The sequence below is a fragment of the Mustela nivalis genome, assembly GCF_964662115.1.
Source record: "Mustela nivalis genome assembly, chromosome: 14".
NCBI classification, from domain to species: Eukaryota; Metazoa; Chordata; class Mammalia; order Carnivora; family Mustelidae; genus Mustela; species Mustela nivalis.
Window position 1 is genome coordinate 86,208,257 of NC_139033.1, and position 144,179 is coordinate 86,352,435.

At 44.6% G+C, this 144,179-nt stretch overlaps 1 long non-coding RNA gene across 3 annotated transcripts; it reads left to right on the forward strand.

Annotated features, from left to right (window-relative positions):
• The first annotated feature begins 30,413 nt into the window (after positions 1-30,413).
• Positions 30,414-93,233, forward strand: LOC309847527. Of its 3 annotated transcripts, XR_014302482.1 has the most exons (7): positions 30,414-30,492; positions 31,513-31,707; positions 35,199-35,279; positions 36,501-36,601; positions 48,605-48,753; positions 58,442-58,529; positions 92,576-93,233. It is a non-coding gene; the product is annotated as an uncharacterized lncRNA (long non-coding RNA). The 3 variants fall into 3 exon arrangements; XR_014302483.1 differs by lacking the exon at positions 58,442-58,529; XR_014302484.1 differs by lacking the exon at positions 35,199-35,279.
• Positions 93,234-144,179: the final 50,946 nt, after the last annotated feature.

Sequence of the window (144,179 nt, forward strand, 5' to 3'; positions counted from 1 at the left end):
TCTGGGAGCAGCAGGAACTTTAGACTCTCATCACTAGTTGCCAATGGCGATTGATGCCTGGGCCACCTCCTGGCCCATATCCTCCTGCGTGGGTCTAGCATAGACATCATGGAACTCCCGGTAGCCAATTTACCATGCATGTATTAGGTGAAGGTCTGCCAGCAGCAATGCTAAGACTTTCACAGATTCCAGGATTCTGTGGTTTTGGCCACTTTGAGCCTGTGCTCCCTGCTGGAAGGGAGAAGCATGCTTCTAGTTTTGTGTGACACAGGTCTCCCCAAGTGTGGGTCCTGAGACCTCAGCTAAGTGTTCTCCCTTGTTTTTACAGGTGGTGCTTTGAGGCTCAAGTGACTTGGCCTCGTTCACAGCATCCAGTGCTTGTGGCCTCTGTCTCTTCAGTGCAGATTCAAGTGCAGCACGTACAGGAGTGTGACCCCTGTTGTCTCCCTGGTGGTTGTGCATCACAGTAGTAAGTTGTCTTGGTTCTGAACCTTCTGCCTGGGTTGAGGTTCAGGCCTTTACCTCGGTGTCTTCTTTTGCTGGCTTCTTTCTGTCTTCCAGAGGGAAAGATACCGTCTTCTTGTCGATTAAATTGGAAATGTACCTTAACCAGAATATCTAGTCTGTTGCTTGGGGAAAATTACTTAGTGGCACATATGGAGAAGGTTCTTCAAGTCCCTCCCCCACACAAAACATCTGAACTACAGGTTGCTTCTGTTAGCAGAATCATGAGTTATTGAAGGGTTATCTTAGAAATAGACATTCTCCCCCACAGTAGTGTTTCTGCCAACACATTTTTTTAAGGGCCGTTAAACTAGAGTAAAGAATATCGGGCATCTTTATAAATGGATCTTGGAGTGGACATGCTTTTTTCTTTTTTCTTTTCTTTTTTAAGAAGGAGAGGTGGGAGTGAGAGAGACACTGGCAGGCTCCACACACTTTGCAGAGCATGACAGAGGGTTCGATCCGACAACCCTAAGATCTTGACTTCAGCCAAAATCAAGAGGGTCAGAAACAGGGTCACTCACATAGAGTAGAGAAGACCTTCAGGAGGTAGAGTATGTGCACATCTCCTATAGGAATTCCATATCACTGAAGATTCAGGGTAGATGAATGAGAACACATTTCTAATATGAAGGAAGATTCAAGGAGAAGTAAACATCGTTACGATCGTCATGTGAAATGCAGTTGTAATAGAGGTTCTGGTCTTCTGTTTTGGTTCTGGGAGCAGCAGGAGATTTATTTAGGCTCTTGTCATGAGTGGCCAATGGTGACTGATGTCTGGGTCACCTCCTGTCCTACATCCTCTTTTTAGTCTGGCATAGACATCACAGAACTCCTGGTAGCCCAGTTTGGAAGGGGTGGTATGGAGTGAGAGAGAGACCATTAAACAGGTTCCACACGCTGTGCAGAGCATGAGACGGGGCTCAATCCAACAATCCTGACATGAGGACCTGAGCCAAAATCAAGAGTTGGTCCCTTAAGTGAAAGAACCATGCAGGCATTCCTGGACATGCTTTGTCTTTGCGGAAAGGAGTGTAAGTACCCTTTCCTGTTATAAAATCTTCTAAAATCTGCAGTGGTCTTACACCTTCTCAGGCCCAGAGATATGTAGCTGTTTTTGGTGGTAGAGAAAACCACTTGGCAACCAAGTTCTCATAGGCGGGGAAGAAGCCCTAACTGCCTGATGCTGAACTGTAGAGGTTTTCCTGTCTTGATACCTACAGTTCTTCCAGAAGAACACCTTTGTAAATGATGAAATTAATTTGCAAGCCCCTGGGTGGTGCAGTTGTTTAAGTATCTGCCCTTGACTGAGGTCAAGATCCCTGGATCCTGGGGGATCAAGCCCTGCATTGGGTACCACCCTTCTCAATGTGAAGCCTGCTTCCTCTCCCTCTTCCCCCCGGCCAACCCCGACTGTTCTAGCTCCCTCTCTAGCTCTCTCGCTCTCAAATAAGTAAAGAAAACAGAAATATTTCTAAGCATGTAATTAATTTGTAGATCTTTTCCAGTTTATGAGGACAGTATTAGTAGAATTAAGGACACATGAGAGATAGGTCACAAACCACGTGTTTGTTGAATCTTGTTGCCATTCATCCTTGCGATCTGCATACATCGATGGATTAATGTTTTTGTGAACATATGCTAATCACCTTGTGTCCTCAGATTCTGAGCTAACCCTCCAATTGATGTTCTCATAGATCACAGGCAGTATATTTGTGTCAGACTTCCTACCAACAGACAGTACCAGTGTCATTTGTGAGAGCTAGTAAAGGAAAAGTCCCCCGCTTTTACTTTGCACAGTGTGCACGGTTGTGAGATCCCGCCTGTTCGGTGATACTGGCCTTTCTGCAAGTACTGTGGGAAGGGAGCAGATTTGCTTTATTTCTAGCTATTGGTTACTGAATACTGCATTCAACATCCCTCAGGATGTTACCCAGTTGTATGTGTTTGCAGTGAAAAATTGTCAGTGTCTGAATTTGTATGTCAGTTTCACACTAAGAAATTCCTTGGGAGGTATTTGCCCAGTGATTTTCTGATGTGAGTGTCAGGGGAAGAATTTCCCCCCATTGCATTGGGATCAGTGTTTCCTCAGGGTGAGGGTGTCGTTGCTGGCTGAGGAATAATGGATACCTGAGGACATGGCTTTCCTCATCACACCGGGAGGATTTTCTGGCACCGTAAGGATTTTCTGGCACCGTAAGGAATGGGATGCCCACATGGATTTCATCGACATTCAGCAGCAGCGATGATGCAGGGTGTCCCAGGAGGTCCCTGCACCTTTGCTCCTGAGTGAGGGATGACACGCACTCTGAGGTTGTAGTGAGAGCTCAGGAAGCTTCTCCCACCAAGATACAGCACTAGTGGTTCTCCCTGTGTGAGTTCTCTGGTGTTGGGAAAGGGACCACTTCTGGCAGAAGGCTGCCTCAGTGATCAGAGACACAGGGTTTGTACTGTGTGATTTCTGTGGTGGTGAGAAAGGTGGGCATTCTGGGTAAAGGCGGGACCCCAGGGATGACAGACACAGGTTTCTCTGATCTGAGTTGTGTGGTGTCTCCAAGTGTGAGAACTGTATCTAACGGCTCTTCCACATTGAGTGCATTTGTTGGGGTTCCCACTGGTGTGGATCCTCAGATGCTGGCTAAGGGTGTGGCTGGACTAAATGCTTTCACTTGAAGATGGCATTCAACCAGTTTCTGTCTGTGGGAATGTGTTCATGGCCTTGAAGGGATGCATGTTGCTGAGCGCTTGTACAGCAATCTGACCACATGGCTTCTACCCCGTGTGAGGTCACTGGCGTGAATAAGAGCAGAGCTCTCTGCATGAAGGGTCTCCCACTTTCGCTACATCCCTAAGGTGCCTCTCTGGTGGTTTTGCTATGTACAGAGGTGAGCATAGCCCTAGAATTGTTTCCCCCATGCGTATCATGTCTACTGTCCTTGGAAGGATGAGTTCTCTCATGTCTCCCGAGGTTAGAGCCCCGACTAAAGGCTCTCCCACACTGGGGAGAGGTGTGTGGTGCAATCCAGGGTAAACGAGCTCTGATGTCACTTGAACTGGGGACACATGGCTGAAGGCTCTTCCACATGTCTGTAAACACAAGATTTCTCTTCCCATGACACAACACACACGGAGTGAGGTGAGGTACATGAGAAATCTTCCTCCTGTGCCCCAGCATTGGCTGGGTTCCCGTGCAGTGTGAACCCTCTGCTAATGGCCAGGACTAGAGAGGCTGTGGAAGGATCACTTATTCATGTTCCTCCCTTCCTGACTCAATGTATGAATTCCAGCCCCTTCCTTTAGGAATAGTCTCTGCATGCCACTTGTGGTCAGGTGCAGTATTACTTTCCTGAATTCAGATAGATCTTTCTACATGGTAGCCTCACACCCATGTCATCTTCTGATTAAATTTAGATGTCTAAGTTTCAAAGACTATATCAGTGAGCTGTTGAAGCCAGTGACTTTTACAGACACTCAGGCGATGGCTTGACTTGAGGCCCATTTCAGCTGAGAAATGAAACTATTCAGATTTTTGGTGGGTCAACATGTATCCTCAGTGTCTTGGAAGACAGGAGATTGTGGTGAATGCTTTGTATGCCCCATGTCCAGCTGTAGTGTGGAAGGGCAGGGTTCATTACCGTGAAGCTTACCGTTGACCTGCAGAGTAGCAGGCCTTTGAGATGCACCCGTGTGGGTCTCACTTCATCCTTTATAATAGGGAAACTATTGCCATGAGCCCTTGGGTCTTCTAGGCAAAGAATGAGTCACGGAACACTACATGAAAACTACTGAAGTACTGTATGATGACTAACATAACAGAAGAAAAGAAGGAAAGAGGGGGGAGGGAAGAAGGAATACAAAGAAGTAACAGATAATGAAGGGAAGGAAGGGAGGAGGGAGAGGGTGGGTTTGAAAAAAGAGAGAAGAGAACCTGGTAGAGAGGCATTAGGGGAAAGAAAAATTTTGCAAGTTATGAGACCAACATCTGAGAGTTAAGATTTGAGCTTGTTGATAAAGGAAAGAAATGGAGTCATCTACTAAGGAGCAGAAACATGTTATAGGGTATTGGTGATTAGAACCTATTGACCAGATAAACATGTGAGAAAAAGAAAGTGAGGGTGGGACGCTGGGGAGATTAAGATGGGCAAACTCAACAAAGTTGAGGACTGAAAGAGGTGCCATGTGATGGTTTCAGTCCAGGGGTCACAGAAGTGCCCTATGTTCGGAGGACGCAGAATGTGCAGTGGGTTAGGTGGAATGAGACAACATCCACCTAGAGTTGATAGAAATGGGACAGTGTTGCAGGGGTGTTTCCACAGGAGCCTTATAAGAGACAGGACTGATGTAGGAAAGGCATTAGAGTTCAAGGCTGATGGTCAAGAAAGAAGTCTTGAGATGGCTTTGTTGGCAAAAGGTGATTTTATTAAAGCACAGGGACATGACCCATGGGTAGAAAGGCTTGCTATGCTGAGGTTGTGATGGGAGGCTGAGTCTCTAAGATGGTGTTGAGGGAGGTCAGGAAAAAGAGAGGTTTTGCAAGACAGTTCCAGTAGGACAGAGGATACACAGGATCCCCAAGGCTTTGCTCTTGTGAAGTGAAGGTGGTTTTTCCTTCTAGGAAGGCATTCATAGAAAGATAGTTGGGAGCTTCCAGGAGGAATTTTACCTTCCTCCTCTCATAGGTCCTTCTCAAGGGACTGCAGGTTTGGAAAGAAATTTCATTTTATTGACATTTCCTTCTGCCTCAGCCTCCCTCAGTCTTACGGTGGGGAGGGAGATGTTAGGGCTTCCGGAAATGGAGTTATGGGTCTCTGGAAGTTAGCCAGCCTGTTGATAAGCAAGCCTCTTCCTTGGCAATCACTAGGACATATATAAACTGAGGGAGACTCAGGTCTTGCATTGTTTTGATCTCCATTTGTGAAGAATCTTGTTTGTTTTTTGTTTTTTTTTTTTCCCCTTTCCTTCACTTTAGGGTAGCCAGAGTGCCTGAGGAATGTCACCCATATCGCATGTTGTGGTGTGACGTGCCAGCTTCTGCTTTGTCCTCAGCTAGCCTTCTCTTCCCTCCTCATATCCTCCTGAACAATTTAGACCCTTCAGTCATTAAGGTTGTTGAAGGAGGAAGGTCTTATCTTCTGTAATGTTTTCCTGCTGAATAGGGGCATAAAGATGTCCCTACCTATGGGTCAGTACTGGTTATTTGGGGGTCTCTCTGTATAAGAGCTGTGGATTACAGAGGCCGTTGAGTGCAGGGGGAAACTTCTGTTTGGATTTTCCTGAGTAGAAAGGGCCATCTGTCCTCTGGAAGTTAGTACAGTGAAGGATTCCTGGCACCACCTGGAGAGACAGGGGATAAAGCAACAAAACAGGGTTAGAAGAACAAAAAGAAGGAGAAGCCCCATGATGAGTCCTTTGAGAGTAGGTGAGAATCCTCCCCCAGACCAAGAGATGAGCCAGTCCTTAAAGAGCGGGAGCCTTGAAAGTGCAGATATGAGCACTGGGGTCTGTTAGGAACCCAGAAATCTCTTTGGGATAATGGGGAACGTAGACACAGCATTCTGTCTTTAGATTACCACACGCTCCACCTTGTGCAGCAGTTACATCTAAAGCCTTTGTGTTTTGTGGAACTACTTTATGCATTGGAGTCATTCCCATATTTAATAGAGAAATCCTGTTTGGGGTCACGTTTAAGGCCTTGACTGTGTACTCAGTAAAGAGTTCACTGTGCCACAGGACATCCTCCAGTCCCAAAGAGGGAACAAAGATGGATGCTACGTGGCCATCCCAATGAAACACAGAACACAGGCACCTTTGTTTGAAATATGGAAGGTTGGCTGGGTTGGTGATGGTTTTAATAATGTGCCCATGCATCCAGGCCCAACCCAAGTCTGGTGGCCTCTTGAGCCTGGGGGAAGCCGTGGCCACAGGTTAGGGCTGCATAACCATTAGGTTCCAGCCAGGTGTCCCCATCTAACACTGGGTCTCCTTGAAATTTAGGCAGGATTTCAAGGGGTACATAGTTTGGAGGGCCATTCTTTGTGCAATCATTTCAGGCCCATATTGGGTTGGGGGGTTATGGCTAGAGAAGAAGCACCTTTTCTGTAAATTGCTTCATGGGCATAGAGGACGAGGAAGGCCTGTTGGAGTCAGGATAAATACTTGTAAGATTTTTGCCAATTACAACCAACAAGTGGGCACTAGGAATTCTGCTTTGGGGGTAGACATGTTTGCTGACAGGCTTTGACCTCAGCAGTCTGAGTTCGACTGATGACAGCATACCTGGTTTTTCCTACCCACTTTCCATGACACTGTTGCCATTGATAAACCAAATGTGCTCTGCATTTTCATATGGGCATCTTTCAATCTGGTCGACTTAAGAACCTTTGAAGAGTTATGAGCCATGGACGTAGAGTGGTCATGTCCAGGCCTAAGGGTCGCTGGGTTTAAAGTTGGGCCAGTTTCAGGTGTTGGTTCCAGCATATCTCAAAGTGTAAGCTGGTACTTGATAAATCGGCCTCCTATCATCATTTGGTGGCCTTTGTTCTCTGTGATGCTCTGGAGCTGCTGTCAAGTCCTTAGAGTTAGGGGCCATCCCTGTATGAATTTGGAGGTTCCTTTTCCCAGGAGGGCAGTTGGATTCTTAGCTAAAGCCTTTGTTTGCCGTTGTACCTGAATAGGGGTGGCTTCTCAGATCAGTAGGACTGTGAGGGAAGAAACCATTCCAAGAAGCCCTTTTTATTTGAGGTCTCGCCTGAATATCCTCATCACAAGGAGTCGCTGGCAAGTGGAAGAAAACATATAAAAAAAATTAAGGCATCTGCAAGTGCATCCTCTACTCCAGTCATAATGAGAGTTGGGTCCTTCATTATCTCCATAAGTCCATAATGATCCCTGTGGAGTGGTGTATGTTCTCTTGGTTTGAGGGACTGATTTCCTCATCCCAGCTACATACACTTGGTAAAGGTGTTAGGTGAGTTCTACAGTCATGGAGGAATCAATCCTATCTCCCAGTTGTTGAATTAACCCTATGCCCATGGGGTCCTGGTATTATCCCCACAGAATAACAAGCAAGGGGATTCCCTACCCATGAGCTAATATGGAAATGTTTCAAAGATGACCTCAAGTTGTCAAGATTAGGTAAGCAACACATATGGAAAGACAACCAGGGTTAGATGTGAACGTCCACAAAGGTGGGTTCTTGAAACCTACTTTTCCTCTTCAAAAGACGAGCATTCACAGAGCCAAATCAGGGCTCATTGCATTAAAAAACAAGCCCAACTTTAACACACTTGGCCTGATTATTGACTTAAGCTCAGCAAGCCTCCTTCAGGCTAGCCAGGAAACCTAGGTAGAAGTACATAGAGTGTCAAGACACTAGTGGGGCTCTTCGAGAATCGCTTAGGGAGTTTGCTTGGTCTGCACATGTGGACAAGTGTATGGAGGTGGAGAGCTAATCAGTATGGACTGAACTGCAGTTGGCCCTTCCTTGATGGTGGAAGAAAGGTCACAGAGAGGAGCAGGGAAGTGAATAGAAACCCTGGCTCTGAATTGGAGCTACAGGGAATTGAATAATTGTGAAATAGTCCATCTCAAAGGCACACCTATTCCCTGCACCAAACCTATGCCACCTGAGGGCAGCAGACTAGTTTCTGGGGACAGGGCCATGAGGCCATGGGTCTTTACCCACAAAATACCTTTCTGTTACTATGACCCTTATTTTAAATCCCGCAGGATGTGAAATCAGGGTGGTTCTCATCATTGAGCCTGTGAGGTTGCCCCACCTTCCCCCTTTCCAGGTTGTCACAAACCAGTGAGTGACTCTATAGAGTACAGAATACCTACCACCCTCCCTTTCCAGAAGGGCCACCTGCGATTTCAGAAAGAAAACATTATGAACATCAAATCATGCTTTGTCCTATTGGCATGGCTCTTTTGTTAACCTGGGTAATGGGAGAAAACCAGATGGGGAAGTGTGATAGAGGCCAGTGAACTCCAAAGTACAAAGAGATCAAAGTGAGTCATGCACAAAGGCATCCAATCTTCCTAAGGTCGCATGTCCTGGGTCCCACTGGACAAAATAGGTGGCAAGGAGGAACAGCTGCTACCTGTACCAAAGCTTCCTGCCCTACAGATTGTAGCTGATCTTGCCGTGGTTGTTCCCTTCCCCCCATCCTGCAAGGTCTTTGGGATTAGGTAGCATTTGGTAACAGATTCTCACTAAAACTTCTCCTCACCATGTAAATGTTTATATCTGACTTTAATTAAAATAGAAGAATGTTGTATCTCAAAGAAAGGCCAGTGTACCACCCTGGTGGAAAATGGGGTGTCTTCCTGTGCACATTCCGTGGAACGTTCACCTGTCAGGCCTTCCAGGGGAGCTGAGGAGATGTACACAGAATGTTCAGTACACTGGTGGGGCTCAGCAGGAATAGCTCGGGGAGTTTTGCTTGGTGTGGGTGTGCGCACAAGTTAGGGAGACGTGTGGTTAAATCGGTCTGGACTGAGCAAGCTGCTGCTGCATCAAGAAAGGTCAGGGGAAGGAGCAGGAAAGGAAGGAGAGACACTGCCTCTGAACTTGAGCTACAGGGAATTGCATCAGGCTGACATATTCGATCTGAAAGAAGGTAAACACTAATATGCATGCTACATTTTCCTGACAGACAAGTTCCTCAAAACGGCAACAGTGTGTGGACATTTTCAAGACTGCTTCTCTGCCAGGATAAACTTATGCCACTCCTACCTCTCCTCTCTTCTAGAAGATTGTATTTCATCAGAAGAACACTGTGTTGCAGGGTTGCATTCAATCCTAGCACAACTACCCTAGAGTTTTTTATTTCTTCATGAATCCTTTATGATAAAGAAAACCAAAGACACAGGATTTCAACATACTGACATCCCTGCATTTCAAAAGAGTCTCCATCCACAACTTGCTGATTCTTCCCACTCTTCCTTTCTTGTGCCTTGTGGGTGTGTCCTTGAAGTCAGCAGGACCCATTGTCCCAGGAGCCCTCTGAGCATGTGGCAAGTTCGTTAGAGAGCAGAGGCCAGATGAGAGTAGGGCACTCTCTAACCTGGCTGTGTAGCAGATTGTTGGGAAGTTTGATTGGGCACCAAGCTAATGACGAAGCTTTCCTGGCAGTTGCCATTTGGCGGTGAGCCTTCAGTCTGTGCGTTCAATATAGGAGTATTTTTTTTTTTAAGGCTGATGACAAATTTTCGATAGACTAAATTAGCTTCCTGATTCTTCTGTGCTTTGACTATGTATGAGAAATGTCCCAACTAGGACAGATGTGGGCCCCTTCCTTTCTCCCCATTCCTGTCTGAGGAAAGGGAATCCTAAGCAACCCTCCAGGTGTAGCTGCAGTCAGGGAGGAATGTGGTGTCCTAGGGGGTATGCACAGCAGGGATGAAGGAGGTTTGGCTTTGAAACTTTGGCCCATGTACTGAACTCCATTAAGTGGGAGAGGTATTCTGATGAAACACACGTGTTTCAACACACCCCCATGCTTAGTCCCGCCGCATCGACACACAAAAACAAGCCCCAACCCTCAGACGCACCAATCACACCACCTAAATGACCTACTTGTTTGCAGGGACTGTAGCACAGGATCCTAGGTTTCTACAGGACACTCAATTTTTTCGGGCCACCCCAGCCTCCGTTCCCAGCAGGAACTCAGAATCAGGGAAGCTGTCCAGACCAAAGGAGGAGAGAAAGCCCTTCTTTGTTCTTCAGCTAGATTTGTCACCAAAAAGTGACTGATCTGAGAACATGTACAGGAGCCATTTCCAGTTGCCGCCTCCTGCAGGTGGAGAAAGAGAGACACTGTGAGTATCATGTCACCCTGTGCACACCAGGTGCACACATCTCTGTGCCCTTGGTGATGTAAGCAAGCTAGATGGGATGCAGTCATTGAGTTGATGATCCAAAGAAGGAGAAAATCGCCTCCAGAAAAGGCTCCAGCTTGGAATGTCAGATCTCCCAAGTCCATTTTCTTCAGCAACTATAAGGCTAGTTTCCATAGAATTATCTCCTGGAAAATGCTCATGACCATCCATTGCCTAAATAATTGTTGGTTGTATTTTTTCAGTGCCCCTCTAAATAAGGTTTCCACTAATGGTATAAACTCACTGCAGACTCTCAGCACCAAGGAAATGGTCTCTACCCTCTGGCATGCACATGCTCAGATGTTCATGGAAATAGAAATCAAACACTAGTTGTCCCTCAGATGCACAAAATGACTTAACCGGGTGACCAAGTGGCTCAGACATTCCACCTTCTGCTCTCAGCTCAGGACCTGATCCGAGGGTCCTGGGATGGAGCCCCACATTGGGCACCCTGCTCAAGCAGGGAGCCTGCTGCTTCCTCTCCCTCTGCTACTCCCCCTGCTTGCACTCTCTCTCTCTCCCTCAGATAAATAAAATCCTTAAAAAAATGATTTTACCTGAGGGAGAGTTGGCATTTCTTCCTCCACCATCAAACTGGATAGCTCTTCCATCGGATCCCTGGGAGCAGCTAGGAGGTTACAGAGCCACTCTGAGGACACTGGTATGACTGCTCAGGAAGTAGGCAGGGAGTTCGGATGGATGAGGACAGGAGGGGAGTGTGCGCATGTGGGTGCTTAGGAGGTACAGACTGCACTGCTGTCAGGCCTTCTCCTTGGTGGACAGAGGAAGGGATGGGAGAGGAGCAGGAAGGAAATGAGAAGGGGGTGTTTGTCTTTCCAGCTAAGGCGAGCCTGATCCAAGTGAAATAGTCAATCAAATACATGTAAACACTTAAATCATTTCTGTGTGAGGACCAGGTCCCGTAACCTCCCCTGACTGGAAGTGCCACTAAGCTGTCACACTCTCCTTTGGATATCCTTTCTGGGCCCAGGATCCCCATGCTATGACTGTACGCATCATGTCTTTTTAAGATTTTGCACAGAGTGAAAAGCAACCTTTCTTGAGAGGCTGCATTCAATCCTCTGAAACGGATCCTAGTAGTTTTCTTCACTCATCCTTAGTCTTCAGAAAATCCTATGTACAACACTTGAAAACACTGGCATTGTAGTTTGTGTTAAGTAGGCACCACCATTAAGGAATTGGCTATATTCCTTCCACTTTTCTTGGGCTGTACTGTGTGTGCTTGTGTGTGCGTGTGCGTGTGCGTGTGTGTGTGTGTATGTTTCCATGAAGACAGGGGCTGTCCAAACCTGCCCAGGTCTTCTGAACAGTGGGAAGTTCCTTACACAGAGGAGTCCTAGAGTGTGTGCTGACACTCTCTAAGCTGGCTGTGCAGGAGATTTGCCCCATGTGTGTTGGGTCCAAAGCTTCCAACCAAGCTTGACCTTGAGTTCCTATTTGCCAGTGGTGCATGAGTATGTGGTTAGAGAATTCGAATCTCCCCCTAAGGCTTATGTAAATTTTATCAAGTACACTAAGTTCCCTCCGCCGTGCCTTTCTGGCATTGCTCGTGTATACACATGGAGCCCAGCTATGACAGATGTTGCCCTGGCCTGTCCTCCATGGGCCCACAGCCTTTCCAGCATTATGGGCTTGAGCATGAGGATGCGGCTTTTCTCTGTGCACTTGACTCCAGGGACCAGGGACATTGGCTTCTATCCTTGCCCTGGCTTCTGTAACCTTGGAGGCCACCGTGCCATGTTGGGTCATATAGGGGACCTTCCTAAAATCTAGGTTTCTGGCTATATATTCAGATGCTGTGGTTCTTTGCTAGCTAGTTCCTTTGATATCTTAGGACCCCCTGGCTGAGGGACTAATGCAGGTACGTAGCCCAGAGCAACTTTCAGATTGAAACCTGGCTTCAAAACGTGGCTCTACATGGAGGAGTTCAAGGGTTTGGATTATTCATCTCTGAACCATCCCCATCTCAGGAAAGCAAACGGAAGCATCCTTTAGGTACAGCTGTGGTGAGGGGGGAATGATTATGTAAAATGTGCCAGGGTGATGAGAGTTTTTTGGAAGAGTGACACTTTGTGAGGGAAGCATGAGAAATCATCTCCTGAGAAAGGCACATATTTGTGTTCACAATCATAATGCATAGACACACACAGACACACACACACACACGCACAGGGCCTTCATCCCACGTGCACACAAATCACACCTTCTGTATGTCCTGTTCCTCCAGGCCTGTACAGGGTGGTCACCGTGCCTTACTGGACAGTCTCGGTCAGTATCCCCAACCCTCATTCCTTGTTGGAACCCAGAATCAGGGGGAAGACTTCCTTGTACCCTAGATTTTCTTCCGAGCAAGATACTTTTAAATACATACAGCTGTCTTTCCTCCCAGCGTCTGCCTGTGATTGGAGAAAAGGAAACACAGTGAGGATCACACCATGCTGGATGATGGTGGGCCAACTCTTGTTTGGGGAGGGCTTAAGGCAATTGGATGAAGTACCATGGTTGAGTCAGCGTTCCCCCCCAACCCGAGTTAAAGAGGATAATTTGAATGGTGCTTGAGCTTTTTGTGGCGGATCTCTGAAGTCCATTCTGAAAAACAGATAGAACATTCTTTTTCAAGGAGAAACCTTTTCTGCTGAAGAAGGTGTTTGATCCCATCAAGTTTGTAACTGAGGCTGCCCTGTGTCATCACCCATTTTGTGTCCGCTGTCAGTAACAGATTTGACCCAGCATTCTTCCACGAGGGGAGACTGTTTATTATCCCCCTCCCCTGGGAGGTAAAGTGCCAGATTTTCATGCTGCATTGATGGAAGAAATCAAGGAAGGAACATTTCTATCTCAGAGAAGGAGAGGCGAGCATACTTCAGGGAGAGCTGGGGCGCCTTCCTCTGTCCTATCCCTAGGAACATCGTTGGACTGGCCCTCCACAGGGTCTAGGAGAAAACAGAGGAGCTGTCACAACATTGGCTGTGCTGCTCCCTAATGACTCGGGAGTTCTGCTTGATGTGGATGTGGGGCCAGAGTGAGTGGATGTGAAAGGTGACCCAGCAAGGCCTGACCTGCTGCTGGGCCAACGTCCTTGGTGTACATAGAAATACAGAGGAGGGGAGCAGGAAGGAAAAGGGATACAGGGCCTTGGCTTTCAAACTGTGGGGATATAATCAGTGGGAACTGATCAGCATCAATCTGGAAAACACTCAAGGCACACTGTGTTTCAGGACACAGTCCCCTGAGCCCTCCTGCCTACTGTGAAGCCAAGCCAGCTTGCCACTTCTCCACCTGGTCATGGGGCTGTTCAGCTGTCTTCCCTGTGTCTCTTGCTGTGACCATATCTGCCCTCTATTGCCTTGGAGTATTAGGCCTTTATGTGATAGAATCTAAGTAATACTGATGCTTGTATTCATTATGGGTATGTTCAGTGACACTGATGTGATGGCTTGTAGATAGCACTACCAGCTATGTCGAAAACATTTCCATCCCATCTCATGTAACCTCTGTACCCATGAAGACATGACGGCCCCTCTCCTCTTCCTCCCTCCATCATACTTTCCACTTTCTGTGTCTACAAATGTCTGTACTCTAGTGTCCTCAAAGCATGGGATCATGTAAAGTATGTCTTTCTTGGGTGCTCGCTTTCAAAATATGTGTTAGGTTTCCAAGGCCATCTATTTCATAGAATATTGAAAACCTTTGTTTCTTCTTATAGCTGAATAGCACTCCATGATATGTATGCATGCCATGTAATGTGTCCTTTCCTCACATGATGGATTTTGGGGTTATGCCTATCCATGGCCATTGGGAATCCTGAGGTCTTGGACATTGGTGCACAGATTTCTGGTTCCAGAATCGGAAGACATCACAGAATGTATTTACCCAATTTGTAGAATGGTAAACACAAATAATGTACTGGGTACTTTAGTTCCCCCAATACTGTGAGGTCGTTTCATTCCGTTTACAGTACGTAGCACACCCATGTAAGATGTGGCTCATAGACATAAGTGGAGGGGGTAAGATAGTGAAACCTCCTGTAGTATTCCCATGTTCTTATTCAAAGTGGATCCATGGGTCATAGGAAAAGGTATCTACTAGCCAAAGGGATGGATCTTAGCTCTTTTTGGAACACAGGTCAATATATGTCTCTCTAGGAAACATGGTTCTTTGATGTGTAGGAAGGAAGAGACAATGTTCATGTGTCACATGACGCATGATTACATCCCCTCAGTTTGAAAGCCAAGGCCCTGTATCCCTTTTCCTTCCCACTCCCCTCCTCTGTATTTCTGTGTACACCAAGGACATTGGCCCAGCAGCAGGTTAGGCCTTGCTTGGTCACCTTTCACATCCATTCACTCTGGCCCCACATGCTTATGTAGTATTTTTATGTTCAACTTTACTGGTGCAAAACATTGTCTCTTCCTTCTTACACATCTAAGAACCATATTTATAGGAGAGACATATATTGACCTGTGTTCCAAAAAGAGCTAAGATCCATCCCTTCAGCTAGTAGACACTTTTTTCCTATGACCCATGGATCCGGTTTGAATGAGAATTTCATCTTGACTTCTGGACTTAATGGTGATAGACCTAATAGAGGGAAACTTCTACCAATAAAATCATAGGAAAATGTTCCTCAGCAGTTTTAAATGCTTTAGTTAGGTCTGTGTTACTAAATGAAATAATTCTTCTGCAATCAACATAATGAATCAATATCGAAGGTACCTTCCTTGGGGTTCCTGATTAGGTGCACCTGATTATGGAGGAAGAAGCGGACTTTCTTCGTGGTGTTGGTGGAGGGGCCAGCATGGTGTGGGTGGCTCCACATCCTCAGGGGATGCTCCACACAGATTCCTAGGAGACGCATAGAAATAGAGAGAAGTGTTGGCATCTTGTTGTCAGAAGACCATGGGGGGATCAGATATCCTTTCCTTCTAGTCCGACCTTCTCCTCCCCCTACTCACCAGCTGCCCAGCAGGCATTCCTCCCTCCAGGTCAGACTTAGGAAGATGTCGCTGTGTGCTGTGCTCTGAATCCTCCCCCACCCCCCACCCACAAGTTTTGTGGGCATCTGCTTGTATTTCGCAGAGACATTACAGAAATGCAGCAAAGCGCAGTGAGCATGCCTGATGGCCTGGATTCACACCCCATTTAGCAGCCACACCTACCTGAGAGAGTTGCAGAGAGCCCTTTGTGCCCCGTTTCCCTGCCCTATGGCCTAGACGTTACTGTGCTGTTATGGTATCCCAAGTGATTGACTACAAGGAGCACCCAGGACATAGGAAAGGACGGATGCTTCCCAACTGCTCTGTAGGTGTTGAGGTACTGAAAGCATGTGGAATCAGTTAGATGGCTGGCTGTAAATGAATCCAGACGTGGGACTTGGATGGCCACCCTGCATGGGAGGATAGAAGCTCCCTCTTTATCCTTCACATGGGAATGATGCTTTACAGCCAACAGAGAATCTGTGTCCCTTTCTTCTTTCATCCCCACAGCAGCACCGATGGGAGAGGAAATGGGCTGGAACCCACATTTGACCGTGGATGGTGCTGAAATGTAGGGAGCTAAAGAGACTACCCAGAGTTGCCAAGCTGATGAGTGATGGATCTGGCACAAGAATGTGCTTATTTCCCTGTGAATGGAGATCCTTGAGCCCCTGACACCAGCCCATAGTCCCTCAGGAAATGTCCTGAATCCCTGAACCAAGAGCTGCCCTAACATTCTCGAATATGCCTCTGTCAGTGTTTCTGTAGGTAAGAGTGGGTGTCCTGCAGGAAGTGTCTGTGCCACGAGAACAGTCTATACTATTTCTGCCTCCTGTCTCTAATTTTCAGTCTCTGACCTGAACTGTAGTGCAGTTTTTTGGAATGAGTCTTAGGTGGCTGTGTATTTCCCCCTTAGGACTGCCTTTGTCATATCCCATTGGTTTTGGAATGATGTATCTTCATTCTCATTGGTCTCCATTGAATTGTTTAAGTTCTTCTTTGATTGTCTCATTGTTCTGTACATTATTGAGCAGGATGGCTTTTAGGTTCCAAACTTTTTCTTGTGGTTCAGTTCCAGTTATAAAACATTGTGGTCTGAGAATGTGCAGGAATAATCTCAGTCTTTTGGTATCAGTTGAGCCCTGATTTGTGGCCCAGTATGTGGTTTATTCTGGAAAAAGTTCCATGTACATTTGAGTAGAGTGAGTATTCTGTTGTTTTGGGGTGGTTTATTCTGTGTATATCTAGGAGGTCCATCTGGTCCAATATGTCATTCAAAGCTCTTATTTCTTTATTTAATTTTCTGCTTGGATAATCAGCTTATTGCAGAGATTTGTATGTTAAGATATACTACAATTAATTTATTCATATCAATGTTACTCTTTATTTTGATTAACAGTTGGCTTATGTAGTTGGCTGCTTCCATGTTGAGAGCATAAGTATTAAAAATTGTTAGATCTTCCTGGTGGACAGAACCTTTAAGAATGATGTAGTGTCTTTCCATATCTCCAACTACAGTCTTATCTTTTTAAAAATTAATTAATTAAAAAAATTTTATTAATACATATTATTAGCCCCAGGAGTACAGGTCCATGAATCGCCAGGTTTAAACACTTCATAGCACTCAACATAGCACATACCTTCCCCAGTGTCCATAACCCAGTCACCTCTCCCTCCCTCCCCACAGTAACCCTCAGATTGTTTTGTGAGATTAAGCGTCTACTATGGTTAGTCTCCCTCCTGATCCCATCTTGTTTCATATTTTCCTAGCTGGATATAGTATTCTTGGCTGCATATTTATCTCGTTTAGTGCTCTGAATATATCATGCCACTTCTTTTTGGCCTGCCAGGCCTCTGTAAATAAGTCTGTTTCCAATCTAATATTTTTACCATTGTATGTTACAGAGGTCTTGTCCCAGGCTGCTTTAAGAATTTTCTCTTTGTTGCTAAGACTTGTAAATTTTACTATTAGATGACGGGGTGTGGACCTCTTCTCATTGATTTTGAGGGGGTCTCTGTGACTGCTGGATTTTGGTGCTTGTTCCCTTTGCCATATTAGGGAAATTCTCTACAATAATTCTCTCCAATATACCTTCTGCTCTGCTCTCTGTTTCTTCTTCTTCCGGAATCCCAATTATTCTAATGTTGTTTCATCTTACGGTATCACTTATCTCTCAAATTCTCCCTTCATGGTACAGTAGTTGTTTGTCTCTCTTTTGCTCAGCTTCTTTATTCCCCATCATTTGGTCTTCTATATCACTAATTCTCTCTTCTGCCTCATTTATCCTAGCAGTAAGAGCCTCCATTTTTTATTGCACCTCATTAATAGCTTTTTAAAATTTCAACTTTGTTAGATTTTAGTTATCTTATTCCCCCTGAAAGGGCTTTTATTTCTCCAGACAGGTTTCTCTAATATCTTCCATACCTTTATCAAGCCTAGCTAGCACCTTGAGAATCATCATTCTGAACTCTAGATCTGACATATTATGAATGTCTGAATTGATTAGGTCCCTAGCGTCTTGTTCTTTATTTGTGATGTTTTTCTGCCTTGTCATTTTATCCAGATAAGAATATACGAAGGAGCAAATAAAATACTAAAAGGGTGGCAAAGACCCTAGTAAAATGTGCTTTAACCAAATCAGAAGAGATCCCAAATCATGGGGGAGGGCAAATGGGGGTAAGAAGATGTTCAGAAAAAAAATTTAAAAAGAAAAAATAAATAAGGAAAAAATTATATATATATATATATATATATATATATATATATATATATATGACTGGTGAATAGAACAGGGCCACTCACTTAATATCACTTAATATTGGGAGTATTTTGGTCTCTTAGAAGAAACAACATTCCCAAATTTTAAAGAATGAAAAACATATATAAGGGTAAACATGATGAAGGGATGGAATATGACTATAAACATGAATTTTTTTTAATTTCTTGTTTTTAAATTTTTTTTAAAATTTATTTGACAGACAGAGATCACAGGTAGACAGAGAGAGGAAGGAAAGCAGGCTCCCTGCTGAGCAGAGAGCCTGATGCAGGGCTCGATCCCAGAACCCTGGGATCATGACCCAAGCCAAAAGCAGAGGCTTTAACCCACTGAGGCACCCAGGTGCCCCTTTTTTTTAATTTCTAAAAGAGGAGTTGATAAGTTGGTTGGGAGGATAAAGAAAAAGAAAGTGGAGAGAATTTGCTCAGGCTGGAGACTAGAACAAAGCCCTGTGCTAGATTTAGGGTGTATTTTGACCTATTAGAAGAAGCTTTATCCCCAAATTTTTAGAAGAAAAAACCCTATGTGTATACAAAAAATAAAGTAGATACAATGAAGGATAAAATATGACGATAACAGTGAAGGTTCACTACTCTGTTCCGTTGGTCTATGTGTCTGTGTTTATGCCAGTACCATGCTGTCTTGGTGATCACAGCTTTGTGCTAAAGCTTCAAATCAGGTAACATGATGCCTCCAGTTTTATTTCTGTTTTTCAACATTTCCTTAGCGATTCGGGGTCCTTCTGATTCCATACAAATTTTTGGATTATTTTCTCCAGCTCTTTGAAGAATACTGGTGAAATTTTGATTGGAATGGCATTAAAAGTATAGATTGCTCTAGGCAGTATAGACATTTTAACAATATTTATTCTTCCGATCCAAGAGCATGGAATGGTCTCCATCTTTTTGTGTCTTCTTCAATTTCTTTCATGAGTGTTCTGTAGTTGCTCAAGTACAGTTCCTTTACCTCTTTGGTTAGGTTTATTCCCAGATATCTTACAGTTCTTGGTGCTATAGTAAATGGAATCGACTCTCTAACTTCCTTTTCTGTATTTTCATTGTTAGTGTATAAGAAAGCCACTGATTTCTGTACATTGACTTTGTATCCTGCCACATTACTGAATTGCTGTATGAGTTCTAGTAGTTTGGGGGTGTAGTCTTTTGGGTTTTCCATATAAAGAATCATGTCCTCTGTGAAGAGAAAGAGTTTGACTTCTTCATTGCCAATGCTGAGTAAAATAAGTCAAGCAGAGAAAGTCAATTATCATATAGCTTCACTTATTTGTGGAGCACAACAAATAGCATGGAGGACAAGGGGAGATGGAGAGGAGAAGGGAGTTGAGGGAAATTGGAAGGGGAGGTGAACCACGAGAGACTATGGACTCTGAAAAACAATCTGAGGGTTTTGAAGGGGCTGGGGGTGGGAGGTTGGGGGAACCAGGTGGTGGGTATTGGAGAGGGCACGGATTGCATGGAGCACTGGGTGTGGTGCAAAAAATAATGAATACTGTTACGCTGAAAAAATAAATAAATAAATAAAATTTTTAAAAATATTTTTTAAAAAAAGAACCAAAATGCCCTTCAGTGGATGAATGGATAAGGAAGATGTGGTCCATATACACTGTAGAGTATTATGTCTCCCTCAGAAAGGATGAATACCCAACTTTTATATCAATATGGATGGGACTGGAAGAGATTATGCTGAGCAAAATAAGTCAAGCAGAGAGAGTCAATTATCATATAGCTTCACTTATTTGTGGAGCATAACAAATAACATGGAGGACAAGGGGAGATGGAGAGGAGAAGGAAGTTGAGAGAAATTGGAAGGGGAGATGAACCATGAGAGACTACAGACTCTGAAAAACAACCTGAGGGTTTTGAAGGGGCAGGGAGTGAGAGGTTGGGGGAGTCAGGTGGTGGGTATTAAGGAGGTCACAGATTGCATGGAGCACTGGGTGTGGTGCAAAAACAATGAATTCTGTTACGCTGAAAAGGAATTTTAAAAATTTTAAAAAAGAAAAAAAAAGAAATTTTAAAAATATAAAGCAAAAATATTGGTTACATTGTGTCTGTCTCAGTCCAGCGTAGAAGGATGTGCTCATGAGGAGGTCCACTTGTACCTGAGCAGCTCCATGTGCCTAAAGTTGAAGTTCATCGTGCTCTGGAGATTGAAACAGAAGTGCATGTGTATTACCTCCTTATTTACTTTTCACTCTAGTTTGAGTGGTTCTCTTAGCAAAACCTACTTCCTTTTGAATTTGCTTTCTCAATTCTAGCCCATCTTCTTTCTGACATCTTTCTGACAGAAAAATACCAGTGATCAAATTGTGTTTTCTTACCATCCCATTTCATTGCTTGGGTGGTTGGCAACCTCCTCCAGGTCAGTCCTGCCCCTGGAAGGTCAGAGTTTGATGATTTATGGATAATCCATCCTTGGTGAGTCTTTGTGGAAATCACATCTAGCTCTTACTTCTGGTCCCATTTCTGGGTAGATCTGATGAATGACTTCTGTTCTTGGATCAAGAATAATTTTGATATTTTCAGTAGTAATCCAAGGAGAAATGCAAAGTATAAGCAATTGGGTAATTGAAAATAGTTCAGAATTAATATATTCAACAGTAAAATGTAAAAATCTGGATGCAAGAGAACCACAAGTCCTGAAGCAGCCAGCTGAAGTACCAGAAATAACATCCAACCCCTCTGGGGTGAAGGTCTCATGTCTTTTAAAGGGTTTATCTAGTCAGTGTAACTTAGTGGTTTTTAGTTTTTAATTTAAAAATATCCCACTTTTGAATATAGGTAAAGGCAGGGAGGGAATAAGAGTAGGGATCCAGAAACCTTGGAGACTATGTTTACCAGCAGAGCAGTAGCCCTGCTCAGTGTCAAAGAACAAGAATCACAATTCATACGCAGAGAAAAATAGGCCAGAGATTTCAGCTGCTTTAGGAATTTCCATCAGAATTTTGTGTTTTGAATGTACTATGGTACAGGCCTGGCCCTGTCTTGGGAGAGCAACTTGGCCCAGTTGTCATGTGCTTCCTTTTCTGGGCTACAGTCAGAGGAGGTCTGGCATTGGTTTGGTTGTCCAGTTGGCGGTTGCAGCCATTTTATTTTATTTTATTTTAATTATTTAAAATTATTTTTGTTAATCTTTAATGTATTATTTGCCCCAGGAGTACAGGTCTGTGAATCATCAGGCTTATATACTTCAAAGCACTCACCATAGCACATACTGTCTCCAGTGTCCATAACCCAACCATCCTCTCCCTACCCACCCCTCAGCAACCCTCAGTTTGTTTTGTGAGATTAAAAAAAAAAAAAAAAAAAAAAAAGAGTCTCCTACGATGTGTTTCCCTCCTGATACCCTCTTGTTTCATTTTTTCCTTCACGATCCCCCCAAACCCCCCACCATGTTGCTCAAATTACTTATAAAAGGTAGATCATATGATAATTCTCTTTTATCTGGTTTCTCTGTTATTTCACACAGCATAATACCCTATATTCCCATTTATGTCGTTGCAAATGGCAAGATGTCATTTCTTTTGATGGCTGCATAGTATTCCTCTCTCTGTGTGTATGTATATTTATATATATTTGGGTGCACATGCCCCTATGAATCCCTACATTTGTATCTTTAGGGTAAATGGTTGCAGCCATTTTAAAGAAATTGTAGTCCTGAATCCATGAGTCAGTGCCTTCTAGTTTGGTGATGAGAAATCGCGGGTATGAATCCTCCCAGAGGGACCAAAGGTATTCTTTGTGGACTCATTTCTAGGTCGAAGGCCATGTTGATGTCTCTGTCTCCCAGGTGCATGATGTGGACAGACTGTTCCAGTAATGACTCATTTCTTTGAAGGGCCTATTTAGAGCTGTCATTTCCTACTAAGTCATCATATCACCTTTACTTTGCTCGTTTCACATGCCCCTTGATCACATCTCCCTGGTCTTCCAGAAACAATTGCAAGGTATGAATTTTTATGGCTGCCATGCAGAGTGGATCTAAGAATCAGCAGTATTAAAGGAAGATCTTTGGGCCTTGGCAAATGGAAAGATGCAGTGGGTTTTGCCAGGTGGGTTTTGATAATGCCATTTGTTTCTTCCACAAGGTGGACTGTTTGGGAATGATAGGCCCCGTGGAAATGTTGCACAATTGGCTAAATGTAGCAAATGGCCCAGTATGTGTCCTGTGACACATTCTGGGGTCAGTATGTGACCCCAGTCATTATGTATTCTCCAGTTTGGAAGTGTTTTCTTCAGTAACCTTTATCTCTTCCTGAGGTTGTAGCTCTTAGAACAGGGAAGGCTTCTACCCAATGAGTACACTTAAAAACCATTAGTAAAACACATTGTATCCTGAGATAATGGCAGCCAGATTATAGTCATCACAGCTATACTTCATTTATTCCTGCTGTGAGCTTTATTATTTTCTTCTTTCTACTAACCTTGGTTCTTCATCATTCTCTAGGCCCTGTAGGCATAAGGTTAGAGTGTTCGAATTTGTTTCCTTGTTCCTGTATGCAGGCCAGGCAGTGTTGACACCGCTGGTGGCAGTCAGAGTGGGGACAGAGTCCCTGGGCACCGTGTTAATTATTTGCTTGTAGGAAATGGAAAGTGGATCCTCTTAAAATCGTGTCTGCCTTGCTCTAGAATTTGTGAGACTTTATCCAGAGCAAATGTCATTTCTATCACTGCAAGGTAACTTGGGCCCTCCCAGGGGCCAAGTGTCCAGTCACCAGAGGGAACAGATCAGGAGAAGCTCTCCAGTGACCATCACACAGAATAAAAGATGCTGCATTAACAGGGCCTGGCACTCTTCTTTACGCTTTGCCCATTCTTCTTGGCAGGAGGCAGGGAAAGTCTGTGTGCATCTTCTGAACTGTCACAGTATACTCAGAAACAGCCTGACAAATGTCATCCCAGTGAATATCATGTGACAGAGAGTGAAATGTAGTCTTCTGTTGCCTCCCTGACACTGGCTGTTGGCAGGATTTTCATCTCCACCAGTTGGATGCTTAATGGATGCTTTATATTCCCTTCCGTAATTACCAGTGGCATTGAAAATCTCTACATGTTTTGATTAGATGTTTGGATTTTTTTAAACCATGTCTTACTTGACATTTTACTACTGCAGTGTTGATTACCCCCTTACTCATTACCAACACATTGAGTACAAAGATTTTGTCTTTTTCCTTTCATCTTTACAGTGCTTCATCCTTAAGAAAAGCAACACTGAAATAGTTTCAGCTAAAGCACTAATGTTGGTTCCTTCCTAAATAAGTGGACAGTTTTCCCTGAAAAGCCTGAAAATGTAAGCACCAAGTCTCCCTACTAGTTGGTCTGTAGGATCCTGTTCTTTGAACTCTAAGAAGGTCAATACATGCCTGGATCACCCATCAGAAATTCCTGTGGCTCCTCCTTCTCAGAAACCCAGGGATCCCCACAATGCCGAAACTGGAGGCTGCTCACAGATGAAGGTGGCCCCTGTGCAGGGAAGCAGGCAAAACAGGGGGAATCTTGGCAGTCCCTGTCACCAGACGGCAGGGAGTGGATCTCAGCTATCTCCTTGGGTGCACTTGGCCTCAGGGAACAATAGATGAATAACACATTAGTCTGCAGTTTTCTCAGCTGTGAGATTCAAGTTGGAAAGAAATTTGTTTCAAGGCATATGGTGCATAGTAGGTCAGGAATCACTCTCCCTTCTGCCCTTGGGGAGGAAAAAAAAAATCACAAAGATATGAGGTGCCACAAATCAGCGACTCTATTCTGTGTCTTTGGAGTAGCCAAGCCATATATACTGACAGTCCTTCTCAAACCCAAAGGACTAACCCAAGCCAAAAAGAAAAAGCCAAAACCATTTTTGGTGTGTGCTCCATCTTCCTAAGGTCTGTAATGGTGAGATACATGGGAGTAGAAGGAAGCAGATGACTCCAGTGCTCACTGACTCCTTCCCGTGGCAAGCCTCTTACTCAACATAACCATTTCAGGAGGCAGAGATGCGACAAAGGGATCAATCATGGTGATCTGATCTTGTTGGAGAACTGGTCAGCCTACACTTTAGCTGAGCACAGGAACCCTAGTGGTACAGTCCCAGAGAGGGACCCACTCAGGGCTACTAGCCAAGCCTAGAAGGGCAAGGGAGAAGCTTGGGTCTAATCATCCATGTCATGGCCTTACTGTGACAGTGGCTAGACTTCCCCAAAGTGGTCTGTACACAGTTTATCATAGACCAGTGTTTGGGGGCCTTGAGTGTATCCTCCTCATATGGCAAAGAGAAATTAATCATTTCAGAGAATGACTCAACTGCTTATTCTTCACTGTGGTCAATATACTTTCCAAGAAGTATAGCAAGAGCTGAGCAAGTGCAGGCACCCTGCCTGAGAGGTGGCAGACCCCATTTTCACACGGGAGAATGGAATTGTAGCGCAGAGGCTTTGGTGCAAAATCCTAGTATCTTCCAGGCAACCATCCCTACAAAAAGTAGTGATTGATTGATCCACAAAGAGGCAGGTGGGACAGATGATAAATTCTTTGGTAAAGAGAAAAAAAGAAATCCCACCAGAAAATGGTCAGCCATTGACAAATATCTTTGTACTTGTCCTGCTTTTTCCTGAATAATTTCACAGCCATGTCCAACAGTAGCAGCTATCCCTGTGAGCCAGGACAGTGTGAAAAGCCATTGGTAGAGCTAGTTTGCTGTGAGCTCTTCCCTAAGGCCAGTAATGATGAATCCACTGGGTCATTCTGCCTATCCCCTGAGGGCTGGCAGGAGGTTACCTTTATCCTTGATAAGATTTGGGGGACAGCTGCTTTCCTTCCTAGATGTTCATATTATAACCAGAACTCAGGATGAAATGTGTTCAAGACTAAAATCTTCTGTCCTTAATTATGTAACATGGGGGATAAGGAAGCAGTGGGCAGTCTTTTCAGAACCTCACAAATCTTCATGCAAAGTATCCTCCTGTCAAAGGGCAAGCCTGGGGATCTCTGTTGTACACAGTGGGGTCTGTCCCAGTTGGCCTGGAGGACAGGTGGCTGGCAGCATTGTCAGCAGAATGTGACCCTTTGCTGACCCACCATGCTCTGACATGAGTGACAAAACATAAAGAAGATAAACGTTTTTTGAGAGGGAAAATATTACAGATCAGAGGGAAAATTTTGTCACCTTTTTAGCAAGATAACCCCTGTTCAGTGTGGCAAATAATATTCATAAACTTAGGTGTTTTCGATGGTTGAAAATAGAGATTATACTTTATACCTTCCATTCCCAGTTTTTCACTACCCTGTGTTAATGTCATCATGTTCCAATTATTTGAAACAATTGAAAATGCATAAGTTTATTTTTTATTTTTTTTTATAAACATGTATTTTTATCCCCAGGGGTACAGGTCTGTGAATCGCCAGGTTTACACACTTCACAGCACTCACCAAAGCACATACCCTCCCCAATGTCCATAACCCCACCCCCCCTTCTCCCAACCCCCCTCCCCCCAGCAACCCTCAGTTTGTTTTGTGAGATTAAGAGTCACTTATGGTTTGTCTCCCTCCCAATCCCATCCTGTTTCATTGATTCTTCTCCTACCCACTTAAGCCCCCATGTTGCATCACCACTTCCTCATATCAGGGAGATCATATGATAGTTGTCTTTCTCTGCTTGACTTATTTCGCTAAGCATGATACACTCTAGTTCCATCCATGTTGTCTCAAATGGCAAGATTTCATTTCTTTTGATGGCTGCATAGTATTCCATTGTGTATATATACCACATCTTCTTGATCCATTCATCTGTTGATGGACATCTAGGTTCTTTCCATAGTTTGGCTATTGTGGACATTGCTGCTATAAACATTCGGGTGCACGTGCCCCTTTGGATCACTACGTTTGTATCTTTAGGGTAAATACCCAGTAGTGCAATTGCTGGGTCATAGGGCCGTTCTATTTTCAACATTTTGAGGAACCTCCATGCTGTTTTCCAGAGTGGTTGCACCAGCTTGCATTCTCACCAACAGTGTAGGAGCGTTCCCCTTTCTCCACATCCTCCCCAGCATCTGTCATTTCCTGACTTGTTGATTTTAGCCATTCTGACTGGTGTGAGGTGATATCTCATTGTGGTTTTGATTTGTATTTCCCTAATGCTGAGTGATATGGAGCACTTTTTCATGTGTCTGTTGACCATCTGGATGTCTTCTTTGCAGAAATGTCTGTTCATGTCCTCTGCCCATTTCTTGATTGGATAAGAACTTAGCAAACTCAACACACAATGAAAATGCATATGTTTAAATCAAAGAGCATATCGTAATGTATTTCACCATTTCCCTATAGGACATTCAGGTTAATAGTCATGTAAATGTCTATTTTTGTATTTATTTCATGTACATTCGCTTGCCCCATGAGATGCGGTGTGGGGGGTGGGAATGGCTTCATGCACACTTCCCCTTGTATTCCAGAGGGGCAGTGTATGGAGAAAACTGCACTATAATTTGGGTCAGGAAATGAAATATAGAGACAGGAGGCAGAGATAGGACAGACCGTTCTCCTGGCACAACACCTCCTGCAGGGCACCCACCTTCCCTACAGAAATTTTGGCGCAGGTGGATTTGAGATTGTGAGGGCAGCTCTTGGTTCAGGGGTTCAGGCATTTTCTGAGGGTCCCTGGGTTGGTGTCAGGGGTTCGGAGATCTCCATCCACAGGGAAGCAATGACATTCCTGTCCCAAATTTATCACTCATCAGCATGGCAGCTCTGGACAGTCCCTTCAGCTCCCTACATTTCAGTGCTCTCCATTGTCAAGTGTGGCTCCCAGCCCCATTTCCCCTCCCATCGGTGCTGCTGTGGGGATGACAGGAGGAAGGGACATGGATTCTTTGTTGGCTGTAAGCATCATTCCCACGTGAAGGATAAAGAGGGAGCTTCCATCCTCCCATGCAGGGGAGCCATCCAAGTCCCATGTCTGGATTCACCCACAACCAGCTGTTTAGCTGTTTTGATAGGCATTCAGTACCTCAACACCTAAGGAGCAATTGGAAAGCATCAGTCCTTTCCTATGTCTGAGGCATTCACTTGGGACACCGTAATGGCACACTCACGTCTAGGCCATAGAGCAGGGAACCAGGGCTCAGAGTGATATCGGGAATGCTCTCGGGTAGGTGTGGCTGCCAAATGGGATGTGAATCCAGGCCATTGGGCGTGTTCACTGTCATTTGCTGTCTTCCTGTAATGTCTCTGCTAAATACAAGGAGTTGTCCCACAAAACCTGTATGTTTGTGAGAGGGGCAGAATTCAGAGCACAGCACACAGGGACATAGTCCTAAGTCTCTCCTAGAGGGATGAATGCCCCTGGGCAGCTGTTGAGTAGGGAGAGGAAAAGGTTGGACTAGAAGTAAAGGATGTCTAATCCCCCAAGGTCTTCTGAAACAAGATGCCGACACTGCTCTCTATTTCTGTGCATCTCCCAGCAATCTATGTAGAGCATCCCCCTGAGGATATGGAGCAGCCCACAACCACGCCAGCCTCTCCACCACCACCTGTGAAGAAAGTCCATTTCTTCCTCCATAATTGGGTGTACCCCACTGGGGGCACTGTGTAAGGTACCTTGGATATTGACTCATTACCTCAAGAAAAATTTTTATAATTTCTTCAGTATTGTACACTTAAGAGAAACTATAAAAATGTTGTGATGTTTTTCCATTTCATAAAAGCACAGTTAAATGATTCAAGTGCATCATTAGTGTAACTGCAGAAGTTAAGATGCATTTCTAACTCAACCTCAGAGGATGACTCACTAGGAAGCAAAGGCTCAGGGCTCCTGGGACAGTGGGGTGGACCCTGTCCCTAGATAGAGTCAGTCTCTGTCCTGCCAGTGGTGAGGAGGCTATCCACCCACTTCAGTTCTGACTGTCCTTGTTGTTTCCCAGACCTACCCGGACCCCCTGCAACTGTCCGCACACAGGATTCCTTTGCAGAGTTCAAAGGCTCAGGCACAGGGAGCATCACTGTTCCTTTCACTCATTTTTCCCTCCCTGCTTTTTCACTTCCTCTTTCTGCCGCCAGTGAGCACCTCTTCTTAGCTTTTCCCCATCCCCTCCTTTTCCAGTGTCCACCTGGAAGTACCTGGTCTCCTGCAGGCACTGAGGCCTTGCATTTGCCATGTTCCTGAAACTTCCCTGAAGCCCTCCTCAACACCTTTTAGCTGGTGTTGCCCTGGCTCTTGACCCCTGGGCTGGCCCACTGAGTCCAGGGAGCAGCCCTGAACAGCCCAACAGGGAGTGGGATTAGGAGTCAGCAGGGGTGAGTCCAGCCTGCTGGAGAAGGAGCTTCAGGAACTGAGGATTTGCCTGGATGTCCCCACTTGGCTGTTTCCTGCCTGGGTGGCTGTCATGCTCTGGGCAGCTCTTGCTTTCATTTCTCAGGAAGCTTCTTTTAAACAGACTTAAGAGAAAGTAGAGGAAGCAGTCTGGAAGTCAGAACAAGAGGAGAAAATACAAATGTGGTGAGCTGGGCATGAAAAGGGGGAAGACAGCCATGTGCCCATGCTCTCCATCACTTCCCTGATGTACTTACTTGTCACTTCAAGAAAAGTTTCCAAATAGTGGGGTGGCTGCTATTGTGTATGAGCACAAAGTGGAGACAGGGGGGTGGTCATGAGTAGACCATGGGTCAGACCCTCAGGAGCTCAATCTGGCATGTAAAGATGCTGGGGAAGAGGGATACAGATTGGCCTCCCAGGCCTTCCTTGCAGTTCCTTTCAGGAAAATGTCATGGCTTTTGATTCAGGCAGGAATTGACTCCATTGGGGTGGCGGCTGGGTCAGGCATGTGCTGTTATCTGGGTGAGGAATTGGGGAAAGGAAGGAGGGGAGCCCTCTATTCAGAAATCATGGATGTAACCTAAAGGACTCAAGGTTCAGGGTTCTGTGTCCTAAGAAAACCAACTACTTTCCTATCCCTGAGCTTTCCCTGTTCCTGTCATTGCACTTTGACTCTGGGAAAACCATTTAACATCTCCACATGTCAGTTCCAAGAACCCCAGTACAGGGGTCATAGCCCCTGGCCCCTGCCTCCCAGGCGGAGGATGGCCCCTGGCCCCTGCCTCCCACGCGGAGGATGGCATATGACAGGAGACGATGACACAACTTCTCCATGGGCAGAAAAGCCTCATGTCCCTGTGAATGCTGAAAGGCTACCTTCTACCCTTCTCTTCCCTGCAGGCATCAACATTTCCTCTCTGGGGGAAGTCACCCCTTTATTTCTTGCTTATTCCTGCAGACATGCCATATTGGAACACTCATGCAGCACTTATGAGGGACCACTCATTGTCTTTGAGGGTTACCTGGATTTTTTCTAGGATGCTTCATAACATAATACCCGTAAGGACGACCCGTGGGGAGAACAGGGAGCCAGGGACAGAAAGGTCAAGTAACTTGCCCAGTTACATGTGGCTTCTAGTAAGATTTGATACCAGCCACCAACAGCAGCCTCTGTGTTCTCTGCTCACCGTGAGCACTGCATTTTGAGATTACCTCATCCAAATGCTTACATTCCCACCCAGTCCCTGGGGTGTCAGGTACACACCACATCCAACAACCCTCTCTAGGCCCAGCTCAGACTCAGTTGGCTCCCCAGGTCCTCGTGAACAGGAATGTGTGTGTGACCAGGAGATCCCAGGGTCTTCCTCAGCTTCACCTTAATGGTTCTGGTTTTGGTGTATTTTCCAAGATTGTGGCTCAGGTTAGAAGAAGGAAAAATCATAAGGGCTTCAAACACTGGAGTCAGAGCATCACTGGCAGCCAAGACATTCTCCTGGCTGTCCCCAGCCGTGGTTCACCAGTACCCACATTGGGCATCTGTCCAAACAACAGGGGAGTCACAAACATTACTTCCACTGACTACAACTTTGAGGTGCAGTGGGGTGTAAATCAGTATTTAGATTCAAGAGAAGAAACTGCAGTTTGTTCAGCAGAGAGTGGATGCCGGGAGGAAGGAAGGAGCAGGAAAGGTCACACACAGAGCAAGTGCAGCTACTTCCCGCTCTCACAAGGCCTTAGTCCAGGCTGTATGGATAGTGATTCAGATCTTAGTCTAGGAGACACGGAGGCTGGTAGACTTCATGCATTAAGGCACTGAAGGGCTAGCATGAGCAGCCCTTTCCTTGTTCATTAACAGTTCCACAGTGAGGTGTGGTCAGTTGAGCAACTGTCATGTAGGCAGTTGGTTTGGAATGTGCTGTGTTCTGAGGCAGTTGGGAGTCAAGAAGCCTATTGGTCATTCAGGGTAGTCACCTGACCTGGGACTTCTCACTGCTGGGCAGTTGATAGAGTCAAATTCTGGTTGTGGAAAGGCAAGTGAGGAGGAGCTGGGAACATGTTTGGATCCCCTCAATCCATCAGCGGGTCTGCATTTGGGGGAAAGAACCAAAATGTAGCCTGAAATGTAGGGACTGAAATGTAGAGCCAGAAGGTGGCTCAGGATTTGAGCTATCTTCTTGGGCCAGCACACACCTGGGGCACCAGTGACTCCTTGTAAGATTGTTGGGGAGGAAGGTGTGGACCTGGGCCTGAGGACAGTGCTTGGTTCAGTGTGCAGTGCATGATCTCGTATCCCTGGGTGACCAGGGAACCATGTGTGTCCTCTGCCCCAGAGCCAACCCTCATCAGTGCTGCGACCCTGAGCACATCACTTGATCTCTTCCAATTTCCATGCCCTGAACCATGAAGTCTTGCCTCCAGCCCCTCCCCTGATCACCTCATGGTGCTGATGTGAGAAGAACCAGAATTAACAGTCTTTGCACTGTCAGAAGTCGAGTATGGAAATCTCCAACCATTACTGTTGAGGGATCTGTACCTCACCTCAGTTCTTTTCTTCTGGGCCATGTCCTTTAGAGCCTTCTCGTTAAGTATGAAATGATCATAATCATCTCTGTGAAAAGTGGCCACTTTTCTTAGTATTAATTGTCCTTCCTTGTGTAAAATAATGTCATACTCCTGGTCTTAAGATATATAAAGCTGGCCTAGTTTTCTTTAATATCTGCCTATATGATGAATATCTGCCTATTTTTCCCATTTTTATTGTGTTATGTTAGTCATACAGTACATCATCAGTTTTTAAGGTAGTGTGCCATGACTCATTGTTTGTGTATAACACTCAGTGCTCCATGCAATCTGTGCCCTCCTTAATACCCATCATGGGGCCCCAGCAATTAGAGGCTCCATCCATCACTGTGGCTGTGCCATCCCTCAAATGCAAACAGAGGAGGAAGCACCTAGGGGAAACAAGGCAGAGTGGTGGTAGAAGGGTAGCAGAATGTGGGGTCCATGAGCGGGTGACATGACTGACACAGGGCCTCTTGTCCCACCCACAGAGTACCAGATTGCCTACTTCCTGGCCAGCAGCCTCCCAACATTTTCATCAGGGTGGAGATGGGCACCATGGTGAGGCAGTAATTGGCCTCTGAGCTGGCCCCGGAGTTGACATGCACCTTCAGGCTATTGGCTAAGAGGAGACAGGGCTGCGGTGCAGCCACTGAAGACCACTGTTATCACCAGTGAAAAGAGAGGTAAGACCCGAGGCCTAAGCCCACTATCGTGGTGCTACAGGGATGAGAGCTGGGCACACATGGGAGCTGTGAACTTGCTGGATCCACAGCTTGCCGGGTTCAGGCCATCCACCCTATTGTGTCTACAGAGCCCGACATTTACCAGATAAGCAGGACTGTCTTAGGTTTAAAGCTGGAGATGTGGCTCAGGTTGTGTAACTGGCCCAGAATGGCTCTGAGGCAGATGTTTGAGGGCAGCCCCTTGAAGCCAGGTACTTGGTCTCTGATGTTCAAAACCACATGCCCAGCTAAGCAGGTGCTCAATAAAATATTCTACTGGGCAGTCTTAGGGAGATCTGTCTTCACAGATACCATTTCGGTTCCAAGCACTGGTGTAGTGCTTATTGTTCATTGGTTGATTCTCACCAAATCCTGGGGGACAAAGTGCTATGAGGTCTAATTCTACAGAAGTTGTAGGGTCCAGGCAGATTCAGGCATTTGCTGGAGACACAGCTGTGGGGCGCTGATGTGAACACCTTCCACAGACTCCAGGGCCCCTCTTCCTACAGTGATCTGATGTGGGTTCCCATCTCAGCGACCCCTACCATGCCCTCCAGCCTCCCCCAGGGATCTGTCTCAGCAGGTTCCCTCCCCAGGGCCACCCTAGCTCCAGATGCAGAGGTTAGGGCCAGTCCCAGAGGTCTTGGGGAAGAAGAAAACAGAAAGGCACTTGCACATACAGCTCACAGATGTTCTGAGAGGGATGTGCTACCTCCCATCTGAGATTTCCAAACAGGTTCTGGAGCTGTGAGAACTTAGACAGGGCCCTTTCCCTCTCTGTGCCCTGGCTTCCACCTGTGGCCTCTTGGGAAGCACCTGAGGGCCAGCACAGTCTGCAGAACTCCAGCAGCTGACCTGGCGATATGCTCATGCTCAGAGTATGGGCAAGTGTCCATGCAGGCTGTGTGTTCACTCTGACGAGATCTAAAGCAGTCTGAGGGAGGCATGGGTTGAAACCAGAGTGCTTGAAAATAATCAGAAGGGCCAGTCAGAAAACCTACAAAAGGTAGAAGGCAAAGGAGGATGGCATGCCCTGAGACCTTGCCATGGTCTGGCCATGTTCCAGGCATTGCAGCCCACTGCTGTCTCTACTTCCCACACAAGCGGGCCATACCTCACCTGCTGGAGTTTTTGTGGAGACTTCATTCTATAGGCTAGACTGATGAAAGCATTTTCCATTGGCCTTTGATCGAACCTGCAGGCTCTTTCCTCTTCCCAGAAGTCAGGGTTGGGACAGAATGTTCCAATCCTCTGATCAGAAGGTTGATTCTCCTGGTGAGCTGCCCACCTCTGCATTAACACAAGAGACACTCTGGCACTCTGCACAAATACAAACACATATATGAGGGACACATTTTCTCATCTGAATGACTCAATAGATTTTCTTCTTATAAGTCACAACGTTGTAAGGCATCACTCCATTCTCTGCTTCCATGCTCACATGAAGATCTCCCAGGAGTGTGTCCAAATTTCTCTCCTCTTCTAAGGACCTTTGGAACTTCTAATTGCCTCAGTATTTGTCAAATTATGGCTAGATCCTAAATTGCTTCTCCATATATGCTTTGTCTTCATCTTCAACAACTGATAATGTAGTTATCAGTTATCACTTGGGCTCCCCATGTGAATTTTCTATTATCTATTATAGATAGGTATTATCTATTATAATACCTTGCTCATGGTCGTCTGTCCAATGCTTGTCATTACATCTGGAAACAGCTTTGCTGTTACTGACCTTCAAACTTGAAGGTAGTCTGCTTGTTTTTGGGTGTCATTAAAAAGGCATGTGGATACTTTGTTTTGGGGTATTGCAGGGTTTGGTAGCTTGAGCTTATATTTGCAGAACTCAGAACTCTGCATGTGCAATTATGTGTAATTGCTGGATTAAATGACAAGTGAACTGAAAACCTTGATAAATGAAACCAAATTGTCCTCCAAAAAAGAAACCAGTCATTGGATTAGGGCCCTCTCTACCCAGTGTGATCTCCTCCTAACTGCAAGTTCTACAAAATCCTGTGTCCATGTAAAGTGGCATCTACAGCAACTGTGGGTTAGGACACCATGGCATCTTTATGGAAGACACAGTTCAAACCACAAGAAAGGAGTTTTCCTACAACAAAGCTGTGGCCTCTGCTGTGGGACCAGGACAGTGTTTATTAAGGTGCTTGTGGCACCCTATAGGCTACAGCTGTGTTGGTGTCATGGAGAATTGTGCATGTATCCCTGTCCCTGGACAAGCTTCACAACACTGCTGTAGCCAGGGGTCCTGCGCATGCTGTTTGTCCATCTGGTCACAACTTGTGCAGTTTTTGGTACTTATTTGCTGAGTGTTCCAGAGGAGACATGAGACCCAGAGCCCCTGGCTCCTTGGTCAGCACTCTGGCTGCTGCAGCCCTCCCCAGACTTGTTGACCAACAGACATTGATGGGAGGGAGAATGGGGGCTGGGCATCCCAGGGTGATCCAGGGTGGGTTAGATTCAGAGCTTCAGGGCCTGTCTACCACCATTCATGTTCCACAGAGTCTCTAAACCTCAAAAGAGCACCTACACTACACTGGGTCCTTTGTATGCCACCTGACCTTGGAGGGACTACAGACGTCCAGCTTAGGTCTGAGTCAGAGCAGAGTAGGAGTGATATGGAATGTAGAACAGTCACTAGGAGCCCCCTATGAGGCTGCTACGAGCCTGCGTGGCTGTCAAGAGATGGCATGGGGCCTGCCAGTGTCTGATGCACAATCAGCCCACATGCATAGTTCCTTTCAGTTATGGCTTCAGAATGTGTGGCTCAGGGGCTATGTCCCTGCTCTCTCCACCTCTAGGGAGTAAGCTGTGCCTTGGCCCTGCTGAGGTCACAGGGTAGCAGATGGGCAGTAGCTTGACCCGGTCTATCCCAGGAGTGGTGCTGAGCAGAACATGTGGCTCATTTCCCTCTATGTTCTTGAACATGCACCCCCATCCATGCCCCAGAGGTAACTCCCTTGGCTTTGGAACAAAATCAGAACAACAAAATGAAAGGATACAGAATGCATTTGGGCCCTTCTACCTACACAGGTGCTCTTGGTCTGTGGCTTGCTTGTCCCTGTCAGAGTAGTGCTCCCACTTGAGCACAAGTAGGCCGATAGCCATGCCTGCTGCAAGGTATCTGGAAAAGTTGCTGCCCTGGGGAGAATCCCATTTCCTGTCTTCCCGATTGTTATTTGTGCTATTTCCTGGTTACTCCTCTGGCCCACTCATTAGAGGGTAAGCACAGACCCCAAATATTGTGGGCTGGGGTGCCTGGCTGTCTCAGAAAGCAGTGCAGGAACCCCCAGGGAGCTAACGGTAAGTGTGGGGACAGCAGTGTGCATGGGCTGCAGCTTCCTAGTGAGGCACCAGTCCGCTGTGTTGGCAGACCTCACTTGCAGTAACTGTTCCCTGCCTGCTAGAAGCCTTCCTTCTTTTCTTTCCCCTAATAGCCCAGAGAAGCTTCAAGACCAGAAACAACAGTTTCAAGACCATGAATAGTGGCTCCATGTTAACTACATATAAATTAACATGTAAGTGTACACTGCCTTCAGCAGGAGCTACCATGACTGTGGGGCAGGCCTGGGCCAACAGCCATCACTGCCCCCCTCTAAGACCCCATTCCTTTTCCGTGGCTGAGCCTCCGTCCCCATGAAACACTCACCCCTTCCCCTCTCGGGCCCAGGCCCCTACCCTCTACTTTCTCTGCCTTTGAGTTCACCAGGGACCATACACTACTGTTATGGGTTCGTCCCCTTTGAGGAGGGGAAGTCTCACTTCTGCTCTATTGAGCTTCATCCCTTCTAGGGCACATTTGGGATGCCCTTACTGTTCAGAGCTGAGTAACACCCCACTACATGCACTCACCCCATTTTGGCTGCCAATTTATTGCCCCTTGCCTTTGGTGCGCTATGTTGCTTGACCTCGTGCTCCTGGTTCTCCTATGGGCTCAAGGTCCAAATATAGGGCAAAGGGGGCCCTACATTGTGACTCCCCTCTGTGCGGGAAACTAACCATGATTGTGTTCATGTATGCCCCGGGTTTGTCCTGGTTGACTACAAGGAGCCAGAAGGTCCCTGGAGGTTGGGGTGGGGACTAACAGGCCAGGCAGGTATACCTGCCCCATAAGGCAGCACAGCTTTGGCAAGACTGAGAGAAGGAAAGGGCAGGTCCCTGTGTGTCCTTGAGGCCAGCATGGGCAGGAACCTTGTGTTCTGATTCTGAACCCTGGCGTTCATCTCCATTCACTCACTGGTCAGACCTGCACATAGGCCTCAGGAAAGCTCAGTGATGATGAAGCAATATTAACTCATGAGAGAACCTTCCAGAATATACTGGTAAACAGGTCAGCTCCTTTCAACCTGTCACTCAGGCTCATGTGCCCTTGTCTTGCAATGATACGGTTGTTAAAAACTCAGACAACTTTGCATTGCCAGTAGATTTCTTCCTTAAACACTGGGGTCTTTCCTCACCAGTTTATGGAGAGATTTGGGACCAAAGGCAAGCCCACATCAATTTCTGCCACTTCCACTCTTCCTTCTGGAAGAAGGCCTGCTGCTGCCCTGACCCTGAGCACAGAATGGATGGGTCTGCTGAAGCGCTTGATGATTGTTAGTCTGGCACCAGTGAAGGAGGAGGAGTCCACTCCACAGACCCTCTGGGAACACACATGGACTGTCCCTGGGCCCTTAGTGTGATCCCAAGGCAGGGAGGTGGTCACGGGCCAGCTGACTCCTGTCCCCATCCATCTGTAGGTCTGAAGAAACACCGGTGCTATGCGGTCATCCTGCCGGCCTAAAACATAATCTGTAAGATCCTTGCTGGCTTGCCCATGGAGGTGTTTGTCAGTGGACCGGTAAGCTCCAGGTGCCCCTGCCCTCTGAGAGGCCTGGTCTGCTGCTCTTAGGGGCCTAGCAGCATGCCCTTGTTGAAGAACATGTTTCCAGGGCCCCACGGTGTGGGGGGCAGCGGGTTCAAGGTCACTGCTGGGAAAGAGATCTGTGGAGGGCTGGGCAAACCCAATGGACAGAGAGATGCTTCCAGTCTTGCACTGAGACCTGAGGGATGATTTCACAGCTGGAGGCATCCTCCTGCTTTCCAGGACCTGCTCTCAGAGAGAGGCTGCTTCCTTCTCTGGAAGCCAGGCATGTGCGGACCTTGGCCTCTGCCAAGAAGTTTGTGCTTGGTCACCCTGGGTCCCAAGTGGGATGCATAGCAGCCCAGCACCCACGTCAGCCTGACCTCCTGGTCACAGCCCCTTCTCAGGTCTCAGAAACCCATGTGGCTCATTGATTGTACCCCTTTTAGGTAAGATGAAGCCCCTGAGTTTGTCTTTAGAGCTACCCCTTCTTTGGAGTCTCCCAGAGGGATGTCATGTCTCATTGAGAGCCAGTTGGGCTTGTCTCTGACCTGAGGTCCCTGCCCCTCCCACTCTCCTCTGCTGGAGCTCTTGCTCAGGTCAGCTGGGGCAGTTAGAGGGCCATGCCTCTGGCCAGCAATTATGGCAATTCCCTCTGAGGACTGAGCCCCAGGCTGGCAGGAGAAGTCACCACAGCTACTGGGCCAGCCCTCAGAAATGGGTCAGGTGACCTTTCAAAATCTGGTGAGATTACTGTTCTAAACATAATAGCAGCACTGAGGCAATAACTTAGCAGGATTTTTCTTTGGAACCATCAGACAACTTTGCAACACATGAGGATGACTGAAATGCATTGCCTGGACTGTAGGTTGTGTTGGCGTCTTGGTACTTATATCCCCAGGGGTTATTCGGGTTGGCAGGGTTGGGGTTGGGAGGCCAGTATTTGGGACATAGGTGCTTTGCTTCAGAGGTGCCCCTGAGGCTGAGCAGGAAGGCAGGGGCTTCCGTCCTATCTGGCACCAGGGCCTACCTTGGTCACCATGGTGGTTGGGTTGAGGGGAGCACAGGGCTGGCCAGCTAGAGTCCGTGTGGCACCTGAACTGCTTGTTGGCAGCCTGCACCCAGGGCCCAGGGACCTGGAGGCAGGGCCTGAGTCACAGGGCCCAGAGCAGATGCTCATAGGAAGGGACTGGAGCCAAGGAGGTAGACAGGCCCAGGTAGCCACATCAGCCAGCCAGGTCTCCGGGGGCCTGAAGCCCAGCTCCATGCTCTGTGCCCCACTGGAGGGTTGGCATGTCTCAGAGCAAAATGCGCACAGCATGAAATCTGCCATTCCCACCACCCTGAAGCAGAAGGTCTGGCATAGAGCTCACTCACGTTGTGGGGCAGCTGTCACCCATGTGTGGGCAGAGCCCCCTATCCCAGAAAGAAGCCACCTTCCATCCAGCTGTCCCTCCCTCTCCTGCCCCATTTCCCCTGCCCAATGGCCTGGGGGTCAACTGTTGGTCTCTATGAATCTGCCTGTGCTGAATGTCTCACAGTATCAGTGTTCTCCAGCTGGTTTCTTTCTCTGCACATGTTTTCAATGTTCATAACATTAGTCAGCACCTTGTTCCTATCACAGATGGGAATATTCTGTTATGTGAACACAAACATTTTTTTTTCTCCCCATCTATTGATGGACCCTTGGCTTAGCCCTACCATTCAGGTTCTGTGAGGAGAGATGCTGTGAACACTGATGCACTGGTATTTTTCCAGCGGTATTGAGCTGATGCTGCTCCTGAGTGGGCAGGGGAAGCCACAGGGGCTACAGTGGGGGACCAGGCCCTGAGGGAAGGTGTGAGCTCTTCCTCCACCCTGGGCCCCTCATCTTCCTTCACTCTCTGGGAGGGGTCCTGCTCTGACCCATCTCCTTCACCTACCTACTCCCCATGCTATCTCCGCAGAACTTGGGTGTCAGCCCCCTGGACCCCTTGACCCCCCAGAAGGGAAAGGGGAGCCCTACCCATCAAGCCTAGTCTCCAGAGCCATCTGAAACACCACACATACTCTGAGGAGCCAGCGGTTTTGCTGAGGGTACTGGCATGAGATGCTAGGAAGGGCTTTTAAACTGTCCTGAGAGGTTCTGTACTCAAAGCGTGTGGAGCACTGCCCAGCCTCTTAGCCCTGATCTCTCCCCCTCTTGCCCAGGACCCAACTCTGGGGGCCTCCTTTCCAAAAAGTTGTCTCTGGCCCCTTCCCAGGTACAGGTCAAGCTTTCTCCCTCTGTGCCCAGATCCACAGGCACTGTGTGGACACCTCTGCCTTTGTTATCAGATGGGACTGTTCTTTCTTCCTCCACATGGGGCCACGACCTCTGATCTCAAAATGTGCCTCATCCCGAGCTTAGAACCAAAGGAGACCTGAGTGCCTTTGCTGTCCTGTAAATAAAGGTCCCCAAACTCCCATGAGCATGAGGTAGGAGAATAGCTCTGGGAATCCTGAGCACTGGGAAACGCTAGGTAGGTGGAGAGGATGTGATTGGACTTCCATTTCTCAGAGCAGGTGGGAATAAGTCGGGGAACAGGGCTAATCAGAGATGCTGCATACTGAAGCAAGGTGACACGTGGCAGTGGCATCTGCCTCGTGACTGCTGTGACCCCAATACTCTTGTTGCCATAGGCACACACATGCAGTTCGCAGGTTTCTTCATCAAGTCTCCTTTTCAACACCTCCTATAGCACTTGGGAAGGGGAAGAGAAGGCAGCCATCCAGGGTGCATGACTGTGCTCTGAGGAGGCAGGCAGCCAGGATGCTGACCTGTGGGTGGGGTGGCCTGGCAATAAGGCAGGGACCAGAGAAGGCTGCTAAGTGCTAAGGACCAGGTTCTGTGCAAGGGGATTCATGGAAGTACGACACAGGAAGAACCCCATGTGTGTGTCCCTGCAGCTCTGCTCCCTCTGCACAAACCTCAGATATGGAAGGGAGTTGATGTTGTTCTTTTCACCATAATTTGGGTTACAGCCTTCCAAAGGAACTAGTCAAGGACAAGGAACATGGAGGCAGAGTGGCCTGGAAGATACCAGGAGAGGGTGTGCTGTGCACCCAGGGGAGAAAGGGCTAGACCTGCCTGCCCTAGTGGGATGTACTGTCTAGCAGATGAACTCTCGCCCCAGGGAAAGGAGGGACTAGACTGGTTCTCCCTATAAAAGAGGGAGTAGGAATTTCTCCTACACCTGGGGGAAAGCACCCATGGGAGGTCAGGTCAGCAGCCTGACCTTTCTTCTTTGATACAATAACTGTTGCTGAAAAGGCAAAATGGACAGTCATGAACTGTTGTCATCAGTTGCTTCAGGGGGCATGCCAGTGATGTTGGGCCTGAGTGTTGCTTCAGGAGACCACAAAGCATCTTGGAATGATTTTTTGGCTCTTTTTGTAAAGAATAAGAAACTTACTGTAATCTGTGACTCTTCTTTTCTTGTAACAGGGCAAATTTTTAATTGTGGCTATTCTGAAGGAGAGAGAATTGGCAGTGCTTCTCACTGTTTTAGCTCCCCTTAGGGATACATAGAGATGAGCTCCAGCCTCAGAGGACAAGAGCAGGCTTTGGAGCTCTGCTGGTCTGAGTCTGGTGTGTGAGCAGGCGTCCAGGACACTTGGCCCATGGCCTTTCCCCAGCATCATGCACCACAGTCTCCAGGTAATTACCAAAGGATACAGGTTGTAACAGAATGAAAGCCAGGGGCAACTTCTATGGCAGGTCCTGTCCATCTTTCAGTAGGCCTTGCTGTGTGTAGGTGGAGAAGTGGGTTTATAGGCAGATGAACACCAGTGGTGGAGTTGGTGTCTTCTGGGATGGGATAGCCTGCTGTGGGCCAGATGTGATTGCTCTATCTGACTCTCAGAGGCCATCATCCAGGCTCGAGGTGGTCAGGGGCTCCTGGGGCTCTTTCTCAAATTGGGCCTTCGCTAGGCCCACCCTAAGAGAAGGGGGTGCATCAAGTAAAACTATGAAAATGTGGTTTATAAAACACATTTGCCCTCCAGAGGCTCTTCCCTCCCTTAGGACACCCCCTGTAATACCCCACATGAACTCCTGTAGGGTGGCATCTTCCTAGGACAAAGATGTTTGTTCTTACTCCTGAAGATCGCGACCTCAGACCAGAGCTGACACAAATATTGGTGCTGAAGTGGGGGTTCTGAGGTTTGCTCTGCCCATGCCACCCACCCATGAGGAGCCCTGTGTGACATGTGACCCATTGCCAACTGGCCATATGAGGGTCAGCAGAGACTGGAGATGAGCCTCAACTGCCTTGTCTTCTGTCCACCATGTCCATAGTCTGTCCATCCCCAAAGGCCTTGGCAGGAGACACCTCAGTGGGACCAGAGCTCCTGCCATGGAAACTCTATTCAGTATGTCCCCTGCTCTTTTTTCTTTCCAAAGGGGCCACAAACCCTGCAGGTTAGCAGCAACCTGAGGCTGTGGGACTCATAAAGTTGGGGAAGGTTACTGAGGTTCAATATTGTACTCGGTCTTCTTGGCTTTGCTGTTGAAGGGCCACAGGAATATCAAGGAAGAAATAAACATGCCCCCAGGACAATTGTTGGCTTTGAGAATTTATGGAGAGGATGTAAGAACCCAGTTTCTATGCCATGCAGTAGTCCAGGTCCAACTGTTCTCATGAGAAGTCACCCCTACACAGAAGACAGTGTCAACAGTGCCCGTGGAGTTCAACACCAGAACAGCCCTAAAATGTGGCATCTGCCTTGCAACTGACTTATCCCATGGTCTTCTGCAGAGGTGTGGTTTGGGGTTGATTAGGGCCTGACAACATGCATCATAGACCTGCTGGCTCTCACCCAAATTAACGGAGACTTCCATCGTGACGGGTGGGGCCCAAAGCCCAGTGCCCTTAACCCTGCCAAAAGAGGAGCCGATCAATAAGTCCTTAGCCCTGAATATTGTGATAGCTTAACACTCACAAACTCTGATGTCAGTAGTAAAGAGGTCCTAAGACTCGGAATTGTGTGCTGACTCTTTAAATATATACATAGGCATATGGAGAGAGAGAGTTCATATGCCATACAATTCACTAGTTAAAGTTTACAATTAGATGGATTTTAGTACATTCACTAGAGGATGTTTTAGTATATTTATTTTATATGTTTTATATTTCTTATACATAACATACTTTAGTAAGTTTAGTATATCCATCTCAAATCATATTTTAGAACAGTTTCATCACCATCCCCTGTACCTCAGGATTCACCTCCTACGTCACCTGCACCTCCTGCCCCAGGCAAACACTAATTGATGTTCTCTCTATAGACCCACCTTGTGGGCACTTGAGACAGAGCACCTCATCTCTGTCTTGCCTCTTTTGCGACTGCCTCTTTCTTTTCATGTACTGGGTTCATTCACACGGTACCATGTTTCAGTAATTTGGTCCATGGAACTGTTAAAAAGGATTCCATTTCATGGGTAGAGAAGTGACTACAGTTTCTTCAGTAGATGCACACTTGGCTTGCTTCTACTTGGGAGGGATGTCCAGTAATGCTGCCATGCCCACTTACGTGCAGAGTTTCTGTGTTTTCTACTGGGGAGAAACCCAGGAGCAGAACGCCCAGGCTAGATGATACTAGATGATAGCTCTGTGTCTAGCATTCAGAAGAAGCTCCAAAGGGCTTTCCAAAGTGGCTGACCCATCTCACATTTCTATCATTGCCGCATCAAGGTTCTGATTTCTCCCCATCTTTGCCAACATTCTGTGTCCTCTGTCAGGGTGACCACAGCCATCTTGAAGCCATCTTGAAGTGTGGGGTGTGCTTGGTCATGTAGGTTTTGATTCCCATTTCCTCAGTGGTTATGGTTTAGGTATCTTTTTGTGTGCTTTTTGGCCATTTCCATATCTTCTTCAGAAAAAAATATGTGATCAGATCCTTTGCCCACAGTTTTTAAATTGGGTTACTTGTTAGAAGTTTTTATTTATTTATTTGATAGAGAGATCACAAGTAGTCACAGAGGCAGGCAGAGAGAGAGGGGGAAACAGGCTCCCCGCTGAGCAGAGAGCCCAATGCAGGGCCTCAACCCCAGGATCCTGAGATCACAACCTGAGCCAAAGGCAGAGGCTTAACCCACTGAGCCACCCAGGCGCCCCAAATGGGTTACTTTTTAAAAGCCAATTTTGTAAGTGGTATTATGTTCCTTATTAGATATAAATCTGCAAACATTTTATCCCGGTCTGTGGTTTGTCTTGTACCTTTCTTGATGTTTTCATTTAAAGCTCCAACATTTTGTATTTTGATGAAATAATATTTACCTCTTTTTTTCTTGCTTGTGTTTTTGTTGTCATATCTAAGGAACACTCGGCTAATCCCAGATCATGAAGATTTGCTCCTCTGTTTTCCTCTAGTTGTGGATTTAGTTCTCACACTTCGGTTTGTAATGCCTTTGGATCAATATCTATGGATCATGTGAGGAGGGGGTTTCACTTTGTTCATTTGCATGTGGTTATTTACTTGTTCCCACAACGTTTCTTGAAAAGACTATTGTTTCTGAATCAATTGTCTTGGCTGCCTTTTCTAAATCATTCAACTTTAAATATAAGGGTTTATTTCAGAGCTCTCAATTCCATTACCTTGATCCACATGTCAGTCTTTATACCAGTACAACATTATCTTGATTATTATAAATAATATTGTTATAAGCTTTCAAATGAGGAAGTCTTAGTACTCATTTTTATTCTTCTTTTTCAAGAGTGTTTTGCTATTTTAGGTCCCTTGCATGTCCATGTGCATTTTAGGATGAGTATTTTTATTTCTGGAGGTGGGGAGAAGTGGCTGGGATTTGATAGGGATTTCCTGAATATGTAGAAAATTTGGGAAGCATTGCCATCATAACAGCAAGTCTTCTAATCCATGAATATTGGATGTCTTTCCATTTCTTTAGGTCTTTGATCTTTTTCCTCCATAGTATTTCATATCTTAATGTGTTGAGTTTTGAACTTCCTTTATGAAGTGTACTCCTAATTATTTGACTCTTATGATGCTATTATAAAAGGAATTGTTTTTATAATTTTTTAAAAGACTTTATTTTATTTATTTGACAGAGATCACAAGTAGGCAGAGAGGCAGGCAGAGAGAGAGAGAGGAGGAAGCAGGCTCCCTGATGAGCAGAGAGCCTGATGAGGGTCTCAATTCCAGGACTCTGGGATCATGACCTGAGCCAAAGGCAAAGGCTTTAACCCACTGAGCCACCCAGGTGCCCCTGTTTTCCTAATTTTATTTTAGGATTGTTCATTGCTGCTGTAGAGAGGTACATGTGATTTCTGTGTGTCAATCATTCATCTGAAACTTTGCTTAACTTCATCAATTGACTGAATAGTTGTTGTTATTTTTTTTTTTTTTCCGATTGGGAAGTTTATGTAAGGTTTGTCAATTTTATTGCTCTTTCCAGGACACCCATTTTCACTGATACTCTGTATTGATTTGGAATTCTCATTTTTATATTTTCTCTATTCTTTATGATTTCCTACTACTTGCTATAGGTTTTGCTTGCTTTTCTTTTTCTTACTTGTTAATGTGGAAAGGCTGGATTGGTTTGAATTATTTCTCTTCTTTCTTTATTTTTTTTTTGAGTACTATACATTTCCCTTAATCACTCTTTAGCTGGATTCTGGTATGTTGCATTTTCTTCTCATTCATGGTGAAATGCTCCTGATTTTGTTTGTGACTGCCTCTTTTGCCCTATGTGTTTTTGAGTTCATGTCTCTCTCAGTTTCCCCAGTTTCCTTTTCTCATCAAACACACATTGAATTCTACTGTTGTTAGAATATGTACTTGGTATGGTTTCCTCCATAAATATATTAAGGCATTCCACTTCTCCGATGCCTGCCTTAGGGTCCTCTGGCCAAAGCTTGAGGCTCTCATTGCTTTGGTCTCCTGGCTACCTGTGAACTCAGGATGGGATGTGGGCTGTGTTGAAAGAGGACAGGGAGAGGAATATCTCCAAGGTTGGTGCCCTTTGGAGGGCCAAAGTTCCACTGAATGTAGAAAGAAGTTCCTCTCTCTGAGTTTGGGCTCCTAGTGGCCCTTGACCAGCCATCACCTCTGGGATTGTCCGAGGGCCCGGGTACGAGACAATGGAGGGGAAAAAGAAAGAAGGCGGCAAAGGAAGCTCAGGGCACTGCTATACTTCCTGAGGATTAGGAGTTCCAAATTTTTTTGACTTTGAGCCAGAGCCAGCAGCTTCTCTGAGAGCTCTGTACTTGTGCTTCCACAGGTCACATGTGGGTTTCCAGCTACATTGTGTCCAGGCTGGGACACTGGAAGGAAAATAGTGAACTCTGCACCACTGGAGGGCCTTTAAATCCTGGTCTTCTTCCCCAATCTGCCCAGCACTATTTTCTTCTGAATGTCCTCCAGATTTTATAATTAGATGTAGTGGGAAAGAGAGTTGAAATTTTATTCCATCTTATCCAGAACTGCTACTTGAAGTGGATTTTAGAAACCAGAAATATAAGAGAAATACAGATTAGTGTGAATCCACTCTTTGTACTGGAAAGTTAATTAAAACCACTGCTGCTAGTGGGGTAGCCATGTTATCTCATCTACAAAGGATGAGATTACCCTCCTCTAAATTGTATGCCAGGGCCTATCTTTATCTAATTATGCTTTATTTCAAAGAAATTATTCATGTTCATTGACATCTCCAGGTGCTCTAAGACTAGGTTGCATAAATAAACAAATGATTCTCTGGGATGTGCTCCCCTTTTAAAGATGTTTAATAACTCAAATATTCCAGGATCCTGCTAATTCTACAGCTGAGGTCCTTCAGGGATTATCTGAAACCCACAGTCTTGGATATTAACTTGCATTTTTGACAAGGCAGTTGATGTAAATGCCAAGTCCAAAAAAGTTAATTAAGAGATGAGTGATTGCATCATTAGATGGACACGTATTGATATTCCTTACTGATTTTTTTTTCAAAGATTTTATTTATTTATTTGACAGAGAGAGAGATCACAAGTAGGTAAAGAAACAGGCAGAAAGAGGGGGAAGGCAGGCTCCCTACTAAGCAGAGAGTCTGATGTGGGGCTCAATTCCAGGACCCTGACATCATGACCTGAGCCAAAGTCGGAGGCTTAACCCAGTGAGCCACCCAGGTGCCCCTCCCTATTGATTTCTTTAGGAGGTGCTCTAGCAAGACACAGAAAGTATTAAGAGAACAGAGAATCTCTGTTCACTGAAATGCAGAGTTCATGCAAATGGTCATGTTGATTCCATCAGCATGAGGTATTTGGTTGCAGGAATGGGTCAGGAAGTGCTTGCCAGATATCTTTTTCCCAACTTGATTTAGTTTCAGTTGCTTAAGCTCATTGGGGATATAGAGTTCAAAGAGAGAAGTTAGGCCTTGGGGGAAATGTGGATACAGAAAGGGAGTTTCAGATTAAAAAAAAGAAAAAAAAGACTCTTAATCTCACAAAACAAACTGAGGGTTGCTGGGGGGAGGGGGGCTGGGAGAAGGGGGTGGGATTATGGACATTGGGGAGGGTATGTGCTTTGGTGAGTGCTGTGAAGTGTATAAACCTGGTGATTCACAGACCTGTACCCCTGGGGATAAAAATATATGTTTATAAAAAAAAATTAAAAAAAAAAAAAGAACATCTGGCTTGGTTGGGAAGGGGAGAGGCTACATGGCAGGCAGAAATGCTTCAAACTGTGCCCCAACCTCAGAGACAGTGGTTATGTGATGTCCCATGGATGTAGGCCCCACCCCAAACCTAGTTCAGAAACAGCAAGAGGGCTTTAGATCTGAAGGTTCAATGGGAACTGGCAGGTGGTGTCTCTGCTCTCAGCTATCTCTATCCCCCCCCTCAACTCCACAGGTGAGCCTTGACTTCTAGAAAAAGCTACAGTAGGAGTGTGCCATAAAAATGCCTTTTGTATTCCCCCAACCAAGTGGAGATAAAATTAAGTTGATTTAAAGATTCTGAGACATAAAATATTTCTGGCACACCCAGGTTTCCTTTGTCAGAAGAGAAGTGTTCACTGTTCTAGCCCTGGAACCAGCAGCCTGCTTCAGAGTGAAAACAGGAAAAATCTGCTTATTGTGGAGAAAATGTGGGGCTGAAATCCATAGCCACGTGGAGCTGGAGTGGACAAGGAGACATCAGACAGGAATCATTGCAGCTCCAAGAGCACATCTCCCAGACATCTGTTCTCTGCCTCTCTCTGACCCGAGTCCAGCATGGGTCACTGGAGTCTCTCTGCATTAACTCGATGCCACTTACACATTCCCTTCCTGATGTTTTTTTGTTTTTCTTCTTCTTCTTTTTTTTTTTTTAATTTTTTTGTAGGATTATTACCTATGCTTCTGCAAAAGGTGTGTCTGGACCAATTCCATGATAGAAAACCAGTTCACATTTTGCCCAGAGCAATGTAATCAAGGTTGTTCCACTTCCAGCCCTAAGTGAGATGCATTTTCCTCCTCTTGTCAGATGTTTTTGTCATTATTCAAGCCATTTTCTGCCATCAGCCTAAACTACTACTTGCTGCAATCTCTTCACCCCACAGAGAAATCCCTTTTACCACTGTCTCCTGATAACCTAGAGTCCTTGACTTCTAACAAGAATAAGGTGACTCATTAAACTAATCCATTGCCTTTCAGAATGAACATGACCATATCAGACAAATTTTACGTCTCCTCCTGGAAATCATGCCTAAAGAACAAGGAGAACTTTAAAACCCCATAAACTCCATTTTCAGGAAAACCAGAAAACAGATGCAGTCAACAGTCTTCACATCCACAGACTGATAACCAGCCAGGATGGAGCAGAACTAACCTGTAGGATAGAGGAAGTGGGAAGTGAGGGTGGCTGGTAGTGGCTGAGGAGTGTACCAGCTAGCCTACAAATCCTAAGATGAGGGGTTCACCCTGAAAAGGGGCAGACACAGGCACACGCAAGGAAGAGTGCTGTTCTTGTGTGAGCCACAAAATCACAGGAGGCAGGTCTGTAAAGAATGGAGCTGGTGTTTATGAGAAGGAGCCCAACTCTGGCAGGGGAGAAGGAAAACCCATCCCAGTTGATGAATTAATTCTGCTATCTCTCAAGGACTTCCTGCTGACTGTCCTCCCAAATTCTTCCTTTCCTTTTTCCAGGTGGAGTTTCAGCCAGGGCAGGGCCTCCAACGTGGTGACTATACTCCCAGGAACACTTTCACTTTAATGTTGTCATGTGACTATTAGAAGCCAATTAGGTTGTCAGCAGAAGTGACTCTCCCAGCCTCCCTTGCAGCACCTGTGGGCATGTGACTCTTAGGGGTCAATGGAAAGTGAACAGAAGGGAAATCCCATATGTGGTCATGTGGCTAATAGGGGCCAATGGAAAATTATCAGAGGAGAAGTGTCTCTGGTCTGGTGTGAAAGCAAACTGCTTATCCAGGATACCTGCACATTCCAGAGTGTTTTCCAGAGACTGGGATGCAGGTGTGGTAGCAATGGTGTTTCTAGTGTGTTCGTTGTAGGTAGGAGGGAAGGAACCTGGGTCTGGGGGTGACTTCATGTAGTATGGGGTGCCCCGTCACTGCCCGAAGGGTGAACTGTGGGACTGTGGTGTGGGAGATGAGGGTCTGACCTGTGTAAGTGTCGGGTTTCTACATTCGTAACCTGCAGGCTCTCTTCACACCCTTACATAAATGTACCCCCAGAAGTGAGGAGTGGCTGTCCTGGAGGATGAGGGAATGCCAGTGAGGGCACCCATGGGACTCCTCCTCTAGCCCTCTGGGTGTTAGTCAGACCCTCCCAGTGCACACCTTAGTTAAGCACAGGAGGGCCTGTGTCAGGAAGCTCAGTGTCCCAAGTCCAGGCCCCTCCTCACTCTTCACCCCAGAATTTGGTGACTCTGGAATCCTCCCACTATACAGTTGTCAGTTAACTTCTAAAGTTTGTCTCAGCAACAACCCCGCAGTGAGCTTATTGGGCATGTCCCCTGCCTCTAATCTTTTCCTTGTATTTCACAGGGCTCACCGAGGGCTTATCAGGTTTCCTGGCTTTATGGGAGACCCATCCTCTCTGAACCTGACTGAGTCTAGCTCACTGTAGAAACACAGCAGGGGCTCCTGAACGATGTTCTTTCTCATCTCACCAGTGAGGCCCTGGGCTGCTGCAGGTAGGGTATTGAGGTTTGGGGAATCTTGCAGACTTGTGCTCAATGCGCATCCAAATGTGTGTTCACTGACTTTCTAAAAACCTCAAACTTACATGACTGTGAAAATGGTTTCTATCTCGAGGCTGCCCTCACTTCAGAGAACAGGCCCTCCTGTGCTTAACTAAGGTGAGCGGCCTGTGGCCCACAAGTGATGTTTAAAGCAGGTTATCTTTTTTTGGTCCCATTACAAAACTTTACCCAAAACATCGGTGTATAAAGACACAAAATCAGGCCTTAATGTGGTGGTTGCAAGGTGGTTCTGAACCCATAGGGACCACGTTCCCCCTTCCTCAGCTAGTCTCTGGAGTCATAACCAGCCTCATTCAGCTGTAAGTAATGGAGGTCCCAGCTGCTCTGTGGTCTCCCAGGGCCCACTTCATCCTGTCCCACTGAGCAGAAGCCCTAAGCCAACTGCTAACACAATGGTGGGGATGAATCTCACAAACATTTTGCCAGTGAAAGAAGCTGGGCACAATAATGTGACAGTGTTTTAGTCCATGGATGCAAAATTCTAGAACAGATGTATCTGTAGTGACAGGAAGCAAATCAGTAACTATTTCTGGGGACTGACTGGGGAGGGGACATGAAATAACAATCTGCATAATAGAAAAGTCTGTATCTCACTAGAGGTTTGGCTTACACAGGAGTTTGCACTCATCAACACTCATCAGATCATAATGCTTAAGACTGGTACATTTCACTTTATGAAAATAATACCTAAAAAGAAAGAAAGAAAGAAAGAAAGAAACTAACAATCAGAGAAGATGGGGTGTGTAAGTGACCTGTTGTAGCCAAGCAGGAGGGTGGGGGGCTCTACTGAGAGTTAGCCTATTCAGGCAGGCTGGAGCCAGCCATGGAGCAATGACTAGGTCATACTGTTTTGCCAAGAAATGGGTTGCACTGAAAGTCTCAGTGTTAGAGTGTGCTGTGACCATAACTGTGTTTGAAGAGAGTGATTATTTTGTCACCATCTCAGGTGGACACATCCCAGATTATCAGCCATTTGTGTACCTTCCATGGTAAGGGATTGTTCACATCTGCTCAGTGGGGAGAGATCACCCGGTCCCTGGATATTCAGGGGCTGAGCAAAGATCTAATCTCAGGAGAAAAAGAGAAAGTATGTATTGCTGAGATTTTGGAGGTCAGGGGATTCTCAAAAACGACCAGCATGGCACCAGGGGAATTGGAGAGGGATGGGCAGAGGGCTACCTGGTCCTCCCAGGTCACACCTCCTGCACAACTACCCTTCTTGTCATTCCAACACAGTAAAGCGAGAGCAATTTTGCTTCTGGAAACAAAGTAACTATTTTTGCATTGGGAGACAAATACCTGCAAACTGGGATTTTCCATTGACCTTCTGAACTGAAGTCCTCCGGGTTTAGTGGGTATGAAGTATTAGAAGCTGTATTCTAATCATGTGTTTGCCCCGGGTATGGATAGGGGAGAGGTGAATAAGTCTAGTGCAGAGGTGGAGGGTACATGTTATCACATGTCCCCATGGGACAAGAGCTCTGTATGATATTTTCTCGTATGTCCCTTTACAGCAGTGATGATCAGATTCTCATCAGAGGTTGTATCAACACACCTAGATCTGGAGAATCAGGTTTAAACACCTGAATGTTCCCTCTCCATTGTCCAGAGTCACAGTGTAGGGGCTGTGTTTGGAACTTTGGTATCACTACCATGGTGACCCCTAAATTTCTGCTGCTCCTCTTCAGGAGGAGGTGACCTGGGGTCTGGGATCATGAAGAGCTTCCCCGTAGGGGAGTGACACTTGCACATGGCAGTTGAAAGGGGGCACTTGCAGGGGGTGGGGAGAGTAGAGGACTCTGGCCTCGCTGAGCCCACCTGTTTCCCACCACCTCCCAGTAGGATGGCAGGACCATCACAAGTTACTCCAGGGCTACTAGGACAGGCTGGCAGGGGGGCAGTCCCACATAAGCCCTGAAGATCTGCTCGGTACCAGAAGTTTCCCAACCAGGTTAGGCACTGGAGAGGTTCCTTGGGCCTGGGAAGCTGCCCTTCTAAGTAAGTTTTGTTTTTTTGTATACCGAAAGCCTTCCCATAACCTTCCTGGACGTAAGTCAAATTAGGATCTCGGGCAGGTTATACCCGTGAAGGGATCCTTAACAGGTCATTTTGTTCTTATAGATTTTCAGGGCTTTTGTTTATTTTGCTTCAATCCATGCCATCCACAAAATCATGCTTTGTGTACTCATGGAATATTTTGGCATTAGGACAAGGTGGTGGTAATGGTTGTCCATGATACACTGGAATCTTGTGCAATAAAATATCATCTAAATTATTTAAAAGGCAGTGATGATTGTGTTTCATATTATAAATTGTATGGGCAAGATTTGGATCTCATATTTCTTGGAATGTTCTTACTAACATAGCTCCTCTGTAATAAATGTAACCCCAAATTAGGCACCAGCCAGGCGGTAAAGGCACATTTGAGTCATTCCACGATACCCTAAACTTTTGGTTAAGATTATCTTTAGAATTGGTAAATATGGTGCTGCTGGCTAGTTTATTCCTTCTAATTTGGTGGCACAGGAAGTGATTAACAATACCTTGTGAGGTCCTTTCTCTCCTGGTTGTGGAGATTTTTAAATTTGTTTCTCTTCAAATATACATAATCACTTGGTATTTGTTCATCCTCTCTTCTACTTCATTTGGGCTTTCCTTGGGACAGGAGTCGGGAATTGTTACTCAGCACAGTGTTCATGGTTTTGACAGACACAAATCCACTTAGTAGGGCTGACATGTTTGATAGTACTAACTGATTGAAGTGAGTTTGCATCATTGCTTTGTTACTAAATGTAGTGTTCAGCATTTCTCAGAACGCTTCACCGTGGTATATATTTGTTGTGGACTATGGCTAATGTCCGAACTCCTGTCTCAGTTACAAAATAAAAAGAAAAATTCCTTGTAAGGTATTTACTGAGTTATTTCTGTTGGGAATGTCAGGGTAAGTGTTTTCCACCTTGCTTTGGGATCAGTGTTTCCTCAGTGTTAATATTTTCTTGTTCACTAAGGAATAACAGATACCTAAGGACATTCCTTTCCTCATTACACCAAGAGGATATATTCTTCAGTGGGAATCCTGCCAGGTCCTTCATGTGTTGGCTCTATGAGGAATGGGATTCCCATATGGATTTCATTGGCATTCAGCAGCAGCAATGATGCAGGGTGTCCCAGGCGGTCCCTGCACCTTCGCTCCTGCATGAGGGATGACGTGCACTCTGAGATTGTAGTGGGAGCTCAGGCCAGAGACCCACCTGAAGCTTCTAACCAGGTGGTTGAAGACAGACCAGTTCTGGCTGAAGGATCTGCCTCATTGATTGGAGACACAGGGTTTGTACTGTGTGGTTTCTGTGGTGGTGAGATAGATGTGTGCTCTGGATAAAGGTGGTACCCCAATGATGACAGATGCAGGTTTCTCTGCTCAGAGTTGTCTGGTGTCTCCAAATGTGAGAGCTGTATGTAAAGGCCCTTCCATTGACCACATTTTTCAGGGTTTCCACCAGTGTGGATTCTCAGATGCTGGCTAAGGGTATAGCTGGACTAAATGCTTTCCCTTGTAGATGGCATTCAGTCCGTTTCTTTCCATGTGAATGTGCCCATGGCCTCAAAGGGATGCATGTTGCTGAGAGCTCTTGTTCAGCAATCCCACCACATGGCTTCTACCCCGTGTAAGGTCATTGGTGAGAATAGGAGAGGAGTTCTCTGGATGAAGGATCTTCCACCTTTGTTCTTTGTTCTGTTGCTAACATGTCTCTCCGGTGCATTTGGTGTGTACAAAGGTGAGTGCTGCCCTTGAATTTTCCCCCCGTGTGTATCATGACTTGTTTCCTCAGACGGGTGAGTTCCCTCATGTCTCCTAAGGTTAGAGCCCCAACTAAAGGCTCTCCCGTACTGGGGAGATGTATGTGGTGTGATCCAGTGTAAACAAGCTCTGATGTCACTTGAATTGGGACACATGGCAGAAGGTTCCTCTTCCCTGTGAGTTAACACACATGCCATGAGGTGAGGGATGTGAGAAATCTTCCTCCTGTGCCCCAGCATTGGCTGGGTTCCTGTGCATGTGAACCCTCTGCTAATGGCCAGGACAGGAAAGGCTGTGGAAGGATTGCTCACTCATGTTCCTTCCTCCCTGACTCGACAGGAATTCCAGCCTCCTCCTTCAGGTATAGTCTCTGCGTAAAACTTTGTATTCCACTTCTAGTCATGTGCAGTGTTACTTTCCTGAATTCAGATAGATCTTTCTACATGGTAGCCTCACACCCATGTCAAATTCTGATTAAACTTTGGATGTTTATGTTTGAAAGACTATATAGGTGAGCTGTGCTGAAGCCAGTGGCTTTTCTAGAAACTCAGGTGATGGCTTGACTAGAGGTGAATATCAGTCCAATATTGAAACTATTCAATTTTTTTGGTTGCCCAACCCTTATGCTCACTCTCTTTGAATACAGGAAATGGTGATGAATTCACAGCCTATCCCATGTCCAGCTGTAGTGTGGAAGAACAGTGTTCATTGCTGTGAAGCTTAACCTGATGAGAAGTGGATCTTTCATGACGCACCCTTGTGGATGGTATTTCATCCTTAAAAAAAAAAAAAAAAAAAGATTTTATTTATTTATTTGACAGACAGAGATCACAAGTAGACAGAGAGGCAGATGGGGCGGGGTGGGGGAAACAGGCTCCCCACTGATCAGAGAACCTGATGTGGGGCTCAATCCCAGGACCCTGAAATCATGACCTTAGCTGAAAGCAGAGGCTTTAACCCACTGAGTCACCCAGGCACCCCTATTTCATCCTTTTTAATAGGGAACATATTGCAATGAGCACTTGGGTGTTACACACAAACAATAAATCATGGAACTGTACATCAATAAGTAATGAAGTACTGTACAGTGGCTCACATAACATAAAATAAGAAAGAAGAAGAAAGGAAGGAAGGCAGAAATAAAGAAGCAAGGAAGGAAGGAAGAGGCAATGAGGAAGCGTGGGGAGTGAGTCTGGAAAAAAAAAAACAGGAGAAGAGAAACAGGTAGCGAGGCATTAGGGAAGGAAAATGTTGTGAAAGCTGTGAGGCAAATATTCGAGAGTTAAAATTTGACCTTGATCACAAAGAAAAGAAATGGAGTCATCTACCAAGGATCAAAAACGTGATAGGACATTGGTGATTAGAACCTATTGACAAGGCAAAATGTGAGAAAAAGAATGTGAGGATGGGATGCTGCGGGAGATTAAGATGGAGAAACTCAACAAAAGCGAGGGACTGAAAGAGGTGCCATGTCACAGTTTCAGCCCAAGAGTCACAAAAGTGTCCTGTCCTCAGAGGCCACAGAATGTGCAGCAGGTTAGGTGGATAGAGACAGATGATTTGAAAGAAATGGGGCGGTGTTGTAGGGGTATTTACACAAGGGACTTACAGGAGAGAAGACTGATGTAGAAAAGACATTAGGGTTCAAGGATGATGGCCAAGAATTCTTAAGAAATCTTTGTTGCAAAAATGTGATTTTATTACAGCACAAGGACAGGTCCTGTGGGTAGAAAGATGCTACACTGGGGTCCTGAGGGGTGGTGGATTCTCTACTCTGGAGTTGGAGGAGGGAAGGAAAACGGAGATTTTGCAACCTTGTTCCTGTGTGAAAGAAGACACACAGGATACTGGGGGCTTTGTTCTTGTCAAGCAAAGGAGGTTTTTCCTTCTAGGAAGACATTACTAGGAAGATAGTTGGGAGCTTCCTGGAGGAATGTTACCTTCCTCCTCTAATGGTTCCTTCTGAATGGGCTGCAGGTTTGAAAAGAAATAATGTTTTATTGAAATTTCTTTCTGCCTCAGCTTCCCTCAGGGTTGTGGAGGGGAGGGAGATGTTAGGGCTTCAGGAAATGGAGTTACAGGTCTCTGGAGTTAGCCTATTGATACGCAAGCCTCTTCCTTGGCGATCACTAGGACATTTGTAAACTGAGGGAGACCCAGATCTTGCAGGGTTTGATCTCTGTTTGTGATGAATCTTTTTTTTTCCTTTCCTTAGCTTTAGGGAAGCCAGGAGTGCCTGAGGAATGTCACCCATATCACGTTGGGGGACAGTGTGGTGTGCCAGCTCCTGCTTTATCCTCAGCTAGTCTTCTCCTCTCTCCTCATGTCCCCCTGAACAGTTTAGACACTTCAGTCTTTAAATCCTTGAAGGAGGAAGGTCTCATCTTCTGTAACTTCCTCCTGCTGAATAGAGGCATAGAGCCGTCCCTACCTATGGGTCAGCCCTGGTCACCTGGGGGCCTCTCTGTGTAAGAGTTGTGAAATGAAGAGGCCACTGAGTGCAGGAGATAACTTCTGTTTGTATCTACCTGAGAAGAAAGGACCATCTGTCCTCTGGAAGTTAGTGCAGCAAAGGATTGCCAGCACCAGCTGGAGAGACAGAGGAGAAAACAACAAAACAGGGTTAGAAGAAGAAAAAGGAGAAGCCCCAAGAGTCCTTTAATAGTGGATGAGAATCCTCTTCCAAGCCAAGAGTTGAGCCAATCCTTACAGAGAGGAATCATTGTAAGACGGATTTGAGCAGTGGCATTTGTTAGGAACTCAGAAATATCTTCGTGTTGATGGGGAATATACACACAGCATTCTGTCATTAGATTAGCAGAAGCTTCACCTTGTGCAGCAGTTACAAAATCTAAAGCCTTTGTGTTTTGTAGAACTGCTTTATGCATTGGAGTCATTCCCGTATTTAATAGAGAAATCCTGTTTGGGGTTATGTTCAGGGCCTTGAGTGTGTACTCAGTAAGGACTTCCCCATGCCACATGACATTCTCCAGTGCCAAAGAGGGAACAAAATGGATGCTAGGTGGCCATACCAATGAAACAGAGCACACATGCACCATTGCTTGAAATGTGGAAGGTTGGCTGGGTTGGTGATGGCTTTAATAATGCGCCCATGCATCTAGGCCCAACCCAAGAGTTGGGTGGCCTCTGGAGCCTGGGGGAAGCCATGGCCAAAGGTTAGAGATACATTGCCATTGGGTCAGGAGCCTGCCATGTAATCCTGGGCCTCATTGAACTGCAGCCAGAATTTCAAGGGCTACTCATGTTTGGAGGGTCATTCTTTGAAATCTGGTCTACTCAATATCCTCTGAAGAGTTATGCTCCGGGGCGCCTGGGTGGCTCCATGGGTTAAAGCCTCTGCCTTTGGCTTGGGTCATGATCCCAGGGTCCTGGGATCGAGCCCCACATCAGGCTCTTTGCTCGGCAGGGAGCCTACTTCCTCCTCTCTCTCTGCCTGCCTCTCTGCCTACTTGTGATCTCTGTCGGTCAAATAAATAAAATCTTAAAAAAAAAAAAAGTTACGCTCCATAGACATATAATGGTTAGGTCCAGGCCTAAGATTAGCTGGATTTAATGTTGGACAGGTTTCAGTTATTATTTCAGGCATATCTATAACCAGAACCTTGTACTTAATAAGTTGGCCTCCTATCATTTATTGGTTGCCTTTGGTCTATAAGATATTCTGTACCTGATGTGAAGTCTGTACAGTCAGGGAGTGTCCCAGAGGGAACATTGAGGTTCCTTAAACCAGGAGGGAAGCTCTATGATTAGATAAAGCCTTTGTTTGCCACTGTACCTCAGTAGGTGTGGCTTCTAGGATCAATATGACTGTGAGGGATGAAACCATTAAGAAGCCATTTTTGTTTGAGGATCCAGCCCAATATCCTAATTACAAGCAGTCACTGGCAAGTGGGAGAAAACTTATCAGTAGATAAAGGCACCCCATCTGCCTCATCCAATCCAGTCACAAAGAGAGTGGGCTCATCCATTATCTCCATAAGTCCATAGTGATCCCTGGGGAGTGGCATATGCTCTGGCATTGAGGGACTGATTTCATCATCCCAGGCACATAGAATTGGGCAAGGTTTTGGTTGAGTTCTACAGTTGTGGGGGAATCTGTCCCATTTCCCACTTGTCCAACTACTACCCATGGCATTCTGTTATTATCCCCAAAGAATAAGAAGCAAGGGGGTTGCATATATATGAGCTTACACTGTAATTTTTCTGAAGTTTCACCTCAAGTTGTCTAGCTTAGGTAAACAACACATACTGAAAGACAACTAGAACTAGAATATATCATCCACAAATGTGAATTCTTGAAGCATACTTTTTCTCTTTAAAAGAACACTCAGTGGTGCATGGGTGGCTCAGTTGTTTAAGCAGCTCTCTTTGACTCAGGTCATGATGCCAGGGCCCTGTGATCAAGCCCCACATCTAGCTCCGTGCTCAGCAGAGAGCCTGCTCTCTGGCTCCCTCTGCCTGCTGCCTTGCCTACTTGTGCTCTCTATCTGTCAAATAAATAAACAAAATCTTTAAAAAAAATAAAAGAATGCTCATTTCCAGAGATAGCCAATTCTGGACAAATTTATTTGAAAAACAAGTCCAGTTTTAATATATTTGGACTAATTATTGACTTAAGCTCAGCAAGCATAGTGATGGATCATGTTGAGTTTTTACAATCTTTTCTGCTGGAATTTTTCTAAGGAATCTCTTGGTGCAACTTTTCATTGTTTCTCTAGGCCAGAGGCCAGGGAAAGTGCTTGCCATCAGACATGCCTGTGATACCTGTAGATTTGGGCAGATTCCTCTTCCTGAGGTCCCTAATATATCCTGAGGTTCGGCACCTGCCAGGAAGTGACATTCTTTACTCACCTTGTAAGGCTGTGGGGAACTCTGGAAGCAAGGGGTCAGGCCAACATTCCCAAGGGACTTGATGGCTGCAGGTCTTCCGAAAGTCAGCCTTAGTTCCTTAAAACCCTTTGGTTCCATCTGAGTCTCTGCATATCTCTCTCCAATAGGACAGTCCAGTCCAAGCCTTGGCAAAATCACCCATATTTCCAGTGATGCCCTGTTACAAGAAGAGATTCTTATTGAATGTAGGCAAATGATGAGGATTGACATGGAAGAACAAATACTTCTGAGGGTTCAGATAGAGCAAAACGTGAAATGCTTTAACTTGCTTACAGAAGAATATTGGATCCCATTTCTGTAAGTTCTAGATCTCTAGCCTTCCAGTACTTCAGGCCCAAGTTTTTCCCAAGGTGCAGTGTGGTGCTTGGGGCCCCAGTTCCTCTGCTGTGGTGTCTGGGTGCTCGAGAGGTCGAGTTCAGATTAGAGACAGCCTCTCCTCCCTATACCTATTGCTGCTGCAAAACACACAGGCTGAGGTGGGCTCATTTTGGTGGCCACTGCCAGTATTTGGCCCAGCATTGGTCACAGTCCTGTGCATGGAAGCGACAGCGACAGTTCAGGGCCTAGGCCACAGGGGAATACAGCTGGGGTGGCTGCTGCCCCTTGAGTAGATTCCAGGGTGGTCACAGAGCCCTGACAGTCCCACTTGTCCTGCATCTGTCATGCTCTACATTCTTGATGGAGACTGGAGTGACAGCAGGAGGAGGAGTAGCCCATGCAGCAGACAAGGGAAAAGACTGGAAGGCTGCTGGGCCCCACAGTCTCAGGTGGGCCCTATCTTACAGAACAATGGACTGTTGAAGGCCTAGAGTTTTGCCACCTACTCAGAGTGTCAGTCATCAGTAGTGACTGGAATCTCAGCTCTGTATGAGGTGGCCGACTTAGAGGATCTCCTTTTCTTGTCCCCAGGGCTCCCGTGTCATCTTACAGCTGGATGCACAAAAACTTTTGTTGTCAAGACCTGCAAAGTTGAGGTACAGGAGAGCAGTTTCTCCAGGTGTGTTTCCTCTACTTTGTTTTCACGTGAACTCTTCCTCTGTGACAATATCGAAGCTGGAGTTGGAGCCCCAGGGCCCTTCTGGGACACATTCTGTAAGGACCTCTGAAGAATCTGGAACATCAGGATCATGGGCAGAATGTTCTGTGGTGCAGCTGTGGGAGACAGCAGGTGGAGTTGTATGAGATTGCCTGGTGCGTGTGGTCTGAGGAAGCTCTTACCAGAGGCCTGTGGGATATTGGTGGAGGTGTCTTCTGAGGTCTTGAGGTGGCCTTCAGGACCCATCTGTAGCATGAAGAAAGGAAAGTTTCCTATAGGCCCCCTGGGACTGAATGAAGGATACATTACCAGTCACTCAGGCCCCTTGCCTGACCATACTCCTCCGGGATTTCCAGGTCCCCTTCCTGCTGGACTGTCCCTTCCCCAGCCATTAACATGCCCATCTCAGTGGGGGGAGGGGAAGCTTTGCACATGTGAGTGTTGCAGATGGTGTAGCAGAGATAACATGCTCCTGACTCCTATGGAAAGTGATTTAGACACTGTGGGCAGGCCATGGGTGAGTTTGGAGCAGGCAGGGTGGCCTTCTCCTGATTGTGTTGCCTACATATCAAGGAGAATCAATTGAATATCAAACGCACATGGCAAAATGGTGCCATGAGGGGATCCATTACATCGCACAAGGCTTTGTGGAAACTCAGGGGACCCAAGGAATGGGGCAGCTTCTGAGTGGTTGGAAATGCTACAAGTCTCAGTTGATACCAGGGCCTACTCTGTGCCCTCATGGATGCAGCACTGAGTCTGGTGAGCTGTCCTACTCACATGAGCCCAGGGACCTTTCTTGTTCCCTCATTTCTCAGATGCCTGAAGGGGGAGATTAGGCCACCCCACCACTGTCTCATCCTGACTGGTAATGTTCTGGAGGAATCTCTCTGCTGAATTTTATAGGTTGGGAATCCAGGGCTGGGTGCTGCAGAGTGAGGGGATCAACAGCTAACAGTGCCCTTTTCTAGAAGAGCACAGTGTGTAGGCTGTCTGGGGTCCAGTCCCTCTAGGCAGCCACTGCCCTCCCTCCAAGTTCAGAAGCTACTGGAAGACATAGCCCAACCACCACAGGGAGTTGCACAGATCAGGTTGAGGTTCCCCATGGGATGTTCTCAGGGCATCCTAGTGCCTGCAAGGACTGTGACCTTCTCCTCATCTCCTCTTTGTGGTCAGCTTCTAGGGCAGCATCCCGGGTTTTGTGTGGTGCCCTGAACTGCCCACAACTAGGTCAGGGAAACAAGGGAGGACATGTTTGCATGTTTGCCTGCCCCTTTTCCTGCCCAACTCACCCCATTCCCAAGTCTTCTCTTCTGATGGGCATACTGTTTCTCTTGTGGTTTCTCTCAAGTCAATTGAAGGGAAGCTTCTTGAGAGCCAAAGAGAAAAATAGAATCGGGCATGAGCACAGATTCCCAGGCAGGAGACATCCAGGGTGGATCCAGGGCCAGCCTCCCATCCTGAGGCCCCTCCAGAAGGGGGAGCTGTGCCCTGCTGACTCCCAGCCCTGCTCCCTGCTCTGCTGTCCAGGGGTGCTTCCCAGACTCAGTGGTGAGGGGATAGGGTGATGCTAGGAAAGGGGTGAAGAGGGCTACACAGGGGGTTCATGCAACAGTTCAGAATCAAAGCCTCATTGCCTGCAGGAGACCAGGGCCTCCGGGGTTGGCCTCGTAATAGCAGGAAATGGGGAGAGCTAGGAAGTGGGCCTTGTGGACAGCAGAGAGAGGAAGAACAAAGGATGGAAGGAGAAATTAATTACAAGCACAGTGTTGCTCCTTCCATCTGAATCCTCTTCATCCATGGATCCATCCTCAAGTGCAGAGAGCAGCGATGCCAGGGTAGACTTAAAAGACAACATAAGGAAGTTAATGGAGATAAGAACCTAAGGCCTGTTGTTCTGGAGATGATGGTCTCTGACTACAACTTGATGGGTCCGTAGCTCTGAGTCCTTCCTGTCCTTGGTCAATTTAGCTTGACAGGGTTGAAGTGCTTCTGTTGTCTCCCACCTACTTTTCTAACCTCAGGTTCTCACCTTGACCAGGAATGACATAGTGTCATCCTGCCTCTCCTGTAGTCATCAGTGCCCCATGAGTGTCTATGCAGTACTTTGCCATCCTCTGAATATCCTCTTCACCCTCCCTCACATTCTTCTCCTTGCCTAATGATGCTCCAGGTCCTTCCCCTGCCACACTCCAACAATCATATTGTCAAGTATGGGACAACTGAGGAAAGAGAGGAGAATCCTGGCTCCCACAGAATCAACCCCCCGATCCCTCTGTATTGGGAGCAGCTGTCATGGGTCTGGGATTGCTGGGGAACTGCAGGGAGAGATGGCCAATCACCTCCGTGTATCCCATGTCTGCCCAGTGACTGAGATGACCTTCCTAGGGACATGTTTCAGTCGAACACAATGTCCTATGTTTCCAGAAGTATTACAGAGGTTGAATGGAGATGAAAGCACAGTAAATTATCCCAATTTCCCTCAACTGTTCACTGCAGCCCTGGAAAATGTCTAGTGGTGTGGTCACTGAAACACAGGGTGCCTTCCAGTATTCCTGCTGAGTCTTGCAGTGAATGGATGGGGCATGGGGTGTGTGTAGGGCCCTGGGCAGGCCTGAGGAATGTTCACAGGATTGGCATGGCTAAGGAGTGAGGAACATGGCCAGTGCTGTGTTCACTGTGAACATTACCCAATTGTATGTCCTTGCAGTGAAAAATTCAATGTCTAAGTTTGTATCTCAGTTTCACACTAAGAAGTTCCTTGGGAGGTATTTTCCCAGTGATTTTCTGATATGAGCGTCAGGGAAGAATTTCCTCCTTCCATTCGGATCAGTGTTTCCTCAATGTGAGAATGTCCTGCTTGATTAGGAATAAGGGATACCTGAAGACATTCCTTTCCTCATCACACCAATAGGATTCTCTTCTGTGTGAATCCTCCTTGGTCCTTCATGTGTTGGCTCCATGAGGAATGGGATTCCAACATGGATTTCATCAGCATTCAGCAGCAATGATTCAGGGTGTCCCAGGAGGTCCTTCATTGCTGTGTGAGGGATGATGCACACTCTGAGCTTTTAGCAAGAGCTCAGGCCAGAACCCCAGTTGGATGCATATGGATCTCCCATATGGATGCAGCACTAGTGTTTCTCCTCACATGAGTTCTCTGGTAGATGGAAAGGGGCCACTTCTGGCAGAAGGCTTTGCATTATTGATTGGAGGCACAGGGTTTGTACTGTGTGATTTCTGTGGTGGCGAGAAAAGTGGGTACTCTGGGTAAAGGCAGTATGCCAGGGATGACAGAGACAGGTTTCTGTGCTCTGAGTTGTCTGGTATCTCCAAATGTGAGAGCTGTATCTAAAGTCTCTTCCACATTGACCAAAATTGTCAGGATTCCCACCGGTGTGGATCCTCAGATGCTGGCTAAGGGTATGGCTGGACTAAATACTTTCCCTTGTAGATGGCATTCAGTCCGTTTCTTTCCATGTGAATGTGCCCATGGCCTCAAAGGGATGCATGTTGCTGAGAGCTCTTGTTCAGCAATCCCACCACATGGCTTCTACCCTGTGTGAGGTCATTGGTGAGAATAGGAGAGGAGTTCTCTGGATGAAGGATCTTCCACCTTTGTTCTGTTGCTAACGTGTCTCTCTGGTGCATTTGGTGTGTACAAAGGTGAATGCTGCCCTTGAATTTTTCCCCTGTGTGTATCATGACTCATTTTCTCGTGAGGGTGAGTTCTCTCATGTCTCCTGAGGTTAGTGCCCCAACTAAAGGCTCTCCCGTACTGGGGAGATGTATGTGGTGCGATCCAGTGTAAACAAGCTCTGATGTTACTTGAATTGGGACACATGGCAGAAGGCTCTTCCACACTGGCTGTAAATGCAAGATTTCTCTTCCCTGTGAATTAACACACATGCAGTGAAGTGAGGGACATGAGAAATCTTCCTCCTGTGCTCCAGCATTGGCTGGGTTCCTGTGCATTGTGAACTCTCTGCTAATGGCCAGGACAGGAGAGGCTGTGGAAGGATTGCTCACTCATGTTCCTTCCTCCCTGACTTGACAGGAGTTCCAGCCTCCTCCTCCAGGTATAGTCTCTGCGTAAAACTTTGCATTCCACTTCTAGTCGTGTGCAGTGTTACTTTCCTGAATTCAGATAGATCTTTCTACATGGTAGCCTCACACCCATGTCAAATTCTGATTAAACTTTGGATGTTTATGTCTAAAAGACTATATAGGCGAGCTGTGTTGAAGCCAGTGACTTTTACACTCAGGTGATGGCTTGATTTGAGGCCCATTTCAGTCGAGAAATGAAACTATCCATATTTTTGGTGGGACAACCCGTATACTCAGTGTCTCGGAAGACAGGAGGTTGTGGTGAATGCGTTGTATACCCCATGTCCAGCTGTAGTGTGGAAGGCCAGCGTTCATTACCGTGACGCTAACGTTGAGTTGAGGAGAAGCAGATCCTTCGAGATGCATCCATGTGGGTATCATTTCATCCTTTTTAAAAAGGAACGTATTGTTGTGAGCACTTAGATCTTAAACACAAAGAAGGAGTCATGGAACACTACATGAAAAACTACTGAAGTACTGTGTGGTGACTAACATAACAGAACAGAATAAAGAAAGCGGGAGGGAGGAAGGAATACAAAGAACAAAAAGACAAGGAAAGGAAGGAAGGGAAGGAGTGAGGGTTTGAGAAAAAGGGAAAAGAGAAAGTGGTAGGCATTAGGGGCAAGAAAACTTTTGAAAGTTGTGAGACAAGCATCTGAGAGTTATGATTTGAGCTTGAGGACAAAGCAAAGAAATGGAGTCATCTACTGAGGAGCAGAAACATGTTATAGGGTATTGGTAATTAGAACCTATTGACCAGATAAACATGTGAGAGGAAGAAAGTGAGGATGGGATGCTGGGGAGATTAAGATTGGGAAACTCAACAAAGATGAGGAGTGAAAGAGGTGACATGCCACAGTTTCAATGCAAGAATCACAGAAGTGTCCTGTCCTCAGAGGACATGGAATGTGCAGTAGGTTAGGTGGATGGGGATGGATGAGTTGACAGAAATGGGACAGTGTTGAAGGGGTGTTTCCACAGTGGTCTTACAAGAGACAGGGCTGATGTAGGAAAACATTAGAGGTTAAAGACGATGGTCAGGAAAGAAGTCTTGCGGAGTCTTTGTTGCCAAAAGATGATTTTATTAAAGCACGGGACATGTCCTGTGTGTAGAAAGGGTTGCTATGCTGGGGTTGTGATGGGTGGCTGACTCTTTTCTTTTTCCTTTCCTTCTTCCCCTCTTCACATCCCTCTGATCAGCTTAGACCCTTAAGTCATTAAGATTGTTAAAGAAGGTCCCATCTTCTGTAACTTCATTCAGCTGAATAGGGGTGTAGAGCTGTCCCTACCTGTTGGTCAGTACAGGTCATCTGGGGGCCTCTCTATGTGAAATGAAGAGGCCATTGAGTGTTGGAGTTGTGAAATGAAGAGGCCACTGAGCGTTGGAGAGGTCAAGAAAATGGGAGGTTTAGAAAGAACATTTCAGTATAAGAGAAGACACACAGGATACTGGAGGCTTTGCTCTTGTCAACTAAAGGTGGTTTTTCCTTCTAGGAAGGCATTACTAGGAAAATAGTTGGGAGATTCCTGGAGGATTGCTACCTTCTGCCTCTCACAGGTCCTTTTCAAGGGACTGCAGGTTTGAAAAGAAGTTCCATTTTATTGAATTTCGTTCTGCCTCAGCCTCCCTCAGTGTTATGGAGGAGAGGGAGATATTAGGGCTTCAGAAAATGGAATTATGGGTCTCTGGAAGTTAGCTAGCCTATTGATAAGCAAGCCTCTTCCTTGGCAATCACTAGGACATTTGTAAACTGAGGGAGGCTGGTCTTCAGGGTTTTGATCTCTATTTGTGAAGAATCTGTTGGTTTTTTCCCCCATTCTTTTGCTTTAGAGAAGCCAGGAGTGCCTAAGGAATGTCACCCATGTCACTTGTTGGGGGATGGTGTGGCATGCAAGCTTCTGCTTTGTGCTCAGCTAGCCTTCTCCTCCCTCCTCATGCCCCCCTGAACAGTTTAGACACTTCAGTCGTTAAGATTGTTGAAGGAGGAAGGTCTCATCTTCTGTAACTTCCTCCTGCTGAATAGGAGCTTAAAGCCATCCCTACCTATGGGTCAGTACTGGTCACCAGGGGGTCTCTCTCTGTAAGAGTTGTGAAGTGGAGAGGCCACTGAGTGCAGGGGAAAACTTCTTTTAGGATCTTCCTGTGTTCAAAGAACCATCTGTCCTCTGGAAGTTACTGCAATGAAGGGTTCCTGGCACCACCTGGAAAAACAGGGGAGAAAACAACAAAACAGGGTTAGAAAAAGAAAAAGAAGGAGAAGCCCCATGAAGAGTCCTTTGAGAGTGGGTGAGAACCTTCCCTCAGGCCAAGTGTTGAGTTAATACTTAAAGAGAGGGATCCTTGAAAGTGCAGATTTGAGCAGTGGCATCTGTTAGGAATGGGACCTCTTGTCTACGGCCATACCACCCTGAATGTGCCCGATCTCGTCTGATCTCGGAAGCTAAGCAGGGTCGGGCCTGGTTAGTACTTGGATGGGAGGAATGGGACCTCTCTTGTGATAATGGGGAATGTACACACAGCATTCTGTCATTATATTAGCAGAAGCTCCACCTTGTGAAGGAGTTATAAAATCTAAAGCCTTTGTGTTTTATAGAACTGCTTTATGCATTCGAGTCATTCCCATATTTAATAGAGAAATCCTGTTTGGGATCACATTTAGGGCTTTCCTGGGTACTAACTAAATACCTTCTGATGCCACATGACATCCTCCAGTCCCAAAGACGGAAAAAAGATGGATGCTATGTGGCCATAACAGTGAAACACAGAACATGTGCACCATCGCTTGAAATGTGGAAGGTTGGCCAGGTTGGTGATGGTTTTAATGTGCCCATGCATATAGGCCCAACCCAAGAGACCAGTGGCCTTTGAGCCTGGGGGAGGCCATGAGCCAGGTTAGAGCTGAATAGCCACTGGGTCCTAGCCAGAGGTCACCATCTAATACTAAGTCTCCTTGAACTCCAGTCAGGATTTCAAGGGCTACTTGGGTTTGGAGTGGCATTCTTTGAATGTGCAGTCATTTCAGACCCATATTGGATTGGGGGGCATTATGTCTTGAGAATAAGCCCCTTTACTGTAAATTGATTCATGGGCATAGAGAATGGGGAAGTTCTGTTTGGAGTCAAGATACATTCTTGTATGGTTTTTGCCAGTTACAACTAGCAGGTTGTAACTGCTTTGGGGGCAGACATGTTTGCTGACAGGCTTTGGCCTCAGCAGTCTGAGTTCGACTATGACGGCATACCTGGTTTTTCTTACCCCCTTTCCATGAAATTGTTGCCATTGATAAACCAATTGTCCTCTGCCTTTTCATAGGGGCATTGTAAGTCTCGTTGACTTAAGAACTTTTGAGGAGTTATGAGCCATGGATGTAGAGTGGTCGGGTCCAGGTCTAAGGGTCGCTGGGTTTAAAGTTGGGCCGGTTTCAAGTGTTAGTTCAGGCATATCTCAAAGCACAAGCTGGTACTTGATAAATCAGCCTCCTATCATCGGTTAGTGGCCTTTGCTCTCTACGACACTCTGGACCTGATGTAAAGTCCTTAGAGTCAGGGGCCATCCTTGTATGGACTTGGAGGTTCCTTTTACCAGGAGGGCAGTTGGATGCTTAGCTAAAGCCTTTATTTGCCATTGTACTTCAACAGGGGTGGATTCTTGGATCAATATGACTGTGAGGTAAGAAACCATTCAAAGAATCCCTTTTTATTTGAGGTCTCACCTGAATACTCTCACTACAAGGAGTCACTTGCAAGTGGGAGAAAACTTGTCAAAGAGATAAGACATCCCTAAGTACTCCAGTTATAGAGAGAGCGGGGTCCTTCATTATCTCCATAAGTCCATAGTGAACCCTGTGGAGTGGTGTATGTTCTCTGGGTTTGAGGGAATGAGCTCCTCACCCCAGCCACATTCGATTGGTTAAGGTGCTAGTTGAGTTCTACAGTTGTGGGGGAATCAATTACATATTCCAGTTGTTGAATTAGCCCTGTGCCCATGGGGTCCTGGTATTATCCTCACAGAATAATAAACAAGGGGATTGCCCATCCATGAGCTAAAATGTGGAAATGTTTCTGAAGATGATCTCAAGTTGCCTAGCTTAGGTAAGAAACACATATGGAAAGACTACCAGCATTCGACTTGAACATCCACAAAGATGGTTTCTTGAGACCTACTTTTCCTCTTCAAAAGAACGTTCATTTACAGGGATAGGCAAATCAGGGATGATTTCTTTGAAAAAACAAGTACAGCTTTAGCACACTTGGTCCAATTACTAACTTAACTTCAGTAAGCCTAGTGATTGACCATGTTGATCACTTAGAATCTGCATCCAGGGAACTTTTCTAAGGAATCTCTAGGTGGAGCTAATCATTGTCTCTCTAGGCCAGAAGCCAAAGGAAAGGCTTGCCATGAGGCATGCCTGTGATACCTGCAGATTTGGGCAGAGTCTTCTTCCTTAGGTACCCAATATATTCTGAGGTTTCTACACCTGCCAGGAAGTGACACTCATTATGCACCTGATGAGGCTGCAGGGAACTCTGGAAGCAAGGGGTCAGGCCAACATTCCCAAGGGGCTTGATGGCTGCAGGTGTTCTGAAAGCCAGCCTTAGTTCCTTAAAGCTGTTTGGTCCCATCTGAGTCTCTGCATATCTCTCTTCAAAAGGACAGTCCCATCCAAGCCTTGGTAAAAATAACCCTTCTGGTATGTTGTCAGATGTTCATAGGGCTGGTGGAGTCAGAGCCCTTCAAGGAGACAGGATCAGCATTTTGACCCTTCTAATGAGACAAAGATGGTGCAGGAGTCGCCCATGACCACTTTCCCCTTCAAATATCAAAATCTGAAATTTCAGCCATTTTGGGATACTTCCATGTGGCTAGAGAGTGAGCAATTGGATGTTTTCTTTACATTTATGGTTTTAGTATAGTTAACTGAGTTAATGAATAACTGTGAAAATGGATTATAGACAGAATCCTTCATGGATAGCACAGCACTAGAAGACAACAATGAGCTCGACAGAACCCCTGCCCCACTATCTATTTCTCTGGCATTAATTGCTGGCCTGATAGGACCGTTTGTGTGTAAGAAGAACCTGGGCTCACACACTGCTGCCAGGCACTGTTGGAGGTCTTTGGACCCTAAGAGATTAAGATGAACCCCCAGTTCCTAGAATAAATGGGGAAAAGATTCAATGAAACGCTGACCAAAATCACAATGTGATGTTCTCAGAACAGAAATTGCTAGAAGAGATATGGAACCATGAAGGAACACAAAGAGCCAAGACAATTCGGAGTATGAAGAAATAGGTGGTGGCTCCATATATGCTGACTTTCAAATACCTTAGATCACTTCCCTGAGCAAATATGATGGTGCTGGTATAATAATAGGCAGGGACATGTGGGAGAAAAATAGAGACCCCTGAATAAATGCAGTCATGATGGCATCATGATACTTGACAAGGTGACAAACTAGAAAAATCATCGTCTTCTAAAACAACTAACAGAATGAAAAGGCAGTCTACATATTGGAGACACTGTTTGCAATCCTTATTTCAGAAAATGTGTTCACTTACAAAATGAAAAAAAAAAAAAAGAACGACATTTCAACAAATTAGAGAATATAGAAAAGACTTGAATAGACTATGCTGCAAAGGAAACAAATCACTGGCTGAAAGGACATATGAAAAGTTGCTCAATATAAGGCATCGAGGGCAATGTGAATCCAAAGATGATGAGCTGTGGCATTGTCTGTTAGGGTAGCGAGGACCCAAACCAGGAATTCAAACCCAAAGCCCATGTTGGAAGGATGCAGAAAATTTGAAACTTTGTATGCAATTAGTGGAATGCAGAATGGTGCACTTACCCTGGAAAAGCCTGTTGAGTGTCCTCAAACAGTTGTGTAAAGAACTCCCATAGATCCAGCACTCATATGTCTGGGTATATAGTTAAAGGAATTTAAATCATTATGTTGAAAATATACCTGCAGTCCCATCTTCCTTGCAGCTTTATCCAGAATCCCCAGGGTATTATAAATAACCCACTGCGACAGATGAATTTCAAGAAAAAGTTGGTATACCCTTGCAATGTAATATTCCTTAGCTTTTAAAGGAGGATCCATCCATGTTACTGCTGACACATGAATGTCATTGAGGACATGAATGTGTGTGGAAGAAGCCAATTACCAAAAAATCACTCCTGTCTGACTGCATTTACATGAGGGATCTAAAAATAGAGCCCTGGAAGCAGGGAGTAGCTGGGTGGCTGGCAAGGGTTTAGGGAGGAGGAAATGTGGTGTTGCTGTTCCATGCTTGTGGATTTTCAATCATGCCAGATGGAAGAATCTAGAGACCGGTACCATCCAGCCACATCGAGCTGGCAGTGTGTGCTTTATACTTGGAAATTTGTCAAGAGGATAGATGCGATGTTACTTGCATTTATACCACAATATAAATCTACGTAATCTAAGGTATGAAACTGAAAAGGACAAATGGGGTCTGGTGGGTACGAGAGAGGGGAAGGGTCACAGAGGTGGATGGAGGAAAGGATGACAGAAAGCCACTCTGTCTAGATGCTGAGGAAGAGATGTGCACGATGTGACCCCAGAAAGTTGTCCATGTCCTTTCTCATCCTCTTTCATAAGGGAGCTCAACATTAGGCTAAGGCAGTGGGGGGGGGGGGCAGGGTGGGCTCAGATAGTACTGGTGCCCCAGATGTTGAAACTGTGCAGTCAACCTCCAGAAATGGAAACTGGGATGCACAGATTAAGGATTTCTAGGACACCCTTCTTTTAGTGGTACAGTTTCTGGAGCAAACTAATGACATTTAACAATCAAGGGGTCTGTGTGTAATTGTGTCTTTGAGGAAGAGAGGTATATGAAAATCAGATTCTATTGAAATAAATGTTTCTCATGAGATTTATGCTCCAAAAGAAAAGAAAAATGCTAATTTGGCTCTGTTTCCATTCACATTGACTAAAAATAACTATCTTGACTTGTTTTTTCCCTATGTCTTCAGAACAAGACAGTCCCCTCTTACACTGACAAACAGGGAAGTGATTGGTGATGCTTCTGTCATACTCTTGAGGCCTGAGGTTCTCTTTTGCACAAAAGTGAATGCACAAGTGAAAGTAATGTGCGAAGCACCCTTCATTCCTGCATGGAAGAGGCCCAGGTCCCCATAGCGATGCTCAGTCCCTGAAGAAGACCTTATGTCTCCTTTGATAGGACACCTTTTGGACTCACCTCAGAGAACCACAACAAGGATCAGTGGTGGGTGTGTGATTCTCCATGGCGGAAGGCCGGTTTAATTCTTAGACACAATATCTGAAGGGAAATGGTAGATCTCCATGAAGAAACACAGAGTGAATTGGCCCCAGCTGTTTCTGGCCACTGCTCCTTTGTCAGGGTCCTCCCAAAGCAGGGTGTTGAACGAGGCTTCCCCAGAAGCTGCCTGCAGAAGGAAGGAGTCTGTCCCAGCACTCAGTGCTTCTGATGAGGTTGGGAAGACTCATTGTGGGGCCTCTGATACAGAAATGTATGTGTGAGTGAAGTGGCAAGAGTGAGGTACTGTGACCATTCATGCCCGAGACCTACCATGAGGTGAGAGTCCCATGGACACTGACTCAGTAACAGGGATTGGAAAAGACAAACTTGTGTCTTTGGGGCACAGTTCTCCCCTTCCTAATTAGCAATGGGGTTTGTTTTACAGGGTAATTGATGTATATTTGCAAGGAATGGAAGCCTATTTAAATTTTAGGTGTTGAGTTTTCATATGCATAGACTTTCATGATGTGATGGTGATGGGAAACTCACTGAGAAACTGGACACCATTAATTGCCATGTTGAAGGCAACAAACATGTATGGGAACATATCATTCACCCAACTGAGACAACACCAACCCTGAGAATCACAGCACATGGATTCCCATGTAAACGCACCTCTTCTTGCCCAAGACCCAATCCTACAGCCCCAAAGGACAGCACAGCAGCTACTAGAGACAAGGTCATGAGGCCCCAGGACTTTATGTGGAACATGACCCTTATTCTCATTGCAGCAGAACTTGTACCCAGGGTGGCTCTCAAGATTGAGCCTATAATAAAGCCCCATCTTTCCAATGCGCTGGTTGTTCCAAACCAATGATTAACCCTTGACTCTAGAGTACAGAATACTTACCACTGTCCCTTTCCAGCAGGGTCACCTGAGATTTCAGAAAAGAAAACATAATGAACATCAAATCATGCATTGTCCTGTATGCATGGATCTTTTGTTACTGGGGGTGGAAGAAAACTAGATGGAGAATTGTGATAAGAGGCCAATGAACCCCAAAATATGAAGAGAATTAAATATGTCATGCGCAAAGGTGCCCAGTCTTCCTACAGGTTCTATGTCCTGAGTCCCACTGGACAAATAGGTGGTGAGGGGGAATAGATGCTACCAGTACCAAAGCTCACTGCCATATAGATTGTAGCTTATCCTGCTGTGTTGCTTTTATTTGTTTGTTTTTTTCTTCTCCAGTGTCTTTGGAATTAGGTAGCATTTGGTAACCGATTCTTACTAAAATTTCTCCCCACCATGTAAATTGTATGTGCGGAGATTTGTGTACATGACTTGGATTAAAAGAGTCAATAGAATATTGTATCTCCCACAAAGAAAAGCCAACGTACCACCCTGGTGAAAAATGGGTCATCCTCCTCTGCAGTTTCTGTGGAATGTTCACCCATCAGGCCATCCAAGGAAGCTAAGTAGATATACACAAAAATGTTGAGGACACTGGTGGGGCTCAGCAGGAATAGCTCAGGGAGTTTTGCTTGGTGTGGGCATGCACACATGTTAGGGAGATGTGTGGTTAAATAAATGGGTATGGACTGAGTAAGCCGCAGCTGTATCAAGAAAGGTCACGGGAAGGAGCAGGAAAGGAAGGAGAAATACTGCTTCTGAGCTTTAGTTACAGGGAATTGAATCAGGGGGACCTCTTTGAGCTGAAAGAGGGTAAACACTAATACCCATGCTACATTGTACTGATAGAAATGTTCCTCCAAATGGCAAATGTGTCGTGCATGTTTTCAAGACTATTTCTTTGTCAGGAGAAACTTATGCCGCTCCTGCCTATCTCTCATGTATTTCATCAGAAGAACAGTGTGTTGCAGGGTTGTGTTCAGTCCTCGCTCAACTAGCCAAAATTGTTTATTTGTTCGTGATAAGGAAGACCAAAGACACAAGATTTCAATATACTGACATCTCTCCATTCAAAAGAGTCCCCATCCACAAAGTGCTTATTCTTCCTAGTCTTCCTTTCTTGCACCATGTGGGTACGTCCTTGGAGTCAGGGGGACCCATTGTCTCAGGAGCCCCTGCAGCAAGTGGCAAGTTCATTAGAGATTGGAGGCCAGGCAAGAGTAGGGCACAGTCTAAAGTGGCCATGTAGCCAATTGTCAGGAAGTCTGGTCAGGCACCAAGGTAATGCTGAAGCTTTCTCGAAGTAGCCACGTGCCAGTGATGCTTCAGTATGTGCATTTTTTTAAGGCAGATGATGGGTTTTTGATAGACTAAACTTGCTTCCTGATTCTACTGTGCTTTGACCATATCTGAGAAATGTCCACACCTAGGACAGATGTGTGTCCCTTCCTTTCCCCCCATCCCTGTCTGAGGAAAGGGAATCCTAAGCAACCCTCCAGGTGTAGCCATGGTCAGCGAGGAATGTGGTGTCCTAGGTGGTGTGCACAGTGGGGATGAAGGAGGTTGGCCTTTGGAACTTTGACCCTTGCACTGAACTGCATGAAGAGGAAATGTCTTCTGATGAAATGCACATACTCAGCATACCCACATGCTCTGTCCCATCGCATTGACCCACACAGAAACAAGCCCCAACCCTCAGATACACCAAGCACACCACCTCAATGACCTCCTTATTTGCAGGGAATGTAACACAGGGTCCTAGTTTGCTACAGGACACTCCTTTTCTTCAGTCCACCCCAGCCTCCATTCCCAGCAGGAACTTTGAATCGGGGAAGCTCTTCAGACCAAAGGAGGAGAGAAATCCCGACCATGTTCTTCAGCTAGATTTGTCCCCAGGAAGTGACTGATCTGAGAGTGCATACCAGGGCCACTTCCAGTTGCCACCTCAGGCAGTTGGAGAAAGGGAAACCCTGCGAGCATCATATCCCCTGTGCACACCATGGATACACACATCTCTGTTTCCTTGGTGGTATAAGCAAGCTAGATGGGGTGCAGTCATTGAGTTTATGATCCAAAGGAGAAAATTGCCTCTGGATAAGGCTCCAGCTTGGATTCCAGATTGGAGTCTCCGAATGTATTTTCCTCAGCAGCTACAAAACAATTTTATATAGACAGAATTACCTCCTGGAAAAGGCTCATGACCATGCGTTGCCTAACTAATGGGTGTTGATGTTTTCTCAGTGCCCCTCTAAATATGGTATCTGTTAATGGTATAAAGTCACTGAAGACTCTCCACACTAAGGCTATTGTCTCTACCTTCTGGCATGTACATGCTCAGATGTTCAGGGAAATAGAAATCAAACACTGGTTATCTCTCAGATGCACAAAATGACTTGACCGAGGTGACGGAGCAGCTCAGACATTCAAGCTTCTGCCTTTAGCTCTGGACATGATCCTAGTTCCTGGGTTGGAGCCATAATTTTGGTTCCCTGCTGAAACTGGAAGCCTGTTTCTTCTCTTTCCATTGCTATTCCCCCTTCTTGCAATGTCTCTCTCTCTCTGTCTCTCTCACTCTCTCTTTCAGATACATAAAATCTTTTTAAAAAAATGAGTTTACCTGAGGGAGAGTTGGAGTTTCTTCCTCTGCTTTCAAAATGGGTAGCTTTTCTCTCAGGTTCTCAGGGGGCATAGGAGGATACACAACCACTGTGAGGAGACTGGTCTGGGAGCTCAGTAAGTAAGGGGAGAATTTGGGTGGATGAGGGCAGTTGGCGAGTGTGTGCAATTGGGTGGTAGTATGTATGGACTGCACAGCTTTCTGTGCTTCTCCTTTGTGGACAGAGGAAGGAATGGTAGAGGAATGGGAAGGAAATGAGAAGAGGGTTTTTGTCTTTCTAGCTAAGGCATGCCCAATGAAAGCCAAATTACATGTAACCCCTCACATGGTTTCTGTGTGCGGACCGAGTCCCATAACCTCCCCTGAGTGAAGTTCCACTAAGCTGTCACATATTCTTGTTCTTTGAAAATCAGTTCTGGGCCTAGGATCCCCATAGGCTGTGACCATATCCATCGTGTATTTGTAAGATGTTACACTGGATGGAAAGCAGCCTTTCTTGCAGGGCTGAATTCAGTCCTCAGAAAAGGATCCTAGTAGTTTTCTTCACTCATTATTTGACTTCAGAAAATCCTATCTCAACAGTTGAAAACACTGACATCGTAGCTTGTGTAAATAGCCACCGCCATCAATGAGTTTGATATATTCCTTCCAGTTTTCTTGGGCTGTACTGTGTGTGTGTGTGTGTGTGTGTGTGTGTGTGTGTGTGTGTGTTTCCCATGAAGAGAGAAGCTGTCCAAACTGGCCCAGTTCTTCTGACCAGTGGGAAGTTCCTTACACAGAGGAGTCTTGGAGTGTGTGCTGACACTCTCTAAGCTGGCTTTGCAGGGGATTTGCCCCAGCAGTGTTGGGTCCAAATCTTCCAACCAAGCTTGACCTTGATTTCCTATTTGCCAATGGTGTCTGAGTGTGTGCTTTGAGAATTTGAACCTTCCTAAGGCTTATGGAAATCTTATTAAGTACACTAAATTCCCTCCGTGGTGCTTTTATGCCATTGGTCATGTTTACACATTGAGCTCAGTTATGACAAATGTTGCCATGTTCTGTCCTCCATGGGCCCACACCCTTTCCAGCATTATGGGCTTTAACATGAAGATGTGACTTTTCTCTATGCACTTGACTCCAGGGACCAGGCTATAATCCTTAACATGGGCTTCTATCCTTGCCCTGGCTTCTATGACCATGGAGGCCACTGTGTCATGTTGGGTAATGTAGAGGGACCTTTGTAGAACCTAGGTTTTTTGCTCTGTACACAGATGCTGATGCCCCTTTGCTAGCTAGCTCCGTTGGTACTTCATGACCCCGGCTGAGGGACTAATGCAGGTGTGTAGGCCAGAGCAACTTTCAGATTGAAACCCGGGTTCAAAACTTTGTTCTCCATGTAGGAGATCAAGGGTTTGGATCATTCATCTCCGCACTATCCCCATCTCAGAAAAGCAAATGGAAACATCCTCCAAGTACAGCTGTGGTGGGGGGGAGGATGAGGATGTAATGTGTGCCAGGCTGATGAGAGTGTTTTGGAAGGGTGACACTTTGTGATGGAAGTGTGAGAAAGATATCTTGAGAAAGGCACATATTCGTGTTCATAATCACAACACACACACACACACACACACACACACACAGGGCCTTCATCCTACATGCACACAAATCAGACCTTCTATATGTCCTAGTTCCTCCAGGCCTTGTACAACATGGTCATAGTGCCTTACTGGACAGCCTCCATGAGTATCCCAACCCTCATTCCCTGTTGGAACCTGGAATCAGTGGACAGACTTCTTTGTACCCTAGATTTCCTCCGAAAGCAAGACACTCTTAAATACTTACAGGTGCTGTTCCTCCCAGTGTCTAGTTGTGATTGGAGAAAAGGAAACACGGTTAGGATCATGACAAGTTTTTTTTTTTTTTTAATTTGACAGAGAGAAATCACAAGTAGGCAGAGAGGCAGGCAGAGAAGGGGGATGGGAAGTAGGGTCCCTGCTGAGGAGAGAGCCCAATGCAGGGCTCAATCCCAAGACCCCGAGATCATGACCTGAGCCAAAAGCAGAGGCTTAACCCACTGAGCCACCCAGGTACCCTGGATCATGACATTCTAGTAAGCTGTTGGGTCAGCTCTTTTGTTTGGGGAGGACTTCAGGCAATTGGACAAGGTACCATGGTTGAGTCTGTGTCCCCCCACCTGAGTTAAAGAGGACACTTTGAATGATGGTCGAGCTTTTCATGGAAGATCTCTGAGGTCCAATCTGATCAACAGATTGAAAACCATTTTTGAAGGAAAAACATTTTCTGTTGAAGAAGGTGTTTGATCCCATAGAGTTTGTAATTGTGGCTGTCCTGTGTCACCATCCTTTTTGGGTCTACTGTCAATAACCTGTTTGACCTAACATTCCTCCAAGAGGGAGAATGCTTACCCCCTCCCCTGGGAGGTAAAGTGCCAGATTTTCATACTCTATTGATGGAAGAAATAGAGGAAGGGACATCTGGCTAGACATCTGGCTGTGGGTGAATCCAGACATGGGACTTGGATGGCTCCACTGCATGGGATTATGGAAGCTCCCTATTTTTCCTTCACATGGGAATGATTCTTTACAGCCAACAGAGAATCCGTGTGCCTTTACCCTGTCATCCCCACAGCAGCACTAATGGGAGTGGAAATGGGCTATAGGGACTGTCCAGGGTTGCATGCTGTTGAGTGATTGATCTGGGGCAGGAATGTCATTGTTTCCCTGTGGATGGAGATCCCTGAACCCCTGAAAACAGCCAAGGGCCCCTCAGAAAATGTCCTGAACCCCTGAATCAAGAGCTGCCCTCACAATCTCAAATCTGCCTCTGCCAGTGTTTCTGTAGAGGAGAGTGGGTGCCCTGCAGGAGGTGTCTGTGCTGCAAAAACAGACTCAGTCCTTACTTACCTCTGTGTTTGGGAACCTGACATAAAATATGAGGCAGCTTCTTCAAAATGGAGCCCTAGTGTAAAACCAGGAAAGTGTAGCATTAGCCACATTCCTCCATCTCTTTGCAAGGTCAACACAGTCACCCAGGGCCTTCCTGAAGACCAGCTGAACCCCACTGCTAAGGGTGTCCTGCTTGGCTTCCAAGCTGATTCAAACTCCAGGCCATTCTAATCCCACCTGTCACACTATGACCCCTTCAAGAACTAGCTTGCCTTCAGCTGGCCAATCCTGAGGAGCAGTTCATGGTAAGAATTAACATGGAAGTGGCCATCTCAGCTGGGGATGGTTGGTTTTAAGGAAGGAAATAAATGTGTGCTGCTGAATGCCCTACTCTTGATCTGAGGACTGTTCTGAGGAGCCTAGACGGAATTGAGGCTACCCTGGTGGAGTGAGTTCCTCCCTACTCTTTCATAACTCCCCAATATCCCCTCTCTACTCTCAGGCCTCCTGATCCCCTCTGGAGACTGTAGGGTTAGGGGACAGTGTGCTATCTCCTTCCATAGGCCTAGCCTTGAGAACCCAGCCCAGCACTATCTTTTTTTTTTTAATTAAATTTATTTATTTTCAGCATAACAGTATTCATTATTTTTTCACCACACCCAGTGCTCCATGCAATCCGTGCCCTCTAAAATACCCACCACCTGGTACCCCAATTTCACACCCCCAGCACTATCTTTGAGACCAACAGACAGTCCACTGCACAGCTGCCAATTGTTTATTCCATCCATCCAGTGGCACAGTCTGTTCCCATCCATTCTCAGGCATCATGCAGATGGCCAATGAAACCCTCCACATTACCCCATGAGAACTCCCCAATATCTTCCAGTGTGTCTCCGAAACACAGTTGCATTTCGACTGCTGATAGTCCCTTTCTGATTTTGTCATCTCCATTGAAAAGAGTTAATTCGCAATTCCTTTCACTCAAATGTGTTCCTGGTGTCAAACCAGGAATGGATGGGATTTAAAATTTTTTAACTTTAATTTTTTAACTTTTACCCTTTTCTTTTTTAACGTTTTTAACTACTTTATCTAATATATATATTTTTTCTTTTTTATATTTTTCATTATTCATTTTCTTTTTTTAAATTCTTTTCTATTTTTTTTTCTTTCTTTCTTTTTGAACCTATAATTATCCCCTTTCTACCCCCTCACGATTTGGGATCTCTTCTGATTTGGTCAAGCATATTTTCCTGGGGTTGTTGCCACCCTTTTAGTATTTTACTTGCTCCTTCATATACTCTTATCTGGACAAAATGACAAGGTGGAAAAATTCACCACACAAAAAAGGAACAAGACACAGTACTGAAGGCTAGGGACCTAATCAATACAGACATTGGTAATATGTCAGATCTAGAGATCAGAATGACAATTCTCAAGGTTCTAGCCGGGCTCAAAAAAGGCATGGAAGATATTAGAGAAACACTCTTGGGAGATATAAAAGCACTTTCTGGAGAAATATAAGAACAAAAATCTAATCAAGTTGAAATAAAAAAAGCTATTAATGAGGTGCAATCAAAAATGGAGGCTCTCACTGCTAGGATAAATGAGGCAGAAGAAAGAATTAGCGATATAGAAGACCAAATGACAGAGAATAAAGAAGCTGAGCAAAAGAGGGACAAACAGCTACTGGACAACAAGGGGAGAATTTGAGATATAAGTGACACCATAAGATGAAACAATATTAGAATAATTGGGATTCCAGAAGAGGAAGAAAGAGAGAAGGGAGCAGAAGGTATACTGGAGAGAATTATTGGGGAGAATTTCCCCAATACGGCAAAGGGAAAAAGCATCAAAATTCAGGAGATTCAGAGAACGCCCCTCAAAATCAATAAGAATAGGCCCACACCCCGTCACCTAATAGTAAAATTTACAAGTCTCAGTGACAAAGAGAAAATCCTGAAAGCAGCCCGGGAAAAGAAGTCTGTAACATACAATGGTAAAAATATTAGAATGGCAGCTGACTTATCCACAGAGACCTGGCAGGCCAGAAAGAGCTGGCATGATATTTTCAGAGCACTAAACGAGAAAAACATGCAGCCAAGAATACTATATCCAGCTAGGCTATCATTGAAAATAGAAGGAGAGATTAAAAGCTTCCAGGACAAACAACAACTGAAAGAATTTGCAAACACCAAACCAGCCCTACAGCAAATATTGAAAGGGGTCCTCTAAGCAAAGAGAGAGCTTACAAGTGGTAGATCAGAAAGGAACAGAGACAATATACAATAACAGTCACCTTACAGGCAATACAATGGCACTAAATTCATATCTCTCAATAGTTACCCTGAATGTGAATGGGCTTAATGCCCCAGTCAAAAGACACAGGGTATCAGAACAGATAAAAAAACAAAACCCATCTATATGTTGCCTCCAAGAAACTCATTTTAAGCCCGAAGACACCCCCAGATTTAAAGTGACGGGGTGGAAAAGAATTTACCATGCTAATGGACATCAGAAGAAAGCAGGAGTGGCAATCCTTATATCAGATCAATTAGATTTTAAGCCAAAGACTATAATAAGAGATGAGGAAGGACACTATATCATACTCAAAGGGTGTGTCCAACAAGAAGATTTAACAATTTTAAATATCTATGCCCCCAACGTGGGAGCAGCCAACTATATAAACCAATTAATAACAAAATCAAAGAAACACATCAACAACAATACAATAATAGTAGGGGACTTTAACACTCCCCTCACTGAAATGGACAGGTCATCCAAGCAAAAGATCAGCAAGGAAATAAAGGCCTTAAATGACACACTGGACCAGATGGACATCACAGATATATTCAGAACATTTCATCCCAAAGCAACAGAATACACATTCTTCTCTAGTGCACATGGAACATTGTCCAGAATAGATCACATCCTCGGTCCTGAATCAGGACTCAACCGGTATCAAAAGATTGGGATCATTCCCTGCATATTTTCAGACCACAATGCACTGAAGCTCAAACTCAACCACAAGAGGAAGTTTGGAAAGAACCCAAATACATGGAGACTAAACAGCATCCTTCTAAAGAATGAATGGGTCAACTGGGAAATTAAAGAAGAATTGAAAAAAATCATGGAAACAAATGATAATGAAAATACAACGTTTCAAAATCTGTGGGACACAACAAAGGCAGTCCTGAGAGGAAAATATATAGCGGTACAGGCCTTTCTCAAGAAACAAGAAAGGTCTCAGGTACACAACCTAACCCTACACCTAAAGGAGCTGGATAAAGAACAATAAAGAAACCCTAAGCCCAGCAGGAGAAGAGAAATCATAAAGATCAGAGCAGAAATCAATGAAATAGAAACCAAAAAAACAATAGAGCAAATCAACAAAAGTAGGAGCTGGTTCTTTGAAAGAATTAATAAAATTGATAAACCCCAAAAAGAAAAGAGAAAGGACCCAAATAAATAAAATCATGAATGAAAGAGGAGAGATCACAACTAACACCAAAGAAATACAACTATTATAAGAACATACTATGAGCAACTCTACGCCAACACATTGGACAATCTGAAGAAATGGATGCATTCCTGGAAATTATAAACTACCACAACTGAACCAGGAAGAAATAGAAAGCCTGAACAGACCCATAACCAGTAAGGAGATTGAAACAGTCATTAAAAATCTCCAATCAAAAGCCCAGGGCCAGACAGCTTCCCGGGGGAATTCTACCAAACATTTAAAGAAGAACTAATTCCTATTCTCCTGAAACTGTTCCAAAAAATAGAAATGGAAGGAAAACTTCCAAACTCATTTTATGAGGCCAGCATCACCTTGATCCCAAAACCAGACAAGGATCCCATCAAAAAACAGAGCTATAGACCAATAACCTTGATGAACACAGATGCGAAAATTCTCACCAAAATACTAGCCAATAGGATTCAACAGTACATTAAAAGGATTATTCACCACGACCAAGTGGGATTTATTCCAGGGCTGTAAGGTTGTTTCAACATCTGCAAATCAATCAATATGATACAACACATCAATAAAAGAAAGAACAAGAACCGTATGATACTCTCAATAGATGCTGAAAAAGCATTTGACAAAGTACAGCATCCCTTCCTGATCAAAACTCTTCAAAGTTTAGGGATAGAGGGCACATACCTCAATATTATCAAAGCCATTTATGCAAAACCCACCACAAATATCATTCTAAATGGAGAAAAACTGAAAGCTTTTCCGCTAAGGTCAGGAACACGCAGGGATGTCCATTATCACCACTGCTATTCAACATAGTACTAGAAGTCCTGGCCTCAGCAATTAGACAACAGAAGGAAATTAAAGGCATCCAAATTGGCAAAGAAGAAGTCAAACTATTACACTTCGCAGATGGTATGATACTATATGTGGAAAACCCAAAAGACTCCACTCCAAAACTGCTAGAACTTATACAGGAATTCAGTAAAGTGTCAGGATATAAAATCAATGCACAGAAATCAGTTGCATTTCTCTACACCAACAGCAAGACAGAAGAAAAAGAAATTAAGGCGTCAATCCCATTTACAATTGCATCCAAAACCATAAGATACCTAGGAATAAACCTAACCAAAGAGACACAGAGTCTATACTCAGAAAACTATAAAGTACTCATGAAAGAAATTGAGGAAGACACAAAGAAATGGAAAAATGTTCCATGCTCCTGGATTGGAAGAATAAATATTGTGAAAATATCTATGCTACCTAAAGCAATCTACACATTTAATGCAATTCCTATCAAAGTACCATCCATCTTTTTCAAAGAAATGGAACAAATAATGCTAAAATTTATATGGAACCAGAAAAGACCTCGAATAGCCAAAGGGATATTGAAAAAGAAAGCCAACGTTGGTGGCATCACATTTCCGGACTTCAAGCTCTATTACAAAGCTGCCATCATCAAGACAGCATGGTACTGGCACAAAAACAGACACATAGATCAATGGAACAGAATAGAAAGCCCAGAAATAGACCCTTAACTCTATGGTCAACTAATCTTCGACAAAGCAGGAAAGAATGTCCAATGGAAAAAAGACAGCCTCTTCAATAAATGGTGCTGGGAAAATTGGACAGCCACATGCAGAAAAATGAAATTGGACCATTTCCTTACATCACACACGAAAATAGACTCAAAATGGATGACCTCAATGTGAGAAAGGAATCCATCAAAACCCTTGAGGAGAACACAGGCAGCAACCTCTTCGACCTCAGCCACAGCAACATCTTCTTAGGAACATCGCCAAAGGCAAGGGAAGCAAGGGCAAAAATGAACTATTGGGATTTCATCAAGATCAAAAGCTTTTGCACAGCAAAGGAAACAGTTAACAAAATCAAAAGACAACTGACAGAATGGGAGAAGGTATTTGCCAACGACATATCACATAAAGGACTAGTGTCCAAAATCTATAAAGAACTTAGCAAACTCAACACCCAAAGAACATAATCGAATCAAGAAATGGGCAGAGGACATGAACAGACATTTCTGCAAAGAAGACATCCAGATGGCCAACAGACACATGAAAAAGTGCTCCATATCACTCGGCATCAGGGAAATACAAATCAAAACCACAATGAGATATCACCTCATACCAGTCAGAATGGCTAAAATCAACAAGTCAGGAAATGACAGATGCTGGCGAGGATGCGGAGAAAGGGGAACCCTCCTCCACTGATGGTGGGAATGCAAGCTGGTGCAGCCACTCTGGAAAACAGCATGGAGGTTCCTCAAAATGTTGAAAATAGAATGGCCCTATGACCCAGCAATTGCACAATTGGGTATTTACCCTAAAGATACAAACGTAGTGATCCAAAGGGGCACGTGCACCCGAATGTTTATAGCAGCAATGTCCACAATAGGCAAACTATGGAAAGAACCTAGATGTCCATCAACAGATGAATGGATCAAGAAGATGTGGTATATATACACAATGGAATACTATGCAGCCATCAAAAGAAATGAAATCTTGCCATTTGCGACAACATGGATGGAACTAGAGCGTATCATGCTAAGCGAAATAAGTCAAGCGGAGAAAGACAACTATCATATGATCTCCCTGATATGAGGAAGTGGTGATGCAACATGGGGGCTTAAGTGGGTAGGAGAAGAATAAATGAAACAAGATGGGATTGGGAGGGAGACAAACCATAAGTGACTCTTAATCTCACAAAACAAACTGAGGGTTGTTGGGGGGAGGGGGTTTGGAGAAGGGGGTGGGATTATGGACACTGGAGAGGGTATGTGTTTTGGTGAGTGCTGTGAAGTGTGTAAACCTGGCGATTCACAGACCTGTACCCCTGGGGATAAAAATATATGTTTATAAAAAATAAAAAATTATATTAAAAAAAATAGAAATGGAAGGAAAACTTCCAAACTCATTTTATGAGGCCAGCATCACCTTGATCCCAAAACCAGACAAGGATCCCACCAAAAAAGAGAGCTATAGACCGATATCCTTGATGAACACAGATGCGAAAATACTCAACAAAATACTAGCCAATAGGATTCAACAGTACATTAAAAAGATTTTCACCATGACCAAGTGGGATTTATTCCAGGGCTGCAAGGTTGGTTCAACATCCGCATATCAGTCAATGTGATACAACACATCAATAAAAGAAAGAACAAGAACCATATGATACTCTCAATAGATGCTGAAAAAGCATTTGACAAAGTACAGCATCCCTTCCTGATCAAAACTCTTCAAAGTGTAGGGATAGAGGGCACATACCTCAATGTCATCAAAGCCATCTATGAAAAACCCACCGCAAATATCATTCTCAATGGAGAAAAACTGAAAGCTTTTCCGCTAAGGTCAGGAACACGCAGGGATGTCCATTATCACCACTGCTATTCAACATAGTACTAGAAGTCCTAGCCTCAGCAATCAGACAACAAAAGGAAATTAAAGGCATTTAAATCGGCAAAGAAGAAGTCAAATTATCACTCTTCGCAGATGATATGATACTATATGTGGAAAACCCAAAAGACTCCACTCCAAAACTGCTAGAACTTATACAGGAATTCAGTAAAGTGTCAGGATATAAAATCAATGCACAGAAATCAGTTGCATTTCTCTACACCAACAGCAAGACAGAAGAAAAAGAAATTAAGGCGTCAATCCCATTTACAATTGCATCCAAAACCATAAGATACCTAGGAATAAACCTAACCAAAGAGACACAGAGTCTATACTCAGAAAACTATAAAGTACTCATGAAAGAAATTGAGGAAGACACAAAGAAATGGAAAAATGTTCCATGCTCCTGGATTGGAAGAATAAATATTGTGAAAATATCTATGCTACCTAAAGCAATATACACATTAATGCAATTCCTATCAAAGTACCATCCATCTTTTTCAAAGAAATGGAACAAATAATGCTAAAATTTATATGGAACCAGAAAAGACCTCGAATAGCCAAAGGGATATTGAAAAAGAAAGCCAACGTTGGTGGCATCACATTTCCGGACTTCAAGCTCTATTACAAAGCTGCCATCATCAAGACAGCATGGTACTGGCACAAAAACAGACACATAGATCAATGGAACAGAATAGAAAGCCCAGAAATAGACCCTTAACTCTATGGTCAACTAATCTTCGACAAAGCAGGAAAGAATGTCCAATGGAAAAAAGACAGCCTCTTCAATAAATGGTGCTGGGAAAATTGGACAGCCACATGCAGAAAAATGAAATTGGACCATTTCCTTACATCACACACGAAAATAGACTCAAAATGGATGACCTCAATGTGAGAAAGGAATCCATCAAAACCCTTGAGGAGAACACAGGCAGCAACCTCTTCGACCTCAGCCACAGCAACATCTTCTTAGGAACATCGCCAAAGGCAAGGGAAGCAAGGGCAAAAATGAACTATTGGGATTTCATCAAGATCAAAAGCTTTTGCACAGCAAAGGAAACAGTTAACAAAATCAAAAGACAACTGACAGAATGGGAGAAGGTATTTGCCAACGACATATCACATAAAGGACTAGTGTCCAAAATCTATAAAGAACTTAGCAAACTCAACACCCAAAGAACATAATCGAATCAAGAAATGGGCAGAGGACATGAACAGACATTTCTGCAAAGAAGACATCCAGATGGCCAACAGACACATGAAAAAGTGCTCCATATCACTCGGCATCAGGGAAATACAAATCAAAACCACAATGAGATATCACCTCACACCAGTCAGAATGGCTAAAATCAACAAGTCAGGAAATGACAGATGCTGGCGAGGATGCGGAGAAAGGGGAACCCTCCTCCACTGATGGTGGGAATGCAAGCTGGTGCAGCCACTCTGGAAAACAGCATGGAGGTTCCTCAAAATGTTGAAAATAGAACTGCCCTATGACCCAGCAATTGCACTATTGGGTATTTACCCTAAAGATACAAACGTAGTGATCCAAAGGGGCACGTGCACCCGAATGTTTATAGCAGCAATGTCCACAATAGGCAAACTATGGAAAGAACCTAGATGTCCATCAACAGATGAATGGATCAAGAAGATGTGGTATATATACACAATGGAATACTATGCAGCCATCAAAAGAAATGAAATCTTGCCATTTGCGACAACATGGATGGAACTAGAGCGTATCATGCTAAGCGAAATAAGTCAAGCGGAGAAAGACAACTATCATATGATCTCCCTGATATGAGGAAGTGGTGATGCAACATGGGGGCTTAAGTGGGTAGGAGAAGAATAAATGAAACAAGATGGGATTGGGAGGGAGACAAACCATAAGTGACTCTTAATCTCACAAAACAAACTGAGCGTTGCTGGGGGGAGGGGGTTTGGGAGAAGGGGGTGGGATTATGGACATTGGGGAGGGTATGTGCTTTGGTGAGTGCTGTGAAGTGTGTAAACCTGGTGATTCACAGACCTGTACCCCTGGGGATAAAAATATATGTTTATAAAAAATAAAAAATTAATTAAAATAAATAAATAAAGGCTACCTTAAAAAAATATTTCAAATAATGCTTCAGTCAGCATCTTTATATGCACATATCATTCTGACCAGTGCTTTTATTTCAGGGGCATATTCCAAGAAATTAAATTGATTGACATGCATTTAAAACTTAAATAGATATGCTAACTTAATATCTCAAAATCCCTGGAGGCCTGAGGGAGTGCACATTTCCTGCAGAATTCAAAAGATTTATAGACTTCTGGGCTCCTCTCCAGGGTTACTGATTTAGCATCTCTGGCAGTAGAGACTAAGATTTTATATTTTTTGAAATTTTCCCAAATGCGTGCAGTCATCTCCCCAGTTTGGGAGGTACTATTCTAAAGATGGGGTGGTTGAAAAAATAAATTAGTCAAAAATGAGTAATTTTGGTCTAACACTTTTGCAACCCTTTCACCACCAACTGGCCATATTTTTACCCTTTTTTTTTTCTTTTTGGTTGCATTGCTGTATTAGAGTGGACTGAACTGCAGTAAGAAATAGTCCACACTTTTTCCATTATCTGACATCATGGGGTGTATTCCTTGCTCCCTGAGGAGTTCTAAGTGGGATTTCTGGTTATTGGGCATCTGTCCTCCTCCAGAGTTTCAGGGGTGTTTAAGTCTTGTGTCCTCACAGTTCTCCAGGGCTAAATGGTAATCTTCCTCCAGGGAACAGAGGGGAAATGCAGAGTCTGAAGGGAGTATACCTGCTTCTTCAAAGCTCTGGCCTGGAAATGAGCTGTCACATCCCATTGGCCAGCACCTAGTCACATGGTCACACCTAACTGCAAGGGTTGCTGGGAAACAGAGTCCAGCTGTGGCCAAGCAGGTGGATTTTTTATGAATAGATTATAGCCTTGGCCACAAATAGTTCTCTGATTTTTAAATAGCTTTGACAAGGCCATTTGAAGAATGCAAATTAAACTTCCCAACAAAGACAAAAGAGTGACTGGATTGCCATTTTTGGATGAGTACATCTAAGACAAGCATTAAGATGTGAACTCAGTGGTGTGCTCAGCTGGCTCAGTCAGTAGAGCATATGACTCCTGATCTCAGGGTTTTGAGTTTGAACGCCATGTTCAGCATTGAGCTTACTTTAAAAAAAAATGGGAAAGATGCTGGTAATTTTGGTATGTTAAGAGATAGGAAGAGACAGAACCATACTACCCTTCAAAGTAGCTTTCTAGTATCATTGGTATTTTCCATACACAGACATGCACACAGACACACAGGCACGCGAACACACGCACACACATACAAATGAACAGAGAGGACCTTCTGGTCCCCCAGCATGACGAATCATAACTGTAAAGCCTTTGCCTGAAAAGAGACATACAGAGATAAGACCGAGAAAGACCGAGGGAGAGAGAGAGAGGAACAGGTAGAAATGCTTCCCCAGGAGATATGCCAAACAGATACTACATGATATCAACCTTCTCAAAAAAAAAAAAAAAAAAAAGTTATCACATTGCACACTTTACAATGTGGGTGGCCCAACAGTGGCACTTCAGTCAATGCTTGGTAACCAACTGGCTCCATACACTCTAGCATTGTGTCCATATTAAACAATGCCTGCCTAGTTATTCTTTTTTAGATTTTATTTATTTATTTGACAGAGATCACAAGCAGGCAGAGAAAAAGGGGGAAGCAGCCTCCCTGCTGAGCAGAGAGCCTCAAGTGGGGCTCAATCCCAGGACCCTGAGATCATGACCTGAGCCAAAGGCAGAGGATTAACCCACTGAGACATTCAGGCACTCCTCCCTGAGTTATTCTTGAGCAACACCACTAATGTGCTGACAGGTGCTCTGTGCCCTAGATTTCTTGGCAAACTAAAACAAGAAACAACTTGTTTCAGGAACAATTTAGGAACAACTGTAGTCAGCATTGAGGAAGAAGACCCACCTCCTGCCATGGTAAGCCTCATGTTCTCTAAGGGACAAGTGCTCTTTTCTTGGTTTCTTTTCAATCAAATTCAGATGGAATTCAGACAATGTACATTTAAGATAAATGTACAAATATACACAAAATTTAAGAGTAAAAAACAAACAGAAAGAATATGTGTCACACATGACAGAAAATTCCTTAAGGCTCTGATACAAAAATAGTGGAAAGGAAAGTGACGGATCAAGAGAAGAAATACAAAAAGCCAAGGAACTTGGAAAAATGTATTCAGGACTGATAATCAAAGAAATGCAAAATAAATATCTTCCAAAAGGAGGCACAGGAGAGTATCTTTGCAAACTTGGGAGGAGGAAAAATATTCTTACGAGTCTTCTTCTAGATATTTTCATGTGTTGGTGTCCTGCCTCTTCTGTGCCCTAAGTGCCTGGTTTGCCTACTGGGTAATTCAGCACTGCTGGAGCAGGAGACCTGGAGTTGGCACACACACCCCCACCAGAAAAAGGGTACCTGGAACAGCACTGTCCTAGAGCAGGAGACCTGGGATAGTGCCCCCATCCCTGACCAGAACAAAAGACATGGGGCAGTGCCCCCACCCACAGAGCAGGAGCACTGCGTCAGCAGCATCCCTAGAGAAGGAGACCTGGTACAGTGTCCCCTCAAGAGCAGGAGACCTGGGACAGTAGCTCCCCACCCAGAAGGGGAAACCTGGAGTTTGCAACCCCCCACCTGAAGCATGAGACCTAGAGATAGTTCCCCCCCCCCAGAAGAGATCTGGGACAGCACCCTCCCAGAGGGGGAGGCCTGGGACAATGCCCCTCTGCCAAAGCAGGAGACCTGGGATAGTGCCCCCTCCACCACAGCAGGAGAACTGCGACAGGGCACCCCGTCCCAGAGCAAGAGACTTGGGTCAGTTTCCACCTGGAACAGGAGATCTGGTACAGAAGTTCCCCCAGAAGGGGAGACCTGGAAAAAGTGCCCCCTTAGAGAAGATCTGGAACAGCACCCCACCGTAGGGCGAGACCTGGGAACAATGTCACCTGGAAGGGGAGACAGAGGACGCTTGGAAGAGATGTTACAAGTAGTTGACTTAAAGACAGAGGGCAGGGATGAGGACAGAATTCCCACAGCACTGGATATTTGTTGTGTGTAGGGATCCAAGAGCCATGCCTTGTTGCTAAAGCATAACAGGCAAAGTAGTGAGCAGCTGGAGATAAATCTGGAGGCAAGTGGCAGGTCCACAGAGTGGGTCCCTTTCTTCTCCACACAGATGGCAACATAAGTGCTCCAACATGGGTCAGTATTTACCTTAGAGCTACTTCGGAAGTGCCAAGAGGAGAACCTGCCCCATGAAACTTCTCTGTAAATGCCAGATGCTTATTAAAAGCCTGGGCTGTCAACACAGATGGCCCCAGGGAGAACCTGCCATCACTTCCGATCAGCTCTGTGACCTCAGCCAGTGGCTTACTCCACAAGTCAGCTTCCTCTGCTGGAACATGAGTGTCAGACAGGGCCTGCGGTGGTGTGGGCATGTGAAGATCAGAAGGAGGATGTCTCATATGAACTATAATGAAAAAAATGAAGGGGAAGTATAAACGATAATTAGGAAAGACACAATGAGTGAAGTCACTAATTATAGGAAGAGCAGAGGGGTCGGCGTGAATGTGGGAAGAGCTGTGGGATGCTTCCACCTGTAGAAGTGTGCAGTGCCCATGAGCCATGTGCACTTCTGCCAGGGAGACCCAGGTTTCAGCAGTGGGACCCCTGAGAGAGCTCCATCCCTAGCTGTCCTGGAACAGGGACCTGTTTATCATAACAATGTCATGAGGAAACAAGCCAAGCCCTGGGTCACATGACATGTTTCTTCCTAAGACCCTACCTCCCTATGGCCTGCCTTATTCCTCAATGAGGGAGGCCTGGGGAAGAGTGTGAGATCACAGGGGAGATAATATAGTAATAATAAAGGGAGGGTGGCAGGCTAGGCAGCTGACACTACTCAGTCACCAAGACTGAGCGGGTTTTATTCTAAGCATCATGTGGAATGTATCCAAGGAGGTTACAACCTTCATATTTTAAGAAAATCAATGTTTCTGCTTGTGTAAGAATGCTTTGGAAGAGAAGAAGAGTGTAAGCAGGAGGACCAGTTAGAGGCTGTCCTAGAGAGAATGGGGGCTGCCGAGCTGGAGAGGGGAGCAGGGTCCAGCTTGTCCTAGGACAAACACCAGACAGGGCGACTGAGGTGCAGATGTGGGTGTGGGGCCAGGTGAAGGAGAAAGGAGCCATGGACTATTCTTTGACTTTCATCTTGAGCAACGTAGGGATCACCAAGGGTGCCATGTGGTCAGAATGGAGATTTGAATGCCTACACTAACGTGGTGAGTACCAGCATAGATAAATGGAGTTGAAATCACCGAAGAATTCATACAGAAGCATGTGTGAGAACACCAGACAGAGATGTGGAGGGGTGATGCTTGGTGACTGACTCCAGAGGTCGAGATAAGGATGCTGGAGACCAACATCTCTTTTCAGGGAAAAGATTCCTTTGAAAATACAGGGATGCACATGACTTCCTAAAAAGAGATTGCAAGAGGTAGAGGGGAGAGGTGCTGAGCAGCATGTCCAGGGGCCTGCAGAGAGGAGGGAAGGAAGACCAGTTGGGGCTGGAGCAAAGCCAGAACATGTAGACCTAGGCCAAGAGGTGGAGGAAAGGAAGGCCCAGGGAATACTTAGCCTGTGTCTGAAACAGAGGAAACATGCGAAGATGCTAACTAGTGTTGTCCTCGGCTCCCAACCAAGCTCCGGTCTGTCCTAGGGGCATTGCTGAACAGTTGTCTGCACAGCCTCCCTGTGGGGCCTCAGCCTCCAGATCTGGACCCTCCTGGGAAGACCCCTGGGCCCCTTCTATCCATCCCAGGTTCCCATGTCACCTTTTATCTTTCCTGAAGCCAGAGCTGGCAATTTCATTGGAACTCTGTAAAGCATCAGAAGCATTTTACCGATCCTCTGGGGTCTGAGCCAGAAGTAAAGGTTGAGGACTTTATGTGTACAGAGACTAATCTGATTACTCTCCAAGGCAATTACTTGGTTTTACTACTTCTGTTCTCAGACATCTCCATTATGGAATAAAGCACTGTGCTGTGGGTCTTTCATAGATAGATTTTATGAAGTTCAGGTATGTTCCCTCTATCCCTATACTTTGAAGTGTTTTAATCAGGAATGGATGCTGGATTTTGTCAAATGCTTTTTCTGCATTGATTGAGAGGACCATGTGGTTCTTCTCTCTTCTCTTATTGATTTGTTCTATCACATTGATTGATTTGTGAATGTTGAACCATCCTTGTAACCCAAGGATGAATCCCACCTGGTCGTGGTGGATAATCTTTTTAATGTGCTGTTGGATCCTGTTTGCTGTTTAGATCTTGTGCTTGTGCTGTTTTGATAATGTGCTGTTGGGATCTTGCTGAGAATCTTAGCATCCGTATTCATCAGTGATACTTGTCTTAAATTCTCCTTTTTGGTAGGGTCTTTGCCTGGTTTAGGGATCAGGGTAATGCGGGCTTCATAAAAAGAGTCTGGAAGTTTTCCATCTGCTTCAATTGTTTGAAACAGTTTCAGGAGAATAGGTGTTATTTCTTCTTTGAAAGTTTGGTAGAATTCCCCCAGGGAATCCATCAGGTCCTGGCCTTTTGTTTTTTGGGAGGTTTTTGATCATTGATTCAATCTCGTTACTAGATATTGGTCTATTCCAGTTGTCAATTTCTTCCTGGTTCAATTTTGGGAGTTTATGGTTTTCCAGGAATGCATCCATTTCACCTAGGTTGCTTAGCTTATTGGCATATAACTGTTGGTAATAATTTCTGATGATTGTTTCTACTTCTTTGGTGTTAGTTGTGATCTCTCCCTTTTCATTCATAATTTTATTTTTTTTATTTTTTTAAATTTATTTTCAGTGTAACAGTATTCATTGTTTTTTGCACCACACACAGTGCTCCATGCAGTCCTTGCCCTCTATAATACCCACCACCTGGTACCCCAACCTCCCAGCCCCCGCCCCTTCAAAACCCTCAGATTGTTTTTCAGAGTCCATAGTCTCTAATGATTCACCTCCCTTTCCATATCCCTCAACTCCCTTCTCCTCTTCATCTCCCCTTGTCCTCCATGCTATTTGTTATGCTCCACAAATAAGTGAAACCATATGATAATTGACTCTCTCTGCTTGACTTATTTCACTCAGCATAATCTCTTACATTCATAATTTTATTAATTTGGGCTTTCTCTCTTTACTTTTGGATTAGTGTAGACAATGTTTTATCGATCTTATTCTTTCAAAAAAAAAAAAACAGCTTCGTAGCAATACAGGAAACAACATGTGTTGGAGAAGATGTGGAGAAAGGGGAACCCTCTTACACTGTTGGTGGGAATGCAAATTGGTGCAGCCACTTTGGAGAACAGTGTGGAGATTCCTCAAGAAATTAAAAATAGAGCTTCCCTATGACCCTGCAATTGCACTCCTGGGTATTTACCCCAAAGATACAGATGTAGTGAAAAGTAGGGCCATCTGTACCCCAGTGTTTATAGCAGCAATGGCCATGGTCGCCAAACTGTGGAAAGAACCAAGATGCCCTTCAACGGACGAATGGATAAGGAAGATGTGGTCCATATACACTATGGAATATTATGCCTCCATCAGAAAGGACGAATACCCAACTTTTGTAGCAACATGGACGGGACTGGAAGAGATTCTGCTGAGTGAAATAAGTCAAGCAGAGAGAGTCAATTATCATATGGTTTCACTTATTTGTGGAGCATAACAAATAACATGTAGGACATGGGGAGATGGAAAGGAGAAGGGAGTGAGGGAAATTGGAATGGGAGATAAAACATGAGAGACTATGGACTCTGAAAAACAACCTGAGGGTTTTGAAGGGGCGGGGGGTGGGAGGTTGGGGGAACCAGGTGGTGGGTATTAGAGAGGGCACGTATTGCATGGAGCACTGGGTGTGGTGCAAAAACAATGAATACCATTAGGCTGAAAAGAAATTAAAAAAAAAGAAAAAAGCACTGTGCTGTTTTATCAAAGGGATGACCCCAAGACAGCATCATGGTGTGGTTGTGGGAAGAGTTCAGGTTGGCCAGCAAGTTCTGACGTGAGTGAGCCAGTTCACTAGGCACAAAGGATAAAAAAGAGGAGAACACATTATGGTCAATGGCTAGCCTGGTCCTTACACTGCACAGTCCTGGTGGGCATTGCTCAGAAAATGAGATAAAAATGCCCAAACACACATACTGACTGCCCCTTCCTTCCCCTCCAACCCTTCCTCATAACATTTCTGTTTTTCTACCATAGAAATATGATCTGATCCTCTGGTGAAGATTCTGCAACTGATGATTCCAAAACTTCATTTGGGTGGCGAGGGCCAATTTCTACACAGTATGATATTTAATTGAGAAAACTCGGTCAGCAATTAGTTTTTAGACCCACGAAACTGTAATGGAAATACCGGAAGCCATGAAAACAGGAAAAGACCTCAGAAACAATATTGAACATGGAAGTTTTGGATGTTAGCATGTGGAGTTACTAGCCAAAATGCCCACACCAAATTTTACATTTCACATTTTAAAATGTACTCATTTGGGCACATTTTAAAAATTTAATGTGCCAAGCAAAATTTTGGCTCTTTGTGCTGACCAATGTGGGCCAGTGCTAACTGATGTCTAAGAGAAACAAAACTAGCTAGTGGGTAAATCAGCTCCATGTGGCACCACCCTCCCAGCACGGTCTGGAGACATTTCTAGAAGAAGCCCTTCCCAGTGGTGGCCAGATGGCTCAGTTGTTGGGTGTCTTCCTTTCACTCTGGTCATGATACCAGGGTCCTGGGGCTAAGCCCCACGTTGGGCTCTCTGCTCCATGGAAAACCGCTTCTCCCTCTCCCACTCCCCTGCTTTTATTTCCTCTCTTGCTGTGTCTCTCTCTCTCAAATGAATAAATAAATTTTTTTACCCTATGAAATTTATTAAGTCATTATATCCTTGCAGCTACCTAAGCAACACAGCTCTCTCTAATCCAGGCACACGATTAATAAACAAACTAATATTTACAGTGTAGACAGAAACTTTAGTACAATAAAGAATCAATTTTCCTAAATGTTGTCTGGTTTTCACTTTGTGAATTATGTTTTAAATCAGAGAGGGGACTACTTGTTATTTCTATTTGAGTTCTCCAAAACTGATTCACCCTTAAATTCCCAGTGAAGACAAATATGAAGGAAATGTCAGGATAAAATACCTATTCTTCTCCCCCCGCACATTTCCTACTGTAACTGGTTTGTTCTGAAATCTAAACTGAAATTGTTCAAATCATCAGACGTGGCCTCATACTGAGATAAACTTGGAAAAATGTGTCCAAATAAGACTGTGGTATCATAAAGAGTTGGTCCGGTCTTTGCCCCAGTTTCCTGAGATAGAACTCTAAATCCTTGGAAGTTCCTGAGCAACTGATTTAGCTCTCTGTGGGGGGCCTGCTGGGACCTACCTGCATTTATGTTAATAATGGCATGAATGGCACTCCCTGCAGAGTTCCAGGAGGAGACTTGCCCTGCTGGAGAAACCTCTCAGGTGGGCACACTCCTGCCTGCACTTGACAAAGTCTGGTGTGGGTGCCAGCCAGTGCTATCTAGGTCCTCAGCCTTCTGCACTCTGTGCACCCTGTATGACCATGAGGTGTGAAAGCAATAGTGCCCACACTTGAAAGCTTGGTGTGGGTGCCAGTTGGTGCTCTTTAGGACCCCAGCATTCTGCGACTGGCTGAGGGTCTGAATGCTCTCAACCCCTGCATGAGAGAACCTGGCGCAGTCTGTGGTTGTGATCCCTCAGCGGTGGCAGCCTTCTGCGACCCGCATGGCCATGAGCTCTGAGTGCACCCTGTGTGGGCCTGAACCCCAAAGAGCAGTCCTGGCAAAGGCAGCCATGGGAAGTAGGCTCCCTGGACCAACACTGCTCACTGTTGTAGTGGCACGGGGGTGCAGAGACAAGCGGGCACCTCAGGGGACCACTAAGAGGGTGGCTGGGTGCATACCCCCTGTGGGAGGTTGTGATGCTTAGCAGAGTTTGCAGAACGAAGTCTGTGTGTTCTGGATTGCAGAGGGGAGCGAAGTGAAGAATCTTTCTGAGGTGGAGGTCTGGGTGTAGTTTGCTTTCCACTACACCCCTGAAGGACAAAAACCTCCAGAGAACAGAAGCCTGAAAAACCGGTTTCCACAAAACCCAGTTCCTTTTTAGGGTGCAGGATGACACAACATAAGCAAGACTGAATGAAAAATAACCTGGCAGGTCCCTCCCCCAGAAGACAAGCAAAAGATCCAGAGGACAACCACCACAGGGTCCCCAAAGAAATGTAAACCCCAACACCAGGGAAAACAATATATTAAGCTCCTGGTATTGTCCTAAAACCATATATTTCATAGATACTTTTTTTTTAATTCATTCTCACAATTCTTGCTCCTTTAATTTTTTAACCTATTTACCATTACAACTAGATGTTTAATACAACATATTCCATAATAACCTTTTAACTTGAACTTTTTTCATACATATACCTATATTTTACTTTTTCTTTCCTTTCTTAAAAATATACATATAGATATGAGCTTCAATGTAATCCTTTTTCCCTATTCAATACTACCCCTATATATAAACCGGCTTTAATCTTCCTTTATCTCTGGAAAGTTGAGTCCTTTAACAAAGATACCAAGATACACCCAGTAAGAACCCAAATAACCTTCTTTGCCCATGTCAAGGATTCATAGCAACCCACCAATTTTCTCTTCTGTCAGTGTTTCTGTGTATTTGTTTCTGTTTTGGTATTATATAAATTTTATTCCTGGGGTTTGTTTTGGCTGGGTTCCTTTTTTTTTTTTTTTTTTTCCTTGCCATTTGTCAATCTTTTTGTTTGTCCATTTTTGTTTATAAACCTAATAAATCTTAATTTGGGGGCCTCATTCTGCCTGAGTTCTCTCTCTCTCTCTCTCTTTTTTTCTTTTTTCCTTCTTTTTGATGGTGACTTCTGATAGTTCCAAAACATTCCAGAGCACACCTTGCCTGGATCAAAGTTAATATATTCAGCTATACGTTCCCTCAACCACCTCTCACCGAAATCACTAGGAGGAGGAACACCTAAGAGGAAAAATTCAGAGACTGAGCCCTCTCCATCAGGACTAATAGATATGGACACAAACAGTACGTAGGAAAGGGAATTAAGGGTAACAATTATCCAGGCAATGGCTAGGTTGGAGAAAACCATTTGTGACAAAATAGAATCTCTAAGAGCAGAAGTGAGAGCTGACCTAGCAGAAGTTAAAAATGCTATCAATGAGATCCAATCTAATGTAAATACACTAACAACTAGGGTAACTGAAGCAAAAGATAAAATTAGTGATCTAGAGGACAAACTAATAGAAAAAAAGGATCAGGAGAAGACATGGAACAAACAGCTTTGAAGCCATGAAAAGAGAATTAGGGAAATAAATGACACCATGAAACATTCCAACATCAGAATTATTGGGATCCCTGGGTGGGGGGAGAAAGAGAGAAGACTAGAAAAAATAGTTGAACAAATTCTGGATGAAAAGTTTCCCAGTATGGGGAATGGAACAATTCATGGAAACCAGTGAGAATAAAAACACATTGGTCCAACCCCTATTGGATACAGCAAAAGCAGTCCTAAGAGGGAAATACCTAGCCATTCAAGCCTCATTTTAAAAATTTGAAAAATCCAGAATAAATAAGCTCTCTTTACAGTTTAAAGAACTTGAAAATCCACAACAAACTAACAAAAAATTAAGCCAACCCCAAACACAAGAAGGGAAATAATCAAGATTAGAGCAGAGATAACTGAGATAGAAACTAGAGATACAGAAGAACACATCATCAGAACTAGAAGCTATTTCTTTGAAAGAATCAATAAGATCGATAAACCAATGGCCAAGCTAATCCAAAAGAAAAGAGAGGGATCCAAATTAATAAAATTATAAATGAAAGGGGAGAAATCATGACTAACACCAAGGAAATAGAAACGATCATCAGAAATTATTATCAAGAGTTACTGCCAATAAGTTAAGCAACCTAGGAGAAATGGATGCATTCCTGGAAATCTATAAACATCCAAGACTGAATAAGAAAGAAACTGACAACTCGAGTAGATATCTAGTAAAGAGATTGAAGCAGTGCTCAAAAATCTCCCAAAAAACGAGAGCCCAGGACCTGATGGATTCCCTGGAGAATTCTACCAAACATTAAAAGAACAAATAATGCCTATTCTTCTGAATCTGTTTCAAAAAATAGAAACAGAAGGAAAACTTCAGAATCTTCCTATCAAGCCAGCATTACCCTGATCACCAAACCAGGCAAAGACCCCAACAAAAAGGAGCATTTCAGACAAATATCCCTGATGAATATGGATGCCAAAACTCTCAACAAGATCCTAGCTAACAGAATCCAACAGTACATTAAAAAGATTATCCACCATGACCAGGTGGGATTTATCCCTGGGATACAAGGCTGGTTCAACATTCAGAAATCAGTCAATGTGATAGAACAAATCAGTAAGAGAAAAGAGAAGAACCACATGGTTCTCTCAATTGATGACGAAAAATCATTTGACAAGATACAGCATTCGTTCCTGATAAAACATTTCAAAGTATAGATAGAGGGAACATTCCTCAACTTCATAAAGTCTATCTATGAAAAACTCACAGCAAAAATCATCTCAGTGGGGAAAAGCTGACAGCCTTCTCTTTGAGATTAGGAACATGACAAGGATGTACACTCTTGCCACTGTTGTTTAGCATAGTACTAGAAGTCCTAGCAACAGCAATCAGATGACAAAAAGAATTTAAAAGTATTCAAATTGGCAAAGAAGAAGTCAAACTCTCCTCTTCACATATGACATGATACTTTATATGGAAAACCCAAAAGACTCCACCCCAAAACTACTAGAACTCATTAAGAAATTCAGTAATGTGGCAAGATACAAAATCAATGCACAGAAGTCAGTTGCTTTCTTATATAATAACAATGAAAATATAGAAAGGGAAGTTAGAGAATCCATTCCATTTACTATAGCACCAAGAACAATAAGATACTTGTGAATAAACTTAACCAAAGAGGCAAAGGATCTGTACTTGAGTAACTAGAAAACGCTCATGAAAGAAACTGAAGAAGACACAAACATATAGAAAAGCATTTCATGCACATTAATAAGAAGAATAAACATTGTTAAAATATCTTACTGTCTAGGGGCGCCTGGCTGGCTCAGTGGGTTAAGGCCTCTGCCTTCGGCTCAGGTCATGATCTTGGGGTTCTGGGTTTGAGCCCTGCACCGGGCTCTCTACTCAGTGGGGAGCCTGCTTCCCTTCCTCTCTCTCTCTCTCTGCCTGCCACTCTGCCTACTTGTGATCTCTGTCAAATAAATAAAATCTTAAAAAAAAAAAAAAAAGGCTTACTACCTAGAGCAATCTATACTTTCAATGCCATCCTGATCAAAATCCCACCATTTTTTTTTTCCAAAGTGCTGGAGTAAACAATTCAAAAATCTGTATGGGCACAGAAGGAACCCCGAATTGCTAAGTTAATGTTGAAAAAGAAAAACAAAACTGGGAGTATTCTGTTGCCTGATTTCAAGCTTTACTACAAAGCTGTGATCACCAAGACAGCTGGGTATTGGCATAAAAACAGACACATAGACCAGTGGAATAGAGCAGAGAGCTGATATATGAACCAAAAACTCTATGGTCAAATAACCTTCAACAAAGTGGGGAAAAATCCAGTGGAAACAAGATATACTCTTTAATTAATGGTGCTGAGAAAATTAGATAGCTATGTATCAAAGAATGAAACTTGATCATTATCTTACACCACAAACAAATATAAATTCAAAATGGATAAAGACCTCACCATGAGGCAGGAATCTGGCAAAATCCTAGAGGAGAACATAGGCAGTAACCTCTTCGACATCAGCCACAGCACTTTCTTTCAAGAGATGTCTTCAAAGGCAAAGGAAATAAAAGCAAAAATGAAATTTGGGGAATTCATCGAGATCAAAAGCTTCTGCACAGCACAGGAAACACTTAACAAAACAAAGAGGCAACCCATGGAATGGGAGAAGATATTCACAAACGACACTATAGACAAAGGGCTGATATCCAAGATCTATAAAGAACTCCTCAAACTCACCACTCAAAAAAAAAGTTAATAATGTCAAAAAAATGGATAGAAAACATGAACAGACACTTCTGCAAAGAAGACATACAAATGGCTAACAGACCCAGGAAAAAATGTTAATAATCATTAGCCATCAGGGAGATTCAAATACCACATTGAGATACCACCTTACACCAGTTACAATGGCCAAAATTAACAAGACAGTAAAAAACAAGTGTTGGAGAGGGTATGAAAAAAGGGGAACCCTCATATACTGTTGGTGGAATGCAAGTTGATGCAGCCACTTTGGAAAACAGTGTGGACATTGGGGGAAATTAGAAGGGGAGGTTAACCATGAGAGACTATGGACTCTGAAAAACAATCTGAGGGGTTTGAAGTGGCGGGGGTGGGGGGTGGGAGGTTGGGGTACCAGGTGGTGGGTATTAGAGAGGGCACAGATTGCATGGAGCACTGGGTGTGGTGCAAAAATAATGAATACTGTTATGCTGAAAATAAATTAAAAAAAAGAAAGTAAAAATTGATATAACCTATGACCCTGCAATTGCACTACTGGGTATTTACCCCCAAAATACAGATGTGGTGAAAGAAGGGCCATCTGTACCCCAGTGTTCATAGCAGCATTGGCCACAGTCACCAAACTGTGGAGAGAGCCGAAATGACCTTCAACAGATGAATGGATAAAGAAGATAAGGTCCATATAAATAATGGAGTATCGTGCTTCCATCAGAAAGGATGAATACTCAACTCTTGTATCATCATGGATGGGACTGGAGGAGATTATGTTGAGTGAAATAAGTCAAGCAGAGAGAATCAATTATTATATGGTTTCACTTACTTGTTGAGCATAGGAGTAACATGGAGTACATTGGGAAAAGGAGAGGAAAAATGATTGGGGGTAAATTGGAGGGGAAGATCAACCACGAGAGACTGTGGACTCTGTGAAACAAACTGAGTGTTTTTGAGGGGAAGGGGCGGGTGCTGCGTGAGCCTGGTGGTGGGTTATTAAGGAAGGCATGTATTGCATGGAGCGCTGTGTGTGGTGCATAAACAATGGATCTTGGAACACCAAAAAAATAAAATTTTTAAAAAAATGGAGGGGAGGTGTGGGAACTGGGGACCAAGCTCAGTCACGTGGCCAGTGATAATTACACTCCAGTAAAACCCTGGACTTCAATCTCCATTGAGCTCCCTGGTGAGTAGCCAGCCAGACATATATGCGCTGGGATGATGATGTCTCCCGATGACAATGGAAGCTTTGTGTTGGGACTCTCCCATACCTTGTCTTTACCTCTCTTCATATGTCTGGACCTGATTTTATCCTTTACAATAAGATGGGAGTCCTCAGTATGGCACTTAACTGACTTCTGTGAGTTCTTCTAGGCAATCACCAATTCTGTTGTGGTAGTGGGAAGCTCCAAATGCTAGTTAGTTGGTCAAAGTCACATGTGACCTGGAAGCCATAAACTGTGCCTCGTGTTTTAAGTGAGGAATGGTGCTCTTCATCTGTGGAGTGCCACTGACTCCAGGGGGTCAGAGTTGCACTGTAAAGAACTTTCCTTAAAGTACGAGGCTTTCCAACAAGACAAACACTAACTGGGAAGTTTGACAGGGATAATTGGTTTTTTAGGCTGTTGTTCATGTAGAACACTGCCACACACAGGCCTGAGCCTCCACTTCCAAGTTGGGAGGAGAGATATGCATGCATCCCCAAGGCTTGGAAGCAGATGCAGCAACCTGGAGAGCCTGGAAGGAAAAATATGATGGACATGATGCACTGGGAATTCCTAAGAGGATGTTATGTTGAGCAGGAAGCAAGTCCAGTGACACATTTCAGAGGAAGGATCTCTTGAGTTTGACAGTGAGTCATGAACCATTCATCCCACCAAAGACACAGTGTTGGTTTGCTTGTCCTTCTTTCAGTCAGTGGTTACACTTCTATCTCCACTCCCATGTCCACCCTCACATGCATCTATGTAGTCACTATGTTTGAACTACTGTACCTGAAGAATGGCCGTAACACAAATCCCTTATTACCACAGACAAGCCTCATCCCAACTGACGCTTGCTCTCCCATTGAGCCATGACCTGGGATCCTACCAATAGTCCTGCTTGCTGTCATTATACAGGGTCATATGATGAGCTGCTCCCTGCTTCTGCTATGACCCCCTCCCACACTCTTTAGCCCCAAAACAACCCTGGGAGCCCTTCTGAGAGCATCAAACCTCCAGAAGCTCCCTGAGTCAAGCCATTATGTGAACTGTGTGCAGTCATATGTGATGCCCCATTGACTGGAGGGTCAGGCCAATGAGAAAGTCAACCTCTGAGGCTCAGCATCCCTCTCACCTTTGAGTAATTCTTGGGCAGAACAGATCACTTCTACTTGTTGATTTCTATTGCAATATACATATTTTTCAGTTCACCAAACAGCTTGAAGTTCTATAGGAGCAGGAACCCCACTGCATCCTATTTGATTCTGGATCTGCCTACCTTCTCTAAGGTAGGAAATTTCTCTTCTCCTTTTTGTGCCTCTTTCCATTGACCTTGAGGGAGAGACTGCCACTGCCCTTCTCTCCCAGAACTGACAAGCCAAGAAGGGGCATGAGGTCTGTACACAGACTGGGACAAGGTGAGGCCCCTCAGATCAGGAGCCACAGGGTGGTTCTGAAAATAATGTTGGGTGGGAATGCAGGGTAGGGCTGCAATGAGGGTCACCTTGTGGAGGAGATGGTCACATGACTAGAGGGATATGGGTGAGTGGAGTGGGAGAGGAGTCTTCTTAGGCAGGAGGGGTAAGAAGGGGAATGACCCACTGTGGGTAAGGGGGAGGCTGGGGGCCGTTTGGGGGCAGTGGTGGGAATGCACGGCTTGCACTGGGTAGCAGTGGCACGTAAGAGAGGAAGGCATGTAGGAGACATGTGTGTTCAAAATTTCTGGGCTATCTTTGACACTGACTTTCCAGGGCTAGAACCCCAAGGGCAGCTCATTGGAAAGTGTCCCAGGGACTACACAAATATCATGGCCTCTGCATAATGGTCAAGAGAGAAGAGAGATCCTGAGACAAAAGCTGGGTTAGAGGTTGAGGATCCAGGCATCCAGGCTCTGAGAGGAGACAGTGGAGAGTGCACAGCTTTCTGGGGACAAGACTTGTAGAATGGCCCTTCTGGACCTTGAGTTTGGATGGACTGGCCCCAAAGCTGTAGGTGAACAGGCTCCTATTGGACAAAGGGAGTGTCCATCCTGTGGCCCCAGAGAAACTACTGTGTCTCTGCACACCTTGTCTTGTGGCCTTGAGTGGGCCACACTGGATCTAACTCTAAATCTTGAAAGTATGTCTTTCAGGCAGCTGGGAAAATATGCAGTTCTTTTGCTCAACTTCAGATCATGCTTCTCTCAGTCTAGAACAAGGCCTAAGAAATGACCAATGTGACACATGACCAGAGAGCTTTTTTCTGGGGAGTGGAGTGTTTTGTTGATTATTAGCAAATCACAGCCACTTCTGGAGGGAGAGCAAACTACTTGAGCACTTGCTTCTGGAGGGTGTTGTGCACAGTCTCTCTGCCCCTCAGAGCTTCCTGATTCTCACTCAGTGTGTGATTCTACTAAGAGTAGTTTTTTAATTCTCTCCCCCTCGCTGATCAAAAGCCACCAAAGAGAAGGCCCTAGGGCCTGCTAGAAGGAGACACCCTGAATGACAAAATGGCATCTAGGGGCCTGAAATAGAGGGTCAGGGAGGCCTCCCTTGTCACCCCAGGTCAGGCCTGTTCCCTTGTTTCATAGCCCTCATCCCTGGCTAAATTATCCCCTCCTCCACTGTCCATCTCCGCACTTCAGGACCTCTGCTCACATGCCTTCCTCAGAATTCTGTCCCCAAGCTTGAGAGACCTGAGTGCCTGAAAGACCCAGAGGCCAAGTAAAAATTGAATGAATGAACTAATGTAACAGTGTGTTAACTATACTGGAATTAAACTTAAATTTAAAAGAAGAGAAAAGAAAAAAAAACTGTGTTTATTTGTGCCACACAGTCGCCCAGTTAGCATAAAATGCACTTTAAATAATTCTAATAGATTGAAACTCAGTTTCCAGCTTAAGTACCCATTATTATCACCACATTCTGAAGTGATACTGGCTTCCTCTGCTCCAAAACAGAGGCTAAATTTGGGAAAGATTCAAGGAAGTGACCCCTACTTTACCAAAATATCAGCATGGAATCCTTAAATTCTGAAGTTCTGACAGAGAAGAGTCACCTGCCTGTGGACATGATTTGCTTTCTCAGATGGCTCGGACACCTGAGGATATATCAGCATTTTGCTTCCAGAAGGGCAAATGTGAAAGGTATAATTCCGTAACCACTACGTTCTACTTCATTTTAGAAGAGCAATATTAGAACCGTGAGATGAAGAAAACCTGCAGATACAGTGAATACCCATACCTTCATTTTATTTTTCAAAGAAAGAGTGCCAAAGACTTTCTCCTAATGGGATAACAAAAGAAACTTACAGAAGACCTATAATTGTTCAATAAAACTAAAATAGAAAATGAATATAGAAAATGGAGGAAAAATCCAAAGAAAAGTTTAGGAATAAGCTGTTCACTGAACAGTCCTTCCAGTCGAGAAAAATGGAGATCCCCCACCCCCGCCACCACTTCTCAGTAGGGAGGAGGGCTCAAGTCTCGCCTGCGAGCAGGTCAGGCCCCAGAGCATGAGGACAGCAAGGTGTATTTGCTGCCCAGGGGCTGAGCACATGGGGTCCTGTCAGCCGGAGAGGTGGCTCTCCACAGAGGGTCACTGCTGGCCCCTGTACTCTGTCTGTTGCTGAACAGATGCTACCATTTTCCAAGGGAGTCAGACCCACAAATGTTGGGGAGCTCTGGCTAAGGGCCCAGCCCAGTGGTCCGGCTTTGCTGAGGGGCGGTACTCACTGGTGGTGTGTAGGTAGGTGCAGGTCTGGATCTCCCTTCCTTCATTACTGGCAAAGCACTGGAAGATCCCCTAGTCCTGCAGATGCAGCTTCTGGATGCACAAGCCCCAGCCTGACAGCATCATGTATCGGGGTTCTGGAGCCTGCTCATGGACACGGCATCCTTGCACCACACCAAAGGGTGGGAAGAGGGACCCCTGTATGGGAGTGGAAATAATTGGGCATTTGAAAAAATTAAATTTCAATCATTTACTGTGAGGGCTGAGGCAAGCATGATTCAGAGGATACAGGCAATACTTTTGTGGCATTTTTCTGTCTAGGAGTCCTTTCAACAACCCCATACGGTGTTATTTTTCTCATGTCTATGAAGAAATGGACAGAGAGAAGCAGCAAGAGGAAGAGCAGGACTGAAGTCCTGATGCCAGGCTGCAGACTGTTCTGTTCCTCCTGAGCTGGTGCAGGACTGTGCTCTGGTCTGGACTGAAATGAATTGCAGCCGTGACCGTGACCGTGACCGACCTGGGAACAGGTAGGGATTGGGAGGAAGGTCCTTGCTACACTGCAGAGCTTGACTCTGGTACTCGAGGCTCGGGGAAGGTCCACCAGGAAATGAGACACATTTTGCAGGAAGTAGTCATTGCAACCCCAAGATGTCAGGGAGATCAACCGCATGAGTGTACACAAATCTCCTAGTGCCCAGCACATGACCAGCCCTCAATGGCTAGAATGACTATGATTACAACTAACCGCAAGAAGGCATCCCATCTTTCCAACCATCTCCTGCTGAGGGCGCTGGACATCACTGGCCTAAGTGGGTGTCTACAGCACTGGAAGATGGGTGCTCTTAATTAAGCACCCAAGATTCATGTGGGTGGAGACTGAGGAGACACGAGTGGCATTCAACTCTGGACATGGGAAAGGCTGCCATGGCCCCTGAGATAAATGTGAGTCCAGCAGGTGATGAGGAAGGGCTGCAGGACAGTGCCTGTCCCTAGGAGCTAATGGCATTCAGAGCAAGGCCAACATTTGGACCAGGAGGATGGGAGCTTCAGATTGTGGTTACGTGTGCCTTCCTCATCCTAATGATAAGTGAAAACCCAGGCCTCGGTTAGTGAGACCAGAGCTCCGTGCCACCCAACTGGCCCAGCTGATGGAGAGTGAGGCTGGATTTGGGAGGGAAGATGCAGGGGCAAAGGACATGCCCACAGGGGCAGAACTTGGGTTGTAAATGAAGGGGCTGTCCTCAATCTGAGAGCACGAGGACCTCTGTTGCTCAGCCATCCCATAGCTGTGCTCAGCACGTGGACCCTGGGTGATTATGCCTCATGAACTGTTCCCCTGGTACCTTACTGCATGGGATGAGCCCTGACTGGGGAGGCGCCAGGCTCCTTCCCTGGGCAGTTCCCCTAGTCACACAAGCCTGAATAGCAACAGGGGACACAGCCTCCTTGGCACTTCTCCAGCCCTTCTAAATCACTGGAGAGGCCAACTGGTAGACATGACAGGCTGTGCACAGAAACTCCACCAAAGCACATGAGACAACGAGGTCCTGAGCCACGGCAGGCATGTGTATGCTTGCTGTGGGTCCATGGGAAACACACAGGAATGTCTAGGCTGGTTCTGTACCTCAGTATCCCTACAGATGAAATTAATTTAAATAAAACACGTCTCAACAGGATTCATGGTGAGACGCACATCCTACTGCCTTGACTTCAGGTGCTATGTAGGTATAAGAAGTATAAGATGTAAGACTTAATAAATAAAGTTAATATCACAGAATATTTCAAGATTATATGTTCTCAGATTCTGTTCTTTGCCTTAATTATGTTTTCTGCCACTTTTCATCAAATTAGGAAATTTAAAAGAATCAATTTAAGGGAAAAGCATAACCAAGTCATGTAAGATCTCATAAGAGCAATTACATGATGTGGTTTCATGAAGAGTAACCACTTCCCATGCTGCTATAGTTTCATTGTCAAAATTAAAAGAAAGCAGTAAATTATCCAATGGCAACATTGAAAGGCCAGATCAATATATATATTTACATGTCTATATTTAACAAGCCATTTACCGTATATAAACTATGCAACAAAGAGCATTATCTTATCAAGGGAAGAGCTTAAGATTGTCACTCATCAAAAATTAATTGTTACTATACATGGAACTGGGAGCCTTTCCATTTGGGGGGGATGTAGTGTCATAAACAGAAATCTTATCCCAAACAGTGCTGCAGATGTTGGTTTGTAAAATCTGAGTACTCAAAATGCAACACAGTTGCACTTCCAGACCACTGCTAAATTTAGAAAATGGTGTTTATACCAGGAAGAGAGCAATGTGGCCCACTGCGAATGGGACACTTCCATGTAGAGTTCACATTACTCTCTCCTCACCCTTCCCCAAGATCCTGGGCAGCAAGGGATCCTGCAGAGCAGATGCGCCAACAGCATCCCCGTGAACTGACCAGGAAACTGGGGACCAAGTACCCCAGGACACATGCTGTGGGCAGAAGCACAGTGGGTATAGGAGGGTGCCCATGGCAGACTCCGATCTCCACAGGAGCCGTCAGGACCGCTCAGAGGGCACCCCCCACTCCCTTTCAGAGATGGAAGATGATATGCCTGGACCTGTGGATTGCTAGCATGTGTTCTAGGCCTGGACCTCGGAACTCTGGGAGAAGTCAGATGCCCTGGCCAAAGCCTCTGCTCTGCAAGCTGATGCCTCTGGAACTGGATCCTATCTCCCTTTCCATGCTCTCCTGGTGGTTTGTCCAGTCTTCAATGAGTAGTTCCTGCATGCCAGATACTCCTCTCCCTGGCTCTGAGACTTGAACATATTACTCAGCCTTACCTTCTCAAGTCTTGATTTCATAAGTGTACACTGAGATGACAGTATCTCTTTTATGGAGCTGTTTTGAAGATTTACAAAATTGCTAGTGATCTTTGTACTCCAAGTTCTTAGAATAAAATACCTGCTCTGAAGATGCACAGGTTTAAACATAAAAATTTTAAAAAAAAAAAGGTCCTTTTCACTGACAGTCTCCTGTGCACTAACATATAGTAATTGTTAATGAAATTGCCCTTAAAAAGCCTGTCTCTGTGAGGGGGGTCTGTGTAATTATTTGTGCTGCCTGACAGGGGACAGCTCATTTAACAAGGCAAGGGGATGAGCAGTGAAGATTACTAGAATATCAAAATATAAGTCAACCCAAAGCTGAAAAGAAAAAAAAAAAGAAAGGTTTCCTGTTCATCTGAGCCAGGAAGTGACACATAAACCTCCTCAGTCTCCCCCTCCCCAGGAACCCCTAAATCATTGGAGAGCTGAGTAGGGGAAAGTTGTTCAGGTGGCATTTAGTTAGAAAGTACATAAACAAGGTATCTTGGAATGCAAATAATAATAATAATAACAACAAAAATTTCAAAGTTCACCTAATCTCCTATAGTGCAGATCTGCAAATGAAGGAGGGTAAAAGGCAGACACCTGGCTCTGTTGCTTTAGGGGAAGAGCAAGCATAAGGAGACAGGAAGATAGACTCTGGAGAGTGTATGGAACCCAGAATGTGTGGGGGGACAGGGGAGGAAAATCAGCCTGGGGATGCCAGGGAGCAGGGCATTCCAGGCAGGGAATGCTGCAGAGCCCACACTGCCTGGTGGGCTCGGGGTGCTAGAGGAGCTGCTGGGGCCTACAGGCTGAGCCCTGAAGGCAAGAGGAGACATGGGGAAAGGGGCGGTGATGGCAGAGGTCATCCCAGAGAAAGCCTCACTCCTCCAGGAGAACTCTGGGCAATAACCTAAAGGTGGGGGCACCTGGTTGGCTCAGATAGTTGTGTCTGCCTTCTACTCAGCTCATGATTTCAGGGTCCTGGGATCTAGCCCTATAATCTATATCCAGGCAAGGGACCTTTCTTCTCCCTATCCTTCTACTGCTGCCCTTGCTTGTGCTCTCATTCTCTCTGTCAGGTAAATAAATAAAAACTTTTAAAAAATGCATATATAGGAGTCAAGATGGTGGAGAAGTAGCCAGCTGAGACTACTTCAGCTAGCCAGAGATCAGCTAGATAGCTTATCTAAAGATTGCAAACACCTGAAAATTCATCGGCAGATCGAAGAGAAGAACAGCAATTCTGGAAACAGAAAAACAACCACTTTCTGAAAGGTCGGACCGGCGGAGAAGTGAATCCAAAGCGACGGGAAGATAGACCCCGGGGGAGGGGCCGGCTCCCGGCAAGCAGCAGAGCAACCGCGCACAAAATCAGGACTTTTAAAAGTCTGTTCCGCTGAGGGACATCGCTCCAGAGGCTAAACCGGGGCAAAGCACACGCGGGGTCAGCATGGCCTCGGGTCCCGCAGGGTCACAGAAGGATCGGGGGTGTCTGAGTGTCGCAGAGCTTGCGGGTATTGGAACGGGAAAGCCGGCTACAGAGACAGAGCCGACAGTAAGCTCGCAGCTCGGTGTTACCTTGAACCGGTCGCAGGCTCAGTGAGCTCGGAGCAAGGCCAGAGGTCAGGCAGACGGGAGTAACTGGGCGCTGTTCTCTGAGGGCGCACCGAGGAGTGGGGCCCTGGACTCTCGGCTCCTCCGGGCCGGAGACCAGGAGGCCACCATTTGTATTCCCGTCCTCTGGAACTCTACGGAAAGCCTCAGGGAACAAAAGCTCCTGAAAGCAAACCGAGCGGATTACTCACCCCAGCCCCGGGTAAGGGCGGTGTAATTCCGCCTGGGGCAAAGACACTTGAGAATCACTACAACAGGCCCCTCCCCCAGAAGATCAGCAAGAAATCCAGCCGAGACCAAGTTCACCTACCAAGGAGTGTGGTTTCAATACCAAGGAGAGCAGCAGAACTCCAGAGGAGGAGAAAGCCAAGACGGAACACATGGATTTTTTCCTGTGATTTTTTTTAGTCTTGCAGTTAATTTAATTTTTTTTTTCATTTTTTTTTTTTTTTTCTCGCCTTCGGGTAAAAAAAATTTTTTTTAACTGTTACCTTTTTCTTTTTTAACGATTTTTTACTAGTTTATCTAATATATATATTTTCTCTTTTTTACATTTTTCTTAGGTGTTTTCTTTTTTTAAAAATTCTTTTCTTTTTTTTTTCTTTTTGCTTTTTTTTTTTATTTCTTCCTTTTTGAACCTCTTTTTACCCCCTTTCTCCCCACTCACGATTATGGATCTATTCTAATTTGGTTAAAGCATATTTTCCAGGGGCTGTTGCCACCCTTTTAGTATTTTCCTTGCCCCTTCATTTACTCTTATCTGGACAAAATGACAAGACGTAAAAATTCAACACAAAAAAAAGAACAAGAGGCAGTACCGAAGGCTAGGGACCTAATCAATACAGACATCGGTAATATGTCAGATCTAGAATTCAGAATGACAATTCTCAAGGTTCTAGCCGGGCTCGAAAAAGGCATGGAAGATATTAGAGAAACCCTCTCAAGAGATATAAAAGCCCTTTCTGGAGAAATAAAAGAACTAAAATCTAAACAAGTTGAAATAAAAAAAGCTATTAATGAGGTGCAATCAAAAATGGAGGCTCTAACTGCTAGGATAAATGAGGCAGAAGAAATAATTAGTGATATAGAAGACCAAATGACAGAGAATAAAGAAGCTGAGCAAAAGAGGGACAAACAGCTACTGGAACACGAGGGGAGAATTCGAGAGATAAGTGACACCATAAGACAAAACAACATTAGAATAATTGGGATTCCAGAATAAGAAGAAAGAGAGAGGGGAGCAGAAGGTATACTGGAGAGAATTATTGGGGAGAATTTCCCCAATATGGCAAAGGGAACGAGCATCAAAATTCAGGAGGTTCAGAGAACGCCCCTCAAAATCAATAAGAATAGGCCCACACCCCGTCACCTAATAGTAAAATTTACAAGTCTCAGTGACAAAGAGAAAATCCTGAAAGCAGCCCGGGAAAAGAAGTCTGTAACATACAATGGTAAAAATATTAGATTGGCAGCTGACTTATCCACAGAGACCTGGCAGGCCAGAAAGAGCTGGCATGATATTTTCAGAGCACTAAACGAGAAAAACATGCAGCCCAGAATACTATATCCAGCTAGGCTATCATTGAAAATAGAAGGAGAGATTAAAAGCTTCCAGGACAAACAACAACTGAAAGAATTTGCAAATACCAAACCAGCTCTACAGGAAATATTGAAAGGGGTCCTCTAAGCAAAGAGAGAGCCTACAAGTGGTAGATCAGAAAGGAACAGAGACCATATGCAGTAACAGTCACCTTACAGGCAATACAATGGCACTAAATTCATATCTCTCAATAGTTACCCTGACTGTGAATGGGCTAAATGCCCCTGTCAAAAGACACAGGGTATCAGAGTGGATAAAAAAACAAAACCCATCTATATATTGCCTCCAAGAAACTCATTTTAAGCCCGAAGACACCTCCAGATTTAAAGTGAGGGGGTGGAAAAGAATTTACCATGCTAATGGACATCAGAAGAAAGCAGGAGTGGCAATCCATATATCAGATCAATTAGATTTGAAGCTAAAGACTATAATAAGAGATGAGGAAGGACACTATATCAAACTCAAAGGGTCTGTCCAACAAGAAGATTTAACAATTTTAAATATCTATGCCCCCAACGTGGGAGCAGCCAACTATATAAACCAATTAATAACAAAATCAAAGAAACACATCAACAATAATACAATAATAGTAGGGGACTTTAACACTCCCCTCACTGAAATGGACAGGTCATCCAAGCAAAAGATCAGCAAGGAAATAAAGGCCTTAAATGACAAACTGTACCAGAAGGATATCACAGAGATATTCAGAACATTTCATCCCAAAGCAACAGAATACACATTCTTCTCTAGTGCACATGGAACATTCTCCAGAATAAATCACATCCTTGGTCCTAAATCAGGACTCAACCGGTATCAAAAGATTGGGATCATTCCCTGCATATTTTCAGACCACAATGCTCTAAAGCTAGAACTCAACCACAAAAGGGTGTTTGGAAAGAAACCAAATACATGGAGACGAAACAGTATCCTTCTAAAGAATGAATGGGTCAACAGGGAAATTAAAGAAGAATTGAAAAAAATCATGGAAACAAATAATAATGAAAATACAACGGTTCAAAATCTGTGGGACACAACAAAGGCAGTCCTGAGAGGAAAATATATAGCGGTACAGGCCTTTCTCAAGAAACAAGAAAGGTCTCAGGTACACAACCTAACCCTACACCTAAAGGAGCTGGAGAAAGAACAAGAAAGAAACCCTAAGCCCAGCAGGAGAAGAGAAATCATAAAGATGAGAGCAGAAATCAATAAAATAGAAACCAAAAAAAAAAAAAAAAATAGAACAAATCAACGAAAGTAGGAGCTAGTTCTTTGAAAGAATTAATAAAATTGACAAACCCCTGGCCCGACTTATCAAAAAAAAAAAGAGAAAGGACCCAAATAAATAAAATCATGAATGAAAGAGGAGAGATCACAACTAACACCAAAGAAATACAAACTATTATAACAACATACTATGAGCAACTCTACGCCAATAAATTTGACAATCTGGAAGAAATGGATGCATTCCTAGAAACATATAAATTACCACAACTGAACCAAGAAGAAATAGAAAGCCTGAACAGACCCATAACCAGTAAGGACAATGAAACAGTCATTAAAAATCTCCAAACAAACAAAAGCCCAGGGCCAGACGTCTTCCCGGGGGAATTCTACCAAACATTTAAAGAAGAACTAATTCCTATTCTCCTGAAACTGTTCCAAAAAATAGAAAGGGAAGGAAAACTTCCAAACTCATTTTATGAGGCCAACATCACCTTGATCCCAAAACCAGACAAGGATCCCACCAAAAGAGAGCTAGAGACCAATATCCTTGATGAACACAGATGCGAAAATACTCAACAAAATACTAGCCAATAGGATTCAACAGTACATTAAAAAGATTATTCACCACGACCAAGTGGGATTTATTCCAGGGCTGCAAGGTTGGTTCAACATCCGCAAATCAGTCAATGTGATAAAACACATCAATAAAAGAAAGAACAAGAACTGTATGATACTCTCAATAGATGCTGAAAAAGCATTTGACAAAGTACAGCATCCCTTCCTGATCAAAACTCTTCAAAGTGTAGGGATAGAGGGCACATACCTCAATATCATCAAAGCCATCTATGAAAAACCCACCGCAAATATCATTCTCAATGGAGAAAAACTGAAAGCTTTTCCGCTAAGGTCAGAAACACGGCAGGGATGTCCATTATCACCACTGCTATTCAACATAGTACTAGAGGTCCTAGCCTCAGCATCAGACAACAAAAGGAAATTAAAGGCATCCAAATTGGCAAAGAAGAAGTCAAATTATCACTCTTCGCAGATGATATGATACTATATGTGGAAAACCCAAAAGACTCCACTCCAAAACTGCTAGAACTTATACAGGAATTCAGTAAAGTGTCAGGATATAAAATCAATGCACAGAAATCAGTTGCATTTCTCTCCACCAACAGCAAGACAGAAGAAATGGAAATTAAGGAGTCAATCCCATTTACAATTGCACCCAAAACCATAAGATACCTAGGAATAAACCTAACCAAAGAGGCACAGAATCTATACTCAGAAAACTATAAAGTACTCATGAAAGAAATTGAGGAAGACACAAAGAAATGGAAAAATGTTCCATGCTCCTGGATTGGAAGAATAAATATTGTGAAAATGTCTATGCTACCTAAAGCAATCTACACATTTAATGCAATTCCTATCAAAGTGCCATCCATCTTTTTCAAAGAAATGGAACAAATAATGCTACAATTTATATGGAACCAGAAAAGACCTCGAATAGCCAAAGGGATACTGAAAAAGAAAGCCAATGTTGGTGGCATCACAATTCCGGACTTCAAGCTCTATTTCAAAGCTGTCATCATCAAGACAGCATGGTACTGGCACAAAACAGACACATAGATCAATGGAACAGAATAGAGAGCCCAGAAATAGACCCTCAACTCTATGGTCAACTAATCTTCGACAAAGCAGGAAAGAATGTCCAATGGAAAAAAGACAGCCTCTTCAATAAATGGTGCTGGCAAAATTGGTCAGCCACATGCAGAAAAATGAAATTGGACCATTTCCTTACACCACACACAAAAATAGACTCAAAATGGATGAAGGACCTCAATGTGCGAAAGGAATCCATCAAAATCCTTGAGGAGACCACAGGCAGCAACCTCTTCAACCTCTGCCGCAGCAACATCTTCCTAGGAACAACGCCAAAGGCAAGGGAAGCAAGGGCAAAAATGAACTATTGGGATTTCATCAAGATCAAAAGCTTTTGCACAGCAAGGGAAACAGTTAACAAAATCAAAAGACAACTGACAGAATGGGAGAAGATATTTGCAAATGACATATCAGATAAAGGACTAGTGTCCAGAATCTATAAAGAACTTAGCAAACTCAACACCCAAAGAACAAATAATCCAATCAAGAAATGGGCAGAGGACATGAACAGACATTTCTGCAAAGAAGACATCCAGATGGCCAACAGACACATGAAAAAGTGCTCCATATCACTCGGCATCAGGGAAATACAAATCAAAACCACAATGAGATATCACCTCACACCAGTCAGAATGGCTAAAATCAACAAGTCAGGAAATGACAGATGCTGGCGAGGATGCGGAGAAAGGGGAACCCTCCTACACTGTTGGTGGGAATGCAAGCTGGTGCAGCCACTCTGGAAAACAGCATGGAGGTTCCTCAGAATGTTGAAAATAGAACTGCCCTATGACCCAGCAATTGCACAATTGGGTATTTACCCTAAAGATACAAATGTAGTGATCCAAAGGGGCACATGCACCCGAATGTTTATAGCAGCAATGTCCACAATAGCCAAACTATGGAAAGAACCTAGATGTCCATCCACAGATGAATGGATCCAGATGATGTGGTATATATACACAATGGAATACTATGCAGCCATCAAAAGAAATGAAATCTTGCCATTTGCGACAACATGGATGGAACTAGAGCGTATCATGCTTAGCGAAATAAGTCAAGCAGAGAAAGACAACTATCATATGATCTCCCTGATATGAGGAAGTGGTGATGCAACATGGAGGCTTAAGTGGGTAGGAGAAGAATAAATGAAACAAGATGGGATTGGGAGGGAGACAAACCATAAGTGACTCTTAATCTCACAAAACAAACTGAGGGTTGCTGGGGGGAGGGGGTTTGGGAGAAGGGGGTGGGATTATGGACATTGGGGAGGGTATGTGCTTTGGTGAGAGCTGTGAAGTGTTTAAACCTGGTGATTCGCAGACCTTTACCCCTGGGGATAAAAATATATGTTTATAAAAAATAAAAAATTTTATTAAAAGCCTTCAAAAAAAAAAAGAAAAAGAAAAAAAAATACCACCTTATACCAGTTAGAATGACAATAAATGACAAGATAAAAACAACAAATGTTGGAGAGCTTGTGAGGAAAGGGGAACCCTCTTACACTGTTGCTGGAAATGCAAGTTGGTGCAGCCTCTTTGGAAGACAGTACACAGGTTTCTGAAAAAGTTAAAATAGAGCTACCCTATGACCTAGCAGTTGCACTACTGGGTATTTACCCAAAGATAAAGATACAGTGAAAAGAATGGACACATGCACCCCAATGTTCAAAGCTGCAATGACCACAATCACTGAATGGTGGAAGGTGCTGAGGTGTCCTTCAACAGACGAATGGATAAAGAAGATGTGGCCCATATATACAATGGAATATCACTCAGCCATCAGAAAAGATAAATACCCAACATTTGCATCAACATGGATGGAACTGTAGATTATGCAAAGTGAAATAAGTCAAATAGAGAAAGACAATTATCATATGGTTTCGTTTATTTGTGGAACATAAGGAATAATATGGAGGACATTAGGGGAGGGAAGAGTATCAGAGGGGAAGAGGAACCATAAGTGACTATGGACTCTGGGAATCAATCTGAGGGTTTTATAGGGGAGGGGGTGGGGGGATGGGTGAGCCCAAAGATGCATACTATGAAGGACACATATTGCATGGAGTACCGGGTGTTATATGCATAAATGAATCATGGGGGACGCCTGGATGGCTCGGTTGATTATGCCGCTGCCTTTGGCTCAGGTCATGATTCCAGCATCCTGGGATGGAGTTCCACATCAGGCTCCTTGCTCAGCTAGAGCCTGCTTCTCCATCTGCCTCTGCCTGCCACTCTGTCTGCCTTCGCTCACTCTGACAAATAAATAAAATCTTTTTAAAAAAAAAAATGAATCATGGGGGGAGGAGTCAAGATGGCGGAGAAGTAGCAGGCTGACACTACTTCAGCTAGCCAGAGATCCGCTAGATAGCTAATCTAAAGATTGCAAACACCTGAAAATCCATCGGCAGATCGAAGAGAAGAAGAACAGCAATTCTGGAAACAGAAAAACAACCACTTTCTGAAAGTCTTGCAGTTAATTTAATTTTTTTTTTCATTTTTTTTTTTTCGCCTTCGGGTAAATTTTTTTTTTTAAACTGTTACCTTTTTCTTTTTAAACGATTTTTTACTAGTTTATCTAATATATATATTTTTTCTTCTCTATATTTTTCTTATTTGTTTTCTTTTTATAAATTCTTTTCTTTTTTTCTTTTTTTCTCTTTCTTCCTTTTGGAACCTCTTTTTGTCCCCTTTCTCCCCCCTCACGATTTTGGATCTCTTCTAATTTGGTTAAAGTATATTTTCCTAGGGTTGTTGCCACACGTTTAGTATTTTACTTGCCCCTTTATATAATCTTATCTGGACAAAATGACAAGACGGAAAAATTCAACACAAAACAAAGAACAAGAGGCAGTACGGAAAACTAGGGACCTAATCAATACAGACATTGGCAGTATGTCAGATCTAGAGTTCAGAATGACAATTCTCAAGGTTCTAGCCGGGCTCGAAAAAGGCATGGAAGATATTAGAGAAACCCTCTCGAGAGATATAAAGGCCCTTTCTGGAGAAATAAAAGAACTAAAATCTAACCAAGTTGAAATAAAAAAAGCTATTAATGAGGTGCAATCAAAAATGGAGGCTATCACTCCTAGGATAAATTAGGCAGAAGAAAGAATTAGTGATATAGAAGACCAAATGACAGAGAATAAAGAAGCTGAGCAAAAGAGGGACAAACAGCTACTGGACCACGAGGGGAGAATTCGAGAGATAAGTGACACCATAAGACGAAACAACATTAGAATAATTGGGATTCCAGAATAAGAAGAAAGAGAGAGGGGAGCAGAAGGTATACTAGAGAGAATTATTGGGGAGAATTTTCCCAATATGGCAAAGGGAACGAGCATCAAAATTCAGGAGGTTCGGAGAACGCCCCTCAAAATCAATAAGAATAGGCCCACACCCCGTCACCTAATAGTAAAATTTACAAGTCTCAGTGACAAAGAGAAAATCCTGAAAGCAGCCCGGGAAAAGAAGTCTATAACATACAATGGTAAAAATATTAGATTGGCAGCTGACTTATCCACAGAGACCTAGCAGGCCAGAAAGAGCTGGCATGATATTTTCAGAGCACTAAACGAGAAAAACATGCAGCCCAGAATACTATATCCAGCTAGGCTATCATTGAAAATAGAAGGAGAGATTAAAAGCTTCCAGGACAAACAACAACTAAAGAATTTGCAAACACCAAACCAGCTCTACAGGAAATATTGAAAGGGGTCCTCTAAGCAAAGGCAAGTGGTAGATCAGAAAGGAACAGAGACCATATACAGTAACAGACACCTTACAGGCAATACAATGGCACTAAATTCATATCTCTCAATAGTTATCCTGAATGTTAATGGGCTTAATGCCCCTGTCAAAAGACACAGGGTATCAGAGTGGATAAAAAAACAAAACCCATCTATATGTTGCCTCCAAGAAACTCATTTTAAGCCCGAAGACACCTCCAGATTTAAAGTGAGGGGGTGGAAAAGAATTTACCATGCTAATGGACATCAGAAGAAAGCAGGAGTGGCAATCCTTATATCAGATCAATTAGATTTTAAGCCAAAGACTATAATAAGAGATGAGGAAGGACACTATATCATATTCAAAGGGTGTGTCCAACAAGAAGATTTAACAATTTTAAATATCTATGCCCCCAACGTGGGAGCAGCCAACTATATAAACCAATTAATAACAAAATCAAAGAAACACATCACCAATAATACAATAATAGTAGGGGACTTTAACACTCCCCTCACTGAAATGGACAGATCATCCAAGCAAAAGATCAGCAAGGAAATAAAGTCCTTAAACGACACACTGGACCAGATGGACATCACAGATATATTCAGAACATTTCATCCCAAAGCAACAGAATACACATTCTTCTCTAGTGCACATGGAACATTCTACAGAATAGATCACATCCTCGGTCCTAAATCAGGACTCAACTGGTATCATAAGATTGGGATCATTCCCTGCATATTTTCAGACCACAATGCTCTAAAGCTAGAACTCAACCACAAAAGGAAGTTTGAAAAGAACCAAAATACATGGAGACTAAACAGCATCCTTCTAAAGAATGAATGGGTCAACCGGGAAATTAAAGAAGAATTGAAAAAAATCATGGAAACAAATGATAATGAAAATACAATGGTTCAAAATCTGTGGGACACAACAAAGGCAGTCCTGAGAGGAAAATATATAGCGGTACAGGCCTTTCTCAAGAAACAAGAAAGGTCTCAGGTACACAACCTAGCCCTACACCTAAAGGAGCTGGAAAAAGAACAAGAAAGAAACCCTAAGCCCAGCAGGAGAAGAGAAATCATAAAGATCAGAGAAGAAATCAATGAAATAGAAACCAAAAAAACAATAGAGCAAATCAACGAAAGTAGGAGCTAGTTCTTTGAAAGAATTAATAAAATTGACAAACCCCTGGCCCGACTTATCAAAAAAAAAAGAGAAAGGACCCAAATAAATAAAATCATGAATGAAAGAGGAGAGATCACAACTAACACCAAAGAAATACAAACTATTATAACAACATACTATGAGCAACTCTACGCCAATAAATTTGACAATCTGGAAGAAATGGATGCATTCCTAGAAACATATAAACTACCACAACTGAACCAGGAAGAAATAGAAAGCCTGAACAGACCCATAACCAGTAAGGAGATTGAAACAGTCATTAAAAATCTCCAAACAAACAAAAGCCCAGGGCCAGACGTCTTCCCGGGGGAATTCTACCAAACATTTAAAGAAGAACTAATTCCTATTCTCCTGAAACTGTTCCAAAAAATAGAAAGGGAAGGAAAACTTCCAAACTCATTTTATGAGGCCAGCATCACCTTGATCCCAAAACCAGACAAGGATCCCACCAAAAAAGAGAGCTATAGACCAATATCCTTGATGAACACAGATGCGAAAATACTCAACAAAATACTAGCCAATAGGATTCAACAGTACATTAAAAAGATTATTCACCACGACCAAGTGGGATTTATTCCAGGGCTGCAAGGTTGGTTCAACATCCGCATATCAGTCAATGTGATACAACACATCAATAAAAGAAAGAACAAGAACCATATGATATTCTCAATAGATGCTGAAAAAGCATTTGACAAAGTACAGCATCCCTTCCTGCTCAAAACTCTTCAAAGTGTAGGGATAGAGGGCACATACCTCAATATCATCAAAGCCATCTATGAAAAACCCACCGCAAATATCATTCTCAATGGAGAAAAACTGAAAGCTTTTCCGCTAAGGTCAGGAACACGGCAGGGATGTCCATTATCACCACTGCTATTCAACATAGTACTAGAGGTCCTAGCCTCAGCAATCAGACAACAAAAGGAAATTAAAGGCATCCAAATTGGCAAAGAAGAAGTCAAATTATCACTCTTTGCAGATGATATGATACTATATGTGGAAAACCCAAAAGACTCCACTCCAAAACTGCTAGAACTGATACAAGGATTCAGTAAAGTGTCAGGATATAAAATCAATGCACAGAAATCAGTTGCATTTCTCTACACCAACAGCAAGACAGAAGAAATGGAAATTAAGGAGTCAATCCCATTTACAATTGCACCCAAAACCATAAGATACCTAGGAATAAACCTAACCAAAGAGGCACAGAATCTATACTCAGAAAACTATAAAGTACTCATGAAAGAAATTGAGGAAGACACAAAGAAATGGAAAAATGTTCCATGCTCCTGGATTGGAAGAATAAATATTGTGAAAATGTCTATGCTACCTAAAGCAATCTACACATTTAATGCAATTCCTATCAAAGTACCATCCATCTTTTTCAAAGAAATGGAACAAATAATGCTAAAATTTATATGGAACCAGAAAAGACCTCGAATAGCCAAAGGGATATTGAAAAAGAAAGCCAATGTTGGTGGCATCACAATTCCGGACTTCAAGCTCTATTACAAAGCTGTCATCATCACGACAGCATGGTACTGGCACAAAAACAGACACATAGATCAATGGAACAGAATAGAGAGCCCAAAATTGACCCTCAACTATATGGTCAACTAATCTTTGACAAAGCAGGAAAGAATGTCCAATGGAAAAAAGACAGCCTCTTCAATAAATGGTGCTGGGAAAATTGGACAGCCACATGCAGAAAAATGAAATTGGACCATTTCCTTACAGCACACACAAAAATAGACTCAAAATGGATGAAGGACCTCAATGTGAGAAAGGAATCCATCAAAATCCTTGAGGAGACCACAGGCAGCAACCTCTTCGACATCAGCCGCAGCAACATCTTCCTAGGAACAACGCAAAAGGCAAGGGAAGCAAGGGCAAAAATGAACTATTGGGATTTCATCAAGATCAAAGCTTTTGCACAGCAAGGGAAACAGTTAACAAAATCAAAAGACAACTGACAGAATGGGAGAAGATATTTGCAAATGACATATCAGATAAAGGACTAGTGTCCAGAATCTATAAAGAACTTAGCAAACTCAACACCCAAAGAACAAATAATCCAATCAAGAAATGGGCAGAGGACATGAACAGACATTTCTGCAAAGAAGACATCCAGATGGCCAACAGACACATGAAAAAGTGCTCCATATAACTCGGCATCAGGGAAATACAAATCAAAACCACAATGAGATATCACCTCACACCAGTCAGAATGGCTAAAATCAACAAGTCAGGAAATGACAGATGCTGGCGAGGATGTGGAGAAAGGGGAACCCTCCTACACTGTTGGTGGGAATGCAAGCTGGTGCAGCCACTCTGGAAAACAGCATGGAGGTTCCTCAAAATGTTGAAAATAGAACTGCCCTATGACCCAGCAATTGCACTATTGGGTATTTACCCTAAAGATACAAACGTAGTGATCCAAAGGGGCACGTGCACCCGAATGTTTATAGCAGCAATGTCCACAATAGCCAAACTATGGAAAGAACCTAGATGTCCATCCACAGATGAATGGATCAAGAAGATGTGGTATATATACACAATGGAATTCTATGCAGCCATCAAAAGAAATGAAATCTTGCCATTTGCGACAACATGGATGGAACTAGAGCATATCATGCTTAGCGAAATAAGTCAGACAGAGAAAGACAACTATCATATGATCTCCCTGATATGAGGAAGTGGTGATGCAACATGGGGGCTTAAGTGGGTACGAGAAGAATATATGAAACAAGATGGGATTGGGAGGGAGACAAACCATAAGTGACTCTTAATCTCACAAAACAAACTGAGGGTTGCTGGGGGGAAGGGGTTTGGAAGAAGGGGGTGGGATTATGGACATTGGGGAGGGTATGTGCTTTGGTGAGTGCTGTGAAGTATGTAAACCTGGTGATTCACAGACCTGTACCCCTGGGGATAAAAATATATGTTTATAAAAAATAAAAATTATATTTAAAAAAAATTAATCATGGAACTCTACATCAAAAACTAATGATGTACTGTGTGTAGATTAACATAACATAATAAAAATGATAAAATGAAGCAATATATAATGCCACTGATGTGTATGTTTTCTTACCTGAGCCAAAGGCAGACCCTTAATGGACTGAGCCACCCAGATGCCCCTAGGTCTGTCCACCTTTTGGACTAAGAAAGGACATATGTGTTATTCATCTGTCTCTGAAACCATGTTTATTGGCCATAATAGCTCTTCTGTAAGTGCTCGTTAAATATAGAATTAAGTCATGTCCAAATAGAACAGGATTGGTTGTCAGCAAAGCATTACCACTACAGCACAGCACCAGCCTAACAGCCGCTGCTTAGTTCGTATGCACTGCGTTCAGGCACTATGCTAATGCTGGGGATTCCAAGTTTTAATACCTGAGGTCAATGTCATCCAGGAGGCATGCGCTAGTAGAGGAAGATGGCCCTTTCACAGAGTGAGTAGGAACAGGCTGTCTGGGGCTAGGAGAGGAGCAGGCAGGGACACGGCAGGACCAGGTGGATGTGTTGTGGCAGAGTTAATTCTTCCAGGGGAATTTGGAAAGCCTGAACCATGTCCATGAATGATGCACAGACATTCACCAGGTGGAGGAGGGAAGGAAAGGCATTTCAGGAACAGAAAACAACAAAGGTGAAAACCTGTCAGCACACATGGAAAGGTGAAAACCTGTAAAGCATCTCAACAAGTGTCTGATAACTTGCCAACCTGGGAACCAGCATCTCAACAGCTCAAATTCTATAATGTTGAACCCCCCAGGGTACTCTCCCACTGTAGCTTTTTCTAGAAATCGAGTCTCACCTTTGGGTTTCCAAGGGGAACAATGACAGCTGAGAGCAGAGACACCCCCTGCCAGCTTCCACAGACCCTTCAGATCTGAAGCCCTTTTGGTGCCTCTGAACTAGGTTTGGGGTGGTATCCACATCCATGGGGCATCACATGACCACTGTCCCTGAAGCTTGGCTAGAGCGTGCAACATTTCTGCCTCCCCTATAGCCTCTACCTGACACACCCAGATGTTCCTTTATTGAATCTGAGAGAAACTCTCTTTCTGTCTCCACATTTCTCTCAAGAGCTCACTTGTCTCTTTGAACTTTATACTCCCAATGAGCTTAAGCTTTGAAACTAAAGCAGGTTGGGGAGAAAAGTATCTGGCAAGTACTTTCTGATTCCCAATCACCTGATGCAGATGGAATCAAAGGATCTGTCACATGAAATTTGCATTTCTGTGAATTGGGGACTGTGACTTCTCTTATCTCTCCTTGTGTCTTGCTAAGCCAGTGCTTTAAAAAAATTCAATAGGAGAATCAGTATGTGTGCACCTAATGATGTGATCAAGTTCGTTATGATTTCTGGAGTTGCCATTACCATCAACTGTCTTATCAAAACTGCAAATTAATATCTAAGACCGTAGTTTTGAGATAATCCCTAAAGGATCTCCGCTTAGAATTAGCAGGATCCTGGAGTACTCCATTCATCAAACATCTTTAAAAGTGGGCACATCTTGGTGAGTCATTTGCTTATTTATTCAACCTAGTCCTGAAGCACCTGGAAATTTCAATGAATATGAGTGATTCTTTCAAATAAAGAAGAATTTGATAAAGATATGGCTGAGCATACAATTTAGATGAGGGTAATGAAACCATCCTTTGTAGATGAGGATACAATGGCAACTCCACTAATAGCAGACAGTGGGATTAATTATCTTTCCAGCAAAAAGAATCGATTTCCATTAATCTGTGTTTCTCTTTTACTTCTGGTTGCTAAAATCCACTTCAAGTTCCAGTTCTAGATAAGATGGAACATTTCACCTCTCTTTTCCACTATGCTTAATTACAAAACTTGGACAGAATGCATGGGGCAGGTACTGAGGTCCCTCAGAAAAAAATAGTGCTGGGCAAATTGGGGAAGAAGACCAAGATTTAAAGGACCTCCAGTGGTGGTGAGTTTGCCATTTTCCTTCCAGTGTTCCAGCCTGGATAGGATGTAGCTGGAAACCCACCTGTGACCTGTAGGGGCACAGGCAGAAGCTGCTGGCTCTGGTTCAAAGTTGAAAACAGGATTCCTAATCCCCAGAAACAGCAGCAGTGCCCTGGGCTTCCTTTTCCTTCTTCTTTCTTGTTTTCCCCTTTCTCTCATACCCTGGCCCCCAGACAGTCCCAGAGGTGGTGGCTGGCGAAGGGGACACCAGGAGCCCAAATGCAGAGAGGGGAACTTCCGTTTACATTCAGTAGAACTATGACCCTCAAAAGGCCACTGACACTGGAGCTTTCCTCTCCCTCTCCTCCATCCACATGAGCCCACATGCAATCCTCAGGGAAGAGGTGGTCAGCAGACTACAGTGATGAGAGCCTCAAGCTTTGGCTAGAGGACCCTAAACAGGGACATCAGAGAAGTTGAATGTCTTAATATATTTAAGGAAGAAACCATACATACAATTTCTAACAACAGCAGAATTCAGTGAGTGATTGATGAGAAGAGAAAATTAGGGAAACTCAGATACATGGACTCAAAAAACATGTAGGGCAAAAGAGGAAATCACAAACAAAATAAAAATATATTTTACCATGAAGGAGAAGAAAATGCAACATACCAGAAGTTAAAGAATGCAGCTGAAGTGCGCTTAAGAGAAATTCATAATAGTAAAGAAAAGAAACAGAAAAGAAGAGTAATGATTTAAACCAATCCCACCTTTCCACTTTAACCAAAAAAAAAAAAAAAGAGAGAGAGAGAGAGAGAGAAAGCAAAACCCAAAGCAAGTAGAAGACAATGGAATCATAAGGAGCATGCCAGAAATATGATAAAATAGAAAATAGAAAATCAACATAAAATATCAATAGAACATATGATAATTGACTCTCTCTGCTTGACTTATTTCACTCAGCATAATCTCTTCCAGTCCCGTCCATGTTGCTACAAAAGTTGGGTATTCGTCCTTTCTGATGGAGGCATAATACTCCATAGTGTATATGGACCACATCTTCCTTATCCATTCGTCCATTGAAGGGCATCTTGGTTCTTTCCATAGTTTGGCAACCGTGGCCATTGCTGCTATAAACATTGGGGTACAGATGGCCCTTCTTTTCACGACATCTGTATCCTTGGGGTAAATACCCAGGAGTACAATTGCAGGGTCATAGGGAAGCTCTATTTTTAATTTCTTGAGGAATCTCCACACTGTTCTCCAAAGAGGCTGCACCAACTTGCATTCCCACCAACAGTGTAAGAGGGTTCCCCTTTCTCCACATCCTCTCCAACACATGTTGTTTCCTGCTTTGTTAATTTTGGCCATTCTAACTGGTGTAAGGTGATATCTCGATGTGGTTTTAATTAGCCCTCCCTGAGGGCTAATGATGATGAACATTTTTTCATGTGTCTGATAGCCATTTGTATGTCTTAATTGGAGAAGTGTCTGTTCATATCTTCTTTCCATTTTTTGATATGTTTGCCTGTTTTGTGTGTGTTGAGTTTGAGGAGTTCATTATAGATCCTGGATATCAACCTTTTGTCTGTACTGTCATTTGCAAATATCTTCTCCCATTCCGTGGGTTGCCTCTTTGTTTTTTTGACTGTTTCCTTTGCTGTCCAAAGATTATGGAAGACAAGGGGTGTTAGAGAGGAGAAGGGAGTTGGGGTAAATTGGAAGGGGAGGTGAATCACGAGAGACTATGGACTCTAAAAAACAATCTGAGGGGTTTGAAGTGGCGGGGGTGTGGGAGGTTGGGGTACCAGGTGGTGGGTATTATAGAGGGCACGGATTGCATGGAGCACAGGGTGTGGTGAAAAAATAATGAATACTGTTTTTCTGAAAATAAATAAATTGAAAAAATTAAAAAAATATATCAATTGAACAATATGCATTCTTGAAAAGATCAACAAAATTGATAAACCTCACATAGACTGCCTAAGGGGGGAAAAAAACAGAGTCAAATTACTAAAATCAAGATTAAACAAGAAGGTGTGCCTAGTGACTTCACAAATTAAAAAAAAAAAAAAAGATTATAAGGAAATTATGTTAACAGTTATAGCAATAGCCAAGATAACAGAAGAGAGAAACAAACTAGAAGACCATAAATTGCGAAAACCATCTCAGGAAGAGTGGAAAATCTGAATAGATGTATATAGGAAGTGAGCAGACTGAATTAGCAATAAAACTTCCCATGAAGAAAAATTCACAACTGGATAGTTTTGCTGGTCAATTCTGTCAAACACTGAAAGAAGAAGAAGAAGCACTAATACCTCACAAACTCTTCCCAAAAATAAGAGGAGGAAGAACATTTACTAACTAATTCTTGTGAGGCCAGAATTACCCTAATACTGAAACCAGACAGAGAGATCACGAAAACAAAAATACTCCAACACTACACATCAATATCCCTTATGGATAGTGATTAAAAATCTTTAACAAAATCTTAGTCAATGAAGCAACAAAGGAAAAAGATACATTATGACCATCTAGGATGTAAAGTGAGGTTGATTTAATATGTGAAAACAAATCATTAATTAAAAACATTAAGAGAATGAAGAACATAGCCCATATGACCATCTCAGTGGACACAGGAAACACATCTGACAAAATCCAATACTCTTTCATAATACAAACACTGAACAAATGGGAAATAGAAGGGAACTTCCATAACCTGATACATCATCTCTGAAAAACCCGTATTTAGGACAGTCAATGATGAATAATTGAAGGATTTCCCTTAGGTAGGATCAGTAAAAAGACCATTATGCCTGCTTTCCCCACTTAAAAACATATTTTATTTATTTATTTGACAGACAGAGATCACAGATAGGCAGAGAGACAGGCATAGATAAAGAGGGGGAAGCAGGCTCCCTGCTGAGCAGAGAGCCTGATGTGGGGCTCGATCCCAGGACCCTGAGATCATGACCTGAGTGAAGGCAGAGGCTTAACCCACTTTTCTCCCAATGTTGTACTGGAAGCTTCAGACAGGGTACTTGGGAAATAAAAATATATTTTAAAAAATCCAGTTTGAATGAAAGAAGTAAAACCATCTCTATTTGTAGAAATATGACTTATATATAGAAAGTATCTAAAATACACTTAAAAAAAAAAGAGAAAACTATTCGGACAACTGATGAGGTTAAGCAAGTTTCGGATGAGAGAACCACACAAAGAAATCACTTGAATTTCTCTACAATAGCAATGAATAATCCTCAAATAAAATTGAGAAAAGAGTTTCTTTTATAATAGCATCAGAAGAGTCAAATAATGAGGGGTACACAATAAAGGAAGTTCAAAACTCATACGCATTAAGTTATGAAACATTATTGGGAAAAGTAGTTCAAAAGACCTAAAGAAATGGAAAGACTACCCATAATCATGGATTAGAAGACACATACTATTATGATGCAAGGCTTCCCAAATTGTCTACATATTCAGGAAATCTCTATCAAAATCCCAGCTACTTCCCCACTGCCAGAAATTTACATATTTATCCTCAAATGCACTTCAACATGCAAGGGACCCAGAAGAGCAAAACACTCTTGAGAAAGAATACAAATGAGTACTAACACCTTCTCCTTTAAAAGCTTAAAACAATGCTGAAGTAATCAAGATAATGTTATCCTGGCATGAGGATTGATATTTGGATCAAGGGAATGTGTAACTGTCTCTCAGAACAATGTATTACTTAAAATATAGCCCATGAAAAATTACACTAGTTACCAAGCATGCTTAGATATAGCCTTAAGGAAAACATACAGGCAACAGGCCTCTGCGGGAGAGGACAATATATGTCCTTAAAGCTGAGCAGCTAGCTGTGAAAGCCCGGCTAGGTCAGGGCCAAATGCCGCCTGCTTCCTTTTTCCATTATCTTCCCTTCCTGCCGAGAGCACCTGTGCCTAATTAGATGAACCCTTTGAATGTGCTTGCTCAACTATAAACTTTATACTGCTTGACCAGATATATCTCGCCTTCCCTCTTGTTTATCTATCAGGCATATGATTAATGTTTAGCCTTCTTCGGCTCCTTTGTTGATTACTGTCTATAGCAAATAAAAACGGAACTGAGGAGTTGTTCGGGGCAACAATCTTTTCTACTATTGTCCCCTGCTCCCTTTCTCTTGCAGCTGACTTGTTTGTGCCTCGTTCTTCTGCCTTGCACAGTCAGGAAGTGGCAGAATGGATCTGAGAGCTTGCAAATCAACCCTTAAGGTTGATTGATTTAGAAAAGGCAGCCAGCCAAGACAATTCATTCAGAAACAATCATCTTTTCAGGAAATAATACAGGAACAAGTAAATAATCACATGGAAAGGAACAAAGTGGATCTTGCCTCCTCACATGAGCCACAGGAAATGATACAAAGGTATTACAAAGCTAAGTGTGAGAACTAAAACCACAGCTGCAAGGAAACACAGGAGCAAATCCTCATGATCTGGAATTATTCAAGGGTTCCATAGATATGACACCAAAAGCACAAGCAAGAAAAAAAGAGGTAAATCTTATTTAATTAAAATTCAAAACATTGGAGCTTTAGATGAAAATCTCAAGAAACAGACAAGACAACCCACAGACTGGGAGAAAAACGTTTGCAGATTTATATCTGAAAAGGAACATAATACCACTTATATAATTGGTTTTTAAAAAGTAACCTAATTTGAAAAATGTGGGCAGAGGATCTGAGCAGATATTTCTCTGAAGAAGATATGCAAATGGCCAAAAAAGCACATAAAAAGATGCTTAAACCATAACCACCGGGGAAGTGGGAATCAAAACCTACATGAGCAAACATGCCCCACCCTCCAAGATGGCTGTGGTCACCCATACAGAGAACACAGAATGTTGGCAAAGACAGGGAGAAATCAGAAACTTGGTGCAGCACTGGTAGAAATGTGGGATGGGTCAACTACTCTGGAAAGCCCTTTGGCAGTTCCTCCAAATGCTAGACACAGAGTTATCATCTAGCCTGGACGGACGTTCTGCTCCTTGGTATCTCCCCCAAAGAAAACACAGAAACTCTGCACGTAAGTGGGCGTGACAACATTACTGGTCATCCCTCCCAAGTGGAAGCAAGCAAGTGTGCATCTACAGAGGAAACTGTAGTCACTGCTCTACCCAAGCAGTGGAACCATTTTTAACAGTAACATGGATTGAATTACTGAAACATGGTACAGTGTGGATGAACCTAGTACATGAAAAGAAAGAGGCAGTCACAAAAGAAGCAAGACAGAGATGAGGCGCTCTGTCTCAAGTGCCCAGAAGGCAGTCTACAGAAAGAAAGTAAATTAGTGTTTGCTGGGGCAGGAGGTGCAGGTGACCTAGGAGGTGAATCTTGAGGTACAGGGTCTCTGTTGGGGGTGGTGATGAAACTGTTCTAAAACATGATTTGAGATGGATATACTAACCTCACTAAAGTATGTTCTGTAAAAGAAATATAAAATATATAAAATAAAATAAATATACTAAAACGGCATCTAGTGAATATACTAAAATCCATCGAATTGTAAACTTTAACTGGTGAGCTATATCGCATATGAATTCTCTCTCTCTCTGTATGCCTACATATATATTTAAAGAGTCAGTGCACGATTCTCAGTCTTCGGACCTCTTTACCACTGACATCAGACATTGTGAATGTTATACTATCCCAATATTCAGGGCTAAGGACTTACTGGTCAGATCCTCTTCTGGCAGGGTTGAGGGCACTGGGCTTTGGGCCCTACCCATCACGATGGAAGCCTCCATTAATTTGGGAAAGAGCCAGAAGGTCTATGATGTGTGCTGTCAGGCCCCGAGCAACCCCAAAATCCACCTTTCCAGAAGACCAAGGCAGAGGTCACATCTTAGGGCTGTCCTTGTACTGAACTCCATAGGCACTGCTGACACTGTCATCTGTGTAGGGGTGACCTCTCATGAGAACCATTGCATCCAGACTACTGCATGACATAGAACCCGGGTTCTTACATCCTCTCTGTGAATTCCCAAAGCCAACAATTGTCCCAAGGGTATGTTTATTTCTTCCTTGATATTCCCATCACCCTTTGACAGCAAATCCAAGAAGACTGGGTACAATAATGAATCTCGGTGACCTTCCTCAACTTTACGAGTCCCACAGCGTCAGGCTGCTGCCAACCTGCAGGATTTGTGGCCCCTTCAGGGAAGAGGAACAGAGAGCAGGGACATACTGAATACAGTTCTCATGGCAGGAGTTCTGGCCCCTGTGAGGTGTCTCATGACAAGTCTTTTGAGGGTGGACAGACGATGGACACATTGGACAAAAGACAAGGCAGGCGAGGCTCATCTCCAGTCTCTGCCGACCCTCAGGTGGCCAGTCTGCAATAGGTCACATGTCACATGGGTTCCTCTTCCCAGGGTGTTGGCCTGGGCAAAGCAAACCTCAGAACCTCCCGTTCAGCACTGATATTTGTGTCAGCTATGATTGGAGGTCCTGATCTTCAGGGATGGAAACAAACATCTTTGTCCTAGGAAAATGCCACCCTTCAGGAAGCCATGTAGGGTGTTACAGGGGGTCCCCTGAGGGAGGGAAGAGGCTATGGAGGGAGATGTATTTTATCAACCACCTCTTCATAATTTCACTTGATGCACCCCCCTGCCTTAGGGTACTCCTAGCAAATGACTCAATTTGAGAAGGAGCCTCAGGATCCCCTGACCACCTCAAGACTGGGTGATAGCCTCTGAGCATCTGCACCTCACCTGAGAGCCAGAGACAACAATCACATCTGGCCCACAGCAGACTGTCTCATCCAGGCAGAAACCCACTCTGCCATTGGCGTTTACCTGCTGGTAAGCCCACTTCCCCACCTACACACAGCGAGGCCCACCAAAAGACAGACTGGACCTGCCACGACATTGCCTGTGGTTTTCATCCTGTCACGACCCTGTGTCCATCGGTAATTACCTGGACACTGTGGTGCCTGACACTGGGGGAGGCCATGGGCTGAGTGCCCTGGACTCCTGTCTGCACACCAGGCTCAGGTCAGCAGAGATCCAAAGCCTTCTCTTTTCCATTGTCTTGTCCCCAAAGTCTGGAGCCCAGCTCTATGTGTCCCTAGGGGGAGATAAAACAGCGAGAAGCAGTGCCATTTCTCTCTCCTTCCAAACAACAATTAATAATAACCTCTTACAACAAAGGTAGAGCCCACGACTCACAGTAAGTTTCTCTTCCACTGTCTCTCTCTCTCTCTTCTAAAGTTCTTTGTTCTCTAAAAAAAGAGCCAAGCAATCATTCCAAGGTGCTTTTTGGTCTCCTGAAGCAACATTCAGGCCCAACATGACCCACATGGCCCCTAAAACAACTGATGACAACAGCTCACCATGACTGTCCATTCTCCCTTTACAGCAAAAGTTGTTGTGTCAAAGAGCAAAGGTCAGGCTGCTGACCTGACCTCCCATGGGCACTTCTCACCAGGTGTAGGAGAAATTCCAACTCCCTCTTTGGAGGGAGAACCAGTCCAGTCCTTCCTTTCCCTGGGGTGACAGTTCGCCGCCTTGACAGTGCATCCCACTAGGGCAGGCAGATCCTGCCCTTTCTCCCCCAGGTGCACGGCACACCCTCTCCTGTTGTCTGCCAGGCCACGCTGCCTCCATGTTCCTTGTCCTTGACTTGTCCCATTGGAAGGCTGTAACCCAAATTATGGTAGAAAGAGTAACATAAAACTTCCTTCCCTATCTCATTCCCTGTACCCCTCTGAGGTTGTGCGGGGAGGGGAGTACAGAGCTGCAGGGACATGCACATGGGGTTCTCCCTGTGTCATGCTTCCATGAATCCACTTGCAGAGAGCCGGGCCTTAACACTTAACAGGCCTCTCTGGTACCTGCCTTACTGCCCGGCCAACCCACCCACAGATCAGCATCCTGTCTGTGCCTGCCTGCCTCCCTGGCTAGCTGCCTTCTCTTCCCCTGCTCAGGTGCTGTACGAGGTGTGGAAAAGAGACTCGATAAAGAAACATGTGTATTGCATGTGTGTGCATGTGTGTACAGGAGTACTGGGGTCACAGCAGTCACAGGACAGATATCACTGCCACTTGTCACCTTGATTCAGTATGCGACATCCCTGATTAGTCTGTTCCCCAAATTATTCCCACCTGCTCTGAGACATGAAATCTACCCACATCATCTCACCCTACCTGGGCGTTTCCTAGTGCTCAGGAGTCTCATAGCTATTCTCCTGCCTCATGCTCATGGGAGTTTGGTGGGACCTCTATCTATAGGACAGCAAAGGCACTCAGGTCCCCTTTGGTCCTAAGCTCAGGATGAGGCAAATTTTGAGATAAGTGTTCATGGTCCCATTACTAGGTAGACAGGACAATACCATCTGATAACAAAGGCAGAGGTGTCCACACAGTGCCTGTGGATCTGGGTACAGAGGGAAAAACCTGGACCTGTACCTGGGAAGGGGTCAGAGACAGCTGGAGTTAAAGAACCTGGAGTTGGGTCCTGGGCATGAGGGGTAGAGATCAGGGCTAAGAGGCTGGGCAGTGCTCTACATGCTGAGTACAGAACTCTTAGGAGAGTTTAGAAGTCCTGGGGCGCCTGGGTGGCTCAGTGGGTTAAAGCCTCTGCCTTCGGCTCAGGTCATGATCCCAGGGTCCTGGGATCAAGCCCCACGCTGGGCTCTCTGCTCAGTGGGGAGCCTGCTTCCTCCTCTCTCTCTCTTTGCCTGCCTCTCTGCCTACTTGTAATCTCTGCCTGTCAAATAAATAAAATCTTTAAAAAAAAAAAAAAAGAAGAAGAAGAAGTCCTTTTTAGCATCTCCTGCCAGTGCCCTCAGCAACACAGCTGGCTCCTAGAGTATGTGCAGGGTGTCAGATGGCCCTGGACACTGAGCTTGATATGTACGGCTCCTCTTTCCCTTCTGGGGGGCCATGGGGTCCAGGAGGCTGACACCCAAGTTTTGTGGGGATAGCATGGGTAGTGGGTAGTAGAGGAGATGGGCCAAAGCAGGACCCCTCCCAGAGAGTGGAGGGAAAAGAGGGGCTCAGTGTGCAGGAGGAGCCCACACCCCACCTCAGGGGGTGTGGGCCCAGCCCCCCATTGCAGCCTCTGTGGCTCCCCTGCCCACCCAGGACTTCTCAGCCACTTCTGGAAAATACCAGTGCATCACCGTTCCCAGCAGCTCCCCTCACAAAAACCAAATGGTGGGGCTAAGCCAAGTGTCCATCAACAGATGGGGAGAGACAAAATGTGTGTGTGCACATAGCAGAATATTCCCAGCCATGATAAGGAACGAGGTGCTGATCTGTGCTAGGAACCTTGAAAACGTTTGCAGGGTAAGAAGCCAACTGGAGAGCACAGATACTGTGACACTTTCAGCACAGGCAGATTCATAGAGACCAACAGTGACCTCCAGGCTATTGGGCCAGGGAAGTGGGGCCGGGCAGGAAGGGACAGCTGGATGGCAGGGGGCTTCTCTGTGGGGTAGGGGGCTCTGCCCATGCAGGGCTGACAGCTGCCCCAGAGCATGAGTGCACTCCATGCCACACCTTCTGCTTCAGGGTGGTGGGGATGGCAGACTTCACGCTGTGTGCATTTTCCCCTGAGACACGCCAGCCTTCCAGTGTGGCACAGAGCATGGAGCTGGGCTTCAAGTCCCCGTGATCTGGCTGGCTGACATGACTGCCTGGGTCTGCCTGCCTCTCTCCCTGGCTCCAGTCCTTTCCTATGAGCATCTGCCCTGGGCCCTGAGACTTGAGGCTCTGCCTCCAGGGCCCCGGGCCCTGGGTACAGGTTGCCAATAGGCAGTTCAGGTGCCACGGACTCTAGCTGGCCAGCCCTGTGTTCCCCTCAACCCAACCACCATGATGACCAATGTGGGCCCAGGTGCCAGATATGACTGGATCCCCTGCCTTCCTGCTCAACCTCAGGGGCCTCCTCTTAGGCAAGGCACATCTGCCCCCGCCCATCAGCCTGAATAACCCCTGGCAACAATGCACAGGGACTCCAACACAGCCTACACTCTAGACACTGCAATTCACTCATCCTCACATCCTACAAAGCTTGTTTGATGGTTCCAGAAAAACCCTGCTAAGTTAGTCCCCAGGTGCTATTGTTATGTTTAGAACAGGAACCTCACCTGACCCATTTCTGAGGGCTGGCCCAGCGACCACGCAGACTTCTGCCAGCCTAGGACTCAGTCCTCAGGGGCAATTCCCATGATTGCTGGCCAGAGGCATGGCCCTCCAACTGCTCCAGCTGACCTGAGCAGGAGCCCGGCAGAGTGGGGGGAGAAGGGACAGGGCCCTCTGTCAAACAGAACCCCAATCTACTATTGATGTGACATGACACCTCACTGGGAACTTCCATGAAGGGACAGCCCTTGAAACTCAGGGGCTGTGTCTTACACAAAAGGGGTAAAACAATGATCCACATGGCTTTCTGTGACCTGAGAAGGGGCTATGACCAGGAAGTCAGGATGACGTGGGTGCCAGGCCACTGCTGGGACCCATGACGGAGAGTAATTGAGCAAAATCTTTGCAGTAGAGGCCAAGGTCCCCACATGCCTGGATTCCTGAGGAACCAGCAGCCTGTCTCCAGGAGCAGGCCCTGGGATGCAGGACAATGCCTTCTGGGTGTGAAATGCAATACTGGATGGCTCTCTCCATCCGCTAGGTCTGTCCAGCACATTGGCAGATCTGGTCTTTCCCAGCAGTGACCTGGAACCCTCCAGTAGCACACCAGAACTGGACTCCTCGATGCGGGCATGCTGCTGGGCCTGAGACACCCAGGCCAGGTCTCTCAGAGGGCCAGGGCACATGGAGTATTCTAGTCTCACTGATGAACATCTCCATGTGTACCCTGGCCAGTCTTTGGTTGATGATGTTGTAGGCCACCAGGATGACTGCATAACACCAGCATTTCTTCTGACCTACAGGCCAGGTGGCCTGGGACAACTTCCTTGCCTTGGAACCACACTAAGGGGCCATGGGGCAGGCCAGGGGCATCCTAGATGTTCTTTGCAGTGGCCTCCTCCTCCTTCCCTAGCCCCAGACTAATAGCCACCAAGTGTGACAGTAGACCCATCGCCTCTGTGCTCAGAGTCAAGGTGGCAGCAGGCTCTCTTCCAGAGGGAAGAGCAGAGGTGCCAGAACAGAACATCATGGGGGCTTGCCTTTGCTCTAGATTTCTCTGAGAATAGATGAGGAAAGACCCCAGCATTTCAGGAGGTAATGGACTGTTTTTAATCTCAAGTCTTTTAATTTTGTAATTTTCCAACTGTGCATACTTTGGATTTCTCCTTGGGAGTACTACTGAAAATGCCAAAATAATTGTTGCTCCACGAATAGAAGATAGCCATCAGACCCTAAGTAACACCTAGACATGATGTCCTCAAATCTTCTTCTTACTGAGATACAGTCCTAAGACTCATCTAGCATGGATTATCCAAAAACTAGGAAACTGCCACCTTCCAGGAGCATGAGGGACCTGAAGCAGTTTGCCAATCTCCCAGACAATGAAATGTGATGGTAGGAAAATATAACTGGATCATTGATGTTTTCCTGTTAGAAATATATCAGAAAAGAGATGGACTAGAATTGTGAAAAAAAGGTTCATAAAAATTAAGCTTTAAAAAAAAAGGATATTTATTTATTTGACACAGAGAGAGAGATCACAAGTAGGCAGAGAGGCAGGCAAAGAGAGAGGGGGAAGCAGGCTCCCCGCTGAGCAGAGAGTCTGATGCTGGGCTTGATCCCAGAACACTGAGATCACAACCTGAGCTGAAGGCAAACACTTCACCCACTGAGCACACAGGCTCCCCTTTAAAAAAACTTAAGGTGTTGCTGGGTGGCTCTGTCAGTTAAGCCACTGCCTTTGGCTTAGATCATGATCTCAGGGTCCTTGGACTGAGTCCCTCATTGGGTTCTCTGCCCAGTGGGGTGCCTGCTTCCCCATCTCTCTCTGCCTGCCTCTCTACTTGTGATCTCACTCTGTCAAATACATAAACAGGTAAATCTTTAAAAAAAAAAAAAAAAAAGTAAGCTTTGCTAGAAAAGTAAACTTTGGGAAGAGAGCCACTCTAAAACTAGACTGCAAAGGACAAAACAGAAGGAAATCATAGGCACATCTCCTGTTTCAATTTTCCTAGCACCATGAACTTTTGACTTCTGGCACATGGAACTGCTCAGTACTAAATCCACCTCGGCCTAGTACACACCCTTCTACTATGGACTGAAAAAGAGACAATGTAACACCTGTTAGTTGCCATTACTCATTATCATTCTTCCGAATAAGTGCCTGTGTGGTTCCATCATAAACCTATACTCCCTGCTCAAAATCAGGACCATACCTGATTTCTCTCCACTCTAAGTCTCCCAGATGACTGTCCCTAATTCCCCAAATAGAAGTGTCAGTTGTTTTCCAGCACCTACTTCTTGACTGACACCATGATGTACCAATGCAAAGGCCATGTTGGGCTATTTATACATCATCAGGTTATGGCAAACATCAGAGGAAACATTAAAATGCCAAAGTGCACATCACGTTAAATTCAGATTCCTGAAATTGATTTGTTTACAGTTAAATCCTTTTGGAAAATTTGGTGCAAAAGAACTAGCTCTGGGTGTCATAAGTAAAATTTGTATTTTGACAGAATACCAGAAATCCATCCAAGTCATCCATAATAACCTAGAAGGTACTCCTAATAACCTAGAAGTATACTTGTATTCACTCCACCACCTATAAAAAACCAAAAACAGTAAGAAAAACAAAACAAAAAATCCTGGCAAAGTCATAAACTCAAATTAGTTGTTATCCAACACTGGCCAAACTGAGAGATTACTTGATTTAAATAAAAATATAGTACTTAAAACTATACATTTTTATAACACAACTAATAAACTTTTCTAAAACTATGCCAGAAAACCACTGGATAAAATGCTATGACTGCATTACCTAAGGAAGCAAAAATATTGATTTGTAATGTTTAAATTTATGCTGTTACTCATTTTTCCCAATCCTATTTTGTCCTAAAATTTTTTATTTTTCTTATTTTCTTAAATATTTTATTTAATTACTTGATAAGAGGGATAGAGAGCACAAGTAGGCAGAGTGGCAGGCAGAGGGAGAGGAGAAGCAGGCTCGCCACTGAGCAGGGAACCTGATGCAGAGCTCAATCCCAGGACCCTGGTCCTGATCTACAGGCAGCTGCTTAACCAATAGAGCCAACCAGGCATCCCAGGAGAGACTTTTTGAAACATGGTATTAATAATAAAAGTTTTATATAAAATGTAAACATAAAATGAAAATTTAAATCTCCTATGTACTTACCTTTTGTTAATTTTAGTTCGTTAACATGGAGTGCAGTATTAGTTTCTGGTAGAATTCAGTGATTCATCACTTACATACACCACTCAGTGCTGATCACAACAAGTGCCCTCTTCAATGCCCACCATCGTCTACCCATCGCCTACCCACTTCCCTCCAACAACCCACAGTTTGCAGAGCTGCCTTAATGCTACAAGCTTTAAGAGCATGACCCATCACCACAGTGACTTGATGACACATACCCTTCCTTGGGTATCTGTCAGCCAAGGCTTTGCAGTTTGGTAACAGGTGTGAAGGTCCCCAAGACGGGAAATGTGAACTGCCGTTCTACGGGTATGTTCATGTTAATATTCTGAATTCTATTCTCACAAGCTGGCTGCCTTACTCTTAGGGAAATTCGGTTCTCTGGGTTTTTTTTTTTTCTTTCCCTGTTCATGTACTCCTTCCAATTTGTTGATACTAGTTAATTTGATTTTTCAATGAAGATGGCTGCCTTAAATATTTTCTAAATTAAGAAAACTATAGGGGCGCCTGGGTGGCTCAGTGGGTTAAGCCTCTGCCTTCAGCTCAGGTCATGATCCCAGGGTCCTGGGATCGAGCCCCGCATCGGGCTCTCTGCTCAGCAGGGAGCCTGCTTCTCCCTCTCTCTCTGCCTGCCTCTCTGCCTACTTGTGATCTCTCTCTCTGTCTATCAAATAAATAAAATCTTTAAAAAAAAAAGAAAAAAGAAAACTATATTTTTAAAAAAGATTTTTTTTTAACTTTTTATTTTTTATAAACATATATTTTTATCCCCATGGGTACAGGTCTGTGAATCACCAGGTTTACACACTTCACAGCACTCACCAAAGCTAAAAAAGATTTTATTTATTTATTTGACAGAGAGAGAGATCACAAGTAGGCAGAGAGGCAGGCAGACTGAGAGGGGGGAAGCAGGCTCAACGCTGAGCAGAGAGCACAATGTGGGGCTCGATCCCAGGACCCTGAGATCATGACCTGAGCTGAAGGCAGAGGTTGTAATCCACTGAGCCACCCAGGAGCCGCAAGAAAACTGTATTACTTCCAAGGGCCAATTTTTTATATAGTCCTACAGTCAACAGACATGGTAAGACAACACACTTCTCTCACTGGATCAGGAGAATCTTGGTGTGACACCAGCAACACATTCGAGTGAAAGGAGTAACCAGTCAACTCTTCTCAGTGGGAAATGACAAAATCAGAAAGGGACTGTCAGCAGTCAGAATGCAGCCGTTTTTAGAAGGAGACACACTGGAAGACCCTGGGGTGTTTTCATGGGTTGATGTGGAGGGTTTCACTGGCCGTCTGCATGATGCCCAAGAGTGGATGGGAACAGGCTTGGCCACTGGGTGGGTGGAATGAACAGTTGGCAGCTGGACTGTCGACTGTTGGTCTCAAAGATACTGCTGGGGTGGGTTCTCAAGGCCAGGCCTATGGAGGGAGAGAGGAGACTGTCCCCTCACCCTACAGTCTCCAGAGGGGATCAAAAGACCTGAGAGGATGTTTGAAAGGAATGGAAGAGTAGGGAGGAACTCACTCCAGCCAGGGTAGCCATCACTTCTACCTAGGTTCCTCAGATCAGCCCATAGATCAAGATTAAGACATTCAGGGGTACCTGAGTGGCTCAGGGTGTTAAGCCTCTGCCTTTGGCTCAGGTCATGATCTCAGGGTCCTGGGATGGAGCCCCACATCAGGCTCTCTGCTCAGCACAGAGCCTGCTTCTACCTCTTGTCTGCCTGACTATCTGCCTACCTGTGGTCTCTGTCAAATAAATAAAATCTTAAAAAAAAAACAAAAAAAACAAAAAACAGTAGGACATTCAGCAACATTGATTTCCTTCCTGAAACCAGCCATCCCCAGCCCAGATGGCCACTTCCATGTTAATTTTTACCATGAACTGCTCCTCAGGATTGGCCAGCTGAAGGCAAGCGAATTCTTGGCAGGGTCATACTGTGAGAGTTGGGAGTGGAATGGCCTGGAGTGTGAATCAGCTTGGGAGCCAAGCAGAACACCAGTAGCAGTGAGGTTCAACCAGCCTTTGGGAAGGCCCTGGATGACAGTGCTGACCTTGCAAAGAGGTGGGGGAAGGTGCCCAAAGCTACACTTTCCTGGTCCTTCGCCAGGGCTCCATTTGGAAGAAACTGCCTCATATGTTATGTCAGGGCCCCAAACACAGAGGTGAGGGACGACTGAGTCTAGTCTTGTGGCACAGACACCTCCTTCAGGGCACTCGCTCTCCCCTACAGAAACACTGATACAGGGGAATTGGAGATCGTGAGGGCAGCTCTTCATTCAGGGCTTCAGGACATTCTCTCAGGGGCCCTGGGCTGGTGTCAGGGGCTCGGGGATCTCCATCCACAGGGAAACAATGACATTCCTGTCCCAGATCCATCACTCATCAGCATGGCAACTCTGGACAGTCCCTTCTGCTCCCCATGTTTCAGTGACCCCCACTGTCAAATGTGGCTTCCAACCCATTTTGACTCCCATCATTGCTGCTGTGGGGAGGACAGGAGAAAGGAACACAGATTCTCTGTTGGCTGTAAAGCATCATTCCCATGTGAACGATAAAGAGGCGCCTTCCATCTTCCTGTGCAGTGGAGCCATCCCAAGTCTCATGTCTGGATTCACCCACAGCCAGCCGTCTAGCTGATACCATAGGCATTCCATTCCTCAACACCTACAGAGAAACTGGGAAGCATCCGTCCTTTCCTATGTCCAGGGCGCTCCTTGTAGTCAATCACTTGGGACACCGTGATGGCACACTAATGTCTAGGCCACAGGGCAGGGAAACAGGGCACAGAGGGCTCTCGAGAATGCCCTTGGGTAGGTGTGGCTGCTAAATGGGATGGGAATCCAGGCCATCAGGCATGTGCACTGCACTTTGTAGAGTTTCTGTAATGTCTCTGCTAAATATAAGCAGTTGTCCACAAAACCTGTGTGAGTTGGGAGTGGGGCAGGGGGCGGAATTCAGAGCACAGCACACAGCAACAAGTTCCTAAGTCTGACCTGGAGGAAGAAATGCCTGCTGGGCAGCTGGTGAGTAGGGGGAGGAGAAGAGTGGACTAGAAGAAAAGAATATCAAATCCCCCTATGGTCTTCTTACTACAGGATTCCAAAACTGTTCTCTATTTCTATGCATCTCCCATGACTTTATTATTTTTTTTAAGATTTCATTTATTTGACAGAGATACAGTGAGAGAGGGAACACAAGCAGTGGGAGTGGGACAGGAGAGAAGCAGGCTTCCTGCAGAGCAGGGGGCCCAATGTGGGGCTGGATCCTAGGGCCCTGGGATTATGACCTGAGCTACAGGCAGATGCTTAATGACTGAGCCATCCAGGGCTTTGTGAAGAGGAGCAGACAGAAGTTGTGGAGCCTCCCAAAACCACATCTGCCCCTTCCACGATGAGACAGGAAAGAGTCCATTTCTGTCTCCAGACCCAGGCGTACCCAATCAGAGACACAGAATCAGGTACTGTGGAAATTTGCTCATTATGTTGATTTAAGAATAATTCTTGCATTTGCTAACATTGATAGAGCAACAACAAGAAACACTAAAACAGATATTTCTATTATTTCATATGTTTATATTTAAATTTATTGAGTCCATCACCATTAAGTACAGCAGGCAAGATGAATTTCTCTCTGAAACTAGATCCATGTGTCATAGGAAAAGAACTGTCTATGGGCTAAATATATGGTTCTTAGCTATTTTTGGAACATAGGTCAATATAGATCTCCCCATTAAAATGGTTCTAGATTTTTAGTAAGAAGGAGACACTGTTTTGAGCAGTTTCAATTAAAATAATATTGGAACAGATAATTAGAGGAGGACTCCATAACCCATCCCTCCACGTTCATCCATTAACCACATCTTACAAGTGTGTACTACACACATTACAATTAAAACAATCTCAAAAATTTATGAAAAGCCCACACTTTACATTAAATACATTCTTTTTCTTTACCATTCTACAAGTTATACAAATGCATAATGTCAAGTATTCACATTTCAGTAATGGACATAAATCTGTGCAACAATGTTATGATGGCAGTATCCATATGATGGCTATTCTCAATAGCCGTAGACAGACACATTCCAAAAACCCATCACGTGAGGAAAGACCACATTAAATGTGTTACGTACACATAATGGAATGCTATTCAGCCATAAGAAGAAACAAAAATTGTCAATATTCTGTAAAATGGGTGCATCATGAAAAACTTATACTCTTTTTGAAAGAAGGCACACACAGAAAGATGTACATTACAAGATCCCACTCTTTGAGGAAACTAGAGCAGGGAAATTCACAGAACCAGGAAGTCCAATGGACTTCGATGTGATCAAGAGGATCAGAGGAAGGGGAGAGGGGTGGTTACGTCTTTATGGGTACAGAGGTTACATGAGATGGGATGGAAATGTTTTCAATGTAGACATAATGTTGTCTACAAAGCATTACGGATGTATAGAGTGTCATTGAGAATATATGTATTAATTAATAAAAGCATAAATACTACATAGATTCCATCACATAAAAACCTAATACTCCAAGGCAATAGAAGAAAGATAGGGTCACAGCAGATGTGGAGGGAAAACAGCTGAACAGGTCCCATGACCAGGTGAAGAAGTGGCAAGCTGGCTTGGCTTCACAGAGGGCAGGAGGCCTTAGGGGTGTGTGTGCTGAAACCCAGTGTGCCTTGAGTGTTTTTCCCAGATTGATGCTGATGAGTTCCCACTGATGACATTCCCTCTATTTGAAAGCCAAGGCCCCATTTCCCTTTTCCATCCTGCTCCCCTCCTCTGTGTTTCTATGTACACCAAGGATGCTGGCCCAGCAGCAGGTCAGGCCTTGCTTGGTCACTTTTCACATCATTTCACTCTGGCCCTGCATCCACATCAAGCAGTACTACCCAAGTCATTCCTGACTAGCACAGCCAATGTCCTGAGAGCTCCTCTGTGTTCTCCTAGACCCAGTGGAGGTCCAACCCAACGACCTTCCTAGGGAAAAGACAGAGGAAGGCGCCTCAACTCGCCCTGAGGTAAGCTCACCTCTCTTTCTCAGAGACAGAAATGTTCCTTCCTTGATTTCTTCCACCAATGGAGGATAAAAATCTGGCACTTTACCTCCCAGGGGAGGGAGTAAGCAGTCTCCTCTTGTGGAGCAATCCACAAGCTGGATCCAACCTCTTATGGACAGTGGACTCAAAAAGGGTGATGACACGGGACAGCCTCAATTACAAATTCGATGTGATCAAACAGCTTCTTTAGCAGAAAAGGTTTCTCCTTGAAAAAGATGTTCTGTCAATCAGAATGGACTTGAGAGATCTGCCATGAAAAACTCCAGCATCATTCAAAGTGTCCTCTTTAACTTGGGTGAAGGGACAAGGACTCAACCACGATACCTCATCCACTTAATTGCCTGAAGTCCTTCTCAGACAACAGAGCTGGCCCAACAGTGTACAGGATTCTGGGATCCTCACTGTATTTCCTTTTCCCCAATGACAGGTAGACATTGGGAAGAATGACCGCTATATGTATTTAGGAGTATCAGCTTTTGGGAGGAAATCTAGAGTACAAAGAAGCCTGCCCCCTGATTCTGGGTTCCAACAAGGAATGGGGGTTGTGGGATACGGACTGAGACTGTCTAGTAAGGCACGGTGACCACATGGTACAGGTCCTGGAAGAATTAGTACATATGGAAGGGGTGATTTTTGTGCATGTGGGATGAAGGCCCTATGAGTGTGTGTCTGTGTGTGTGTGTCTATGCATTATGCTTGTGGACACGAATGTGTGCCTTTCTCAGGAGGTCTTTCTCAAACTTTCATCACAGTCAAAGTGTCACCCTTCCAAAACGCTATCATCACCCTGGCACACTACATATTCATTCCCCTGCTCATCACAGCTGTATCTGGAGGATGTCTCCATTTGCTTTTCTGAGATGGGCATGGTGTGGAGATGAATGATCCAAACCGTTGACCTCCTACATGGAGAGCCAAGATTTGAACCCACGTTTCAATATGAAAGTTGCTCTGGCCTACACACCTTAGTCCCTCAGCCAGGGGGTCGTGATGTACCATAGGTGCTAGCTAGCAAAGGGGCACCAGCATCTGTGCACACAGCCAAAAACCTAGATCCTAAAAGGTCCCCTACAGGACCCAACATGACACAGTGGCCTCCAAGGTCACAGAAGCCAGGGCAAGGATAGAGGCCCATGTTAAAGATTACAGCCTGGTCCCTGGAGTCAAGTGCACAGTGAAAAGCCACATCCTCGTGGACAAGCCCATTATGCTGGAAAGGGTGTGGGCCCATGGAGGACAGAACATCTGTCATAGCTGGACTCAAGATGTACACACAACCAAGGGCAGAAAAGCATCATAGAGGGAATTTAGTGTACTTGGTAAGATTTCCATAAGCCCTAGGAAGGTTCAAATTCTCTAAGCATACACTCAGCACCACTGGCAAATAGAAACCGAAGGTCAAGCTTGGTTGGAAGCTTTGGAACCAACACCCCTGGGGCAAATCTCCTGTAAAGCCAGCTTAGAAAATGTTAGCACACACTCCAAGACTCCTCTGTGTAAGGAATTTCCCACTGGTCAGAACACCTGGGGAGGTTTGAACAGCTGCTGTCTTCATTGGAAATACACACACACACACACACACACACACACACACGCATACACACATGGTACAGCCCAAGAAAAGTGGAAGGAATATATCAAACTCATTGACTGGTGGCTTTTTACACAAGCTACAATTTCAGTGTTTTCAAGTGTTGTACATGGGATTTTCTAAAGACAAATGATAAGTGAAGAAAACTACTGGGATCTTTTTCTGAGGATTGAATTCAGCCCCAGAAGAAAGATTGCTTATCATCCCCTGCAAAATCTTACAAAGACATGATGCATACAGTCACAGCATATGGGGATCCTGGGCCCAGAATGGATTTCCAAAGAAGAGTGTAACAGCTAAGTGGCACTTCAGTCAGGAGAGGTTATGGGACTCAGTCCTCAAACAGAAGCCAGCTTAGGGTTCACATGTATTTGACTATTTTGCTTTGATCGGGCTCACCTTAGCTAGAAAGACAAACCCCCTCTTCTCATTTCCTTCCTGCTCCTCCCCCATCCCTTCCTCTGTGCACCAAGGAGAAGGCTGGACAGCAGTGCAGTCTGTACCTCCTAACCATGCACACATTCCCCTCCTGTCCTCATCCATCCAAACTCCCTGCCTACTTCCTGAGCAGCCACACTAGTGACCTCATAGTGGCTCTGGATCCTCCTAGCTCCCGCCAAGGACCTAATGGAAGAGCTACCCAGTTTCACAGCAGAGGAAGAAACTCCAATTCTCACTCAGGTAAACTCATTTTTAAAAGATTTTATTTATCTGAGAGAGAGGGAGAGAAAGTGCAAGCAGGGAGAGTAGCAGAGGGAGAGGAAGAAGCAGGATCCCTGTTTGAGCAGGGAGCCAAATGTGGGCCTGCATCCCAGGACCCTAGGATCCTGTCCTAAGCTGAAGGCAGAAGCTTGAGTGTAGAGCCACTCGGTCACCTCAGTAAAGTTATTTTGTGCATCTAAGGGACAACCGGTGTTTGCTTTCTATTTCCATGAACATCTGAGCATGTACATGCCAGAGGGTAGAGAATATTTCCTTGGTGCTGAGAGTCTGCAGTGAGTTTATACCATTAACCGACACTGTATTTAGAGGGGCACTGAGAAAACATCATCACCCATTCATTAGGCAATGGCTAGTCATGAGTGTTTTCCAGGAGGTAATTTTGTCTATGGAAACTAGCTCTGTAGTTGCTGTGGAGATTGGACTTGGGAGAGCTGACATTCCAAACTAGAGCCTTTTCTGAAGGTGATTTTTCTCCTTCTTTGGGTCAAACTCAATGACTGCATCCCATCTAGCTTGCTTACATCAGCAAGGGCACAGAGATGTGTGTACATGTGCACAGGGTGATGTGATTCTCACAGGGTTTCCCTTTATTCACCTGCAGGAGGCTGCAACTGGAAATGGCCCATGTACGTATTCTTAGATCAGTCACATCTTGGGGACAAATCTAGCTGAAGAACAAGGTAGGGTTTTCTCTCCTCCTTTGGTCTGACCTTCCCTGATTCTGAGTTCCTGCTGGGAATGGAGGCTGGGGTAGACTGAAAAAAAAAATGGTGCCCTGTATTAACCTAGGACCCTGTGCTACAGGTCCTGCAAACAAGGAGGTCATTTAGGTGGTGTGCTTGGTGCATCTGTGGGTTGGGGCTTGTTCCTGTGTAGGTTGATGAGATGGGACTGAGCACGTGGGTGTGCTGAGTGTGTGTTTCATCGGAAGACATCTCCCAGATAATGGAATTCAGTGCACGGGTCAAAGTTTCAAAGCCAAACCTCCTACATCCCCACTGTGCACACCCCCTAGGATACCACATTCTTCGCTGACCACAGCTACACCTGGAGGGCTGCTTAGGATTCCCTTTCCTCAGACAGGGATGGGAAGAAAGGAAGGGACCAACATCTGCCCTAGTTGGGGACATTTCTCAGACATGGTCAAAGCACAAAAGAATCAGGAAGCTAGTCTATCAACACATAATCATCAGCCTTAGAAAAAACGCTCACATCTTGAATGCACAGAGTGAAGGCTCCTGGCAAAT